This window comes from Neodiprion virginianus, chromosome 6, assembly GCF_021901495.1.
Source record: "Neodiprion virginianus isolate iyNeoVirg1 chromosome 6, iyNeoVirg1.1, whole genome shotgun sequence".
Taxonomy (NCBI): domain Eukaryota; kingdom Metazoa; phylum Arthropoda; class Insecta; order Hymenoptera; family Diprionidae; genus Neodiprion; species Neodiprion virginianus.
Window position 1 is genome coordinate 5,438,419 of NC_060882.1, and position 144,179 is coordinate 5,582,597.

General features: G+C 42.8%; 5 protein-coding genes across 10 annotated transcripts; 3 read left to right on the top strand and 2 right to left on the bottom strand.

Annotated features, from left to right (window-relative positions):
- Window positions 1-562: 562 nt before the first annotated feature.
- LOC124306825 (AT-rich interactive domain-containing protein 2) lies at window positions 563-38,747 on the bottom strand. 5 transcript variants are annotated; one of them, XM_046767880.1, is made up of 17 exons: window positions 37,267-38,747; window positions 35,408-35,501; window positions 21,671-21,768; window positions 19,269-19,420; window positions 11,609-12,072; window positions 10,991-11,529; window positions 10,200-10,588; window positions 9,712-9,931; window positions 9,441-9,618; window positions 8,260-8,415; window positions 5,594-5,800; window positions 3,457-5,402; window positions 3,210-3,369; window positions 2,955-3,113; window positions 2,298-2,378; window positions 1,124-1,215; window positions 563-999 (listed from the first exon to the last, which is right to left on the bottom strand). In XM_046767880.1, the coding sequence occupies exons 1-17, from the start codon at window positions 37,356-37,358 to the stop codon at window positions 879-881; spliced, it is 5,148 nt and encodes a 1,715-aa protein (XP_046623836.1). In that variant the 5' UTR covers window positions 37,359-38,747; the 3' UTR covers window positions 563-878. The 5 variants fall into 5 exon arrangements, with proteins under 5 accessions (XP_046623836.1, XP_046623833.1, XP_046623832.1 ...); XM_046767877.1 differs by having other exon boundaries at window positions 8,128-8,415; XM_046767876.1 differs by having other exon boundaries at window positions 2,298-2,375; window positions 8,128-8,415; window positions 9,234-9,618.
- Window positions 38,748-38,910: 163 nt separating this feature from the next.
- LOC124306850 (zinc finger protein 593 homolog) lies at window positions 38,911-40,166 on the top strand. Its single transcript, XM_046767943.1, has 3 exons — window positions 38,911-39,498; window positions 39,651-39,751; window positions 39,851-40,166. Exons 1-3 carry the CDS (start codon window positions 39,409-39,411, stop codon window positions 40,113-40,115), a joined length of 456 nt encoding a protein of 151 aa, XP_046623899.1. The 5' UTR covers window positions 38,911-39,408; the 3' UTR covers window positions 40,116-40,166.
- A 33-nt stretch (window positions 40,167-40,199) lies between these two features.
- On the top strand, window positions 40,200-41,647 carry LOC124306837 (serine--tRNA synthetase-like protein Slimp). Its single transcript, XM_046767928.1, has one exon. It carries the CDS (start codon window positions 40,200-40,202, stop codon window positions 41,610-41,612), a length of 1,413 nt encoding a protein of 470 aa, XP_046623884.1. The 3' UTR covers window positions 41,613-41,647.
- Window positions 41,648-42,997: 1,350 nt separating this feature from the next.
- LOC124307259 (dynein axonemal heavy chain 1-like) lies at window positions 42,998-110,802 on the top strand. The gene is made up of 58 exons (XM_046768776.1): window positions 42,998-43,039; window positions 43,282-43,556; window positions 43,626-43,958; window positions 44,045-44,174; window positions 44,301-44,447; window positions 44,565-44,912; window positions 45,012-45,227; window positions 45,338-45,597; window positions 45,724-46,192; window positions 46,281-46,605; window positions 46,675-46,806; window positions 46,865-47,185; window positions 47,259-47,436; window positions 47,528-47,660; window positions 47,752-48,297; window positions 48,400-48,626; window positions 48,701-48,943; window positions 49,058-49,171; window positions 49,253-49,508; window positions 49,579-49,741; window positions 50,535-50,645; window positions 53,994-54,085; window positions 91,395-91,549; window positions 92,198-92,437; window positions 92,513-92,591; window positions 93,153-93,366; window positions 94,070-94,232; window positions 94,974-95,092; window positions 95,169-95,374; window positions 95,466-95,628; window positions 99,281-99,441; window positions 100,177-100,392; window positions 101,077-101,301; window positions 101,413-101,575; window positions 101,658-101,827; window positions 102,136-102,344; window positions 102,437-102,539; window positions 102,650-102,835; window positions 102,907-103,027; window positions 104,687-104,817; window positions 104,898-105,003; window positions 105,143-105,297; window positions 105,397-105,967; window positions 106,038-106,309; window positions 106,404-106,711; window positions 106,792-107,017; window positions 107,221-107,416; window positions 107,497-107,690; window positions 107,796-107,950; window positions 108,019-108,385; window positions 108,453-108,632; window positions 108,691-108,942; window positions 109,008-109,160; window positions 109,231-109,502; window positions 109,578-109,804; window positions 109,873-110,054; window positions 110,195-110,318; window positions 110,467-110,802. Exons 1-58 carry the CDS (start codon window positions 42,998-43,000, stop codon window positions 110,682-110,684), a joined length of 12,243 nt encoding a protein of 4,080 aa, XP_046624732.1. The 3' UTR covers window positions 110,685-110,802.
- On the bottom strand, window positions 58,602-87,033 carry LOC124307065 (thyrotropin-releasing hormone receptor-like). Of its 2 annotated transcripts, none has more exons than XM_046768383.1 (4): window positions 85,294-87,033; window positions 64,775-64,949; window positions 64,432-64,537; window positions 58,602-63,335 (listed from the first exon to the last, which is right to left on the bottom strand). In XM_046768383.1, the coding sequence occupies exons 1-4, from the start codon at window positions 86,131-86,133 to the stop codon at window positions 63,104-63,106; spliced, it is 1,353 nt and encodes a 450-aa protein (XP_046624339.1). In that variant the 5' UTR covers window positions 86,134-87,033; the 3' UTR covers window positions 58,602-63,103. The 2 variants fall into 2 exon arrangements, with proteins under 2 accessions (XP_046624339.1, XP_046624338.1); XM_046768382.1 differs by having other exon boundaries at window positions 64,763-64,949.
- Window positions 110,803-144,179: the final 33,377 nt, after the last annotated feature.

Consider the following 144,179-nt stretch of genomic DNA (forward strand, 5'->3'; position numbering starts at 1 on the left):
CTTAAAACGAATAAGTTGGACAATGTGAATGCTATGGATAACATTTAATACAATGTTTTGATGTATAGAAGTGAAGTGATAATTAATGTAAGTAATTTGATGTAGCGATTGAAATATTTTGTTCTACCGACGAATTCACTTGCGCACGGGTTTTCTTGCCTTAATAACTTTCAGTATAAGATTATTCATTAACAAAACAAGAGAGACAATAATATAGCCATGTGATTGCAATATGCAATCATAAGCAAAAATAATAGATTCCTAACAAATACATTGAATAAAAAGTTCTTTACATTCTAAATTCTTTACGACTTATGAAAAAAAAACATACTTCGTACGATGATGATAATAATGATTACAATTAACTATAACGTCCATAAAGTATTTTCTTCACCAATTTTTTCATTTTTTTTTCTTTTTTTTTTTGTACACGTTTACTAAAAACATCTTTTCCGTTTGTTGAGAAAATAAATATTAATATTAAATCTGAAATATTATCTTGTTCGTTATCACTGTTCTGGATCACCTAACTGCTGTCTTCATTTCACGTCACTAGTTTCAGTTTTTTATTTATTTAAATCTCGTTTTTTTTTTTACTTTTGTTCTATTTTCTAAAGCGGCAATGATTTTTGCCTATTAAGTTTATAGGCCTCTTTTCTACGCAGAACATCCATATGTGTTATTTGTTCAGATTTGCACATAAGTCCACTTGCTTTATGCTTTGTTTCAAAGATTATGTCCTAATGCTTCGTCACAAATTCAAGCCGTTACTTTCCACATCCGTAGTCACATCTTTTTCTAACCTTACACCAGACTTTGTGATTTTGAATCCAATGCCACTCATGAATTCGAGAATTTTAGAGGCCTGGTTCAAAAGGTCACCTGTGACTACTGCTGCTCTGATCGTTCATGTCATATAACACTTGTGCTATTGTTCTGGATGATTCAACATTGCTTAGCGCCACTCCTGCCAGATGAGGTTCGTATGCCCTGAGATGCCTGTAATTCAATTACATTCACTAATGAACCACAATTGTTCCTTCTTTTTCAATTTGTTTGTCATTGAATATTGCACCAAATGAATGAAAAAATGTACGATAAATTTTTTTCAATTATCTCTTACCTTCTTCCATGTGCGGAGTAAATGACTAGGTTTCTGAGAATCAAAGCTGCCGTCAGCCGAATACTTTTGGTCACTGGGCCTTCGTTGTCATCCTGTAACGAAGAAATTACCAATGTCAAACAAAGTGAAGAATTTGTGCTCGAAGATAGTAACAAAAGATGAACTATTTTAACACAAATTAATAAACGAATACATTATAAATAAAAAATGTACACGAAAATGGATGTGATAACTCATCGTACACGGATGGTAATTTTCTCATGCTTGTGAAAAGTGAATACTTACGGATTTTCCGATACAGACACGCAAATTGCAAAATGTAGTGATGCAATTCGCTTAAATTAAATGACTGAATCACATGGCTTGGAAATATTTTTATACGAGGATAAGCATGATATTGAACGTGTTCAACACCAAATAATACAGACAGGAAGGAAAAATTATTGAGGGGGCTAAATTTGAACAAGATTCATAGACAAAAAAAATGAATGTATTACTGCTAAATTAGTTACACGAGGCATGCCACAGATGGTGAACTAATAATGTACATCAAAGTAGAATTATCTGCATTAAACCAAACCTTGTGTTGTATATACATTGAAAACCATGACTTCAAAAATAATCGCAAAATCGGATACATGGATTTTAACGAGTTTTTGATTGGCTGATTTAGTTCTTTCTTTCTTTACTTTCAGATGGATAAATATTCATAAAAAAAAATATATTATTCGTTTCGATTTCATATTCGCTTTTGATCAACTTTGTCTATCAAATTATTTTACAGACACACTTGATTGTATTGGAAGGTAAGGCAATAATAAGCTATGAACGGTCCCATATTAGCAATAAAAAAAAAAAAAAATTACATCCCATTGTTTTCATTGTTTTTGAACTCACTTATGGTTATTGACAATAGTAAGTTTGGAACATGTGTTGAAAAAAAATATATGTTACAACAATTCTAGCTACAAAATTAAAAGAAAATCAGAAGAGAATGAAAAGAAAATGAAAACCATGCCAGAGTAGGATATTTGGGTAGTATTGAATAAAATGAAGAAAGAGATAATAAACACTCGGCGGAAGATAAAGGTGTCAAGCGTAAAAGTTAGCTGGTGCAGCACACAAGGGCTGTGGCTGTGGCATGGCTCCTTTCTGATTCTGAACTCGTGTTTACCTGTTCCGGTGGAGGATTTTGCCCTGGTCTGGGAGAAGAAGTGCTCGAAGTGGCTGCAGCGGGCTTGGATGGCCTCTGCTGCTTCGCCAAGGGGAACAAGAAAATTAGTTAGGTTCACAGTAAAGACACAGTAAAAGAATTGTATAGATTCAAAGATGTTTGGGATATCGCAGGAATACGTTTTTTGCGAGGGTATCAATTTAGTTGGGAAATTATATATATATATATTCATTTCATCCTGAGATTTCGCATTTGAAGCAACTTGACTTTGCATCGTCTTAAAAATTATTAAACAAAAACTCCAGCTTACATTTGTAAACATATCTTACTTTTACCGTTCACACTCTGAGCTTTCGTTCATTTCAAGTAATTAGTTAATAGTGCTGTTGTTAATTCAATATACCAGATGAATCGACCAGAGTGCCAGAAATTTTCATAAAACAAATTCATACTAAGCCTAACGTCAATTTGCAAGAAGCTTGACATGTTGTGAAGAATTTAGCAAATAAAAAATCTGTCATATTTGAAATTTTTTCAGTTGTATATAACTGTACTTAACAAATAACACCACAAGCAGTGAGCTGTTTAGAGGATTCATTTGGCATGAAATGAACCACTGCATCCTTAACATATTCGGTAAAACAAAGACTAACATACCATTAACTCCTTGGGATTGACAAATTCCAGGGCATGCCTTTTGATCGCATGAAATGCGGCATTGGGTGCATAGCCAGGATGGTGTGGTGTCGCTGGTGTTGATGTTGATATTTCAGTTTTACCAGTCACAGTCAATTGCTTTCTTCTTAGTGCCATAGCCTGTTGTCAAAAGATAAACAGGAATAGAGTAGAAAAAAAAAAAAAAAGAAGAGTATATGTCGTATTACACTTTGCTGAAAAATAGCGTTATATCACCTCTGAGTTGCAGTGTCTGTCATACAGATGAGTCATCAGAGAAAATCTACGTCTCTTCAATCCATCACAGCTAGCCCAAAGACACAAAATTTCTTCACCTCCAATTGGACAATGCGCTTCGCATACGTGAAGGTAAACTTCATGGGCCGTTTTGAATTGCCTAATAAAATAAACGATCAAGATTTGCTTAGAGAATTTTGTCAAACTCGAAGAGAAAACTTGGCAAAGTAATTAATCACACCATTACCTTAAACAACCTCGCCATTCGCACAAAAAAGCATTAGGATCAATTTTGATTGTGATGGTCTTAGTTTCGACGGGATGTTGACTCGTCGAAGGTTTAGAATCCGTTTCGGTTGATGTTGAGGAGTTCGTAGTCTTCGTTATCTTGAGAGATTGCTTAACAGCAAGCCCATGAGTGGCAGCTGCCTGATGCGGTGTAGTGGGTCTGGTTGGCGGAGGGGTGGATGCAGGTGTGGGGGTAACCACTCTCGACGGTACGCTAGTAGTTATCGATCCTTGCTGAGCTACGGCTGGAATAGCTACTGTTACCGCGTTCGTATTCGCCTGAGCAACGGAGCTATTTACTATAATGGAAGCTTGAGGGATTGTTGCCGAAGTCGGCACCAAAGGCGGAGGGATATTACTCAAGGCTGGGCTCTGCAAAATTGGTCTTGGGACCTGTGTCACGACAACTTGTTGCCCTTGCGGTGTAACTGCAACCATTTTCTGCGAACTTGGTTGGGCTGCAGACTGTGGTTGTAAAATAATTATAGTTTTTGCGCCAGTTCCTTGTTGCTGCGTCGTTTGAGCCACTAAGACTGTTTGGGCCTGTCCTTGAACCAGAGCAGTCTGAGACTGGGCGAGTACATAATTTTGTCCAGGAACACCTCCAGAAACAACATACTGTAACTGACCTCCTGCTCCTTGTTGCAAAAGGACTTGGGGCTGTTGAGGTTGTCTCCCTTTAACTGTGTTCGTTGGAATGATGACTTGATTATTTGACTGAATAGCTTGTTGGACGACTATTTGTCTAGGTGCAGCTACGATCAGCTGTTGTTGATGGTGTTGATGCTGATGTTGTTGGTGATGGTGTTGCTGCTGCTGTTGTGGTGTTTGCGTTTGAGTTTGTGTTTGCATTTGTGTTTGCATTTGTGTTTGCATTTGTGTTTGCACTTGCGTTTGCACTTGTGTTTGCACTTGTGTTTGAACTTGTGTTTGAGTTTGCTGGAGTTGCTGATGTAGCGGTTGTTGTTGTTCAGATTGGTTTAACAACACTTGTGGCTCTTCTTTTACAATTGGTTCGTCTTTCACTAGGATTGCATGATCATCTACTAGGTCAATTTCGTCTTCAATGCAGTCTGCAGCTAGCGCAGCATACAGGTTTGCGGCCGTTGAGGATACAGTTGCTTTTTCACTATCTTTGTCATCATCTGGTTCTTCTGATTTCAGGCTTGAAACTGTAGATTCAACGGTTTTCAAATCAACACCAGGTTCTGGAGATCTCGTACCATTGGAATATTTAGGTTTCTTTGATTCAATTTCATCTGGCTCACTGGCTGATCTCTTTATACCCCTTGGTGCTTCGATAAGCGTTTCTTCAGACCCTTCCGTTTGCAATACGTCATTTTCGTCTACTTCGGTTTTTACTTTCACGTCCGTTGGAGATTCTTTCAACACTTTTTCAATATGATTTTCTACAAGGTCCATTCCCTTCTCGTTTATCGAATTTTTCCCTAAAACGCCGTTCATAATTGGTTCTTTGTCAACTTTTCTCTCCAATAGATCTGCCAGCATCATACTTTGCAGAGGTTTGTCTTTGGAGCTTACGCTTGATGAATCTTTCGAAGATCCATCCTCTTGGGCATCGATATCCAAGTTACTGGGTGCACCATTCAAAAGGATACCCTCAAAACTAGTCAATGAGTTCTCTTCCTCAGCGCCAACACCAGAACAATCCCTACTTCCACCAATTCCGCTACTAGATGCGAGCGAATTATTAGTAGAATCTGAGTCTTCTGCTAATGATGTACAGATAGTTCGATGATTAGTTTTATTTCCTCCACTCAATGGAACTAGAGGAGGTGGCCGACAGACTTTAACTGTGGAGGATATGTGATTTTCCGTTGGATTCGAAATCACTGTCGTTGACGTTACCACTTGATTGATGTTCTCAGAGTCATTTACGTCAGCCTGTAACAATACGTTAAACAATTAACATGCGAGAAATGGTTCAACAATAATTGACTCGCAGAAACGACGAAAAACTGAACGTGATAATAATTTTGAGTTAGAGAGATGTTCAATGATTAGATAAAATCAGTCAACTACTCAATTAGTCAATCAATCGAATAATATGTTGCAATATATATAGTCATGTGTACCTTGTCACAATTGTTGGGGATGATAACCTTAGCTCCATTAATCCTTTGGAATTTTTTTGCAGGAGTGGCAGCAGTAGTAGATTTCAGCTTATTACTTGAGATTATTTTAGGTGAAGCTACTGCTGGTGTGGCAGTAGGCGCTGCAGGCTGAATGACTCCTGTCAATTGAGCCTGAAGTAGTCGTTGTTGTTGCTGACGCTGGGCAACCTACATGAAAAATATGTTAGTATACGCTGTGAAGCACTAATCAGTTATAGCTTTATAAATATTTTTTCAACACTGGAGTCCATAACGAATAAAAGTGAAAAATTGAAGGAAGAAAAAAAAAAAAAAAATTAAAACAAACAAGGCAATGGCTGGAAGTTCAACTTGAGAATGAGGTATTCTGTACGAATTTTTTATTGTTTTGTCAAACTTTAATCTTACACTTATTCATAGTTTTTTGCCATAGATTGTTGAAAAAACATCTATTGAATTGAATATTTCCAGAGTGTATACAGAAACCAGAAAAAAAACCTGGGTTTTCCCCAAATTTCCCAATGAAAAATATATTTTTTTCAGGATACCCTGACATGTACTATTGGTATTACTTTGCATATCGAAGAAAGTAACAAAACTTTCATATATTTTTATAACACCGTACTTTAGTCTTCATGAATGTTGTTTATAGCTTTCGAAATATGAAATTCTGTCAATGAAATCTGAGACCGCAGCAATGTGTGTGAGAGCTTTTCATTACCATGTTTAGGATTCCCGGGTATATTAATAATTTGAATATTTAAAATATATTAGAACCTCTACTTGGTATATAATGGTATAAGGACGTATGCGCCATTATACGACCTTTTATTGCACCTACAGATAAAAAAGCGTATTTTTTCCCCCTTCGTATTCACATAGAAAAAGTGAGGATACATTCAAAAACGTCGAAATTGACAAATGGATCAGTTAATGGTAAAATGTTGTAAGTTCTGTCGGTTGTGTTCTTTCATCAGGAACCTTATTAAAAATAATCACGTTCTCTAATGATGTTAGGTCGCATGTGCCCACATACGACCTTGTACCGTTACGTCCGATATTTTTTAACAAAATAAAAAATTTTAAACCTTCTTCCCAAAACTGATAAATCTTCATGTTACGAAGGTTTTTGCGTCCTGCACGAAAAAAATACAAAAATGGCGGATGTGACCTTATATCGTTTATAAATGTGTTGAGTAAAAATATATTCTTGTGCCGAAAGGTTTTACCAATATTAAACATAAGACCGCCTTTTACTTTTATTCGTTTTTGTGGGTAATTTTAGTATAGATATGCGTTTTGAGTGCTTCTATGGAGAATGCCGCGAAAAGAAAATTATATCGCCTTTTATCATCAAATTTGCCTTTTTGTTGCACACGTCCTTATACAATTGCACACGCGATATTGTTATAGAATGTCAACCAAACAGAATGGGAAAAAATGTTCTCTAATAAATATGAATTATGCACTAATTGTGCAAAATTTATGTTATTACCCCGAAGTACCAGATAATTCCCGTGCTTTTTTCCCCGATTTTTTCCCTGCAGGAAAAATTCCCGTTTTTTCCGGTGCGTATACACCCTGATTTCAATACGTGCTTTGATTAGTACTGATCACTCAGTTATCAGTGCCTCTAAAAAATTTTAATAAATATCACTCTGTCAAACTACTAATCGTTAATATTTAAGGTTTTGTTTTAATATGGATGATGGGAATGTGGAAATGGTGGGTGGATGGATCAGTTCTCAGACAAGATAAATAACAAGAAGAAAAAACCATTCGAAATATTGCACAACACTACGTATTAAGCCCAACTACGAACAGAACGATTGCACAAATTAAATAATCAAAAACATAATTTGTAGAGCATACATCATTGTTGGGAACTATGATCTATCATTTGTATTGTTTCCACAATGATGTATTACTGTCACTGTTCAAATAATCAAATTATTCATAACAAACATAAAACACAACACAATTCCATGCTCATATCGCTCTGATTTTCACTTGAGCGAATAAATTTTAAATCGCAACGTTTCAACGAAAATTAATTTTCCGATAACTTTGCGGTAAACAAAAAAAGAAACACAAAAAACTATGGGGTGGTAACTTACAGATACATGAACTTTTCAAGGGAGCTGGTGAAGGTAATTTTTTTATATCACAGTGTGTGATATCATGATAAAATAAGAGAAAGAATGAGACAACTGTAGATGTGTAAAATACTTCGAAATTGAAGAAAAATACAAAGAAATCGAGTTTGATGTCAATGTGATTGCGGGAACGTTCAGAGACATTATTATATGTGTCCCTCGAGTCAACTATTACAGGTTATATATATATATATATACATATATATCTTTCGATGTCACTTTAAATCTAAAATATGTCGATATGACTATAACTAACCTGTAATAGTTGACTCTATATACATATATATATTTCTCTTTAATCTATTTTGATGAGGTCAATTTCAACTTTCTAAATTCCTTGTTATTGTACAACAACAATACCTGGTTGCTGGTTATTAGCTGGTTGGCACTGATGCTGGATGCGATGCTAGTGGTAGTGTTTATTACGCAGGCAGAAGGGGCAGACACACAACTGGCAGCGGCACTGGGCATGCAGTCGCCGCTGATCGTTACCTTTGTAGCCAAGAGGCTTTTTATTATTGAACTTGAAGTTGCACCGCTTCGAGGATCGTCCTTCATCGCTACTTGAACTTGGGATTGGTGCTGTTGTTGCAACTGAGAACCACTGGCCAGCAGGGCTTGACTCAGGTGGGGGTGCGACACTGACACCTGATCCACACCAATCACAAACAATGCTCAACAATTCTAGCAATTACGGGTATACGGTACACTACGCTAAAATGCTACATCTAAACCTCAAGTTTCTTTCGGGATCTCTAGCATTGAACTTGAAATTAAATTCTGCTTATTTCTTTGACTCATTGAGGAGTTTAAATTTCATGAACGGTTTTAGTTCATTAAATGTAAATAAATATAGTTTAGATAAGCTCAAGTTTTGATTTTCGTAGTGCACATTAAGCCTTCTAGTGTTGAAGACAAGACAAAGTGAAACATAATATGGTAGAAAACATTTACAGCAACCCAACACCCATAGTCCCACAGTAGTCGAAGCACAAGTTTTTTACAGCAACATAAATTGCGCTCCAGGATTTACACCGTTTCAGGGTTATACCGATAAACATAGGAGGTTTTTTCTACTTCACTTTTAGTACCGAGTACTTAAGGAAAATGTCCAAATCTTTTTTTTCTGCACAAGTCCCTGATACCTGTTTTTGGTTAACTAACTCAGAATGACACACAATGGATGGAAAATGGATACCAGGTAGATAATTACGAGAAAAGATTCATCTGCAAGTTACGATACAAAAGTTGAAAAAACTAACTCGAGAGAATAGACGACCTGGGATTAGAAATTGTAGATTTGATTTTTTCTTTAGGCATAAGTAGGTTCGGTAGCAGATACGTAGTAGTTGTCATGAAGTTTTCTGATCCAAAGTATTTGGACTAAATAATCTCTATCCTATGAATTACGATAGATGAGAACCGAGGATACGAATGAGATATACAGAGCTAGGACTAGGACCCACCTGACTTTTGGAGTCAACCTTGGTGACTGGAATCTGGGGTTGATTGGGAATCGTAGAGGGTGGTTTTGGTGGGGCTGATAACTGCGCTTTGAGAATGGGAGACGCGGGGGCCGGGGTTCTCTGTGCACCAGTTATGGAATTTTCTAGGGCTGTGCTATCGGGAGCAGGACTTATGGTCTTGAGTGTTCGCTGTTGTGTGGGAAGCACCTTTACTGGAGTTGTGTTGGTCGCCTGGATCGGATGAATCACATTACTCGCTGGTAAGGTTTGGCTCGAAAAAGACACTGTCAGTGGTACGGAGCGAACTTTGATGCCTTCGTAGTACTGGGTTCCCGTTGACTCTCCCTTTATCGGATTTGGTCCAACGGTTCCGCCAAAAACGGATCTAAATCAACAGATAATTGAATTTTCATCGTTCAATCAATTACATTATACATTGAATTTCAATTATTGAGCAATTTCAAAGTTAGGATATTACCTAACACATCTGGGAAAATGAAGCGGCGCGATTACACCTCGTCTTCCAATCTTTGTACAGCATCCAAGGTACTTTTTATATAGTTCTTCCTGTTCAATTTTCACTCCCGTCGAGTGTTCGAATGTAGCCTTAAGCCAACTAAGGGCGAATTGCTCGTTTTCTTGAATAATTTGCTGGTGAGCGTGTTGCTGCTGTATCGTATTCGAGGCTTCTATCGCTTCTGAACAAAAATGAATAAAAACAAATTTGCATTTAATTCCTGACACTTAATAAAGCACTGACCACAAACGGAATTTAATTTTCTTCATGCTAATACCCTTGTTCCATGCTGCCTAAAAACTATTTAAAGCACATCAAAATGGTCGCGAGTCCAACAAAAACTATTTCTCAGCAACCAAACAACCAAATAAATAACAGTCAGAAGAGCATTGTGTTTATAGAAATACTAACATTTATACATCTAATGCGGACAGATAAAAATTGCTTACTATGCGAAGTTTGTTTGCTATTAACGCTAGCTGGAGTGGTGGGCCTCGAGGGAGCTGGACTAACAGGGGCTGTCGTGGCAGTGATTGTCGTCGGTACAGATGGTACAGATGAAGCTACAACCTGAACAGGTGCCGCTGGTGTTACAGCAGCGCTTTGTCCACTAACTGTTGCTGGAACCGTTATAGTCGATACCGTCTCCACGACTCTCATCAAAATGCAAGCTTTTGGTCCGTAGCTTTGCGCCTCCACTGTGACCAGAGCAACTAGTGTATCTATAGCCCCGCGTACCCGCGCGACGCTTGTACAAGGACGTTCACCCAAAGAAGTCAGCGCGTAGAGACACTCCAAAGTATAAACAAGCAAGGCAATGTCACTCAGAGCTAGAAACCTTAAAATTTACAACGTATGAAATTAGTGACGATAATTAAGTACCTTGACAGTTTTCTGATTATTCTTTTTTTTTTTTTATCTCAAGCTTGATTACTTCAAACTAAAATTGGAGAAAGCCATTCAGCTATTTCAAGAGTTTTCAGCTTTTTGAGATTATATGATTTACTTTCGCAGACGAGGTTGAATAAAAAAATGCAATTGTTCCAAATACATTAATTTACGAATGAATATTTTACGTTCCAGCACACTTGATGAAAAATCAAGCTTCAGATGAAAAGGTAAAAATAATAATGTATGAATCCAAGAATTAAATAGCATGGCCCAAAATATTGCCAATGACTGGGTAGATAGAATGGGTTTACAAATTGTGATGTGAAAATTTCTCGAAGATATAATTTACCTGCATATTATTTCGTAGGCGCTATCGTCTAGGCCGAGAGTGATAATTTCTTCATTACTATCTTGCTGGCTGATTTTGTTCAGCACCTCAAGGCAGGATATGACAATAAATCTGTCAGGTGAGTCGATGCCTCGTGACACGCAGGACAGCATGACATTGGTTATTCGATGACCAGCTTCTTTTAGTAGAATTTCATTAGCAACATTGCCTAACATGTCAAAACCAAGCTGATGCAGATTGCTCCACCTGGTACTGACGCATAGGAGTACAAATCTTAGGAAACATCTATTCCTCCCTAAAATCAATATGTTTTCGGGGGTAAAGCTCAAGTTCCTTAGAATGGAAGCTATCTGAAGTATGCGTTGGCCGTAAGGGTCCTGTGTCCCTAACGTTCGACCCACACAAAACAAGTCTTTGTCCTCCTCGTCGAACCTTATCGAATTCTGATTCTGATTCTGATTCTGATTCTGATATCGACAACTTTCGCTCTCTTCCCTTTCGGTTTGCGCGGTATCCAACCGCGAGCATTCCGTTGGTACCTAAAGAACGAACGAACGAAGAATAAATATAAACACCGTTTAAGAGATCGAATCGGCAACAAATTCTTTCGTTACATACCTCATCGACTTCCATAGGCGTAACATTTTCCTCATTTTCCGCCTGTATGAGCTTGTTCTGTTTTTCTTTTTCAAGAATTTTCCGCCTCGAGAAAGTCTTTGGCGTATTGATGGCTTTTTTCATAAAGTCTCTCTCATCCGTCAGGTCCAGGACGTCTTGCGTATCGATAACATCGGACCAAAATGAGTTGATGGAGTAATTCCTGACCCGTGAATAGACTTCGATGAAAAGCTGTCGAGTGCCAGGAGAATCGAATACTCCAGCGTGTGCCAATAGTATATTAACAAGCCGTGGATACTTGTCAAGACGAAGCGAGTGTTTACCCTCGTTCGACAGCAAGGTGCAAACATTTATCGCAAAATCTTGCTCGTTCGGTAGCGGCGAGAGCAGCGAAAGAGCAAGCTTGTCGTAGTTAGACGGCTTGTATAAGTTTGCCGAGAGACCGTTGTATTCCCGCAGGGATTCTGAAACACCACATGAAACAACTGTGTACAAATTACATTTGGACAAATGAATAAAAATCAACAGATCACGAGGGCGAAACAGAAATCCAAACCTATACTGATTCGTCTTCTTTAATTTCGCGTGATCAGACTCGTTCGTGACATTTTTTTTTTTCCAACTTTTCCCTCATTATACGTCAAACTTATAAGCAGAGTGGCGACAGAACGGGAATTGTTAGGAAATTGCGTCAATCGGGCAAAAGTCGGGGAATCAGGTTGTCCCAATTTTGTCTTTATTTTTTCCCTCAATCGTTTAAAAGTTCCCACTGTGCTTCGTAAATTCATTCAAACTTACTCAATACTGTTCAATTTTCACACCGCCTGTCTGCCTCCTCGTACAAAATGTAAGGTATCGCTAACCGTAAAATCTTTACGGCAAAGAATCGTGGAATATACACTAAAATTTTTGGTGGAAAAAGTCAAGAAATCATACCTGTGCAGTTTACAAAACCTGTAGAATAAGCGTTATTTTACATAATTCGGTTTCACAGAAACATCAGAGACTTTATTTATTTTAACATCGTGTATAAATACGTGATATCTAAAATTATCCCTGAATAAGGTAGCTAAAACATAATATTAAATTTCTACGGTTCGGGGTGAAAACTTGCAAGGTTCGAAATTTCGAAAGGCCGATATATCGAAACTTCGCGTGTTTGAAATCTTCGTCCCGCTTAATTTAGCAGGTTGAGTTATCAAAATCAAACGCAAGTACATATCAGCAGAATCACAACAATCGTTTATTGACACGAAGCTGAATCTAGCAGGCGTAGAATTAGCATCCCGACACATGTTTAAACTTTATGAAAATTGAAAAATGCACTCTCAGTTTTACCCTCGTAATTCTGTAAAAATATCGCGAGTTCGGGGTAATTAAAAAAATGTAGATTTTTAATCTTCGCTATCTTAATTCAACGTTTGCCTGTCAATTCCATTTCTTGCCCCTCGCGCGGCTTCGTATCTACAAACTTTATAGAGTGTGAATATCATAGGCGATCGGTTGCGGCAGGTCAAGGTGTGAAAAAACGTCGTTGGATAATCCATCCATTATACCTAGCGGAGAGAAAGAGAGAGAAGATATCTCGCCGCGACAACTCGGCGGTAAAACGTTCGCACGTAAGCATTTACTGCCTAAGCTACGTAGCTCCAGACGTCCGTCTCTATCCCCGATCTATGATCGTCTGCGGCAGTAGCAGCAGCGGCAGCAACAGCTTAGCTACAACTTGTACGTAGTCTCTCTGAGTCCCCCGCCGCGGCGGGCGCGACCCACGCGCTCAAAGTAGGTTGTCCTCGGTCAGGGTCAGACTTCTACGAATGGCTACGGAGGGGCGCGTAGCGTGGCTGGCTTCGCTGACAAGTGCAGTGCAGTCAGAGTCCGAGACTCGAGCGAGGACGAGGAGCGAAACTTTGAGCCTCTTGTTTCCCTGCAGTCCGAGACTGGACTCGATCTCGGCAGTTCGATGGAGATTTTTATCGACATTGACTAAGACGGTTATCAAAATCCTTCTCTCCACCCGCCCCGATCGACGGGTAACGCAGGCGGGTATGCCTCAAGGATCGATAGATCGATCGATTGATCGGGGTGAAACATGATCGAGGAGTATTACGGGAGACGCGACGGATCGGCATTTTACATACGAAGGCGCGCTTAGCGAGCGACAAAGTTTTCAAACTACATTTCGGATCAGCGGCAACTCGGCACAACAACTGCAGACAAGATACTTGAGTATCTCGAATCAAGAGAAAACTCTTTTAATTACGTACGATTCCAAGCATAAGCGAAGGACACTTCTAGGCTTTTTAGCTCACCGCGCGTCGAGTATTTTATGTTCGATCTTGAGATGGTGATTTTTTTCATTTTACATCTCCTTTGAATTGTTTGTTTAGCTTTGTTAACACCGTCGGCATAAATTCACAAATACGCGTGTCGAACGCATGTGCGAATGTATTGCGCGCACCTGTATCAGAAATCGATGGAGCGAGTTTTGCATTTTGTTGGGTATAACATCGTGACGTTGCGATTTCGATATATTATACGAGTAATGCGATGCGTAAGTGCAGCGTGTACATACCTACAGCTGCATACACGCCTTGCCGTATGGACGTAACGCGTTATTGTAATAGGTATGACGAATGTATAAATATGAGAAATGCACGTACGGTATGTGCATACATCACCTATACACGTGAACGAGAATGTTGTAGAAAATGTAAGGTAAACAGAAACACGAGACAGTTAGGTGCGAGTGCTGCTCGATATCCAGGCCATCGGGCAATAAGTAAAGCGGAAGCGCAAAATATGTCGGCGATTATTGAGATTTCGCGAATCTCTCGATAAGGATCGTCTAAAATAAAAGTAAGATAGAATACGATTGAAAATGAAAGGCTTAAAGTAATTATTTACTTGTGTTTGTAAAAACAAACTATAAGATTGCGAATCGTCTCAAATAGCTGCAATCTATGATCCAAAAGTTGCAGTCAATAAAACAATAAAGATATTCCGTTGTATTCTCTTATCTGTTTCTTCTGTAACGGTGTTTTAACAGCATTTTTCAAGTTTCCGCATCGTCATGAATTAAGAGTTGTTACAGGGACTAGGTAATCGATTCCAGGACGAAGGAAAATCCCCGTAATCACAAAGACGCTAATCGAATTTTACTCAATTTCCCTAATTATTAAAACGATGTACATTTATATGCAAGTTGAGAAATAAGTATTAAAAAAAAAAACCGCGTACACTGTGCACAGTAATTTTTTGATCAACAACCACACCGCATAGTACGCAATATGTCATTACAGCATAAAAGCGAGATAGTATGAAAAAGAAGGGGGGGGGGGGGGGGGGTGGGGGGGTGGAAAATCAGCAAATCCTACCGTGAAACTAGTCTACGTATGCAACTTTTTTCAATAAAAACAAAAATTAAATTGAAAAAAAAAAGAATTGACACAAACAGGTACCAACGTGAGAAAATAATTGAAAATCTGAAAGCCGCAGGTCGAAACTGTGACCGGTGATGACGTCAGAGTCGGGAATAAACGTCTTGTACATTACACGATGAAATAGCCCCATACGTGCAAAATGTATACACGCAGTGTATGTACAGGCACCCCTATAATACGCAGACTGGTTAGAGATAGATGCTACCGGAGGCGGAGAGAGAGAGAGGAGAGTGAGAGAGAGAGAGAGAGAGCGTATTGACGTATTGACGTTCGATAACGGGGCGTAGCGTCGATGATAACCGGCCGTTATACTGGCGGTTTCCACACAACTTGTTCGCGATACCTACGCGAAACATAGCTATACATATGCATATATATACACGTATATAAGATACCGTATTATAACGAATACGACGTGACCGAGCATATAATATGTATTAAATATCGTATGGAATAATGGCTGATTATCTTCTTAACGCTGCGGGTTGTCGGTAAAAATAATTAATTACTTTGCATAATTGTTATATTGTCGACAATGTTCGTTGTACCTCGGGATCATCGAATGACACACACGCACGACCAGGATATCTCGTGAGTGGAATAGCTGCGTCGACGGGTGGGGATTCCCCAGGCCTCCCGGCAGCGAGCATCTCTGCAAACGCGTATTGATTCCGGGGACTCCCCACCGCGTCGTCGTCCGCGGAGGTGGTGGTGCTCCTTTACCACCGAACTGTGCTGAACCTGGCATCGCATGGACAGCGTCGACTCGCAGCAACGGAACGACTACAACCTCGTCTATCGGCAATCACGAATCTTTGTCATAGGCCATTCAAGTATTAGCTGACGCATTTTTTTTTTCTTTGCAAATTTTTGCAAATTTTTGCATCTCAGTCCTAGCGATGACGATTGGTAACATTTGTTTGTTTTGTTCATTGCTGTTCTTCAACGCTGTAGCTAACGATTATTGAAAAGTTTATTGGCAAATCGATTCGTTACCTGGTAATGGCAGAATTGTCATTTATCATTCATTCCTAAGTTACTAAATATTAATTATTATTAATTATTGATACATATTGACATGTTCGGTAAAACATGAATTCATTATTTATAAGTGTTAAATACACGTTATAGATTGTATTTTTCTTCATGAATGCGTGGAATAAACGTTATATTCGCTGAGATATTATTATTGAACAATTAATGCGTCATCGATGCATCATATCGAAGAAAATTTTTTACTATTCTCAAGCAGACAGCGTGTTTGCTTTGAGCGCGCACTCTGACTTTACTATGTTAGCTAACGCTTGCCTGGAATGCTTAATACTACTACTACTATAGAGTAACATTTGGCAACGTGTCTCCGAATGACCTACCCCTGTTTAGCCTTAGCTAATACTCGAATGGCCTCGACTATCACACGATGAAACGTCTGCAGGGATAATTGCGACGCCAATGTATGTCAGGAGGTTTGATTTTGTAAACTTATCGTACCTGTTGAAGGTGGTTCAACGATTTTTCATTTCAAATATTGCTTACCTTTTCTGTAGTTTGTCTTCTTTTCTTTTATTTATTTTTGTTTTTATTTTTTTATTTGCCGAAGGTAGGTACGATGTTATAAAACGGTTCGACTTGACCGTTACTTTATGATTACTGCGTTCATCGCTAGGCGTTCTTGAAACTTCTTTACCGCCGCTATAGGTACCCCAATTCGTACGAAGTCGTTTTACGAAACATTGTTATATCCAAAGACGTTCGAAACCTCAATTTTGTTTATACCATTGCTGAATATTTTTATTCTAGTAAATTTTCATCGACGTTGAATAGTTACGGATACGTAATTTACGCAGACGATTTGAATTAACAGTGGAATGTTGTTTTCCAGACCCGTTTTAAGAAACCTCGTCTACCTGGTTTACGTGCATAAAACTCAAATAAATACAAAAGTGCGTACATACGAGAAGTTAACCAAAGAATCATCGCATCGCAGTTTCAGAAGCTATGAAAATCAACCTACGCAGTTTAATTCGCTAAACACGAGTGTAATTTCGAATGCTTCAATCAAAGGTCGACCGAGTTTCATCCAATCCTGAAATTGCGAAACAACAAATTTTCCCCAGCAATGCGGTACAGTTTAGCAGTACGCTTCGTCGCCTCACCCAAGTTCCTTACGAAATATCGTTCCACACGTATTAATCCAAAACGAACAAAAAAAAAAAAAGAAATTTCATCCCCCGTAGAACCAAATATCTTTATCCGCATTTCGCGGAGGAGGATATTTGCAATTTCCCGGGTATCAGAGCAGGGCGCAGCGCGCCGGCGTCGTCGAGGATCCGATAGGCCTACAACGAGAGCGCCCGGGATCGCAAAGTTGAACAACTTGAGCCGGTGAACATCGGGGAATGTCCGCCAGGCGCATGCGTGCCGAATATAGACCGAGCGAGCCGAGACGCGTTGCGTGTATTGTACTCGCACGTATGATACCTGACTTTGCGCGCATCGTGCGTAAGTGCATATCTACGTGACACGTACAAATAATGCCGTGTCGAAAAACTACGATGTTATGGAAAATATCACTGTAAGACAAAAAATAAAATGCTTTCAAGGAGAACATTTTTGGTTAATATTTTCACCTTGAGCAAACGATTCTAAATTCGGGAATTTCCTTGATACAGCTAAATATTACTGAATACGGTAAGGGAAAGCAAGTAGAGTCAATACTGGTATATTTTTTCTCAATAGGAATCTGACTGGTCTTAAACCCCCTCGCCCCTCTTGCGGTACATGCCCGGATTGGGATTCGAATAGGAGTAAGCGAACATCAAGTTCACGTATATTCGTCACCAAACCTGCAACCGATGTCACTTATAAAAATAAATCCATCGAAGTAGAAAATGCTTGATACAAACCAAAAACTATTCTCCTTGAAATCACTTTATTTCTTCGTCAAGACCGAAATTTTCCACACCAGTCTGACTTGAAATTTGAAAAACGTAGTTTTTCGACGAAACCCTGATATGCATCGAACGTACCTACATACACATCCATACGCAGAATATACCGATACGTGTGTATAACGTAGAGGATATTTTCCTAGCCACCCATACATCAGCGTACCGTAGGTATATCGTTTCGTAAGTTGCGATATGCTTAAATCGCTTTTCCCGTACGTATATCATGACAACAACGATGATAACGATAAAAATAACAATAACAACAATAATAATAACAGAGATAATAGAAAAACGACGCGATTCCAGACTATAAAATAAAATTTAAACCTGCTGAATAAGAGAAATTTCTGCAATCATTGTTGTGTACGTTAGTATTTCATACGATTCTTTGTTCTCCCTTTTTCTGCGATGCGGGAATTAAGAATTATTGTTAGGTATGTATACGTATGCGTCGAAAAAAAATGCAGGACGAAAATGCAACGCAACGCGATTTGATGTGATTTGTTTCATTCTTTTCTTTTCTTCTTTTTTCCATTTCCCTTTGCTTCGCCGTTATCATAACTCACGACACATTCCGGCGATGCCGCGTAACGCAGGATTAAAGTAACCCCTCGTCACTTCATGGCAAATGAATATACGCATAACATATAAATAATATACGCGTATAAACGTGAATACATAGGCCGTACAAGGAGATAACACGCGACGCCCCTGCAACTATAGCGCATCTAATCCAGTTGCTTTGTAATACCGTCGAATAGATATTTTGTAATATATACGTATATCTATAACGTAACTGCGCTAGTAACGAGTTTAGGCGTGACTTTCAAGTAGATATATATAATATATACATATATTTATATACACACTAGAAGACAACCATTACATTGGACTATACATTTTTCTTTTTTTTTTTCTTTGGCATTTCTTGAGAACAATGTAAAATAAGCCGCTGCGTATAACTTTACATGAATTAGAACGTGTGTTCAAACGGATTTGTAGGGAAACGTGATAAGCAGCAGCGTATAATGAGGAGAAGAAAACGTTAAACGTACATATATTAATAGCGTTATATCGAATATTTTACGAACGAGCTAGTTTTTCGTCGTTAAATTTTTGGCACGCCAACGTCAAAGCATGTCAAGAATTTTAGTTGCGTTATATTTTGCACAAGACGATTGTATATACAATCCTTGTGCACACGTGTTGGCGAAAACGAAATGGTAAGACGAAAAAAAAAAGTAAGTAAATAAATTCAACACTCACCGGCAACGTTGTGCTGATGATGATTGTAGGTCAAAGGTACCGAGTGAAGCGCCCTCGCTGACCATTTCCGGTGTCTCGAGTCTTCATCCTCGTCGTCAGCCTGCTGCCCATCTTCACCGAGGAAGTGAACCTTTTCGTACCTGTCTAGGTATCTGAAAATATCGACATTTCAACATCATACGTACGTTATTATATGCGGTAAAAATAATATATCGCCGGTGCATAATTTCGTAAAATAAAATTATCTGTTCCTCTGGATGGTATTTTTTTTTTTATTTGTTAATTTTTATTTTTAACGCAGTAATTACGTATTTTTCCTTCTCATTCTGCCTCCCCCTCCCAAATTACTTGAATTAAACCGAAACTTCAACATTCTTTGTATCACGTGTGTATAATATTTCATTTTTACGCTTTTATCGTTTACGCCGTCGACAATTTTCAGACGATAATAAAAAAAAAAAATTCAACACGCAAGATTTTGATGATTTTCGTGTCTGTTTAATTGTCCGCGTGACAGTGATCTTTAAATCATCACCATTTTATTTTTTCTTTCCTTCTTTTCTCTACAATTCGATAATCAAACCAAACCGATACTCATCTTTTCCGTCTTACAGTTCACGTTCGAATTTCAAGTGTCCGGGGAGGAAGAAAAGAGAAAAAAAAAACAATCACAATCACCAAACCTACAGCGCAATCCGTACTTACATAAACGTTGTTACGCAAACAAAACGATAAACCATAATGCAAGGAAACAATGTATCAACGCAAGAAGCATAGATGATAAAAATATGCTGAGTGAAAAATGACTGCGGGAAATTACAAAAATCGCTGTAAACTTGCAATGCACGTGGTAAGACAAGTTTCAAGAAGTTACAAGACGAGATTTGTTAAATTTTCGGCGATATTATTATTATTATCATTATCATTATTATTATTATTGCCGTTGTTGTTGTTATTATTATACCTTGCATGTAGACGCAGAGCGGGAAGAAAAAGGAAAGAAAGGAGGAAACGATGGAGTAAGGAAAAAAGGAAGTAACCGCCGACGAAGCGCGAGCGGGAATGATAGTCGGGAAGTGACCGACTCTCACTCTCAGTGAGTCTGATCGGGAGGCCGAGTCTCCCCCCCCCCCACACCCTCGGTTCATTCATTTCATTCATGCACTGAATACTACCTAGCATAGGCATCGTTTCGCGTCGTCGTATCGGCGGACGGAGTTGCCGAGAGTGCGATGAAGGGGAAGCGGAGTGGCCGGAGACGGCGGCGGTTTGGTTTTTCTTGGTTGCCTGCTTGCTGCAGGCATAGATAGTAACTTTATCGAAGCCGCGCGCGGCACGTGTGCCTCCTTAAAGCACAACTCGGCCTCTCTAACGATAAAACATGTCTAGAAAAGCCGGCTCGTCGCCGCGGCTTTCTTTGCGAATGAGAAACGAGAGACTCGCGGTGGTAAATTGCCGGTGTGTGAAATAATTAACGGAAATTAAAACGCGTGATACAATAAGATGTAAGAAGAAGAAGAAGAGTGAAAATTTCTATCGAGTCACCGCGTGTTATCGCACTGTTGTAGGAAATCCACGGTATCGATAAAAGTCCACACCGATCGGTACGAAATTAAACATCATCGGTGTAAATCGTTCGATTCTTGACAACAAGTGGTCTTGAAATCGAAGCCAAACTAGTGTGAACTTCTGTAGAATATTTTTAGTGTTATATCGAACACCGAATTTCTAACAGTGTGTTATAGAGACAGGTTTATTCTTTTCTTGTTGGATTTCGATATTTTCTTTCTCGCCTCAAACACGCTTGACAGGCTATTTTCAATAATACTAACGAATAAGGCTTCTTTGTACCGATAACACGTTAGGAGAACGATTGAGGATAAGTAAGAGACGATTTTTTAATTTTAAGAAGTATCGTGAATAAATTTTTTATTTTTTTTTCATTTTATTACTTACACCGATCGTAATATCAATTTAAATCACACCGAAGACCCCAAACTTGTAAAATATCAAGTCTTCGGTTGATATTTGAGAAATGTATCCGACGATTTTTTCATTATTAATTCAATCTCATAAAATAGTTATAATTTAATACGAACTTTTAATTTCGGGTAATAAGATTTCCGGATGATACATCGTTGTGTTACGGATTATCGTCTTTTTTGCTTGAATTGTATAAATGTCAGGAACGAAGTAATAATTGAAAAAAAGTGAAAAATTAAACGAGCACGATCTTCCACGTAACTTACAACGCTCATCATTTTACAGAATCTTTTGTTTTAAACTAAACAAACTTTTTAAACGATCTCACGGTGGAAAATCGTTAATTATTTCTCTCTCTGAAACACCCTAATATAAATACATAAATACAAAGTATTTAGTTCTACGCATTACCCGCTTACCTTAGGTATATTTGTTTGAGGCCGACACCGCTGTTCACGCATTCGGTTGGTAGGTGAAACTGTTCGCAAAGTGACGTCCATTCGTTCCTCGAGTTTACCTGTCGGACAGATTACACAAACGTTTGTAATACATGAATTTACGGTGTATACTGTGAATGCACAAGTGTGTAACGTTAAGCACTGTACGTAAACGTAGGTAAACAGGCTCGTTGTACAAAGGAAATGGATAATCAGCGAACGGACGATACATAATAGTTCAATGACCTCGTTCGCCCGTTGCAAATTAACCGTACAATATAAATTTACGCATATATATATAGTTGAATTTTAATGAATTACGCAATTCAATCTCAATGTCAGTACGAGGTACATAAAATAAAAAAAAATAAAAATGCATCAACACGATTTTTCGTACTTTTCATATCATCTCTTTATTTATTTTTGCGCGATACGATAATTTCACGTCACATGTTTTGCTGTGACAATTGCACGTAGAATTTGGGGCCGTTACATCCTTCTCCGGTTTTGATATCCGTAGACTTGGATATTTGAAAATACGTAAGTCTACGTCTAATATAAATATGAATAAGCGAAACGGTTAAATGAGAGTAGAAAAAGCAGCTTCCACTTAATTTTGGTCGATCAGTTTCTCACTTTTTCCAATTCTCACTTGAATATATTCGCATATGGGCGTTGATATACATATACTATAGTACGTACCCTCGAGCAAAATCGGATACGTTTATGACCCCTCGGTTTACGAGTTCGCGGTTTAAGTATTCGTGCAGCCTACACAGGCATTACCTGCGGCTCCCAGTTATTTCTAGTCGCGAAGCCTTTGACCCGCGTCACGAAGCCACAGAGTATAAAGACTTGCATGTCGGTCATAAACGGTAGAAAAACTTGTGCACGGATTCATTGAATTTTTGTAAATTTTTTTCTTTTCATATCCTTTTTAAAATATACCAAATAATAATTAATTCGTTAACAATGTTCTATCGTACGAACAAAATGCCGAATATAAACAAAGATAATATCAACAGGGAATCGTCATTGTTTCTAATTTCCTATTTATATCTGTCACTTTTCGCGTTACGCACACACACACACACACACATATATATATATATATACTTCAACTTCTCGAAGGACGGAGATCTGCAGACTTTTCACCGTACGGCGAGATGAAAAATCTCAAAAAATACATTCACCGGATTCTGGTATCAGGAATATCCAGGGTGTAGGTATAATATGGGATCATGCATCAGCTGCAGCACTGGGTTAGTGCTCCTTGGATCTCAGCCCGAGTCGCGGCTCTCTATTCATAGCCTCGCAGAAACGCCGAGGGTCGTCTGAGGTGCAAGGCAATCTCGTCGCTCCATTTGTCGTCACTATATATCCACGAAAAATTTTTCACCAATCTTAATAAAATTGTATTTTATTTTATTTCGTTAACAATACAACCCGAACGAACGATTAATCGCTAACTTTATCCAATTTTCCAAATATCCCAAGACTTTTTCCGCGTTGCTGCTGCATTTTTGCATCTATACATAAAAAATTGTATACTGTATAAATAAAAAATAAAATCCAATACGCAGGCATGAAATAAATGATTATCACGTTGATTAGTTGATAAGAAATTAAAAAAATTTATCCACCCGTACGACGATTAAAAGTCATGCGTATGTGTTTTGCCGTACAAGGTTATCCTGACTTTTAACGTCAACTGTTTCCTACCTCTCTTATACTTGAATAAAAAAAAAAAATGATAAATCGCAAGAGTGGTTCCGAACATCGGATCTCGGGAGCCGCAGAGAGCAGGAAGAAGAGAAGCGAAGAGACGAGAAGAACAGAGAGACGAGGTCACGGCGGCGTGTGTTTGATGCAGTCGAACGCGTGGTAGTAAAACTGCGGCGCGATTGCCCCCGACCTATCCCAACAAAACAACACGTTGTACGTATATACACGTATACGTGCGTCGCTGAAGACCACGTGACCCGCACTGACGTTTCGACTTTCTCGAGCAGCACCAGCAGCAGCAGCACAGCACACCAACCGAACACGAATGAAACGAAACGCAGACGCGAGCGTGCCCTCGCCGATACCAGAGCTACCCAAGGACGGCGCCTCCTCCTCATCCTTGTCCTCGTCCTCGCCGCGAAACGTCGGAAAATTTCGCCACCTTTTTGCGGTGATCGGTATCGACGGTAACGAGATCGTCGCAGGTTATCCGGGAATCGCGGTATCAGCCGAAAGTCATTCGTCGCCTTATTTTATTCTTCTTCTTCTTCTTCTACTACTTGACGGTTTTACACATCCATACACACGGAAATGCGATATGTGTCAAAGTAGGTAAACGACACTTTTCAAGGTATCACGTTTCAACTGACAAGGCAGGCGGTAACGGAGATGAAATCTGTGGTATCGTTAACGCACGTAACCTTTCGATACCATAAATATTATACGACATCGTACATGTCATTTTCCTTTCTTTTTCGATCTCCGTAAAACCTGTCGGCAGACTTTCTCTGTCAAATATCTGTGTAGAAACGAATGTTGAAGTAAAATTTTTTTAAAAACCTTATCAAATCGGCAGACGACAGGAAAATTCGGCGAGGAGGTCGGAGGGCCGGAGTCCCCTCGCTCACTTAAGAGAGGAGCTTCATTTTCATTCGGTCCGCTCTCGTAGACGGTCGGCCGTCTACGAACCCACCGGTTGCCTGTTTGCCCCCCGCGCACTCGTTTCTCTCCTCTCCTCTCCTCTCCTCTCCTCTCGCCGCACGACGCTCGCTGCTCCTTCGTTCGGCCGTACGCCAATCGCGAGGACCACGTGTTCGACTACGCAGTGACGTCACCGTTAACGTCACGGGAGTTTGAAAAACCGCGTGGTGCGCACCGCTACTCGTCAATGATTTTATCCGTAGTAGTAGCACCGGCAGCAGCCTTAAACGCGTCCCGCACGGACGGGGTTCGGTTTCGGCTGCTGCGTCGTCTCTTCTCGTAGTTTCGAAAATCCCGCGTGTCCTCGCCTCCTACTTTCGACTTATATTTAGTTGACCCTAGAACGGTAAGGTTGTGTTTCTCCTTTTTTTTATCCTAACGTATCGTTAAGGATTCTACAGGCTCTCATTTCCTTCGTTTCGTTGATAAAGAATCACGTGGGCCAGAACAAACTTTTTGCGTAAGTTGCAAAAAAAAAAAAAAAAACGCGAAACACGAAAACGTAAGCTGTTCTTCCTCTTGCGGTGGAAAATTTACATTCGCGTGGGGTGTTTTTTTAATCCCTATATTACCGTTCTTGGTGTTAATCATTTAGATTTGAAACAGCTATTCCTAGTGTTATTATCATCATTTTAATCATTTTCTTCAATCCTACCGGTCAATTATTTCTTTGGAATGTTGTGCAGTTTGATGTTTCTCGTATTTCGGAAAAGAAAGATTAAGTTTACCGCGGCAATCTCGTCGTGAACAAAAAAGAAAAAACTTTATTCGTTTCCCAAACTTTTCTTCCTATTCTTCTTTCTTTGACCAATTTACAGGAGCGCGGGCAGAAAAATAATGCACGCTATACGATTGTAACAACCTGCACCGTAATCATCTTTGAAATATCCACTCGACCTTATCGAACCATGCTGTCATCGATAATATCCCGGTGTTTTTAAGTTAAACTTATCCATTTGTGACATGTTTAACAACGACGTACTTATTCTGGGCGCAGCAAATTATAACTGTAAGATATCTGGAATTTATGCTTTCAGCGTTTCAGTCAGTGGATTGCTGAACATCAGTTATAGAAACACCAAGTTTTGCAGTATGCTAATTTTAATTAGAATATTATAAAATACGAATATCGACGTCTTTATACAAGGTAGTGAATCTTCTTTTTTTTTTTTACAGGGAAACTCGGCTGCTGATTGGAATGTTATGTATGACGACGTTTTCATGCTAATTTGTTGTATTCGTGAACTGCATATTGTCTGGTAAATACATACTTTGTATTTTCTCGTGAGTAATCGTTGTGCAGAGGCTTTTAGCTTTATTGTTAACGTTTTCAAATAAATTGAAGAAAAAAACTATATTCGTATAAATTATTCCACAGTCCCCACACGTCCGAAAACCTTAAAAACTACTTTCATCTATACGACAATGAATCTGGAGAGAATGTCGTATAAACATCTCATAATTCTCTATAAAAATTTTCAAGGAATAAAACAAAAAACCCAATGCAGGATGCAGAATTTAAAAAACATGTATTTTGAAAGTTCCGTCTTCACACATGATTGTTTCAAAGCATCGAAACTAAGAGTATCAATTTTTGAAAGTAAGTTAAATTTTTCAAAATTCTTACAATGCGGTTTCCGAAAGATTTAATTCATTACATATATTACGCTGAGGCAGATTAAAAATTAATTCATTTTTTTTAAGAAGATTAAAAGTTACGAAAGACTTTAGCGAATTAGCCGGCGTCCCTATTAACATAATATATTCATTCGTTCCCTCGTTTACCTAATAACAGACCCTCTTATCACCCATTATTTTTCTCTTCCCGATTTATTAGACTCTTGTAATGGAAATTTACATTAAACTCTTCAAAACGACAAGGACTCTCCTTTGCCAATATCAAGTTTCATGTCCTGCAGCCTGATTAAAATTCTTACATGTTTAGTACGAACAATAAACATTAGGCAATTTCACATAAAATAGTTTTTAAAAAAATCATGATTAAAAAAAGTAATTTTTTTGCTTTTAAAAGTTGGAAAAAGGTCTTTGACGTGCACAACGTGTACAATAAAAAAAAAATAAATAAAAAAAAAAAAAAAAAAAATAAACGCAACCTGTAAAAGTGACAAAGATTAATTTGCTCGTTTCGTTATAAACAACGTTCGAATCGTTATAAGTATGAAGGTGCTAATTCTCCGAGAATAAAAAAAGCACGATCCCAGACTTATTTTTACATCGCCAATCTAGGTCCAATTCGAAGGTCCGTATTTCACACCCAGTTTACTAATCACGGATAAATAAATATCGTTCCAGATCAAAGGGTCAAAGACGGTGTATCGCGACACAAGTTTTAACGTCTCGCCTGTCGGCGTGAAATTCGTCGGTATAAAATGTAGCTATACGGAGAGGTACGTGGAAGGACAGATATCGCGACGACTGAATTGTATCATCTTCGAGTTTAACGACAAGGTCGGCTCCTCTCTTCCTCACAGCCGAGACTTCGAAGCGTCGTTGTACTCGCCGAGCACGTGGGTCGCAGTCCCAGAGCGCGACTGACAGTTCCTCTCGTAGTCAGCTGATCGGTCGTCGGTCGGTCGGTTGGTCGGTTGGTCGGAGAAAAGGGAGGAGGAGGGGGAGGAAGGTTGGCAGCGCGCAGTCTGGCGTCGAAGAGATCAGCTGATCGCGTCGTCGCCTCGTGTGTCTTTGTATATAGTATAGGTACGCGCGTTATGTCCCCCTCCCCCTCCCCCTCCACCACCGCCACCGCCACCGCCGCCGCCTCCTTGCCATGCGTCTCTCTGCAGTGGAGCAACATTGTAGCTGCCGGTGCAGCGCTACCTCAAACAAACGCGGGAAAGATCGCCGAAGTCGCGGAGGATGAAATCGAGTCTGCACGATCCAACCCCTTCTTCGGAAACGCCTGATGACGGGTAGATGTGGGTAATATCGGAGATACGAGACCGTTTTGAAACGAGATTAAATCGGGGGTTGGAAGTCGGAGGAATTTATATACATGTCGGAGAAAGGATGATAATCTGCGTTTTGCGTTTTAACGAGGAAACTGTGAACTAACGCCAATAGAACTTTCAAAGAGATTCGATATTCAATATTTAATTGACACGTCCGTTCAATTCAAGATGCGTTTGTTGGCTGAATCTTCGTTTCTATTTTTTAAACAGCCAGGAGTTTGGAGACTGTTTCAACACCGTCGTTATTGACCGCTTTGCGAGAGAGTCGCATTTTGGTCAGGTCATTACGACGACAGCATGATGGCTGAAAGGAAGGTAGAACTCCGAATGATAACACGAACAATGTAAAATTGGCAAGGCAATCGATTTATCTATGTACGGCAAGTGGTCGATTTCGAAAAACAAGCTCGATGAATATCAAACATGTATAAAAATCAGATGAAAATGGCGGTGTGTTTGTTAAAATCAATATCAGATTTAACTGATTCGCACAGATTTGATTCGACCGTAGTTTGGCCCGTAAGACTTACAACAGAATTCGATAGAACGAGAGTACAATGCGTCGAGGTTGGCTAAACTCAATTTCCGCTCTGTTCAACCGGACGTAAAAATGGTCCGAGATCTTTGTCCGGGCAACCTAACGTTTATAGAATGAATAATAATAATAAGCGTTCATTTCAGATGTAACGGAAAAGGTACCTGAAAATTTAGTAAAGTTTAAGACAATTAGTCTGAAAACCAACTGCTTGAAACTGCATCTAATTGTGAGTAACTACGTCACGTGGTCACTGCCCACGTTTCTCAATTATAACGAGAAAACACCTACAGTCCGCTGCAAGTGTCGTGAGAGACAGATGCTATGAATTTAAATGTGATTATACACACACACATACATACGTACATACATATATATATGTACGATAGATTTGTAAAATTCTGCGAATTGATAACAAAATATGCCCGAACATAACGCAATCCCTCAAAAATTCTTGATGATATTCATACATAACCGCATAAACAGAGTTGAAACTCACGATGCAATAAAAAAAAAAATTTGTGTGCGTTGATATAACGGAATTGCGTAACGAGGTATCGAGATCGAGAGCCGTCATTTATCGCTGATTGCTCATTGGAGTACAAGAGCGTAATAAACCCTCTTTTAAAAGAATCTCTATCCGGTCAAACGCCTCTGGCGTGAAAGAGGTATAGTAAAAGAGCGGGAACATAGAGCCTACGACCATACGCGTACTTTTTTTTAGGGGTTCTTGACGGAATCGTAAGACGAATACTTCCACGGTTGACATTCACGATTGATATAACAAGACTTCGTAAAGTGAAAATGAATTTTTTATTAGACTTTGAAAAATGTCAATTCTTAAATTTAACCAGTTGTCAATTTATCCGAATATTTTCAATTTTTGTAATTACATGCCTGTACACAGAGTATCGTACAACGGACAAAAGAATCGATGATGCTTGTACATCCGTCGCACATTAACATTATTTAAATTAATTAATTGATTACGTCGATATGTAGAGGAGCACGTCGCGTCGTATTGCGGCCTGAAGGCAGTGTCCGACGATCGAGTAATTTACAATTATACACGGTGGGTATAACACGATCATATCTTTCTTTTTCTTTTACGTTTTCTCTTTACTTTTTATCGTCCATGCAACATACGCGCGTATATCACGACGGATTTTATGCAATATACTGTGTTAAGAAGGAACAAGTTGTTTACGTTGTACATATTCATGCATACTATGTCGACACTCCGCTAGTTTAATATCTGTTGAATAAACATTTGTAATCTGTCCGTGGATTAGCTGGAATCTGGAATTTCATCACGAGCCAGTAATGACGATGACAACGATAGACAGTGCGATAAATAAGACAACATATCGAAGATACAAATTTACGTTTCATATCACGATTTCTTGTAGCGACTTTTCGCCAAAGCAATCGACTCCTGTGTTTGTTTATCGCTTTCACCCCTCGCGGCAATGAAGCAATTTTCAAAGCAATCATCTATTCAATGTTACACCTCCCTTCGTGCTGCCAACGACGTTCGAAAAGTGACACCCGCAGAGAAGTTAATTGATTCTTGGTTTCTGTCGTCTCGTAAACGAAACAACCAACCCCACGATCGAACGAAGAAAGTGTCAGGTTTCGGTCTTTGTAATATAAAGAGACAATAAAACAAATAATGAAACGAAACGAAATGAAATCTACGATGCACGATGCTTATAACGATATTCAAAAGACAAAGTTTTGTCCGAGTTAAATCGATAGCCTTGAATCGTAAATTTCTAGTTCGTGCAAAGCTGCACCCATCGTGCGGAGTGAATAACAATAACGATCTACGGGCGGGAAAAATGTGTGTCATATGAATTGAAGCAAAAAGTCAGCAGTCTCTTAAAACCCGAAACAAGACCGAATTAACGTAACGTTAACCTAACGAAACGAAACATCAGGGGTAGAAAGTAATCATTCCACAATTTCAGAATGGTTTTCAAGTAGTTGGCTTTTAAAAATAAAACTACGTTTTGCTTGTCAGGGTCAGCTAAATTTCAATCATCGCTAAAGGTGCGAAGTAACGATTTTCTTTATCTAAAAACGAATCATTACAGTAACGTTACCAACTTCATCCTCGCAATCTAAAATACACACTACGTGTACGCAAGTATGCCGTACATGCATACACACATACATACGTACAATATAATACACACGGTGCGAGGAAGACGTATTACGCGCATTAAAGTAACGATAAAAGAGGCGAAAAGCGAGCGCCAGTGAAAAGCACACGCAGCAGGCGGGCAGCTGCAACGCACCACGCCGACGACGACGACGACGACGACGACGACACTCTGCAGCACGATATTCCGTTGAGCTGGGTCTCCTCACCCTCCTCCGCACCTCCCCCTTTCCCTCTCTCAGTCCCTCTGTCTCTTTCTCTCGCTGCCGTACCGCGGCGGTTAACAGCGTTGCCAGATATAGGGCTCGACTATCCTTGTCCCCCGAGTCTCGTCGCTCGTCGCTCCGACCCCTCCCCAAGACCCGTGTCACCGGTCCGTCGGCGTTAGCGAGCGTAAAGTTACTTCTTTCGCTCTTTTAACGACTCCGTTTCTTCTCCCGTTTCTCCCCGCGGTAAGAGAGCGAGCCTCTAACGAACTTACGTATCGCGTTACTTAAAACCGACGCTGCTTAACGTCGAGACGGCTGAAAACATAAAGCAAACGCGAACGGCGCGAGTAAGACTCCGGAGTTAGATGCCTCGGAATATTGACGATCTTTCGTACCGACGTACGAAACCATCCGTGTACCGTTGGGATCGGTGTGGAGGGGGCCGCAGGATCACCGAGTATGGTGTGTTACTCTCTTTCTGAGATCGTCGTGCAGCGCGTCTCTCTCTCTCTCTCTCTCTCTCTCTCTCTCTCTCTGACAAACTGCTGGCTTCACATACGAGAGAAAATAATCGTTCGTCGTTGTTTCGCTTTCCGTACGAACTCAAATATTATTTCGAACGTATATAAAGCAAGGCATCTCTGAAAATATGTGCGCAGAGCCACCAGAGGCATCTTCTCCTTCTTCTCCTTCTCCAGAGTCGGTAAGTTTGTGAGGTAGAGAAGAAAGAGGCGACGTCGCCGCTGCTGCATCTTCTCCTCCAAACCAAGAAGAGAGATATCCAACAAGAGAAGAAAAGAGACGAGAAGAGAAGAGAAGAGAGTAGCGTCGGGGATTATGGTCGGACGAACCGACCGCCGCGCGCGTTGCTCTTCGAGTCTGGAGGCAAAGAGCTGGCGGAGTCGGGCAGGCAGGCGGCTCGCTACCGTCGGGTCGCGGCTTCTCTTCGCTCCCCGAGAAACCGCGCCGCCGTCGGCGGTGTTGCCGGGTCGAAATCTTCCGGCGCGTCCGCGCGGCCTCGGCTCACTTCACCGACGGCTTGCTCGAGGAGTCGAGCGCTGCGCGTCGCCCGCCTCTTCGTCCGGTATGCGACGCCGGGGCGCGGCGTTGCCGTATCGACCGCTGCTTGCGTCTGCCGGCGAGGCGACCCCCGCCACGAAACGTCGCCTCCTCGCTACCCGTTCGATCTTTCCTTCGTTTGCTCGGTGTTGTATACCTCCGATCCCCGCTTTAACGACCGACAAACCGCGTGTCTAGGGATACGAGTCGAACCCGCATGCCTGTGCGTACCCACAGACTTTGGCTTTGCACTTCCCTCTTTCTCTTTTTAAGAAATTATTATTATTATTATTATTATTATCATTACTACTACTACTACTACTAGTATTAGTTTTTTATTTTCATTCGTCTTCATTTGCCACTGCCGTTTAACCCCTGTGAATTTATTGTGCAGCATAATATACACGAATAAACGCGATCTATCCATGTTCTATATATCTTACTCTTCGCGATCCGTACACTTTATTTCCGGAATAATAACAGAGTTTCTCGCTTTTAGATTTATAATTCTGCACCATGATTATGATTGTTATTACTCTCAACGAAAAGGTAGACTAATGATATTCCAAGGGTATTCCGGCGTTACGGCGATGAAGAAAAAGATGGGTGTAATATGCGGTTGAGTGGCAAGAAGATGAACAAAAAGAATGAACGACCCGGTCCGTCGATCGTTGCGAGGGGACCAACTTCCATAACACGGAATAATAATACACGTTATATTCGGGTACCATATACCGGACAGAAAGAAGTCGTAAAATTCGCATCAGGTATTTGCGGGGAGACGAATAAGAGAGGGCGAATTTTGCACGACGAGTTTAGACGAGATTATTATTCCCTTTGCTGCGACGGAACACGTTTAGGGCGAGATGAAGAGTAAAAAAAAAGGAAAAAAAAAGAATTGAAGAAAAATCGAGCGAGGTGGTGCACAATAAAAAAAAAAAGATCCGGGAAAGTGACTTCCCTTCTTCGGTTAACAACCAAGAGAAGAATACTAGGCGCCGCGACGCACACTTGTTGACGGTTAAAGCCTTCGGCTACCGTCGGCCACCGTCTACTCCTCTACATCCCTTCCTCTTCTTCACCACCGCTGATCTATGCCCCCCTGCCCCGCGTCCGCGCAACGCGACCCTGACCTTGCGCCACTTCCGCGTTATCCTTACGTTAATAATGTTTTAGTAGGTCTGCTCCTCCACCTCTTCCTCCTCCTTGTCCTCCTCCTCCTACCGGCCGCCATCGGCGATCCCGGAAATGGAAAAAACGTAGAGAAACAAAAAGAAATTATCGTGTATTTCGCACAGGCTAGGCGAGCAGGAACGGAAGTTTGCTTCTTGTAACGGTGTCCTTGGGACGGTGCAGGATACAACAAGAATATCAACAACACACGTGTGGGCGGTTTATCTCTGTACAGGGTCGGTGATACGCCGTCAATGCAACAAGAAAAGTTAGCTGACCGCTGCTACTGATTCACGATACTTGCATAAACAATCTGCATTTTCCCCGACGGCTGGAAGGTTTCAATTTGGTTCGGTGGATTTCTCCCATGCAGCGTTTCCGACGTAATAATAACGCATGTCTGTACATTGCGTACGGATACAGTATGTTCGCACGTTACGCGGTGAACTGTGACAGAAACAAGAAGGAGAGGGAGAGGGAGAGAAAGAGAGAGTCGATCGTGGTACCCGTACGGTAGTTTCTTCGACAGGATAAAAAAAAAGGGAAAAAAGAGAGAAAAAAAAAACGACAGGGCTAATCCGTGTGTACGAGGCTACTGTCTTCTTTGCACGCCCGCCGGTAAAGAAGAATGCCATACGTAGATATACTTGTGACACGTGAGGCACGCGTGTACGACACCGTCGTCGCAGGGTTAGTAACCCTCGGGGGGTCTCTGCCGCCTCAGTTCCGTGAGCGTTGCTTCTCCGTTAATTCCGTTCTGTGCCATTTATCGCGTTTCACCGCGTGGACTCTCATTCCTATTCCTATTCCTATTCCTCCTCCTCCTGCCGGCACCTTTCGCCGAGTGTCAACTCGCCACGCGACCAGGCGCCGAATATCGAGGGTATAAATAAGGGGCGGGTAGGGGAGGGTAGGGAGCGAGCAGAGTAGAAGAGAGTTCGATGGTGACTCTTCGGTGTGTCGTATTACGTCAGGAAGGCTGCCGGCCGGCCGGCGGACGACATTCGACGACCGAGTGCTGCTGCATGTCGCATCGGGACACCAGAGGCGACGGTGGTTGCGCGGAGGTTCCGATTGACGCGCGAAGTTCACTCGCGGAACTCGCCACGCGGACCTGGTCCTCTCCTCTCCTCTTCTCTCCTCTCCGCACCACTCTTCTTCTGGCCTCTCGGCGCCTCGCCGGAAGCAGCGCGGCAAGTTCAAGGAACCGTCGTGCACTTCGAGGGCGGGGGAGGGGGAGCGAAAGGTGATGTATGTATGTATGTATGTACCGTGCATACGTATCGGGAAGTCTCACCGCGACGCGATAATGTGCGAGAATTTTATGCTTTTCCAAGTATGCGTTCAGTATACGACGGACCGCCGGATATTATTGTACGGAGGTGGTTTTTCTTTCAACGGGTTGTTGCTTTGATGATGTATTAAAAATGTGAAACATAATACACCCCGCAAGTACCTGTAAGACGAAAAAGTAGAAAAGGAAAGTGTAGTTGCCACTTTTTTTTTCACCACGCAAGCAGTTAATAAGTAAATGTGCGTATGCCGATATACGGCGTGGAAACGTTAAACGATACATTGTGCGTAACCCGATTTTTTGTAAAAGTCCATTCTGGTTCGGTTGAGGATTTTATTGTACCCACATAGCGCATATTCTATTGTATAATATATAGACGTAGTTGATGCTGTGGTTCGTTACACGAACTGAAACTGGCAGGAAGTACGAGTCGCATGCTCGACTCGGGAAGAAAGTGTTTCCGAGCGTATAATAATTTTTGCCCAAGGAAAAGTTATTCTCTTTCTTTTTTCTTTATCGTTCTTCTAACATAACGTAACAGTCATTTGCTTCTCGTAATTACGATAATTGGAAAAACAATTTTCCAATAATTTATAGCCGTTTTCGTTATTACAGCATTGAGGATTATCGTCGGTTTGTTCGTTTTAAATTCGGAGCAATTACCCCGGCATCGTTTTCAGACGCGCATCGTCTGCACGTTTGTTTATATACTTTACTTTTCTCCCGCTTTACGAGGTTTTATCTCCACTGCGCGGTCAATGAATGGACCGACGAAAGCCCCGCTTGTCACATTATTGTTGCAAGTTGAAAACCTCACATTCCTCATTATCATTTCACACATTTGAAACCGAGAGAGAACCTTGAACGGACTTCATTATCAGCGTCATCGTTATACCGCAGAGTAGTTGACGCGATATTTATTTCGATCCACAACATTTATGCACACGTTTTTTGTTATTTGATATTTACTTTTCACACTGCGCCTACGTCAATGATGAATTAATTATTCTGTATTCCCGAGAGCGCGGGTTGTAAATATACGTATAACAAACGTGTACCTAATGCTTGACGTGAAAGTTTGACTCCTCGCAGGCAGCAGATTGCAGAAGAGAAAAGGAAGACGGCAAAAAAAAAAAAAAAAAAAAAATGGTAATACGAAGAAAAGAAAAAGCGCGGAAGGTGCGGAAAGAGAAAAAGTACTCTGTTCAAGATTCTCGAGGGTCTTAAGACGCCTCCTTCATCATTCGCGCGGTCGTCAAAGCGAGCACTCGCTTCTTCTCTTACAGCTTATACCGTACTGCCTGCAATTTTGTCCAACCAACATCGAACGGACCGTTTTCGCCGGAAATTGCGCACACGTGCGAGTTCAAAAGCGTCGAAAACTAAAATTTAACTACAGCAAATATTTCGCTGTTCTCACGTCACAAGTTCCCATTGGTAGTAAAACTTTTCTCACGGTGTTTCTCATACCGTTACTCAATTTTTGAGGAGCCTGCAGTGTTAGAGCTATAATTTTCCGACTGTGCAATTTATGCCTACACCCGAAAATTCGTTATTCGTATGAAAAGTGTTTCAAGTGGTTAGAGAGGCTGAAGAGTTATTCAACTGACCTTGATCCATCCTCCGTGGGCGGTAACCAGCACGTATAACAAGTACAAGTCTATCTCGTTCCCGCTGATTTTCGGTGGCCTCCTGAAGGGTGTTCTGAAATGTATAATAAAATCGGTGAGAAAACTGTAGCCATCTTTTTTGAGCAACGAATTTGGAAAGGTGATTCCACTGTTGCGAGCTTGGGGAATAAGTAACGTGCAAATTTACGGATAGCGTTGCAGCCGATTTCACCTGCACGACATGACAAACTATGTCAATTTATGGGTAGAGAAAAGAGAGGAGAGAAAGAAAAAAAAAACCTCCTTATTTGTATTCCAACCGCGTTCGCTGCTCCCGACGATGATGACGAGACTTTGTGCGACACCGCGTCATGTATTGTACGATGTTTGTGATGCATGTGGGCAGTGGGCACAAGCTACATGCGTATGTACGCACCTACGTAGATACGTACATTACGTTAAACATGTGCTGCTGTACTCTGTGCGAGGAACGGCATAGAAATGAAACTTACGTTAGTAATCATGGAGAGAACGATTACTCGCTAAAAATTAAACGCAACATCACACACGCGGGTTGTTCCAGATAGATTCGCGGACTTTACCGATACGTATAATAATGCGAATGTCAAGGATCACGCGGCAACGAAATTAGCAGCAAGTTGCCAGAAAAAATCCCGAGTACGATTACATCAGTGAGACGCGTGAGACGGTATAGGCAGCAAGTCTGCTCTTTTTCACTTCCCTCGGTGTTCTTCTTTATTTGCGAAAGTAATTCCTAGAAAAAAAAATGAGAAAGGACCCAACAAACGTTTTCGATTCAAGAAACAGACTTCACTCGGTGTGAGGCTTAGGCCTAAGGTGTGGATAGATCATATATTATACGAATAACGGTAATGAAAGGAAAAATTGATCCATTTGGGGGAAGAGGATCGATTTGTGGTCTGCACTTGTTGCGAGTGGAGATTCAAGAAGAGTGGACGGCTGATGTTGAATATCAGATAATGAATGGGTTGTATTTTATGACTGTAAGCAAATAAGAATTAAACTAAGAAATGCAGAATCCTAGGTAACTTGGCTGATTACGGTAATTATTCAATGAAAATATAAACGAAACAGCTCAATTCGTGTAAGTTGAGTCCCTCGTCGTTAGAAGGCATTTGGAACCGAACAACCTCGTTACTTATCTTAAACAACCATAGTACTACTTATATAACCGTATAGTACAACTGCGGTTAGGATAAATGCAACCGAATATGGTATGAGATATTTTGCTTGAGATTTACGACGATGAATGATAATAGGTGATGAATAAAGTACTTTCATACATAAATGTTAATTACAAGTGAATTGAAAGAATTTCTTTTTGATAAACTCCGAGGATGTGTTGGAGGATACTACCAACAATGATGTTGAAGGAACTGGAGGGACAATCTTTGTCATGTGATGGAAAGAAAGATTACCGCGAAATTAATTGTTGCGTATTTTTTTTTGCGCGTCAAAGAAGACGCTAAGATCTACACAGTGAACAAAAATGCACGGTGTGATAATTAAACTAACAATGTAACGTGTGAATTGTAAACAGAAAGCTTCCATAAAAAAAATTCCGTACAGTTATAGGTGTACCGAATCTACTGACGGTATTAGATGTTTCTTGCCTGATCAGGTAGATAAAATGAAATTTCACGGATTTCGGTTGAACGGTGAGTGGAAGCCCAATTAAAGAAGATAATCAGCGGCACTGCGTAAGATAATTAACTACAGACTATAAATAATAAAGAAAAACAAGAATGACATAAACGAGCGAGGAGGAGAATTAGGCGAGAGGGAAACGAACGATGAATGAACGAGTGGATTCTTACCCGCGAGTCTCGTGAAAATGATGAAGTCCCTTGATGAACCCGTCACGCTCCCGCTGATAGGTGACAGGGTCCTTGTTGAGGAATTTGGCCATGTTAAGGAGCGCGTGGGCGTATTAATTAAGGATCGCGCTAGGTTTACGCGAGCACATGTGTCGCGGGGGGGCATTTACGCCAGGGTTGCAATAACCCCCGACGCAATTACTCTCCTTACTTCCAGGTGTACCCTCGTCGACGTTCTCGTCGCAGCTAGATGTCTCGGCCTGAGATGATTTCGAGCCGCGGCGGCAAACATCGGACTTGTAGTTTTACGGGCGTTGGGAAGAACCCGAATATTGTTGTCTTTTTTAAAATCGCGAACACAGGATGACGAGGGGCGAGAAAAAGGGAGACGGAGAGAGAAAGAACCGGGGAAAGCCGGAGGGATGTGTGTATATATATATACGTGTGTGTGTATGTATGTGTGCGTGTCGTGTTTTAAGTTAGGTCCGAGTGCGTATACGTATACGTATACACGTATGAATAAGGAGATGGGACGAATCCGCGTTGCAAATGCAGAGACACACAGAGGGACAGAGAGAGAAGTAGCGGAGGAGAGAGAGAGAGAGAGAGAGATTGCCAAGTATCGCCGAATATTTGTCCTCTTTCCTCGTTATCCGATCGAAGAACAATAAGAACGATAGGCGATAGGTCCTCCCGAGCCCTCGGGAACCGGTCGCGGGGCAACAAAAACACACACGCGGGATTCTCACAGTGGCAACTGTTCGGAGATGCGGGATATACGCAAGCCACACACGCGACTGTACGGCGAGGCAAGGCGAGGCGAGACGAGGCGAGGCGAGGCGAGGCGAGGCGCAAGCAAGGATGCCCCTTGCTGCTTGCTAACCAAGAAAGTCCAATCTCTCTAGCGGGAAAACGCTTGGCGATCCAAGGGAGCTCCGCTCCTCGTAGTCGGTGCCTCGTTATCGAGTACCGTACGCGAGTTCGCGTAGACCGGACACTCCACTGGCAGTACGCCACTAGCAAGCCGCGATTACGGGACTTGCAATCATCGATTCACCTGTCACTTGTCACTTAACGCACTATGTACACCGTCCCGCCGCCTCGTACGCGGCACCGAACTCTGCGTAATCCTCGAAAAAACTCCCCTCGCGATGCCAGAAAATGTACGCGCGCACGGGAACCCTTCTTTACCGCGTTTCTGGCTCCGATGCCTGACGTACCCGACCGTATATCAAAATGGCGTCCCTTACGACTGGCATCCATTCGATTCGCCTCGCGGAATTCACCTACGAGATCAGGATCGACGGTTCAATCGCACTCTTGCTAACCGTAGCCGGCGAGACCCTCACCTGTATTTAACTCATTTTATACACCCTCGAGCCACGGTACCAGCGTACTTTGGTGATTATACGATACGTACGTTTACCAAAATCCCCGGTCATGGAATATTTTTACTTTCAAAATGGATGGATGGATGGTAAGGCTTAGGCTCTCCACCAGTAGCGGATGTTTGAATTTCGTATCGTCTCACCGCCAGGGGCGTACCGTTCGGCATTGCCCTGTGTCTCCATCTTGTCCACGCTGCGCCAACTATCGATACTCTCCTTTATTCCAGATACCTGCCTGCGGGTATTGTGAAACAAACTACGAGCGGTATTTTCGAGTAGACTGACTTTTTCACACATTTTACGTAAAACGAGTAACAAAAATTTAGAAATATTATGTTTTCCCATATTCGTTAACATACGCGTATCGTATCCTCTTTAATATCCCACTACGGGACGCCGTTATTATTCAAAACTTAATTAACGTTGTAATTCTTACCGTTCTTCACAAATACCGAACGGTCTAGAACATTTTCTCCGTTCTTGTTCTCGTACGTCCCGCCACGCCTTGCTCCGGAACCCAGGGTTAAGTTTCTCTGTAAAATATAACGGAACGACACTGTTTCGTCATTTCGAACGCGAGCGCTTTTTACAATCGCACGGAGAAATAATCGCAACAATTGTCGACCAACGCGGACGAACTCGAGCATGTATCAACGGGATACGATTTATCAAACACAAGACGATCGACTTTTACCACTCGTAGAAAAGTTAACCTCTGTGTTCATTATTTAATTATTGACACGTTAGCGGAAAGATGACTTACAAACGTAGAAAATATCACAAGGGAGATACACATCTGAAAAAAGGATGGAGGACTAAACGACGAACGAAAGATCTTGACGAGGTGAGATTCGATGTTTTTTTTTCTGCGAACTGAATACACGCGGCGCGCCTCACGCCACCACGTGGCCGGTTATTGTTATCATCGTTCTTGGTTGGATTTCGATTTTTTACCACTTAATTTAACAGTTCACATGTCTCGTGATTGAATTGCAGATCAACGAGGACATCAAGGATGAATATGCTCCCGCATTATTGAACCAGGAAGTGGATTTGGACAAGCCGGGTGCGGCTCAGCACTACTGCCTACATTGCGCGTTAGTATTTTCAACATGACATAATCTCATCTAACCTATCCTGGTTCATCTTCCGAAGGATTTTCAGTATTGTAGAAATTAATTACTACTCTTTTGCAGGAGGTACTTTATCGACAACAAGGCACTCCTCGATCACTTTACCACCAAAGTTCACAAGCGCAGACTCAAGGCTTTAGAACTGGAGCCGTACACAATTGAAGACTCTGAAAGAGCTGCTGGTAAAGGAAATTACGTTCTGCCGAGGAAGCGAAAGATCGAGACACAGCCGGGGAAAGATGCGGACAAAATTGAGGTCGACGATGACGATGTCAATGCGGCGCCAGCTACAAAAATAACAAGAACCGAAGATAACACTCTGGCATAAGGGAAAACCGTAGAACATAGGTAGACATTAAATAAAGAGGTTCACACTAAATATAGGTCCAGATAATTTAACATTTTCTGCAACATGGCGAATGTTGTTACAAGACTGTTGAGCATGAAACATGTCTTCTTTCTGGGGCGCTTGTCACTGAATCTTAACGTGCGCACTTATGTTTCGGCACTCTTTGTATCTGGCAAAAGGGCTAGCGAATCGTTTGCGATTCTGTCCCCCTATCTCGACTTTGACGAGCGATTTTCAGACATGGATAAGTTGAAAAACGAGTTGAAATTGCGCGCTCTTGATGTCGATGCTGAAAGTGTGAAAAATTCATGGGATTTGTACAAAAGTGTCATTTCAAATCGGGATGCATTGGAGAAGAAGAGAATTGACACAGCTAGTCAGATAAAAGGTCTAAACACAAATAATGCCGAATCTGTAGACAATGAAGAAATTACCCGACTGAAAACAGTGGGCAAAGTATTAAGGGAGGATTTGAAAGTAGTCAGGGAAATCCTGTGGGAGCTTGAGGATTCCGTGATTCCAAAAATTCTGAAACTACCCAACGTTCTGCACAAAGACACGCCAGCTTTTGATCCGGTTATTTTGTATTCTTACGGAAACCTTAATCCCGGTGAGAATTCAAGTTGCTCGAGTAGCCACATTGATATTGGCAGGAGGTTGGGATTGCTGGAGTATTCAAGCCCTATGAATTACTATCTGCACAACGAGGCAGCCCTCTTTGAACTGGCCGTACTTCGATTAGCTGCCGATGAGTTTGTCCATGATAACACGATGCGGGTCACAGGTTTGGATTTTGCTCGCAGTATAATTGTAGAAGCTACTGGGCTGGACCATGAGAGCCCCGAAGATTCGTTCATCCTTCAAGATAATGAGGAGGTCGAAAAACATTCGGTTAATCGCATGCACCTTATCGGAGGTGCCAGTCTGCCTTCCTTCCTTGCAATGCATACCAAGCAGTTGATTAATCCGAAATACTTTCCGCTGAGGTATTTTGCCAGCGGTAGGCAGTACGTACCTTTTAATAGCTGTTTGCGGGAGGCTGGAATGTTCACAGTTTGTCAGTCATCTGTGGCAGAAGTTTTTGCTATGGTCAAAGACTCGAAGAGCAGCGAATATGCGGAGGAGTTTGAGAGGATCCTTGACTCCGCAAAGCTGTTATACAACAGCCTTTGCAATCATTACCGAATCGTAGTTAGACCAGCCAGAGATTTGAGGCCATGGGAAAGTTTGAGAGTATCGTTTGAGCTGTGGTCTCCTTATTCGAACGATTACATCGAAGTTGGCCACCTTTCTCTCTGTGGAGAATATCTTAGTAAGCGATTATTAATCAGTTGTCAAACCCATTACGGCAGAACTTTTCCTTCTATTATTTCTGGAACTATACTATCTGTACCAAGACTTCTGGGATGCCTACTCGAGGAGTCTCCAGAAGAGTTTGTCGTCCCAGACAAAGTGCGAAAATATATGCCTGCATAAAATTTTGTCAAACTGAGTTTATTTTGAAAATGAGATTTTCTGTATAAATTGTATTATAGTAAATAAAAAACAAAGAAAACAACAAATGACTACAAAACTCAGTAGTCTACGTCTTGTATTTTACTTATGGCTGATTTATACTGTTACAACCTTTTACGTTCAGATGGAAAATATGAGATCATGGCAAATCTAGAACTCTGGTGTATATTCTAACAATTTTATGAATTTTAATGCGTCAAGTATCCGTGCTGGTAGAGAAACATTTCTTTAAATTTTTTAATTATAAATACACTTTTGTTTAGTAATAATATCTCTTTCCACTTTATTCATACCATTTTCGCGATCGAGCTGTTCTCAGCTCGAAGAGCACGATTTTTAGATATTTATCGACCCGAAAGTTTTCTACTTTAGAATGTTTGTAATATACCATAAACGATGCTACATGGCACGCTACGTTCAATTGTAATCGGTATATTATTACGACTCTGTCAGATCTGTCGGCTGCAATTAGTTATAGCCGTAAGAAAAGGTTAAACTATTTAACTATTTTTTGCCAATGTTTAGACAGTACTTTATCAGGAGAATATAACTGTACGAGGAAAGAATGGATCCGAGAGATAAATCGAAACCTGTCCTCCCAAAGCGAGGATATTACTCGGAGGTGATCACAGGCGAGTAGTGACTGAATGGCTTAGTCGGGCAGCCAACTTCTCTTATCGATTTCACAATATCCGATTTTCAGGGACTACCGAACACCCGGTGCAACCCAGGTTGAAACTTCACGCGGGAGCAGCGCGCAGAACTAAACTTGCCTGGCAAGTTAGAACCGAACAACACGTCCCGGTTGTGAAAAATATTCCAAAAATTGAACGCCCGCGTTGCCTAGGCGCAGCTGAAAGATGGATGTCATTTCCGGAGGACAGATCAATCGTTAGTTGTACATTAGGGTGGTCTTAAAAAATGTCATTTCCGAATTTCGACCAGCTCGCTCCCCAAATCGACTTTACGTCAGTCAAAAATAATTACCTACTTTTTTCAGATTTTTATCTCAACTCCAATCTGTGTTCCTGAGAGAGTGGATTTCCCCATTCAACCCTTTCTGGGGCATATCGAATCTACCGAACGAAGTTAGATGAAATTTGGCGTGGGAGGGGATCTTTGGGTCATTGATTACGATATGAACTCAAAATTTGAAAATTCCAAATGGTGCATCCAATATGGAAATATCAGGTGACTTTTGGAGTTTTGGTGCACTATATTGGATCGGGCACTTTAAATTTTCAAATTTTGAGTTCAGATTCGTACTCAAAGACCCGAGAAACCTCCCTACACCAAATTTTATCTAAATTCGTTCGGTAGATTTGATGCGCCCTTGAAAGTGTTGAATGGGGAAGTCCACCCTTTTAGGGGCACGGGTCAGAGATGAGGTAAGAATCTGAAAAAATTAGGGAATCATTTTTTTAATAAAATGGAGCCGATTTGGCGGGCAAGCCAGTCAAAATTCAAAAACGACCTTTTTAAGGACCACCCGGTTGCACATAAATCATTAATATTAATTGATCAACGTGACGTTATCGGGAACAAGGATCGATAACGTTAGCTGCAACTATGCACCTATACCTCCAGAAAATCGACACTAATCTTGGTTTTTTATTTTCAATTATACCAGTCGTTTCCGGCCGAGTCATTCGCGCCAAAGATTCAAATGCAGAAGTACGTTGCACCGAAGCAGCTTCCGCGTAACGTTGCAATGGAGCGACGCAGGCGGCAGTATAGAAATCTGCGGATGCCGATGGCCTTGAGACAGGAAAAAATTCGTTCCCGGGAGTTACTGCCCCCGGAAGTGGTTTGTCCTTTTTCGTCAAAAAATGACAAATACGGGCTGTACCCCACGGTCAATTATCTGCCGCTCAAATTCTTCGACGACGAAGAATTCGACTGCAGGTTTGGACGACGCTTTTTTGTAAAAATTTCACAAATATCGGGCAAAGCTTGGAACGATTCATTTCACAGAACAACAGACGACTGGGTGAACCTTAACGCGATCGACGGGATCCGGCATCCCATTCCTGCCGAGGTATTCGTCGAGAGACCGGAAAAGCTGAGAATTTCTTCCGACGCCAACGACGAGGATGCTTTGGACAATTTATACGAATGGTGTAACGCGGCAATCACCGATTACGACCCACGGAGAAAATTGTGGTCGGTCTTCACTTTGGACGGCTACAAAAGAACCTTCGTCATCCCTAGAATTTACATACGCTTTTATGCGGAAGACTCGAGGACCTCAGCGAAAAGAATCGGAAATGCGTTGGCAGCCAGGCGAAAAGCGGAGGCTTGTATCAGGTTCGATTCAATAATTCAATCGTCCCGCAACGAGGTTTCTGTCTTATAATCAGTCGGTCACTGACCCCTCATCCCTTGATGATAAGGTACAATTTTTACGTCGACTGCATGCACCTCGAGGGTATTCCACCTTACCCGGAAAAAGAGTTCTACGAGGCGACAGCTAAGGCACTCGGACATGGCAAGCAGAAATACGCCAGCAAGAATTTAACGAACGTGAGTTCGAATTTTTTTCTCTTTCGTTTATCACCAAGCATTCTTTGCTCTCGCCTAAGAGTTGGTAGCGTCATGCCCTGGGATTCTGAAAGAATTATTTCGGCTCACTGTACGTGTCTTTTCAAGGTAATGAGCGAAATAACTCTTGACTACAAACGAACGATGTGCGACTTAAAGTGGAGGCAAATGATCGACTGTCATCCGAAGCTGTTCACATTTATCACGCAGACGGCATTGCAGGAAGATGAACACGCGGTTCCAGCAACTGGAAGGGTCTCAACGGGCATGAAAAACTTCGAGGTGCCCTGAAAGCGGCTTAACTTTATCGATCAACCCTTTGACCCGGACGGGATGTCGTATATTATGAGAACAATGACTTGTCACTTACAGAAAACGAAGGAGTTTTTCCACTGGGTCGTTCTCTACGTACGTCCAGAGATACATGAAGCCATGTCTTGCATAGTTTTCGAGTCAATGAAGGCCGGGGCGGGATCCCTCTTCATATCAAATTACGGCAAGTCCATGACCCTCGTAGAATTCGAACAGCTGCAAACGCAGACCATGGTTACGGTAATCAAAGACCTCAAAGAGCCATGGTTGGAAAAAATAACACAATCGGTTCGAATGTGTCTCAGAGACATCGGCAAAGGTTGGTTCAACCTTGAGCAGAAGGACCATGACGTTTACGACGTTATGAAGCTGAAAAGGTTCATGACCTTGACAATGCTTCGTATGCAGGTCATTCTCCGATTTTTATACCCATGGTTGTAAATTTCTTGATTCTGTATTTCGTGAGAAGCAACGATACTACCATATGACATGGTTTGATTTTCACAGAATGGTCTGCGAAACCTGGTAGAAAATTCGATGTCTCTTTACCTCTACATGCTGGAAACTCCGGCACTTTGTACTCTCGACGTATGCGATGATTTTGTCTGGGGCGATAACTTGGTGATAACGCAATTCAAACCCAGCAATTATCCGATATTCAACATTGAGCTTCGTATGGATGAAAGTGGTGCGGTCTACTCTACTAATTTGGACCAGTTCCGGGTTCGTTTTGCATCAACTTTATCGGAAAGAGATTTTTTTCCATACGATGTGCCAACTACCGTAGCAAAGACAAGATCCTTCGAACGTAAAGTAGACTAAATTTATTTCAGACGACGATTATACATCTATTCGACAACGCGCTTACCATGTGTCATCAGATTAGACAGGTCCATCCGTTTCTATTGCGGCATCTGAAGTTTCCTGCCGATTTGCTTCTGTGTTCTGTTGGGTTATTGGAAAAGCCTGTTTGCGATGTTCGCGATCGTCTGAATCTCATTTATTCGAAAGCATTAATACCGCTGAGAGCTTACGCCAAGGAATTCCAAAAATATCTCGAATTTTATATGTTGCCGGTAACGCAGTACATCAAGTGAGCTTGAAGACGATATGTTCTTCGAATAGCTTGATATTTCTTTGCTCGTTACATCGTAACACTGTCAGGAATAATCCCAAGCTTTGAATCAACAAGTATGATAGAAAATTTTTTCATTTCAAGGAATTTTAATGAAGAGAACCGCCCCGTAATCGAGTTCAAGGATGAAATATCCTTCCATTTCCGTATGAAGCATAGTCTCGAGAAGACCTTGCCGTCCAATATTTGGATCGGTCCGTTCAACGTGAACGTTCGACCTCTGAAGTCGTTCTTGATAGACAAGCGACTGGACCTAGCCACAAGGCTGCTCAACATGTTCACAGCGCGACTTCATTTTCAAATCGATGAAATATTAAGCGAGTACAAAAACATTCAGAAGAAATTGAAAGATGAGCCGTTCAACATAGAGCGGGTATTCGAAATGCGGGAATGGATGGAAACGATACCGCTAACCGTCAAAGGTTTGGACGACACTGTCCAGAAACTGAAACTTGAATACGACGTACTCGATCAGTTCTGGTGGAATTTGTCAGACGAGGAATTCGCTTTGAAATACGAGGCTATTGGATTCCCGCTTCAAATTCAGATACAGGTATTTCCATTTCTCGATTTCTTAAAGTGAATATATCACTGACGTGAATCGAGGAGCGCAGTATTGATGAGTTTTGGGTTTTGGCCAGGTGGACGAGACCCTAGACTTTCTTCTCGAAGCGCAGGAAAGGTTTTACAAAGTTCAATTAACGGACGAGGCTAATCTTTTGGAGAGAATAGACGGGCTGATGGGAAACGTGACAAATATAGCTTTGCAGCGTGACATTAACAAGACCCACGAGATGGCGATCGACGTCAAGAGGGTTTGGAAGATCATTAAGGAGTGCCAGGAGCAGGGTCTGTTACTCAACGAGAGGCAGAAGCTTTTCGGGATTCCAGTAACGCCCTACGAACACCTCAGTAAACTGATTACGGAGTTTGACCCTTACAAGACCCTATGGATAACCGCTTCCGGCGAGTAATGAGCCAAAGTTACACACTCGAACACCGTCGAGCTAACCGAAGTTGTTCAATTTTACACAGACTGGCTGAAGTGGTACGAAATATGGATGGAAAATCCTCTGGTGACCATCGATGGGTCTCAGATCGAGGCGATGGTCGCTGACATGTTCAAGAGTATGACGCGCTGCATGAAGATATTCAACGAGCAGCCCGGTAAGTATCCTGCCATTAATGATCAGTGGACGAAAACTTCCTCAACCCTCGTTTGCAGAAATCCAGTATATGGCGAGTGAAATCAGGGAACAAATCGACGTTTTCCGACCCTTCATTGGCCTGATACAAGCTTTGCGCAATCCCGGAATGCAGCCGCGGCACTTTGTGGAATTGAGCGACCAAACGGGGATTCAAATATCTCTGACTCCGACCTTGACATTAAAGAATTGCATCGTACTCGGCTTGACGGATTTCGAGGAGACGGTGAAGAAAGTCGCGGAGGGTGCCGCGAAGGAACACTCGATCGAGGAATCTCTCGACAAAATGCTCGCGGAGTGGCAAAACGTTGTGCTGGAGTTCATCCCCCACAAGACTGCGGGTAATATTGATCGATTTCCGTGAGGATCGACGATCGATCACGACTGTTACTCGCGCCGTGTAATTTGCCGCAGATACCGATGTATTGAAAATCGCCGACGAGATAATCATGATGCTGGATGACCATGTTCAGACGACGCAGCAAATCAGCTTCAGTCCCTTCAAGACTGCCTTCGAAGAAAGGATTGCCGACTGGGACAACAAGCTCAAGTTAATCCAGGACGTTTCCGTCGCCTGGCTGGAGGTGCAAAGGTGAGAACATCGTCATCCTTTGATGAATTTTTACATCGTGATATCCAAGAGCCCCGTTGCCAATTTTCCCTGTTACATATTCGCCCTGTAGAGCATGGCTGTACCTTGAACCAATATTCACGTCGGAAGATATCAGCCGTCAGCTGCCTGTCGAGTCAAAAAAATACAACGTCATGGAGAGAAATTGGAAACGGATAATGAAGGCGGCTCACGCTTGTCCGACGGTGCGTGTAACTTACTCACCTTTATCGAGCAAATCGAAGAAAAACTTGTTCCGCCTCGGGCAGTGATCACTTCTCTAATATCACTGTTCAGATCATAGAAATTTGTCCGGATCCAAATCTTCTGGAGAGTCTTAAGGAGTGTATGAGTCTTTTGAACGTCGTGCAGAAGGGTCTGTCGGACTACCTCGAGACGAAGCGCATGCTCTTCCCAAGGTTCTTCTTCCTCAGCGATGACGAGCTTCTCGAGATAATCGCGCAATCCAAAAACGTACACGCCGTTCAACCCCACCTGAAAAAATGCTTCGAAAATATTCACAAGCTGAAGTTCGAGAGCGATCTAACAATTACGAACATGTACTCCGCCGAAAACGAGGAGGTCACTTTCCAACCGGCGATTCTTCCCACCGGTAACGTCGAGGATTGGCTCGGGCAAGTTGAGGAGGCCATGAGGGACACCTTGAGGTGCATAATCGGCGACGCTCTTGAACAGGTTGAGTCCAAGCCGAGGAAGGAATGGGTCTACATGTGGCCGGGTCAAATTGTCCTCTGCGGAGGACAGACATCCTGGACAGCGCACGTCGAGGAGGGAATAAGGACTCAGACCCTCAAGAATTATTACCACCAAATGCTGAAACAGGTACGTGGCGTGTGACCAGATCAATGGCTTTTCACGTATCAATCCAAGCGTTCGAAAATTAAGTGAAACCAAGATAAAGTATCATTCACCTTTCGTACAAAGCTCGATGACCTCCGCGACTTGGTGCGAGGTAATCAGACCGAGATCCAGAGGATGATACTTGAGGCGGTTATTGTGATTGAAGTTCACGCCAGGGATGTCCTGGCGAAATTGGTCCTTGAAAATATCACGAACGCTAACGACTTCGACTGGATATCGCAGCTTCGTTATTACTGGGTCGACGACGAGGACCTCAAGGTCCGAGCTGTCAATGCTGAATTTCCTTACGGGTTCGTTCAACGTTATTTACACCTGGATCGGGGTCAGTCCCTGTCACACCGCGTAACGGATACCGTTTCGGCAGGTACGAGTACCTCGGTAACAACGGGCGACTGGTCATCACGCCGTTGACGGATCGTTGCTATCTCACCCTGACCGGTGCACTGCATTTGAAATTTGGTGGGGCACCAGCCGGACCCGCTGGGACCGGAAAAACTGAGACAACGAAAGACCTTGCGAAGGCTTTCGCGATACAGTGCGTGGTCTTCAACTGCTCCGATCAACTTGACTTCATGTCCATGGGGAAGTTCTTCAAAGGATTGGCCAGGTATCGTCTTCACTGTTGGAAAGGTTAATTTTTTTTTTTTTTATACCATTACGAATACTAACTGTCATTGAGTATTACTTGATGTAATGCTATATTATACCCACCGCGTTTCAGTTCTGGTGCTTGGGCTTGCTTTGACGAGTTCAATCGAATCGACATCGAAGTACTTTCCGTTATCGCACAGCAAATATTGACCATACAAAAGGCTCAGCAGATTTCAGCAAGCAGGTATAATTATAATCTGGAATCAAATTTTCACCAAATTTTTTCAAAATTTATTCAACCATGACTGTGTCGCGTCATTTTCAGATTCATCTTCGAAGGAGTTGACCTTCTGCTGAGGCCGTCCTGCGCGGTTTTTATCACTATGAATCCAGGATACGCCGGTCGTACGGAACTTCCGGATAATTTGAAAGCGTTGTTCCGTCCGGTAGCTATGATGGTACCGAATTACACGCTGATTGCCGAGATATCTCTGTTCTCCTTTGGATTCTCGAACGCTAAGCAGCTGGCTGGAAAAATAACGTCAACGTTCAAACTGAGCTCGGAACAGCTTAGCGTTCAGGTGCGCTTGGGCGTTCTCGTAAATTTTTCGTCATTTACCGTGGAAAATCCGTTATTTTGTGAATTATTAGGATCATTATGACTTCGGCATGCGAGCGGTAAAGACGGTGATAGCAGTCGCTGGGAATCTGAGACGCGAGCAACGCGACATGACTGAAGCGCAGATCTGTTTACGCGCGCTGCGGGATGTGAACGTGCCGAAGTTTCTCAAGGATGACTTGAAGCTGTTCAACGGTAAGAAACTTGATCGCGTCTCCTCTACGCCATGGCAAGTACGATATAATGTGATTGCTCCGCTGACGCGTTTCACGCGTAACCAAATTCCAATTCACCACCTAATATTACACGGCGACGTGACATCGAGCCACCGCGACATTACCTTCGCAATTTAGAGAATATGTGAAAGGAAACACGGAGAGACTGTATTGCGTCTTGCGAAAACTGAATCACCAGCATTGTTCAGTCGGTTCGGTGAGCTTGCATAAGCGGTAGCTTGAACCCAACTGCATGGGCATGCCAAAAAGTAAGAAGCACTAATGAGAGTCGTAATCTGGTCCGCCTCAAAATTGTGTTACTCGATCCGTTCATTCATCCCCACTTTGTAGAAATAAGAAAAGCATACCGAGTGGCACTGAGCCAAATATATCGTCAGATGGGCACATTAATATAACCCGCGTCTAAGTAGACGTTGTATATTAGCGGCAGTGGCCGAACTAATTTTGCATGATTACACGCAGACTGGCGCCAGAACAGATTTATTTATCATGTTACAAGATACAGCCGAACAAGTGGGAGCCATCAATTAAAGGCGCTCCCGGTGAACTGACCGCGTGCAAATTACTTCACTTTTTTCGACTATTCTTGGCCACTCGAACGCTGTTTTTCTTTTTTGTGTCCAACAAACAGATCCGTATTCGAACAATAGATTCGGTGATTCGTTATTAGAACACTTCGCATTTGGACTAGAACGAGTATTTCAATTATGCGGCATTTTTCACCACATTTCTATTTTTCCTATCGAAACAAGGTATCGTTTCGGACCTTTTCCCGAAGATGATCGAGCAGGCCGTGGACTACGGAATCCTGGAGGCAAGCATTCGGAAGTCGGTCAAGAGTAAAGGGCTACAGGACGTCGACGGTGCGTGTTGACCCAATTTTAATTTCCTTCAATTACACATTTTTTTTTTTTATATAGAAATGATTATTCTTCGACAACAACTCTCCCTGTTACCTTGAAACACCGACTTCAAAAATTTAATCACTCAATTTTAGCGAGACACAAAAGCCAGAGATCATTTCTCTGGCCGCATTTTACACAAAATTTATTAGTCCCCGCAAAATCGGGGCTTCTGCATTCCGGATAAACGGAATTTTAATTGGACGGGATAGTGTCGGGTTGTTTTAATTTACCTCCACGTCTGCATTGGCCCCGGGCGGTTCTTTGCGGCGATTACTCGAGTATTACCCAGACACAAGTCCAAGAGAAGCAATAACGCGGGTAAACAGCTTTGAGAATAAATTTGTTGAAAACCCTTGTAAAATAACCGCAAAATTGTGGTTCGTTTGAAAGACTAAAAATTCCTGATATCCGATTAGGCGCGCTTTATGTACAGGAGATATTCTTTGATATACCTACGTCAGTCCACGATTTGTGCAGACGTGTTACAAGGCGTTGTGCAAAGTACGGGAAAATGTTAATTATTTATTCGTAATACCAAATTAGTTTCACAGCCTCTCAAGAGATCGTTTATAAAAACTCTAATGTTCCTCGCGAAATTCTCCACGTCTTCATGCTCGTCGCTCCACGTTTTGAACATTTATCAAACGCTTTGGTTAGATACGTAGCGGTGATTTATACGAACGTTGTCAGATAAGCGAAATTCGCTAAATTTTTAACCTTACGAGGTAAGAATTATCGTGGTTTTCAACTTTATCAGCACCCATTTTATTCGCCATTTCATTACGCGAAGCTTCAGGGGTACGAAGGGATGGGAGAGTTTTATGGAGTGTGGATGAAAACGGCGGACAAAGCGTCTCGCTTTCTGAACCCGAAAGTCTTGAGAGCTCTTTGTTCAATCGCCACATCAAACGAGAGGTCAAGCTCACTCCATACCCCAGAGTATATGTACAGTTGGCAAAAACCGATTTTATTACCAGTTTAAATTAAAGCGTCACTCGTAAAGAAGCATGTCTAAATTACGCGTAATGTGAGTAGACAATTCTGCACGGCAATTTTTCCGCTTGAAATAAACTTCGAACAGGGTACTAATTTTACTTGAAAAATTATAGCTGAAACGGGAATATTTTCACTTTGCGGATAAACCGTCTATTTTCCGATGAATAATTATCTTCTAAAGAAATTTAAAAAAATTATATTATTATAGCCAAAATATCGTTTGCAGTTTATAATTAATTTTTTCCCAACATCGTCTGTTTAAAAGAAGACAGTAATAGCTGAGTTACATTCACTCTTATTTGAAGGATTATTATCGAACATGAAACGGAAATAAAATTATCGACTATATCAGTAATAATGCGCTTGATGATCCATGAATCTGGGCTTCAGGCATAAAAATATTAATAGATTTATTTAAAGATAATTTTTTTCTGGATAGCTTGCAACTAACATAACCGCCGCATGTAAAATTTTCCTCATTTTGTCGGTTTTTGTGAAAATCGTATTCACATCGTTTCACACAAAAGACCAGAAAAAGACACGACTGAAAAGGTATAAAAAATTTAAAAGCCGGCAACTTCTATCGCGAAGATGATAAATTTCTTCGAAACGTTTGTACCGGCGGTATTGTTTCTTTTACCTTTTTTCACCGCCAACCTGTGACGTGAGGGTATAACATAAATCTCGTCTTAAAAGCCGCGAGGAGTGCAGGGATCGGGAACAATTTCACAGGGGTGCGACGTTGAATGAATTACGTACGAAATTGGCGAAGCGCTTTTTCCACGGGGAAGAAGATAGCACTCGAGGGCTTCAAATTACGGGACTCGAGTCGCCTTGTAAGATTTTAAAGAAAGTCGTGTAACTTACCCGCAGCGAATTTCCCTCGCAACTCAAACTTCGGCACGAACAGACTTATTGCGTTTCTGTTCACACCCAAATGTGAGATTAACCCTTGTTAATCAGTTCGTTAGTTAATAGTGGTAAGTATTCTTACAACCTATTTTATATTCATAGCGAATTTTTCAATATATTTCTTTGCGGTTTTTTATTATTACTGATAGTAAACTAATAGATTTTCAATACTCGAGAGTAATTATTGCGATATAATGTAGATTGTTATTGATAGAAATAAAATGATTGATAAAAACCGTGAAGACTGATGGAATAATTCATTTGCAAGAAAGTTGTCCCTCTACACGTATAAATGTTTTACATAAAATCTAAGTTTTAGGGCTCACTTATTACGAATCTGAGATCGGATTTAAAAAATATAAGATGGCGAATCCAATATGCCGGAGGAAATTTTCAAATTCCATCGAATCCGGAGAAAAAATCTGACCGGGTGTTTTTGGGGACACTGACTACGAATCTGAAATCAGATTTTGAATATTTAGTAGGGCGAATCCAATTACCCCTGCATGAGTTTTTTGACCTTATTCGAGGAAATTTGAAATTTTCATCCACCACATTGGCTCCACCATTTTGAATTTACAAAATTTGATTTCAGATCATCGTAATCAGCGGCTCCAAAAACCACAGAATACTATCTTGTCACGAAAGTTGACACGGCACAATAATGTGTGATTCAAAGGGTTAAGAGTTTAATTCCATTTCAAAATTTACCCAGCACGTTTACCGTATTGATTCAGTATCATTTTCACTTAAGAAATGCGATGTCTTTTTGCACCCCAGTGAAGTAGATTCAATGAACACCATTTATCTCGAATTACGCGTCACTTTCCTCCCCTATAACTTATTAATTCGCGTTCAATCTTTATTCTGCATCGTAAATTCCGCCACGACAACGGATCGTGCATGTAACTCGGGTATGTATCAGAGCTCGCAACAAGAGGAGAGGGTGGTTCTACCCCATCCGCAGTTCCGGGCATCAATCACGGCTTGACCTCGTTCCATGCACAAACGCACGTCAGAGAAAAATCCCGATCAAATATTCAGCGTTACTCTTGCCTTCCATTATCCGCGACAATGACAATGAAATCGATACGGAAACTCGAAAAATACCCCCCCACTTTTTCTAGAGACACGGGTATAAAAATTATCCAGACCTTTTTCCATTCACTTTTCCCTGAATTCCTGGCAGCTTAACGAACTATCAGTTGGCCATCGTCTTCCATCCATTGTTACGCTCGTGGTGTAAATAACCCGTTAATTGAGTGATCCCGATAAGAAAAAAAAAAAAAAATATTGAATATTATAATAAAGTAGTAAAAAAGTTGCGAGCTGTAGGTACCTACAAGTTATAATTCAACAAAATCTCGGTATTAATTCGTTCCTGTGTCTTTTGCGCAGAGTACGTACAAAAGGTGATTCAGCTTTACGAGACGACGGTTGTGAGGCACGGTTTGATGCTGGTGGGGCCAACAGGATCCGGAAAGACGAAGGTAGGGTTTGTGAAAGGGCGGATACTGTAATAACGATTGGGTAATATTAAGTTCAATCGAGTGAAAAAAAAAAGGTTTGCTCTATTTCTATAGACGGTGCTTATCGTGCTTTCCACTCCGTGTTAAACATATTACGAAAGTTTTTTCCCGGCATGCCGATACCGTTTCCACGAGTTTAATTTTTTACTTTTCTTAGCGACCACTGAGGGCGAGGGGATTTTTTTTGCTGCAAGTTAGCTTTGTACGCAAATTATACAACGTGCGCGATGGTATCTGGGTGTGGTTTGCTTTTTTCTTTTTTTTTTTTGCCTTCATTTTTTAAACATCTTCTTTTTACACTAGCAATAATTCGTGGATTGTTTTTATTAATTTAACGACTGCTTACGCGCTGCAGCAGCAGCAGCAGCAGCAGGTGCAGACTTATGGTCTTTTGACGAATACGAAAGCGTCAGAGAATAACGAGGTCATTATATAAATTTCGTTTAAGACGTCGGGCGTGATCCGTGACGTACCTTTAATTGCGATCTAAAACTAATTGTAAGCAAAATTGAGCGGCCAAGGCCACCTACCAAGAGTGAAATTTGAATTTACGCGCTAATTACGTCGGTGGTTTGTAAAATTGTACAATTAATATGTAGAAAAGTAACTCGGAAAGTTTTTAATCACCGCACTGCCATGATTTTCCGGGATTAATTTGTATCAAAAAGAAAAAAAAAAAAAAAGAAAGAATTTTGTCTAGTAAAGTAGAGTAAAGTATTTTTTTGTTAAAGCAATTTTCAATTACGCATTCGCTTGTTTCAGGCAATGCATTTTGCTCGGTGTATTTATAGTATCCATTTCAATTATCTCCCGTTGAATACGGTAATCGTTTTATTTATAGGTGCACATTCAAAACCCGTAATTTAACGATTAGTTATAACGTTTAATGCGTTTGTTCCAAGAAAATCTCGTAATGGGATTTTCGTTGTTTACCACCGTCGAAAATCCTGCTAATATAATTGAACTGATAAAATAACGAAGCTCGGATGATACGTATTATTCATTCCAAATAATACAACGGATAAAAATATGTGCCTCCAGAATTATTATAGAGATAAATCAACGCGATTATGTGTAAGAAATATCTAAACCTTAAAAACCTTGCGCTGTTTTATTCGGTCAATTATGAGCGAAGATTGCTTGTTCGGTTTCAATAGGTACATATACGCAAATTTCTCCGAGAGTAATTTTCTCGACCGAAAAATAAATGAGACTTGAATTAGTTCTACGCGTCTATGTAATCGGGTGAATGTATGTATATGGAGCATTCCATGCCAAACAAATCTAGGTGTGATCCTTGACCTCTCTGATTCAGCTCGCGATTTTTTATATAACTGTTTTGACATTCGATGGTACTCGGGTATTTTTTTTTTTATTCGATATATTCAATATATTTCAAAATGTCGATGTATGAAACAGGATTTTTCATAATTATTTCTTGCTTTTGAATTGTATCCGATAAATTAGTTTTTAAAAATTGAACACAATATTCAAAACGAGAAAGAGGTCAAGGGTCAGACCCAGGTTGAAATGGCACGGAATATATAACGCTTGTATCTTCTCGCAGTCTAGTTAGTGTCTAATATCCACGACTTCAAACCGAGGGAGACAAGGAAAAAAGTTTTCAGCCGTTGTCTCTCTTTCAAAATCGTATAAAAGGTAAAAAGTACTTTTTCATCACCCACCACCAAGGCTCCCATTGGGTTAGAAGCGAAGCGACGATACGTGCGATCCATGATATTGTTTTCGGGATCGGATTTCTGACTCTCGTTTATCAGGCTCGTGACGTTCCCCAGAACTCTGCTGCGTATCCGTTTACCCGATGCAATCAACCACTCGACGGTTACACTTGTTTACCCACTTCGCGCTATTATACTAACAATAAGCGACAAGAATAACTGGATTTAACGAGATTTGTAACGATTTTTTTTCTCTATCCCTCTCCGAAATTAATTCGATCCGTGAAATTTGTCACAAGATTTCAACCCCTTCGAGCAACGCGATGCGGACAATTCCTAAAACAATGTTTTCTGCTTAATTATCGTCGTTCGTTATGTGTAAAAAGTTATTTTCATAATCACGTGAATTTTTCCAAAATTTTACGACTCGTCGCAGAAGCTGTTATCTTTTTACGTAAAAATAATATGATTCTGCATGTTTTTGCTTTCCGCACATTGAAATTTCTACCACATTTTGACCTTTCACCTTACACGTCCTCTTTCTATGCTTCGAAATTCTATTGTCGGTTAGAAAAAGATGAAAATTGAAACAAGACTAGATAAATCTGCAAAGATAAGTGAAGTAAATTTTTATGATTCGCGGGTGCCTGTTAACTAAATACATATTATTATGCACATTTTGCATAATTCAACACGCATACTATTGTGGCAAACTACTTTTTTCAATCCTGTTCAATCACTCCGGCGCCTAATAATCGACGATCAGATGTCGATGAAATCATTTTTAACAGTGTTAAAAAAATATCTGATCAACATCTCGAATCACAAAAATTTACACATACCTAAGACGTTTTAATTTCCATCTTTTTCTAATCGTCAATTCATTTCGCGATAGAACTCCTCGTAATTTATACCGAGACGTTGCCGCCAATCCTGACCCTGACATTGCGGCTGATTTACAATAATGTGCTCATCGTTGTTCAGGTGCGATTATACATACTTATATAGCTTGGGTACGGTTCGATTTATTAGCTGAAGGCTGAACGACGCTTGGAATTGATGCGGTCATCCCGAGTATACATTAATCCTTCCGGATGATTAACGATCCGTGATACCCGTTCGGTGAAAGGTCGAAATCATGGAACTGAGGGGTGGCTGAGGAACGTTGATCAATCTCGGAAGCCGGTGCCGATCCCTCTTTGGTTTATAATAATTGGAGAGGCACTCCCGGGATATTATTTTTGGAGATCGATCGATTGATCGGCCGTTTTACCTGTACTGGAAAATTGCGAACGTCTCGTTTTCGCCCATCCGCGTGGAACGGGAAAAGAATTGCGGAGGAGAATTTAAGAAGGCTTGAAGTGACCGCGATAAAAAATTAAAAAACATGACAAAAATCGTTGTTTCTTTTTTTTACTGCATAGAATTTGTTTTTGCGAAAAAATAATGGCACTTACAGCCTTGATGCGAACGAAATTCGCGGCGGCTGCGAAATTTTTGGAGTCTGTTCGAGACTGGAAGTTTTTTTTTTTTTTTTTAACACCTTTCCTCACCGTCCCACCACCTCTACCGTCTTCTCATCCCATTATCTTCGTATTTTTTATCCCGATTTCGCGCTTTTCGACTCGCGAATTTACACACCAATTTCCGTAACGGAAACGTACGACGCGGTTTCGAATGTTAATTCATAATCGTAAATATTTATTCGTTTATACATTTATATTATCAGTATTCTAAAGTCTATAGGTATAAGTATAGCATATTAGCGCGTTATACAGAAATAGCTTTATATGTATATTATTCATACAGAGACTAGAGGTACACCTATATATATATATATATAGGAGTAATGCATTATCATACGAGTTTTACGGGTATACAATTATTTAATTGATTTGTATGTAAAGTAAATTAATCTCATTATCTGCTGCGTTGCAATTATACAATATACACGTATTACGCATAGCATATAAGTATAACATCTATATGTATAAACAAGCGACTATATTTCGTATAAAAATAAGCTTATAATACATCTATGATAATAATAATACCAACGATAATGACATATAAGTAGAAATTAAGAAAATAAGCTTTTCTCAATACCTTTAAATTTTCGCCAAGCTTATCAAATATACACATATAATATTTCAGCGCAATTGTTCAAACGACATATAAATGCAGCTGTCTCAAAAATACCACCGATCATACCAATTGATTTATTTGGGTACGTTACAGATATTACGATAAACTTTACGTGGAATAACAATTTTCGTCAGAATATCGGAACAACAGATAAACAGCAGAAAAATACGAATAATTAATCTGTTCAAACCTGTCGTCTACAATTTATAGATGCGGTATTATTTTAATATTACGTATAAAAGATAATTATAAATTCTTATAGTACATCCTGAATTAAGAACGAGGGTTTTTTTTTTGTCTGAGAGTTGGACCTAAATCGATCGATTACCGAGAGAGTGATTCTCCTAATTCGTGTTGAATATAATACATACAAGCAGCAAAGAAGTGTGAGAAAAAAAAACCTACCACTTTAGTAGCATGGTGAATAAAAAAAAATGTTTAAATAACACATCACGTTTGGGTTAGCCGATTGATTTGGCTTTTGGGGCAATGGTACATAAATTTTTTTCACTTCATCAAGTGTTTATTCAACCGATCAGACGTGGAATAAAGAAACAAATATTTGCAACCCGACCTGGACTGAAATTTTTGTTTGTTCACCGTTTTTCGCGTTACCTATCGGAAAAAGAAATATTTGCGTTAGATATCATATACCCGAAGCGAGCTTGAATATCGCGAAAACCCGAGGCTGACAGTTTTTATTTTTGTTTTTTTTTTCGTTTTTTTTTTTTTTTATTTTTCTTACACAGTTACCTCATTTTTCGCTTTTCTGTGATCCGATTTAGGCCCTCGTCCGCGTACTCGCCGGTATTTATCGTTACGAGCATTACCTACGTGAAAATGATCGCACTTTATGTATATATTTATCTAATCATATAATTGTATTCAAGGACATAGTACGCAAAGATATTTACACATTTATATTATATATATGTAGGGTATACAATTATAATCCGTACAAAATCGCGCCTATATTATAATCGGAAAGTAAGCACGATCTACTTGACACCTGAATACAACTTGGAATATATTACACATACGTACATGATATATAACCGAAAAAAATATATACATATTAGGGTGTTTCAAAGAAAAATAATTTACGATTGTCCAACGTGACACACCCTAAAAAGTTTGTTCGGGCTAAAAGAAAGACTCTGTGAAAAGGCGAGTGTTCTACGTCACGTGGAAAATCACACTCATCAGATTTTTCCTTTTTTTCACAAGTTTTTGAATTTGCGACGAAATACGTTGTAGCACTTCTATTATTATTTCTTTTCTGACATTTGTATTCAATCACAAGGACACGATCCGTAACACAACGATATATCATCGGGAAATCTTATTCTCCTAAATTAAAAGTTCGTATTGAATTGTAACTATTTTACGATATTGAATTAGTAATGAAAAACTCGTCGGACACTCTTCTCAAACATCAGTCGGAGACTTGATGTTACAAGTGTGGATCTTACGTGTGATTTAAATTCACGATGCCGTTGATGTAAGCAACAGATGAAAAAAAAAATTCTTCACGATACTTCACGAATCAAAAAAAAATTTATAAAAGTGAAAATTCATCCGAGCGCGATCTTCTACATGACATAGAACGTTCACGTTTGACAGAACCTTTCCTTTAACCCGAAATAAATTTTCAGGGGCTGCAGTGGTGGAAAATGGCAAATTATTTTTTTCCTAAGCGCCCTAATATATAACATATATATATATACACATATACTGTACGATATTTAGAAATTAATGCTGTGCCATGTGTTACACATGTAACACATGTAGGTATGTAAAGCGTTCAACGCTTTCAGTGTCGAACAAAAGGAGGGAATACCATTTGAACTCGTTACATATTTGATATTATCGTCATCATTATTATTATATTACGTATATAACGTATAGTGTATTATTCACCCGCCTCGCAAGTTTCGCCCGTTATCTCTCGCAGTTGTCACAAATGCCAGATGCAGGAGCCGTCGGCATTCCTTTTGTTGTAAACACGGTAACAATAGATTTACGACATTTGTTATTCAAACCGGTATTAGGTATATTTTTCTATGCGTGTACTTGCGGCTATCGATAGAATTACAATCCCCACATGCGTTACGCTACAACAACATTTATACGGGTAGGTGTACGTTGCTTGTTGTCTTTCCTTTTCTTTTTTCTTCTCTTGTCATCGTTATTCACTTAACGAATTTCAAACAAAGATTATATTACATGTGCAGAACACATTGAGTAGTACATATAATACACAATATTCATAATTATTACGTCTTTATCGTTACATTACACGTAAATGTTCGATTTACGATTAAACAGTATATGGAACAGAGTAATAACATAGAACTGATTGTTTTGTTCTTTTTTTCCTTTCTAATCCATTCCTCGCAGTGTCGTTGTTGATTGATTTTCCTTAACTACGCAGACTTATGTTACACATATCGTTATGTATTAAGTTGTATTTTATAGATGTATATATATATATATTGATAATAATAATAATAATAATAATAATTATTATATGTAATGGAATTCTCGCGATCCTTACGCGACCTGCAGCCCTAATTTATTTACATTTTTTCTTGGCCCGTGGTTATTAATTTTCTCGTTTTTTCTTTTTTTTTTTCTTGCCTGTTCTTTTAAATATCTCAATATACACATTATGGAGATAATTTTTAGCAGACACAGCGGATGGTTAGTCATTAATTATACAACAGCTGACCAACTTCGAGCTTATCGCTGTAGGCGATTTTATTACAGATTGTTATATTTCTTTTTTGCTTCCGGTAAAATGTGATAATTATTATTTGCAAACAAGTTGCCTCCACCTGCAGCTTACATATGTCTGTATATTGATCCTGCGTAAATCCAGCGATATCGTTCATAATTATGGACGTATAGCGTAGATAATATCCGTTGGCTGCAGCTGTTTCGTAAAAAAAAATATGTATTCGTTTTTTGGATAAAAAATTTCTCGAAGCCCAAAAACTTTTTAGCGTAAATTTCGCTCTTTTTTTTCGCCATTTTTTCTGTTCAATCAATGCTCGAGCTTATTTTTCCATCTCTGTTTTTTTTTTCTAATATAACTGTATAATTAATATGGTACAAGTTTCTGATGAGAAAATGAATGAATAAAATTGTTTCTAATTTGAGCACCACAAGACGAACGCATCGTGCACTCACGGTAATTAAATTCGTCGGTTTGTTAACTGGTTATTGCAGGTATATTAAATAGGGTGGAACCACACGCGCGGGTGTTGATTTATTGCGAATTCGTGTTCTATCTAAAATACAATTGCAGGTTGTTATTTGGATGTTTTTATAACGAAAATAAATAAAATGAAATAAAAATAAAGACTATCATAGCGATTGTCTCAGGTATTTTCGGCAGCAGCGTTTTCGTTCTCATTTAATCACGCTTGCGTCTAAATTAAATACGTTTATTCGTAATCGCGTTCGCGCCTCTATTTTCTTCTATTCGTCTTATTCCTCTTCATCTTTTTACATCGCGTAATGTCATCAATTTCTTAGCGATATGATTGCAGGGCATAGCTTTAGGAACACACGATGAATAGAAAATTTTTCCCCATCCCCTTCAGGGTGAAGTAAAAGATAGCTGAAGGGCTGCGGGGTGAAGACGAAAAGAAAGAAAAGTAGAAAAAAAAATAAATGTCAGATAAAACCACATGACAAATCGCGCAGACATATTCGGGGTCGAGAAAATATACCTTTACGACTATGTCGGGGCCATCGACCTGGACACACAGGGATATAATTTTCAATAATATTTACATTGTAATTTATCGTCCAGCGATTTGTCTTCATTGCCGTGCTATTATAGACATTTGAAATTCCCATGTTATACGTGTAATGATGTTATATCAGGTATTACTTCGTTACATCCATCACGTGAGGTTCGCCTTATTTAAGCTTCTTTTTTTCTCTCTCCGACAGAACTTTTGCCAACTCTCGCATTGTCAATTATCCGCTAATTGATTTTTCGTCAAATAATGAAGGGACGTCGGATACTGAAATAGAATGGACGGTTTTTTTTTTTAAGAAAGTGAAACAACTGTTTTGAAACTTTTTCGAAGTGTGGGTACCTATACTTAAAAGTTAACCTGCATTCGAAATTATTTATCAAACTCGATATTAGTGATATTGCATATTATATGCGGTACCGTCAAACGAGCGAATTAATTTCCAAACATAAGACTTTACGTCTGCTAAATATTTTCTCCATATCACATGCAAAATATACATTATATACAGCCATGCGGCGACATGACATCCGTTATTCAAAAACTGGAACTTTTTTAATTCACATTAATCGCTGTCAGCGTTACACGTACGTTTTTTTTGTTTGCTTTTTTTTTTTTTTTGGTTTTTGTATACTTCCTTTTCATTTTTCTCTTAACGTCTATTGGGTATATAAAGTATCGAAGTAATTCTGCTAAAATTATATAATAAAGTATAAATAATTGATTGATTCTAGACGACTAGATTTATGAGTAATAATATATATTTTATAGCTTTTTAATATGTTGTTGTTTTTTTTTTTTTTTTTGTTTTTCAACTCTTCCAAACTTTCTCCTACTCTTGTTACATCCGATGTACCGCCACGCGTCTTCCCCGTCGTTGAATTTCGGTAAGAAAAAAAAAAGAAAAACTTACAACCGGACTGAAAGAAGAAAGAAAGAAAACAAAAAACAAAAACGAAGCCAGAGAGAAGTTTCGATCGGTAAATTAATTACGTTCGTCAATTTGCTGTTTGACGAATGAAAAAAAAAATCACCGCGCCTCGACCGCGACCTAAGATTGTATTTTAAAATTAATCCAGATTGCGGAAAAGTATTATTAATCGGAATATTGTCTTCTCTCCCTAACCTCGGCCCTCCCATGGTAGGTATAAGAAAAACGAGGTACAAATAATTGCCAGACGTAGAATAGAAAATAATCGAAGGAGAGATTTTATAGGCGTCTATAATCGTCCGCTGCCGATTTTCGTCAATAAAAAACACTCGCTTTTCTCCTTAGCATTATTATACAAAGGTCAGGGATCGACGGCTAACTCTGGGCCACCGTTGGCGACGACAATATTCTCACCACCCCTAATTCGGAGGGTTCGAATACGTCTGTAGATTAGCTATATGTACCGTTGAGGGTTGCAGTGATACCTTGTGATGCTTTTTTGCACCTTGCACATCAGCTGCTTTAGGCATCGGCGAAACGTTATGCCGCACATGGCGTACAGGGCAAAGTTAATGCTGAAGTTCGTGTAGTAGAGCAGCATGAAAAATTGCTGGATACACCAGAGCAGCAACGGCGTTTCCTTTCGGGCAAGGGTGAAGAAAAATACGCACAGCCGGATCACGTAGCTGGAAAGTGATAGAAAAAATTCATTTCCGAGATACGTTGATGTTTTTATTTTTAATTTTCTGTTTTTCGGCCGCTTTTTACTACCGGATCTTTGTCTTTTATATCGCCGGAGATCCGGAAGGTATACCTACTTTAATCAGCTTCTTTTTTAATCGTAAACATGTTACGATCGAACATTTCAAAGAATTTTCTCCAATTTATTAACCCAACCAGAATTTTTCACTGTTCTATATTTCAAGCTCGTCGAAGTGATTTTGACTTTTTTTTTTCACTTCACGCCTCGATTGATCATTCCTGATCGAATTTCCCGCCTGGGTTCTGACTGTTGTAAAAATTTATGCATCAAGTGACTTTGATTAACGGATCGGGAAAATCGGATTCGGTCGGGTCCTAACCGTTTTCGGAAAAGGCCAAGTTTTTTTACAGACACGCGAGATTAGTGGCAGCGATGGAAACGGGAGCTCGAGACTTTCTGAAAGTTATTTGTTATAGCTGCGGATTGATCATCTGCACAAGTTATATCATTTTTCAAGAAAATACCCCCTTTAAATGTATAGGTACATGTATATTACATACACCGCAAGGTTAGAAATTAATGATCGTTGGTATAATTTCGATTGTATGCAGAGACGTTGAAGTTTTCAAGAAAAACACTACTGAACTCAAAAGTTACACAGACAAGCGGATGGTTTTATTGAAAAATTGTGATTCGTCCATTTTTGTGAAATTACCGTTAATCGTATCGATGATCACTCGACTAAATTGAATTTAAAAAAGTCTGAAGTTATCTTCGAATCGCACAATGAGAGGGAAATTGACTCGTTTATAAGTGAATAATTGTCCACTCGAATCAAGTGAACATTCCGGGGATTCAAAGAGCATTCGTTTATTCACTTGTTGGCGGTGAAAAACAAAAACAGAAAAAAAAAAAAAAAAATGTATTTTCATTGGCTATATTACGCGGTTAATCAGTAATACCCGTGAAATAGAATTGAAATAGAATGGAAATAACGAAGCCAAGAAAGAAGAAGAGCGTTGACGCGTTGGCCGGGTGAAAGAAGGTTCGAGTTATTGAAATCTCGGTAAATAAATTACCTGGGTAAATTAAGCAGTATAAAAACGGTGCTGATGAGGAGGAGCATTTTAGTAATGCTCTGCTGATTCCTCGGAGAGGCTGGATTTCTGGACGAGGCGCTTCCGTCTGTAAAAAGAAGAAAGCACAAAAAGAAAAACAAACGTTATTTTAAACAGTCGATAAATACGCATAAATTGGATGGTGTTGTAAATACATCAAAGCAGCGCCCGAAGAAGCGTATTATTTGCGTATAACGAGGTGTTAATAAATCCGCTGTAAAACCCTCCCCTTGTTGTTTTGTTACACAAGGCAAGGGAACCACCCCTCGGGATGCGGAAAGGTATTTAATACCTTTGGTATTACCTCCGTAAGTACATCGAGGGTAGATGGCGGCCGATGTGGTTTGCGGCAGGTGCCTCGAGTGGTGGGAATGATTACTTTTCGACGAATGGAAAGACTGCTGTGACGGATTTCTTCGCCACCCGATTTCGGGGACGAGAGTCATCCCGACGGCTCCATTGTTGCTGCTGCTGGCGTTCTGGAAAACAACAACAATGACGACGATCAATTAATTTTCAATTCACCACCAACTTGCTAAATTTTACGAGCCGAATATAATCGAGCGGAAATTACGGTCATCTTTTCTCACCTTAATTACACCCCCGATTACTCTATTTTCATTAACTCATCCCTTTGCCTGCTTTAATTTCTCCCTCTTTCTCTCCGGCCATCGAGAATTGACTGCGTTTATTTTCCGTCAAGAAACGAGGTCCGTCCGTTTGCACAACATGTAATAAACTCCCTTATACCTTTTGTACATATATGTAATATATATATATATAAATTGAAAATGAATTATAAACGAAGATAAAGCCTGGTTTTAATGAGTTTCGAATTCCGATTATATATTTTCGTTTAATTATCCACTTCACACGGGGTGGAACAAGTTATAATATTTTTTACGCATTTTTATGAGCTTTTATAAAACTGCCTCTGTCGAATAATGGGTTCATTCCGGTGGATGATTTGTACAAGTTGTTTTTTTTATCTCATTTTTCTTCTTACAGTTGATAAAGTATAAACATAAAGCCGAAAGCATAGCGTTCATTATTCAAGCCTTATTCATCAGACCGACCGAAAGAGGCTCTCGACTCTCGAGAATTTCAGGACTCAGTTCCGCTGTGAATTGAAACTCTTAGGTAAAGAATTCGAGACTGCTCAAAAGTTTGTTCCCGGGTTTTAATTACTCGATCGAATTTGCGATCGGGAAGTCTGGAGCCGGTCCTGTTTTACATGAATGTGGCAAGTCGGCCTGAAATCCATGCTTTTTGTTAATTTTCTAACGAGTCAGACGCAAGTTGAGTATTTGTTGAATTATTGCAGTCGCAAGCCACGAAGATCTCTTTGAAAATACTGGTAGTGTAAAAAACAAAGTTTAGCCAGTATCGCCGCTTGTGTTCCAATCACTTAAAAATTGTCAAAAATCTAGCAGATTTCGACTGGTCTACGGTGGCTCATTTTATTTGATAGTTTTCACAAAACTGTTGGAAAATTGTTGAAAATTAAAAAATAATATTACTGAATTGATTACTGAAACAAGAGAAAATCTCTTTCAACGGCCTTGTAGTAAATAGTCTACTGAATAAAGTGAGCTATAACAGAGTGAAATCGAAAGAATCTACTGGATTTGAAATAATTTTGAAGCAATTTGAAATGAAGCATCGATATCCAAGCTTTCGTTTATATTTGCATCGATTTCTTTTTTCGGGTTTTTAAACAGACCTTTGGCAAATCAACTCAACGTATTTTATTTTAAATTTGCAAACTCGTTTGCAGCTCGACTAGAGTCGGCGCAGGATGAACAAAAGCCGTTTTTCACCCTCGCATATATATCAGCGAGTAACTTCGAGGTTTGTTCATAATGGGTATCGGCTTTTTCAGTCATAGATCTAAAGGGGAAGTTAAAGAGTGGAAAACTTTCTTACCCGTATTTCCATTATCTGATAAATTTTCCGGTCCGTTTCTGGCGGTACGGAAATCTCATCGTCGCACGATTATATCCGAGTTTCATTCGTTTCTGGTAACAATTTGCAGACTTTGAAAGTGCTGCGGTTCAAGTTGTTTTTTTCTTTCTTCTTTTCTTTTTTATTTCTTTATTTTTTTTTTCTACATAATACCCTTCCTACTTTTGCGCAATTTCCTCGGGGGATGGAAATCGGTATTAAGGGTCGAAGGGGCGGTTCTGAACCGTGAATCGGTTTCACGGTACGAATTATAATTTCCTCAAAGCCTTTGTATGAGGTAAAGAAGAAACGAGTGAGCGAGAAAAAAGCAAAGCAAAGTTCTCTAAATGTGATATGATATTTTGGTATATTGGAAATCGTTCAAAATTCAATGGACGTACATACAACGGATAATCGTATTTCATTTCGATATTCGTTGGGTAATATAATTCAACGCCGATAATTCGTCAAGCGAACGGTTCCGATCGCGCTAAGTAGTATTATTGTTTTTCAACGATATATTTATCCGCATGGCGGACACGAACGAGAGAGACAAATAAAAAATAATAACAATATGCCACCCTACGCAGCGTCAATCCGCGACGCTAATCAACTTCCTTGTTTTTTCTTCTTTTTTTCATACGTCCAACAGAACCCGGTGGGTTTGACTTCGTTGCAACGTTTGACACCGCAGGTCGATGATGCAAAACTATCAGCGTTACAAATACGAGGCAATAACCAATTACTCAAGTTTTATAATATTTATCAGTCTGCCTAAGTCCTTTGCACGCTCTATGTGTACAGGAATTTATTCGTTCAAACAGTCCGCGGTGAAACAGCTGAATATACACTACAATTATTCCTTTTGATGTGACAATTACGTTAGCTATTAGTCATGTTAATCCGGCGTTGAATAATATTAATGTTAATATACATCGGCCAGAGGTTTTGTGTCAGGCGACAGCGATGTTCAAAGTAATTATTACGCAAATGTTTATACACACATACGCGTATATGTAATATGTATACGTCATAGTAAAAGCGATGTAATTTATCATCATGAAAGTTCTTCTTGCCACTGGTTTTTTATTTTTCAGGACCTCGCGCGGTTGTTTTCTTATAAAGTGCACGGGGGGAAAAAAAGCTGCGGAAAGCTGAGGAGGATGACGAGAAAGAGGAATAAAAAGTATCGCGAAACATCGCGCGTTTCATTTGATTAATGGTATTTTATCCTCAGATATTTTTCCCTCTTTCTTTCATTTCGGAGCTCCTTCAAATCCGCGGGGTTCGAGTGTTGATCGATGAAAATCCCCCGCCAATTCGGTTTCGTGTAATTAGTTTTTCAAGTTATACAAACAGTTAATTCTAGAGTCAATGATCAACCCTCCGAAGTTGGTAGATTCTCGAGTCTACGCTCTTTGGGGATCAAACCCCGAAACGAATGGTCGGAAAAGCGGTAAACTCAATTAGGCACTGAATTGGGGGCAATTAAATACCCGATTAATTTGTTCCTCCTTTTTTATATCGGAATTTATTTTTCACGCATGAAAGAAAATTGTTTTTCGCCTCCAGGATCGACGCCTTCTTTCTTGCGAATATCGTGTGTAATAATCTTTCCTTTTATCGAAAGATTGCCTTTTTATCACAAAGCAGCTCCCCATTGTGTCCCGAGCTTTGTCCGGTAGAATCACCTTAAACTTTCGTATCTTTTGTCAGTGTATAAGGGCGGCTCTTTTCTGCTAACCTAATTCATCGGCGCATACTTATACGCGAGTATATAACAAGGCGCGTGTGTATATATATATTAATTTCGTTGGAAACCTTTCAGAATGTTGCCTAAATTCAATTTACCAATTTAAGCTAGATCACGCGTGAGAAATCCGCGATAAGTAGGATTGTAAGTTAAGTTTGACTTATGGATTCGATTTGAAAGCTTAAATATGGCTACCGAAACTTTCATAAATTCCGCCTGATTATTTTCCCTCATTATTTTCTCTCTGCAGTTTACACCGGAAACGATATTGCGAATAAATCCGCCCACCGATACGACTGCTCAAGTTGTTGAATATCGAATTACGAATAACTGGTGGGAAAACCGTGCGAAATATAACCCTGAACTCGTTAGATAATGACCTGACAATCGCTGTTCGTTTATCGATATGTAAACGGCATGATTTTTACCAGAATAACGGTAGAACCTTATCCGAATCATATTCTCGATAATATTACATATTTACATAAATGCGTACGCTTTTGTAGCACGCATATCGGTTTCAGCGATATCACGCGACGTGGCTTTTGCGCTCAGTTCTATGAACCTAATACCCGTATATGTAATGTGATTTATGCGCAAGTAATAGGTCGCCTCAGCCTCGGGATGGATCGAAAAAATTTCTTTTCAATTTTCCGCGTAAGATGTTCCCATCAACCGTCTAGCTTAAGTCGAGCTGCGGACCCACGATATGGTAATAAAAATCGAGAGCACTGCAATGCGTATGAATTCGGCTGTGCCAAACCGGATTTCGCATCCTTGAAATCAGCGATTATTTGAACTTGGCTCAACCTCGTCAAAGGGTAAAAAATAAACGAGATAAAATTTCCATCCGTGGCTGTTAATCAATCCTTGACTATTTTCGGTTTTTAACATAATCAAATAATACGCGTTCTGGATTCAAGATGAAAACGAGTTTTGTACCTCTAACCGAAAAATCTAGTACGCGTTACGTACGATATTCATATTGTGTACGGTCGGGATGATTTGATTTAACTGAAAAAATGTAGTAAATTGAAAAAATAACCAGAAAAATCTCTTACCGCTAAGTATAATTAAACCAAACGAGTTCCTTTTATCAAATGTTTTATTACAATTCCAAGAATATTTACAACGTTGTTGTAACGATACCCAATTCGCTGGCGATAGCTGGAAAGATCGTTCCATGATACGACTAAAAATACCGGTGACGAGGCTGTTAATTCCGACTGACATTTTCACCCGGTCGATTCTGGACCTAACCACACGTAAACACCGCATGTAACGCGTAATTGAACATCTTGGGTTAATGGGACAGGCGAATAAACGTCGGAGCAAAGAGGATCGGCCATCAACCTCAGCGCAGCTTTATCCAACGAGCCGTAAGTAGTTAAACCCGACGCTCGGTCAGCCGGCGTGTTTCCAGATCGGCTTTGTGGTACGTATTAAAAGGATCTGGAGAAAATCGTGGAAATGATGAAAGGATGGAAATATTTTCCGAGAAAATACGAGCAGCTAATATATCTTGTAAAATCTTGAACCGAAAAATTTTCGCGTTACTTAACGGTAATTTTCCTTTTATTTTCCACACGGCAAAAAAACGGACGTCGAATAAAGAAAATTGAATTTCGCGGTTAGGGTTTAGGGTGGAAAATCTGCTGCAGGGAAGGCTGAGGAATTTCACTTCTAAACTTTTTGCTTCTCCCGCTTATTCTCGGTAAATTTTATAACTTACCCAGTTTTTAATGGTAACGGAAAAAATCAAACGCCGAGTTCGGACTTTGTCCGATAATTCGTTCGATATAAGCAAGTTATTTTTGAAAAATTAGTCGGCAACGGATCCTGCAGCAATTTATTGAAGAAATATACAACGGACGGGGCGTCGAGCGAACTGCGATCCTGTATTTCAAACAACAATTAGTCCCGTTTCATCGATATCATCCCTCACGGATTCACCGACAACAACTTCACTCTTGCTAATAGGTGTTTAATATATGCGTAATGACACGTGACTGCAGCCTCATTGTTGCGATGATCTCGCTATAGTTTACCTTCATCTTTATCATTGATCCGCCATCAGAAGCAATAAATTTATACGAAATTTCAGGAGGATATTGAAGCACTTTTTCACCGTTGTCGTTCATTTTACGTGTGAATTGATCGAGTTATTAATACGTATTGTTGTACAAACGATGATCGATGTGCGAAAGGGTAAAAAATCAATTCGCAACCTACAATCGTATTATTACGGTCGTGTTAGAATGTTTCCGCCAAGGAATTCAAATCACGAATGTAACACGGAATTCGTATACTACGTTCTTTCTTCGAATACAGACGCGTTTCTTTTTCTTCGCTTCCGAAGAATCGAAATACGCGTCGGGATATTTTTCTCCTTGAAAATTGACGCGGTTCAAATGACAGGGAATAACATCTGTTCCCTAAAAAGGGAGAAATGCGCTTATTGATATTCGGTGGGGCGTATATCCTGCATCGGTCACAGGCATTTCATATTACGTATTTTTCTCCGTGTTTTCCTCGTCAGAAGAATAAAAAAAATAAAACAAATCAATAAAATACCATTCACCACATACAATACAGAGTTGGTGGCATGGAAAGCCGAGAAAATGGAGCAAAAAATTTCGATTTACACCTAAACCAGGGAAAATCAAAACTCGTCAAGACCATTGAATACGACAATGTTTGAAAATAATTCGATCAAGGCTTGGGTTTAGTAGCCGGCGGTTGAGTCGAAACTCGTATTGTGTAATCAATAGATTAATCGGTAGCTTCGATTAATCAATTAATCCAAGTTGCCTCATAATAATTCTGCAGGTCAATCGGTATATGAATCGAAATTGTCGATCGATCGGTTTAACTAATCGAAAAATGATTGATCGAAGCTGTCCATTAATCGATTAATCGCACAGCAATAGTCCCAAGTCGAGACGCGATTTTGCGATTCGTGCGGTAGCGTGTTATAATTGCGGAGTGGAGGGGGGGAGGTTAGCTCATGGTCCTTGGTCCTTAATTAATTGCTGTGGTGCGAAAACCACGGCTTAGGCACGTATCGTGCATTATTTATCGGGCCGATCTGCAGCGAAATTTTAACTCCTAGCAGACGGCAAATGCCACGAATGTCGTTGGCGATACAGATACGTGGCGACGAAACCGCAGGATCGTCGAAAGCTGTGGGTGTTTTCAGCCGTCACCTTGACGCTATACGGCAGAATAAGGCGAAACCGTCGAGACGGTGCGCTGCGCGGAAAATACGAACCCCGCGGTTTTCGAGACACCGCGCATATGTTACAAGGTACGCGTAATTTATACTGTTTGTCTGGGATTTGCCTGGAGTAAAATTTTCTCACAGTGGGATAAAGTGTGGTAATTTTATTTGCGATTCATTTTTTGATAAACTGCCGTGGTGGTTTATCTCCTTAAATGCAGTGCAGTGCAGTTTCGAATCGACTGTAGAGTACGGTTATTATTACCGCAGAACTACTTCGGTCGATTTACCAACGCGACTCCCAAATCCAACGATACTGAATAAACATATCTCGAATTGTTTCACCGAGTCAAAGGATCGTCAGACGCGTCGGCATAACGCGTACTTTCACCCTTTGTACACTGAGAAAAATTTCATTTGTTACAGTGACTAGAAAAATTGTTGGAATTACGAAAAACAAGGTACACGTAACCATTTTGCGCTATGGTCGATCTTTTTTTTTGGTAACTGCAACGCAAAATCAATTTGTGAGGTTTACTCTACTTTTTTAGTCAAGTGAGGCTTTAACGTCAATTTATTGCTGCACAAGCGTTAAATTTTCGCAACAGTTACAAGAAAATATAGTAACAGTGATGATAACGAGAAAGAATAGTAAGGGATACTGGACTTTTTGGTAACAGCTAGAAAACTGATTTTTATTTTCTACCTAGAAGTATATTTTTCGATCGTGGTAAAAAACGAAAAAGTTAAGGACTGAGCGGTAACAGGTACTAGAAATTTCTCTCAGCGTACAGAGGATCTGGTAAGAAGGCAGTCTTTTATTAAATCCGTTGTTTCTTGACTCCTAGAAAAAGTATTGAAATATCTGTCAAGGATGAACAGCGTTACCTTCAAATCTACTTCGAAACGGAGCAATGGATTTCATGAAATGAAATTGCGAGAGTCGCAGGTATTTATATTAGAAGCAAGTCTCAAATTACATTTGATCTGCGAATGTATTGCATCTGGCTTTGAAACGCGTGTAAGTAACAGATATTTGTACTTGTTTATAATTGTATGATAAAAAATCAACACTCGGTGATTTGGGTTAAATATTGTAAATAACACCGGAATTTTCGGCACGTATTTTTCATTCACGTCTGACCTCCGCCCACGTCTACAAAGAATATCGAATAAGGTACGGGTATTTTCTTATTTGCTCAAGCTTTCACTTTTCCTCTGAAAAACCGAATAAATTGAATTTCACAGGACATTTCTTTCCGGTCCTGTCAACTTCCGTAAAGTCCGCGTCGTTGAAAATGTCAGATCAAATACAGCCATCTAATATACCTCTGATTCCGAATTGTAGAAAAGAAAATGCCGAGCGGTACGAAATGAAGTATAATGAGGTATTGCTCAAAAGAAAAAGAAATAAATAAGTGAAAAACAGCAATGTTTCACTAATTACATCGAACGTCCGTAATAACCGTTGATATGAACAAAGCTCTCCGTCTCTCTCTTCTCTCTCTACATTTATTCTCTTTCTTTCCATTCGTCTGTTTTTGCCTTTTTCGCTACTCCATTTGTTCAGACAATACATGATATAAGTATAATATACAGCTGGATATATACACGAAGAATAAAAGGCATAATGAAGGAGGGAGTCGAATAAAAGAAACAGAAATATCATATCTCCTTTTATTATGGTCTTCAAATTTCCCGCGGGAGGTTAAAGAAACGTCGCAGGTTTGCTGATAACACCGATCGATCTCGTCAGGGAATCCCGTATAAAACCTACAAGGCGAATAGGTGCGAAGTATGAAAGGTGTGAACCTATTCCCCAAATTTGAAAGCAACCAAACAGCGTCCCGCCATTCGTTTTTTACTCATAAATTGATGCGACGTGTCTGCAGGAACGTTGACTGTACAATTGTACGTATACGCGGTATTACTTCGTTGTATAAGGAAGAAAAATCAATTAATAAAAAAACGCTCGCACAAAGTTTTCCTCCTACTCCGATCCGGTAAAGATTCCACAGTCGATTTCCACGTTCGTGAAACACTCATTGCTGGCCGAATTCCAAAGCTCACAATTTCTAGTTCAGGAGGATCCATCAAAGTCCTCTCGGCCCGATTTCGGGTTGGCTACAAAGTGCTGGATTTTGCCTCGGGATCAACAACGTTTAGGTGTAACGAATCATCGTCGAATCGCGATGCGCGGCGAGTGTTTCGAGTCAAATATTCACTCTCCCGAGTTTCCGGTATATTCCTAAAATCCATCATTTTTCAAGTAGCGTCTCTCGAAATTGTCTAATTTCAAGGGTGTGTTTACGGATTACCGAATGTCGGATCTTCGAATTGAGGAAAACGCCGCGTTGAGGATACACGTTGTATTACGTATAAGATTGACGAGAATTTAATACACGCTCTCTTCGAAGGTGTTATTGGCCGCGTATCAATTCGTTTGTACAACGCACGCAACACAAGCATGGCGTACACGTGCTTGCCTAACGCTATAATATATCTTTTATTATACCGTTTAGCTTTTCAATTTATATTATACGTGAACTTGAGACCGATTTAGAAGTACACATCCACTCCGTCAGACATGTATAAGTAGTAAGTATATAATTACAGTAATGGCATAAAATTTATAAATACATATAATGTAATCTGAAACCGTGAAAAAAATTAGAAAATTTTTGGGACCAATGGGCACTTTATTTTAGATTCTTGTGAATGGATAAGAATTTCGCGAATTTAAAAACGTCGGATATATTTCCATTAAAACTTCCCAATTCGTGTGAATTTTGATATGGAGTAGGTATATGTTATACTTTGGGCTCTTCCCAACGAATATTGACAATCTCCGAAACGCTTCGAAATTTCTCTGCGTGCTTCTCATATATTCTGTAAAATGTTCCAGCTGTATCGAAAAATATTATATTTTATATTATATTAAAAATAAATATTATATTTTACCCGTTATACAGATTGATTATCTATCGACCAAATGGTCTGCTACGGTTTAATACGCATGCGCCAAAATCGGGGAACAGCTGTTTGCCAAGTGACCAACCGTCACGAACGTAGGCGCAAAAATTTTTGCGGTTACATACATCACGGCGATCTGTCATTTGAATTTAATGACTGTTGGTCGCCCTGACAAAGAACTGCTCTGGAATTTTAGCGCACGCGCATTAAATTATAGCAGTCAACGGTTCGTTCCGTCGATAGATAATCACTCTATATGTATACGCTTGGTGTAATTCGATTAATATCCTTCGGGTCTAACTGTTTTTGTTATACGGGATCCGTAATCAGGTAATCTATAATCTTGCGATTCTCATATAATTTCACGAAGTTTACAAGGTTTTTTTTAAACAAACGACGAATAAAAATTTCACCACTAGGAATCCATTGTCGCTTACGATTATCTAAACAATGAATCAGAATTCAAACATCAATATTGGGCGACTGGCTCGAATATCTCGAAAATTGAATAACACCGAAAAGAATCGAAAAAATTCTTCACAACTTTACACATATCGCATACGCACCGAAGATCGAGTCTAAAACCTACGTTTTACACAACGGGGAAAAAAAGCGGTTAGTCAAACGTTTCGGGCTGTGAGATTTCGGCGAAACAAAGAGGCGGAAGAAAATAGGGGCAAATGAAAGAAACTGAAGAAAAAGCCTTCGTGGCGAGGCGAGGGTGGAAAAGGTTCGTCTCTTCGAGGCCTACCGCTAATGGAGTCTCGCGTCGCATGCCGAGAGATGCATTCGAGCTTCTGTCCCTCTCTGATTTGCGTTACAAAATTATACGGCACACAATGGGGACGCACGTAGTAACCACAGGAGGGATGACGCGAGGCCGGTGAAACTCTCACCATAAAATAGGGAGTGTAATTTCCCAACGCGCGTAATACGGGTAAAGGTTATACCTTATACGTACCCAGCCTGAATCTACCTACGCGGTGCAATTTAACCTCTAGAATGCACACCTAGGTGTGCGGCATGCATTCGTTACACGGGTTACGTGCACCTGTACCAAAGGTCAGACTGGGTTTTTCTAGTGCGCCATTCGGAGTTTGCATTGGTAATATTTCAGCGTGTACGCGGAGAAAAATTTCATTTTTTACACAGCGGGTAAAAGAAATTTTTTTACTGATCGGGTATCTTTTTTATAACAGCGGTTTGAGTGAAAGAAAAAACGTAATATGCAAGTAATTGTTTATGGTAATTAGAGCTTTGTCAGTTCTGCATATTTCTCGTTATTGCGATATTAAATCCGTTCGTTCGGGTTAAGACATTTTTTTTTAGTTATCAAACAAGTCCTTAAACGTTCGTTATACGAACGGTCGTTAGAAGATAATATATTACGAATAATTATAATAACGCCCTGGATTTTTTAGTCACAGTTACAAAACTCATATTTACGTAGCGTATGCAGAACAAGGTTTTTCGATTATGGTAAAAACTTAAATTAGTTAAGGGTTGTATGGTAATCGTAATTACAAATTTTTCTTGGTATAATTTATGCACGTCAACTTTATTTTAAGCGCGGTAAAAGAAATTTTTTTCGTTTCTTCGAAGAATTGTCGCGTTTGACTAAAGAACAAAGCAAGTGCAATAAAAATTCGATTTATCAAGCATGTAACTAAATTTCCTTCGCCTGCATATTTTGCAAAATTGAACAATTTAAAATTTTTTTATTCATACGGTATAACATACAATCCACTTACGCATGCGTCTCATAGAAGAAAGTTTTTCATGCAAAGCTTTGACGGCAAAGTTAACGGAGTTGTTCTCCAGGAATTTCGTTCGATTGTTGTAAGGTACGTGAAATCGGTAACCACGTAATAGTTTTTTCGTCGTTCGGAAAATTTCACTGTCAAAAACTAATCCCACCATTTTTCTTCCCACGTTCTGTTCCGACAAAATGTTGAACAATTTTCACTGCGTATAAACGAGATCATATTATCGATATCGTTTTACGTTGGCGATGAGACAACATTTTTTTCTCTCATTTTTCTCGTTCGACCAGGAAGTCAAATTTTCGACAACGAATATTGGTAATTACTAGCTTGATCAATGGAAAAAACTACGCGTCCTTGAAGGTAAACCCGGAGCCAAAAATAAAGCTTGCGTATATTATCCCGTCTTTTTCTTTCAACGTCCCGCGAGACGTGCAAAAAATGAATTTTTCCCCGAGCAGTGGTAATTGGCAAGCGATGTAACAGTAAGGAGAAATGAGGCAGTTTCGTCCCACGCGCTGCAATGCAGGCAGAAAAGTAGGTAGGTACTCACATAAAATCGTAAAAACTGTGAAATAAAACAGGACGTGCAGATTAAATTCACGCGGCAATTAACTCCCATCGATCACACTTTTCGGAATGGAAAAGCTTCGATTAAATTTCCCGCTATCATCGTCCTCTCGTTTATTTCCACACCAACATATACATTACATTCCTGTGTCCAATTAACTTTTAAACCCACTCGTTACTTTCCGTCTCTCTCGCTCTCTCTCCGCCTCTTTTGCACATAGATATATAAGTTACATATCGAGTCTGCAGCTATTATCGTACATCTGATAAACGCGAAAAAAAGGTACGCAATTCAATGCGGAGAATAAAGAATTCGAATTCGATCCGGCATAATTGAAGTCATTTCCGAACACGACATACCGCGCATTGTGTATCATTCGGAAGGCGCGCAGGTTATTTTTAACGTATAAACAACAAGCTTTCCCTCGCCCTGCCATAATCGAATTCCCTCGTAATATCTCCTCTCGTTTCTGCCCCGCCATTCATACGTGTACCTATATTTAGGTATATTTATTGCGTGCGATAATTGTTTCGAAAAAATCGAGCAGAACGGTACAATGTTGTACAAAGCGTGTAAATTTTTCGGCTCAATTTGGCTTGAGATTAATTTACCGAAAGATACATATTCTAATTCTTCAGAAATCAAGATCAATTTTCTGTTGATCCGACAAAGTCTACTCGAAAACACAGACCGCTTCAAATCGTTCGTTCAACATGCATTTACCCAGGGTCCCTAATTCCACACCGTAAATAACGTTGACTTATTAAATTTCCCCCACGAGTCAGACCCGCTCACTTTTCCAGGTGACCTTCCTTGGATCCGAATTAAATTTGCCAAAATTTTAACGACCGTAAAACGTTTCCAAGAACACCCTAAAAGGTCTCAAATTTCTTACCTGATTAAATTACCGTATAATGTATAATGTCATTGCCCAATTTCGAACGGCGAGCGGTTTGAGAAAGCTGACTTCGCATCGGCGACGAAAGAGTTTCGAAGAAACCGAAACTTGCCGTAATCGCAATGGAATGGGAGGTAATTCAGCGACAGAGCAACGAAGTTATGGCGAAAACTCTTCGAACTCCCCGTAAATCGCACCTCGCCCGTCATTCTCTACGCGCTGCAAAGCGTAACGAGCCTGTCAGTCCGCGAGCCGCAGGAATGAATAGCAAATGGAGACGGAATAATCCCGGGTGGTAATTAATCTGGGAAAGTGATCAATTATCACGAATGTTTTTGCCGGGTTCATGATCTTGCACTTCAGCGCCAAGTCTTGAATTGAGGATGAATAAGCCTTACCGCTTGTATAAAAAGTTAAGAGGAGAAAAAACAATTTTATCTCCACCAATTCTACCAAAAACGAATGAAACACCCTCACCCCTGCTTTGTTATAAAATTTAATTTAAGCAATTTCGCGACAGACAATCTCAGATATTAACAATGTAGAAAAATATTTCATAATTCCAATGTTTGAAACGCTTATTTGACTCTCGTGTTTTACAACCGATTCTATTGTGTTTTTGGGCTCGTTCTATTTGCTAAAGAGATCTCCATAGATCGCTTGAAATTTCTTTTTACAAATATTTATGTTTAGAGTTGACAGACATAGATTGTGTAAGTACGGTACAACTATTCGAGGGTTGTAACTATACTACGATGAAAGATTTTTCAAATATTTTTCAGGCAATTCGTAGAAATCTGCTAAGCGATCAAAATGAGTTGAAAAATAATAGAATCTTATCAAAAACGCCATTGCAATTGTAAAACCTTTCCTCAAATCGTTGATATCTTAGCTTGGGTCACCCGAATTTGTTCAAACTGAATTCTGCCACGTAATTCGAACGATATTTAATTCGTATTTTCGTAACTTTCACAACTTTTTCTCTTCTACAACTCTTACAAATTTTTATTCACACTTTACAAGATCCCATTCATCCTCAATCCCTGCCTTATTTTCCATAGTCAGCTATTTCTAGCCGCAAGCTCCGAATCGTCACTCTTCTCGCCCACTGGCCTAGTCGCCTAGTTTTGTTTATCCAACCGCGATCTCTGTGCAACAGCTTCGAGGTTCGGCTCCATCGAGGCTCGTTCATTCACTGTGATGACATGCTAATTCACTCAGGAGGGCGACAATGCTCGCATGAATACGCTAGTTCAACGCTCAACGTGACCTCTGAACCCTCGCGTATTAAATTAGACCGAAACTCGAAAAGTTTCGGGCAACAGTTTCTTAAAACTAGTTCCACAACTAGCCCAGCATCGATTCGTATTACATCAACAATGATTATTCCAAATTTCTCCGAGGTATAACGAACAGGTTTAGTTTCTAATTTCGCTGAGCTTCTCGTCTATCCGGTAATCCGGATGTATTTCCGCTAATAAATTCTGCCGGGAGAATAATCCCGAGCTGAATCTCTCTTTTGTTGATTGAGTTGTTTTTCTTTCGTGGATTTGGCGAATGATCGAAAAAACTTATATAATATCATGTAATACGCTACGTAGAAATTTACGTAGGTGCGAATGTTTTTATTTTTAATATTTCATCCGAACGCCTCGCGTGTCATCGCATCGCGTTGAATAAACTGTTCATAAACATTTTGTCGATTTGTCAATATACTGTATAAATTATCTATTTTCCTCCGTTTTACCGCCATCAATTTATCGTTAAAAATCATATCACATCGGTGGAAATTGACGCTGCGGGTAATATAAGTCGGTTGCAGGGGGTGGAGGGACGGCTGTATAAACTGCTTTGAGTCACCTTATGTCATATTTATTTTCTACAGATGACGAGAATAGCAACAGGGATGGTAATTATAGCAGCAAAGAACCGCGAATAGATTTGAGAATTTTTTTCCTTTCTCTTTTCCACTCTCCTTAACGCTCTGCCTTTCTGCTTTAAACGTTTCTCTGTCTCTCGTTAGAGACAGCTTATTGGGTAGAAGCTTCTTTCGTCGGGTAAACAAACGGCATCGCCAATATCATACCGAGACTTTATATTACATATATTATCTGCTGCCTCGGAGCTTTGAACGTCAAAACGTCGGTTTTGATACAACGGGTAAAAATAACCGACCGTGAAAATCGTTAACTCGTAAAACTTGGAGTGGTATTCGGTTATTGATATTATTGAAACCCTAATCGAAGATGATGAATTTCAAGTCCTCGAACGTCTGATTCCTTCCTTATTTCCCGCCGATGTATAAACGCGAGACTGGCCGATTTATTCGCCCGATTTTGTCGTGTGATACAACGGATTTATATATAAATGACAGCTTGCGGTAGAAATAGACGGAGCAAAGAGCTGAGCAGCTTTCGTTCACTATGAAGTATTCAAAACTCACCACTCTGGTTATTCATAGCTTGGACGCAGATTTCGATTCCGGAGTGTTATAATACTATCTCCGAAGTGTGAAAATATGGGGATCGCTTTATCCTTGGCGAAGATCACATCCGGTGCTCGTTACGCGCGGATGGATACTCGCGGGAAATCAGGCAAGAAGAGAAAATATGAAAAAAAAAAATTTCACGATCAGTCCCTCGCGCTTTTTCATATACCCGCCAAAAAACATCTTCAGACGTATAATAAATCTTTCGGGCTCACCTGCAAAATCGGCACCCTGGTGGTGGATTATCAATTCTTCGCAGACTTTTTCCTGATTCGTACATAAAAGACAACGGTTGTCGTGTCGAAATGCAAAATGAATTTTTGCGTTGCAGGTAACGGATTACCGGGTAAAAACAGGTGGAACAAGCGGACGACGGGTATAATTTACTGTACGCGAATATGATTAATAGTTGAAATTTTCACACGATCTTCGATCCCGTATATGCCGAGAAATAATTTAGCGCCGTCTGATTTCGATGAATCGTGATTACGACCGAATTTCGACCCGTGGTGAAAATCGTCCGGGAATTTTACTAGAGAAATTCCACAGATTCAATTCGGTGTGAATTAGTGGTCCCTAAATGGCACGCGGATCGAGTTGCCGTTCGGTTGGTCAAATTCCAACACTTTTAAACACGCGACATTGAAATACCTAGCTACGATCCTGAAGTTCACGGGTCTTCGGGAGGATTCACCATCGCCGAAACGTATTTCCTCAAGTATTTACAAACGGTTGTGAAAGCTAATTTAGCCTGGGCTTGCCGACAAATTTTCCTCGTCGTCTACATCCATATAATTAGAATATTTCAGGGTACATGTTTGTACGCGGGGGAAAGTTGAAAGGAAAGGAGTACTGCGGTAGGTTTCTCCGACAAGTTCGAATCACCGCATCAAGGAATCCCCGGTACTTGTTGAACCCAAAAGCTGGTGGAAATGAGCTGTTTCCGGATCACCTTCTGCCGGAATTATTAAAGCGTCAACTTTCGTAAGGGCTCGCTTTGCTCTCGAAAATTTATCTCGTTAATTTGCGAAACCTCTGAGCTCACGCGCTTTGATTTCACGAAACAGGGTCTTTTCAGCCGACTGATATGCGAGTGTAAAAATTGAGTAACTTTCACGAGCCTCCCAAACTGGTTTGAAAATTATTTTTCTGTGACAAATCACTTCCCTCACCGTGTCTGGGCTTCGGGATGATCTTCGGCGCCTTTTTACCGCGCGTGAAAATCCCCCGGGCATTAGGGCGATTATTCATTACACCCGGTAAACGTGATATCGGGATCTATAACGCAGGCGGGTTCGGTTAAACGAGTGGCTGCAAAGTGAACGAGGAATAATGATAAGCTATGTTTGCCTCGGCGAATATCATACACTTTGGCGATAAGCTTGCAGCTGTGTTGCGACCGATCTTTGCCGTGCGTAAACTCAGTTCTCGTGTCCAGCAATGCGATCAGTTAAAAGACAAGAGGGACACGGATAGATGGATGGATGGAGAGAGACAAAGAGAGACAGACAGAGAGAGAGAGAGGAGGGAGGGTGTATCGTAGCGTGCATATCAATTTTTGCTGACGTCCCTTGCTAACATATTGTGCTGGGTGTTCGGTATTTTATCGAAGAAATCTACATAGGGCTTTTTAGTTGACGCAAAAAACATTCTGCCTCCTACTTGTCTTTGATATATCTAGCATTAAAATTGACGATTTATTTATCGCAAAGTATAGAGATACCATTTGAAAGTTGTCGTCAAGTATTTCTGCAATCTACAATATATATATACACATAACACCAATTTATCATCGGCTTCGGATTTTCATTTCGACCAATTGAATATTGGTCTCTTGAATTTGTACGTTTATTTTGAATTCCATTTTTACCGTATAACCGAACTGTTTGATAAACTATCGATTTTTCGTCACACGTGGGTACAAAGCAGTTGCGGTAAAGTCCCTGGAAGATGGCCAAAATTTATCACCGGTCGATTCCCTGATTCACGTTAGTTGTACATTAGATAATATTCGATACGTTTCTCGGCAACGCGATCCGATTTTATATCAATTTAATTTTACCCTCAGGGGTGTTTCTCTTCCTTTTTTCGTTGTACCGTTGGATGGAATTGAATCGTTGAATTCGTTGAAATCGAACTTCGCTGAAAGCTGAAAACGTTAACGACTCTTAATACGCAATTGGCGGAAAACTTGAAACCGATCTGAAAACGTCGTTTCTAATTCGGGGCGACTTCCTGCGTCGGCGTTCAACGCAACTGAAGTAAATACCGACTCTGAGGGTGCTGGTGGAGTTTTATCGGGTCGTCAAGAACAACTCTAAGGGAGTTGTGCGTCATCTTACACAGGCCTGGGTTTCATACGGAGATAAAAGACACTCGTCGTCCGAAGAAACGTAGGTCGTTTCCATCAATTAAGCGATCCAATGCGATCCCCCTTTTTTCACGATCCGCAGCGATCAATCAATTAATACGGAAAGTGATCTCACGATCTCTCTTCGTTTACCTCTCCGACTAAGACGCTGCACACACTGGGGATGAAGAACAAACTTAATCCTCGACCCGAAAAACGGGATCCTTCGGCTTTCAGATGCCCAAAATCCTACGTTTTTCTTCGTCTAGATGTCGCTCGGTAAAATATGTCTAAACATAGCATTGTTGTTGATATTTTTACGGTAAAATCGCGGGAAAATGGATCGTCTATAAGCCGAACATCTGCCGACACGTATTTTTGCCTTTGAAATTTCGAAGGGTTACGCGTCGACTTCGAAGTTTTTTTCACGAGAAACAGAACCTACCTGCTAATTTGTCAGAATTGGCAGTATTTACTAAAGTCGCTGTATCGATCACGAGAAAAAGGAAAATCCGCCTTACTTTTGTAGAGTTGATACAAGGAAAGTAGATCGTCCAAGCGGATTTTTCATTTGGCGAAACCTCTTACCCGGGAGATTGGAACTCTGGGAGTTACTTTTTTTATCGTAGGAAATGACGTATAACTACGTTTAGAATTTCTTCCGCGGCACCTGCGGTTTCTGGAAAGTAAGGGTGGACGGATAGAAACGAGGAAAATAGCAAGAGAGAGAAATTGAGCGAGAGGGTGGGAGGTCAGGTTCAAGTTTACGACACGGGGTGCGGCTAATGAACGTCTCTTTCATACGTCAAAAAAAGAAGACTGGTGGCAAAAAAGCTATTTCACCTCTTCCGTTTCACCCAACTACGTTTGAATTTACGGCTCGTGTCGAGAGGGATTTTTGGAAACCGAATACGGCGGCAAATTTCGAAATTCTCGTTCGTATTCACGTATCTAATCCAATTTAATTTAATTTCTCCCTGAGTTGAGGTGTCTGAATTTTTTTTTTTTTGCCTCCACAGACTGTTAAATTGAGGTGTAAGCAGAAGCGTGGGTAGATGAAAAAAATGAATTATTATACGTCGTTTGCATCGAATTGCACTGGCGTTGGGTTTATAACTACTATGAAGATGAATGGCACGCTTACATAAGCGTCGGATAGGTATTTATAAGCGGGCTGAAAATAACACGGTGCACCAACGGGCCAATACTCGCGCCTCTCACACAATCAACGCTTAACGACTTACGTACATAGTATCTCAACTCCGCTCCTACAATATAAGCTAGTTTGACAGGCCCGCGGTGTGATTGGATTTTCCTGATTTTTCACGGGACAGACTCGCTTTGACGGCTAAATCGCTGAGTTATGAGCCCCCATTTAGTGTCGCAATTTATTGCCTCTACGGATCTATGATCGAAATTCAATTTCTCCTCCACGGTTTTGACTTTCTCCGTTATTAACCCGATCTCGAAACATTGATTCTATCCCCTAACTCGCCGCAGCCTGAACTTATCCTTGGGTCTTGTAACTGCTCCGTTATCACTGCTGGAAAGTGCACAAGCAAAGCTCGAGAAGAGTTTGTGGTTTTTTTTTTTTAACTTCCGAGCCACTCCGGTGGTCGACATCCCGGTTATGCCGTATTTGCAGCTATCAAGGCCACCGCGAACCTCTCGCTGTTTCTCACCTTCAACAAAGAAAACCGGCCAATTTTCTGCAGACTTCATCGATCATCGGGCTTGTCGGAGAAATCCGCACCCATGTACAGTAGGTGCGAGCTCTCCCCGTGCAATGTCACCTCAGCGATCAATTGTGACGTCCCCATTCCCCGCACCCTAGCAATTTTTTCCCTACCGTATGTTTCACCTCGGACGATATTATCACTCGTGATATTGAGAAAAAAGAATCAGACTAAGAGGTGGATTACGTGTAGCGATGTCGGGGTCTTCGGAACGAAAAGCAATCGACCGTACGGCGAGGGTGGTAAATAAAAAAACCGGCGAGAACAGTAGAAGAAGAAGAAGAAGAAGAAGAAGAAGATTGAGGAAAAAGAGATGACTGATTGACGACTATGTTGTGCTTTTAAGCGTCGTCTGAAGTTAATAAAGTATAACTCACATGATACATGCTTTCAGCGATGAAATTTTTGGAAAACAAAACATTCGAAGCTGGAATCTCTTTCAAACGATGTTTGGACAGCGCCGAGTCTAGCAGCATTAACCGATGTTTTTGCCATATTTTTTTGCAGCACGGAGCAAAGCACAAACAAGCTTACGCATAAATAAGTCGGTGCGCAGTATTTCCGGTTTCGACTCGTACGGCAAAGTACCGATACCGTGATCCACGACGCTACCTCACGATTGTGTTGGGTGCTCAGGTGGACTGACCGATCGAAACCGAATGGAATCTGCGAAATTGGACACGGTAGAACAATCGGACCGATCACGCGTCGATTGCAATAGTACAGAAGTGCGCGCAAATTGTTCCTCGACGTACTTGACGGTAGGTATAAACTTCTCACGAAGAATTGCAACGAATTAGCGATACGAGTTACTCGTTGTTCCACGGGCACCTTCAAAAACGACAAAATATCCTTCATACGTGTTAAATAAAAAGTCGTAATCCAGATTGCCTTTAATCTCTTTTTCACGTCCGTGGTTGGTTGTGAGACTAAAGATAGGAGCGGAGTGAAACGTGCTTACAGCGAGGTATTCGAAGTTGACCCAGATCGGTAGTGGGCAGTTGTGATGTGAACCGTTCGCAGGATGAAGCGATTCGCGGTGAAATTACCTTCCCAGAAATACAACTGCCCATGGATTGAAATACGGGGGTGACTTACAGCTACACGTAGCCAGAGTCCAGACTCACCGGAATTTGGTTGAGGTTTATGTCGGACCTTTCCCTGTTCGGAAAGTGCGTCGAGACTCCCGGTCCCTGTTTGAACCTCCTGCTGAATCTGATGAGGTTCACCGTGATCATGGTGTTCATGAGGATGATTAGGATCAGGGGAGCAATGAGGCTCGCTATGCTGTCGACGATGCTGATGATGCGCATCGTCTCGTGGTACTCCATCCTGAGCTCGCAGACCTCGGTGCCGTCCTGTGCGGGGATCACTCCGGCCGTGATAAAGGCGTACGAGTGGCTGACCAGAGCCAGGACGACCAGAGCCAGTACAATGGTCTTGGCCCTGGCTATGGTGCACATGTATGGCCTGTGCAGAGGATACTGGACGGCGATGAATCGCTCTACGGTGAACGCGACGATCAGCCAAACGCTCAGGGAGCTGCATACCGCGCTGATGTAGACGAGGGTCTCGCACCATCCGGCCTTGTTGAAGACCTGCCATCCGACGGTGTTGTTCAGCCACACGAGGAGCAGGGCGACGAGGAATCCAAAGTCGGCCGAGGCGAGAGCAGCCAGGTAGTAACTCGAGCTCCTCATCTTGAGGTGGGTGTTAAGAAAGACTATGCACGAGAGAAGATTGCCGACGAGGCCGATCAGGATAATCAGCGGAATGTAGTAGAGGTGGAATAACTCAAGGAGGAAGTAGAGCGAGTAGCAGGCGTCCTGGCTCTCCTCGTAACCGTCGTCGAGCAGCTCGTGGGGATCGTAGGTCGAGTTCTGTGCCGCGGTGAGGTTGGACCCATCCTCGGGACTTGCCCTCCGCACCCTGTTCAGGGTGCAACCCAGGGACAATTCTCTTATCATGACGTATCTGAGATCGTTACCTGCAGGTCTTCGCCTCAGACCAGATCAATCTTGTCCATATCTCGGTCCGTTTACATCCGCAGTTATTCGGCTGTCGTTGACGATCACTCGACTAGGGCTGTTCACCCTCTCGTTGCACTGTTCACGGGGTCGGTTCACTCCGTACGTCTAAAACTCTCCAACACGTGCCCGAGGTGAATAATTTCGTGGCGACACGCCGCGAGTCGCGAGTCAAGTTTCCCTCTCTCGCATGCAGAGTGTAAACGCTGAGCTGTTTGATCCGCAGTCACGATAGTTATCGATGTAATGAAATTAGCCCGATACTCAACGTGAGTGAGTGTGTTTCACCTTTGCCAATTACGACAACCTGGAATGAATTCCCGATCGTCACACTCCGTTAAATCCAATTATAATCGTCCCCCGTGTAACGTTTGTCCATCGATTTAGGGCTTAGGTAAGATTGCTTTGCCGTCGGAAACTGCACCGCGATACTCACAATGACCTAATTAAAGAGTTATTCGCGGCTCGGGTGAAACTGTGTGTGGGGGGGTTCTTTCTTTTCTCTCCTTTTTTTTTTCTCTTCTTCTGGTAACGTTTATTTGCACGCCCGTAGAGTTGGCACACTGGGGATATTTTTATGATTATTATTGTTATTATTTTTTTTTATTCAGCAATTAAATTGAAAAAGGAGAGCACGTAGCGTAAACACGAAAAAAGGTTTACTTCTCGACAATATCGCTCGACTTTAATCTCCCGTCCAGTTAATTTCACTGAAAGTCTATATGCCAATGCCGGCTGCTCAGCCGAATATCATAACAAGGTTGGGCAAAACTCGTTGTTTAAAAAGTTTCGGCTCCGAGGTTTAAACGCTGCGCGTCCGTGTCCATCAAAGAGGGCAGGCGCAAGTTCGACTGGCGTTCGAGGAAGATTGCTCTGGCTTCGAAGCACCAAACGTTAAATCGCATGCGCCTCGCCAACCTTGTCCGTTTCGCTTCTCATTCATACCTCCGACTTTTACGACTGAAACTACGCGCTCCCGTTGAGGAGGGCCTCACACCTGCTTCCCGAATCTGACTCAGACAATCGGCCATTGGCGATTGTTTGTAAGCTTACGACGACTCGAGGATCTTGCGATCGGCGTTGGCGCAAAGCCTCGGATTCCCACCGGCAACTAATTTTTCTACACCCCTGAACGTCGGGGGAAGGAATGTACAATTTTACTTATCGATCCTACACTGTTAGAAAATTCACGATTTCAATAAAAGTCCACATCGATGAGTGTGAAATTAAACATCGTCGGTGTAAATCGTTCGATTCTTGACACCAAGTGGTCTTAAAATCAACACTAAAAGAGTGTGGACTTCTGTAAAAAAAATTTTAACAGGGTACGGGCGTACGGGACAAAGAACTGCTGAAGTGAAATTATGCGCGATGAAATTTTGCGACGTTTTTTGAATCGGCAAGTTTTTGCAGGGGGTAAAATCTCTCCTGACGAGAAGCAGAGGCGGCGGATATTTTACGGCCGAGATAAATCTTCCATCGTGTTTTGGCATGTTGCTCCGACATAATTTCAGCTTTTTCAAGAATTTGCCTCTCTTGTCATCTTTGCGTTGGTTTGCCGAAACCTTTGATACACATGTTATACATACATCTACATCTACCCGTGCTTGAATTGCTCTGGAATTTTTTCCGTAAGTTAATCCTGGCAAATTCCCGGCCACTTCTTCACTTGCAAATACTTTGTGCAAAGTTGAGCGATAATTCGGCGTCCAATTAACGATCTTTCGTACGAAAATGTCAGCGAGCAATTGCGCGTCGATAAAGGCTGTTGAAATTAATAATACAACGGCTGATCATCTGCGCAGAAGACTTGGAATCGCCGCTGAAAAAAAGCTCTATGATTCACGAGGGGGTTTTTACTGTTGCACTCTGTATTTATTATACGCATAACGACTTCTATCGTAAGCACCGTTACGAGCTTCCGATTCCAACTCTTTGAAAGCTGAATTGAAATCAAACAACACTCCAATCAAACAAGGGCTCTCCGATCACAGTCCTTTATACGTTCCGAACGGACAGACCTAATTACACGTGTACATATGCCCACCGGAAATCTGGCACAGTCCCGGTTCAATCAGATCCTGGTTAATGGATTGCCACTGTTCGGTCCGCGTTTTTGCCGCCTATATTGCATCGCGCGAAAAATGGACCGAAAATACAAGGGGAAAAAATTTCGTAGGGGTTTCATTTCGTTGCGCGGTTAGACGATCGTTATTATTCCAATTGGAAAAGTTTCTCAGCTGCAAATTTTAACCAACGGAAGCTCGGGAAATTTCCCACCCGATGACGTCAACTACCGTTCAATTATCATAGCAACCGTCAGCCTTCGCTTTTTGCCTCGACGAAGGTCGCCAATTTCAGGGGTTTCAAGGGAGCTTAACGAAAACAAACGAGGCTTGTCAAAGTGAGAACACCCAGACGGATGTGGGACTCTTCGGGGTTACAAGCCCCTGTGGAATTCGCGGGGGATCAATTTGGACAACCCTATTTTACTTCGATAGTGGGATACTGCAGTGGCGATTTTTTTGGCAAATCGTTCTTCAAATATGGCGCAGAAATATGATTCAAGGTTCTTTTTCAACTTTGCTTGAAAAATTTCATAGAAAGTTATCGTGAAGTTATTAATCGATGATAATTCAGCAATAAGTTTACATACCAAGGAACAATATTATTATCAATGCTTTATAGGTGGTCAATATTTTATAAACGGAAATCGTGGGACTTCAACGAACCGTTTCAGGGCAGATCCTTCATCGAATGCTTGATATCTCGGTCAATTTTTATCCGCATTGGTGGAGTCATGACTACGGAATTCGGTGTACAAAATTGATCCCGAACTGTACACACACGTGTTCCGCATCAGGATCGCGCCTAAATCTGCCGGAGAATGATCGCTAGGTTTATTATGTTAGGATCTCATCTCGCAAATGGGTCAATCCACTCGATAGGCAGGTAGATAGAGATTGGCAAACGGAAAGTTACCTAATCTGTTAACTCAGCATCTCAAGTTTCACTTGTTAACACAGCGAAAACATATCTAGAATCATCGTACACGAGGGACAAAATTTCGCTATTAACTTTTCCGGTTAAGACAGCAAACCTATAACAGATATGCGGAATTCGAGATGACGGTTTGTAGACCGAGTCTCGTCGAGAGTTGTTTTTTGTTTTCAATTCGATGCGTATTTTTCAACACACCTACCCATACGCTCTATATTCCCGTCCCCCATATACGCGACCGTAAATCATACGTATAAAAGTCTTGGGCGGTGATCGAGGGTGTGTGTATATGTATAATATCCCGTATAGCGGCTGAACAGACTCGTAATAACGAATTGCCGTGTCCGATAAATAATTCAAGCAGCTGTATACGCGTTTCGATCCTTCGCTATATATACATAAATATATATATGCGGACTATACCTTAGCTTCGTTCTCCCTGTTTTGCAAATAACACTATCCCTGTTTTACGCTCCACGTGTGCAGATTTTGCGGTTGAAACTCAGCTGCCACTCGTCCGAATACTTCAAGATACCGTTGTCGGTAATTTAAATTTAGCAAGCACCTGCAAGCTTTGATGTTGAAAGAATTTCATCGTAGATCTCCCGAAGATGTTTATAGCCGATTGTGGTAATCGCTTTTCTCAAATACCGTCGTGCAAAGAGAGAAACGAGTGTTTAAAGTTTAAAACCATCTCGAATCGACATCGCGCTCATTTAGCCAAATTCCATCCCTTGTCTAGTCTCAGTTCGACACTGTTACAGAATTCAGAAGCACAGGCATCGCTTGGCGCTTAAGCAGGCACTTGGCTACTCGTACAACGAGCCCATAAAAGCCTGTGGTCGAAGGGTGGGCCGGAGCACGATCATCGATGATGATGAATAGACGAGGGAGTGGCCGAATACCATCGATAGTGAGGGGGTCAATTATATCGGAGTCAAGTCCGAGCCCATAAACCCGGCGTACAACCACTTTCCTTTTCTTTTCTTTGCCAATTTTTTCCTCTCTCCCATTTTCTTTTAACCTCCTGCAGAATCAAACTTTTTCAACATATCAATTGCGGTAATTTAGTTCTTGCACTGTCTCGCCTATCGCCGAATGCGCCACGCTGTTGCAGGACTTCTCCGTAGCAAAGAGAGAGAGAGAGAGAGAGAGAGAGAAAGAAAAAAAAATTAAAAACAATATCGATTCTTAGATAAAAATAACAACCTCTAATTGATTTCGTCGAAAGTTAAATTTGTCCCAGAATATGCCGGTTGCTTCGATGCTAATATCAGTAGTAACGATCGCGATTCTTTACTTTTTCATGTTAAATATTTAATAGAAGCATTGCAATTCAATCCGTCTGTTACTTCTTCCACCGTATCACTTTGTTTTGCAAGCGATCGATTAGCTCGAGTTCGTCGGCTGCCACCGTAACCAGAGGTCAGAAATTTTATAGAATCTTTAATTAATTTAACCGGCACACGGTGCGAGATAATGTACGTTCGACGCAAAGTCGTACAAGTTTCGTCGACATTGGAGCTGCTATGCGGATGGACGCGGTTCGGAGTTTGCTTCGGTAAACAGCGTGCAGTGTTGCGAAATTACGCGAAGCGGAGGTCTTACTCTAATTGCGTCATTCGTCACTCCGAGGTCTTCGACTGTCGTCAATACAGCGGATCGCTTCGCGGTTTCTTTCACCCCGGTAAATCGATGCCGCAATCATAAATTTTTAACGGATGCGAAGGTCGAGAATAAGATATTCCGCCACTTTTCCATGCTAGGTAACGCCGGATTGAAAAGACAGCCCAGTTTTTCTTCAGACTAGGTCGCTACGTTCCAACGCGTATCTCCGATTCGCGTATTTCGCGTCGAACGCTGCAATCGAAACTTTCGAATATTTGGCTCAGTGCCAAGACGCGTAGATTATACGGTATACACATTTCGGCGAGCAGTACATGGGAATTGGTTCGCGTAAATATGATTCTTTGTAGACGGACAGGAGAGGAAAGAGTCGTTTATAATCTCGGGAGATTATTTTGTCCCCGGGTCTCTTTATCATTTCGCTCGACAACGCCCGTCGTCTGTCCCAGTTCATATTCGTTTTCAATTTTCATCTCGAGTTCATTTCACCGACCCATGAAAGAATCCTCTCGAATGCGATGCAAATTAGAGTTGCTCCGATCGAGTCCTTAACGGTACGCTTTCCTCTTCAACAGTGTTACGAAATCCTGAAAGACGCCTGCACAAATCTGAAGGGTAAACCACAGCCGAGTGGAAAGCCGTTTACTCCCGTGCACACGTTCGTTTTCAATCCAAAGTCGATCACGATGGGTCAGCTCTACGGTGAATACGACATCAACACCCACGAATGGTACGTATTTCAATACCTCAACTCGTGATAGGCCAACCTTCTGTCTGGCATTCGAACCAGTCACTGTATATCGTGAACAAAGTGAAACACCAGGAATTCACGAGCTTCTATGCCGGTGGTTCGATGTCGGACAAATACCCCGTGCATACCTCGTGTCAAAGGTCGAATGTGGGTCGCTACCACGACCGCGAAACTTTACTATGAATCGAATGAGTCCGGTTTAATCAGATGGCGAATATTGCCCTGATGCGCGCCGGCTTCCGGGACGTTGACAGGATTGGTTCCACGGACTAGGGCTTACACGTTGAACACTGCACGGTGGCTCAACTACCTTTTGCGAACGAACCCTCGTCTCCCCGGTGACATTCAACTTGGAGACGCGAAGACGCGGAGGACATTAAAGACAATACTACGGGTGGCTGGTGGCATGCCGAGCTATTTTCTCGCTGGAATTCTGTGGTCATACGTTTAATGACGAAGAACGGGGGGAGTGGAGGCGGTAGATAAGAGAAATCGGCAAAAAAATCGCATGTCGTGCGGAAGTATCCGCTGTTACGTTAGAGGGTGAAATCTGATCGCTCACATCGACGATCCCCGGTCGTTTTTGTTTCACTTACAATTGCACCGTCCTCTGCCTCTTCGATTCAGGACTGACGGTATCCTGTCGAACATGATACGAGCCGGGACGACGGCTGCAGATGAAGACAAACGATGGTACGTATTTGATGGGCCGGTCGACGCTGTGTGGATAGAGAACTTGAACACGGTACTTGACGACAACAAAAAGCTCTGTCTGACTTCCGGGGAGATTATGAAACTCGTGCCAACCCAGACGATGATGTTCGAGGTCGCCGATCTGCGCGTCGCGTCACCAGCTACCGTGTCCAGGTAACGAATTCGATCCGTAAGGATAACTCGGAGCGTTTTAACAAGTGCGAGGAATTATATCTTTTCGCTTAACAGGTGCGGAATGGTTTATCTTGAGCCAGGAGTCGTCGGTCTTCAACCGTTCATCGATTGCTGGATCAGAGCTCTGCCGGAGGCGAGTATTTCCCGTTATCTGAAATGTTTTTCGATTTGAGTACAGTCAACAACTGAGCTGCCTGAATTCTCCATTTGAAAAAGAGCCGGTTCGTTTTACTGGTAGATAAGGCGTTGACGAGGTGAAAATTCCGCGGCGAGATGTCGAAAAGACTACGCGTAATCTTCAAGTAGCTACACGATCTTTGTTGTTTTTTTTTTTTTTATACCGTTGTTATCGTACTGCGAGAACGTTTACGAAAAATTCTTGTACAGATGATGCATTCGTTGTCCTTTGAAATCTTTGTATTATAAAAATACGGCGTTGTACCTCGACTCATTTAGTACGCGCCAAAGTTTTCTTTCCTTTCGAACGAGCTTTTCGTTTTACCGCGTGCAGATCTGTACGTTATTGAGTTGAGAAAATAGGTTTGAGAATGTAACGAACATTCTACATTTCTTGAAGAATGGAAAATCACTTTCTAATACCGCTCTGTGCTGGTTCTGCACGACAAAACTTGTCCTGTCAATGCTAGTTTTTACGTCATTAATTATTTTCTACTTTTTTTTTCATTTACGACAGAACATGCAGAGCTTTGCCGAGACACTGTCGAATCTTTCCTACTACTTTATTTTCCCTGGATTGAAACTCCTGCGGCAACAGCTTCACGAAATCATCGAAACCGTGGACAGCGCGATGGTCACGTCGTATTTTAACCTTCTCCAATATCGTATCGGACCCATGGCAGGTCGGGATGGAAAAGCGCCACCGTCCCTTGTCTTCCAAAGACTGATACGTGAGTTTGTACAGCTGGTGCCGAGGACTCGAAAATATTTCCAGTATCTCTGACACGGGGTTGAAAATCATACGTCTCACGTTTTTTTGCTTAACTCGCTCGATTTCACTGGCGAAAAAGGACAGCGCACCGATATTTAGTCAAAATATTAGTCTCGTTTGATCTAAGTTTAAAGAATTTTTCAGTCGTCGTATTCCGGGCGTGTGCTATCGGTAGAAATATCGCGTTACAGCACAAAAGTTGCTCTTGGTTATGCAATCGTTCCACAGCCCATGAAATAATTGATCTAATTTTTGGCGTCTTACAATTAGTTATAACGAGAAATGCCTGTATTAACTAGCCAAATTGAATTATGATGGGCACTCCGATTCCTCCCTGAATAATTAGTAATAAATTTAATGAAATTCCGCCAAAAACCCTTGTACATACCTAATGGCAAGTTCGGCCAAAACTCGTCTCGACTTTCGAAAACTTTACGAAACCTTGAAGCTGCTAATCGTTGACGATATTTGTATCGATAAGGCAAAATTCACCTTGAAAAATAGAACCGCTTCACCTACCGTTAAGTGTCGCGAAAGGTTAAATTACACGGCATTGAAATTTTTATGCGGTTCGTGATAAAGGTGGGAACAAATCTACACAGTGCACGTTTTCCGCCCCCGTGGAGTAAATCCGTACCCTTTCTCTCCGTTATTATATTTAGCAAAACTCATCTCGCCCTGGGTCGCTTTTTCTGTGGTCTGGAGTCTCGGGGCGACATGCGACCATAAAGGACGTCGCATCTTTAATGATTGGATGCGAAGAATGCAGAAGGACGGAAAGCACGAGATGCAGTTCCCCGCCGAAGGGATGGTTTACGACTACAGGCGAGTGCCGGCTACGTCCGACTTTAAAAATTCCTTCCTTCTCTTTGTTTTCGCAACTCGTTTGCTGGACATACAGCACTCGACTCCGTTCTTCGTCCGTGTACAATAATTTGATTAATCGTTACGCCGAAATTGGCTCCCACGCGTATTTCAACATTTCTACAATTGTCCGTCAGTCCCCGATCAGTTGTTATAAACAACAATGACTCAGGATTGATTCGGCGCTGCGGATGATGGGTGATTGATTTCGTAATGTTCGCGCTAAAAGTTTAATCTAAAAATGAAAATCGGTCGTTTTAAAAAGCGGGTCATCACACAAGGGAATCTGGACTAGTTGCCTGAAGCAATGACCAAAATTTCACCGCAGCGGGCGATGTTAATAATGTTTGCTGAGTAAATTTACTTGTCAAATATCGGGAGCTGTGCATTGTAAATGTAGGTAAATGTACAACGGATGACGTATACCAGTGGTTTTGCAAAGTTACGGTTTCGCACCGCCTGCTGTAGATATATACACAATGGAATACACGGGGATTTAACATACCATTCGCCGTTACAATGTCTACATTCCATGGATTCGCGTACCTGTAACTACATTCCATCCTTATTGTGCGTTCGAGCTTTCCCACCGCACAATATGCCTTCATCTCCTTTTCCTTCTTCTCATGTTTCTCCCGCAGAATCACGAAGGTTATTCCGTTTGTTTTTCTCTTATAAATCTTTTTCACACTTAACATCAAGGCTTCACGACGGTGGGTTCACGGATCCGATAACTGGTACCGAGCCCGTTGCGCCAACGTGGGTGAAATGGCTCGACGATATTCCCTCGATAAAAATCACATCCGATACAAAATTCGAAGGTGGGTAATTCGAATCCTAGAATCAAATCGCTGAGGAATTACCTCGGAATCAACGATCTTTGCTCTTCCGTTTCAGACATGGAGGTGCCGACTATCGACAACGTGCGAAACGCGGCGCTCGTCGGGTACCTTCTCGTCAACGACAATCACATACTCTGCGTCGGGCCCACCGGAAGTGGAAAGACCCTCACTGTGTCGAACAAGCTAGCTCGAAACATGCCAAAGAAATACATCTGCGATTTCATTACCTTTTCCGCCCGCACATCGGCCAATCAGACCCAAGTAAGCATGTCGGAGTCTGAGGGGATAAGTTCGCACAGTGTCCCCTGACCCTTGAGACCCTCCATCAATTCGCGATTAACTTTTGTCGAAGGACCTGATCGACTCGAAGTTGGAAAAACGACGAAAAGGTGTCTACGGCCCTCCCATACTTAAGAAGCAAGTTTTTTTTATAGACGACCTCAATATGCCCACTCTGGAGATATATGGCGCCCAACCACCCATCGAACTGATTCGGCAGTTCATGGATTTCAGCGGTTAGTTGATTTTTTATTCGACTAAATTCTCTTCCTTCCCGTCGCGCGATATGTGCGAGAAAACCTCACTTCTCCGTCGATGAAACGAACGATTGGTCGAAATGATTATCGCGTTGAAAGCTCGAGAGCCTATAATATTTACATCAAATCCGTCGACGCTTGCTCTCGTAATTACCGCATTATACAATCTGTCAAATACGTTTTAAAACGAAATTCTTACGAAAAACAGCTATTCAAGATATTGTGTCAGTTTTTATTTTTCTTCCATCAAACTTGAAAGAGACGATAAGTCGATCGGTTGTGGGCGGTAAACGTCTTTCAGACATTTCTTCTAAAGTAAAAATCTCGAGGTTTTTGATCTTTAGAAAAATGAATTACAACTGCGGATGTAAGGGAAAGTCAGTTAATCGTTAAAAAAAGATGTAGAAAAAAAAGAAGAAAAATACTATACTCTATTTTCTTTCTTGAAAAGTATCCCGTTCCTGTATTTCGTTTTCAACGCGACCTTGTCCGATTAGACATCAGACTTCGCATCCACATTTTTTCTACCATCCGAACATTAGCATCAGCGTAGCTGCTATTACGGTTCTGAACGTCTGTCAGAGGAGAAAAAGTTTGTCAAAAAATAAAGGGGAAAAAAGATATCTCGTGGCGCAAAAAATGGTCCGCTTAAAGACAACGAAGAGGATAAAGATGATGGGGCGGGACAAAAAATTTGGAAATCAACGGACAATGAAGGGACTGTCTTCATTACTCGTGCATGAAGCGCCGATGCCGGAGTGGTAATCAGGCACAAATGGATGAGGGTATAGGAATGACGAGACGCGAATTTTGAGCATCAGGTTCAGTCCAGGTCACGATTAAGGTCGCTGCACTTTATCGCCGACAGATCGTCCCACGTGAACGTATCGAGAGGAAGGTGAAGAAGGAGGAATGGCCGTAAAGGAGGTGGTGGAAACTTATTATACGTCAATGTGGAGGGTACAAGGACTTCAGTATCGGTGTCCAGTGTTTTTCAGCCATATTTTATAGCCTCGAATCGCTCAATTCTCTGTTATTCACCGCCTCTCTCTGGAAATTCCCGCCTCCGCATCAACGATTCACCCGTTGAGATCCTGTAATATAAATATAGAATAAAACGCTGCGAATTTTTTTCCCCGAGTTCTGAAATCATCCAATTAATTTCACCGCGTTGGATCAGGTTTTGAATAAAGCGTACAGACCGGACGGAAAGTACGATAATTTAACCGATTTTTCGCCTACCGATGCATCGAGCCGCGGTCTTTCATTGTCCGCGAATCATACGTCTGCGGTTCAAAGTCCACAGAATCATATACCATTCGAAAATTCCTACGCTCTCTCTCTCTCTCCCTCTCTCTTTTTCTCTCTTTGTGAATATTGGAACACTCGTCGACGTCCAATTATTTTCCCCGGGGTCCGACTCGCCGCCTGCACCGGGTTATTTCCGCGACCTCGTTTTCTCTGATCATGAAAATAACAGGGGGTCACGCCCGCCTCCAGCAATAGAAAAAAATCAATCAGCGCATCTCGCTTTGACATTATTACCATCGCCTGTGTTATTATTAGACACGCACTTGCAACTGCAGTGCTTCGTTGCAGCGGGAGAGAAAATTGCCGAGTCTTTGGTTAAGGGAATTAATGTGCAGGGCTGATCTAATCGTTCGCGAAATTCAATTAACCTCGGTTCTGGGTCGTGGCATTCCAGTGCGTTACGTCCTGTCAGAGATAAGGCAGGATCGAAAGGAAACAGTCCGGACAATTAAATCGGAAGGTTTACCCGAAAACACAAATGAAAAACGCATTTGATCAATCACTCATTACCGAAATTTGGTCCCTATCTTTGTCCTCGATCTGACAGCGAGATTAAGTTACTCTCGAGTGATGTGCCGGTCAGTTTGTAAGATGATCTCGGAGTTCCTTAAAGGCGCACTAAAAGGTCTTGAATAACGTCGCTGCTCGAGCATCGCTGGCCATTTTAAGACAAACCGGAGTAACTATTTACAACAATTTTTTATTGTTTTTTTGTTTTCCGCAAGGTTTGCACGGGCCGATTCAATTCCCCCGCTAGTGCTGAGATTCCTGATTTAAAATCGATTAATCCCGCGTGGCTGTAACTCCATTTCCTTCCCGCGAGTATCGGATTTTTGCTCCGCTAATAATTTGCTCATAGTTTAGACGGCGAGCAATCAAACTCGCGACAGAGACAAACGGCGCGTTTGAATGTACCTCGGGATGTGAAATTTTGAGTACCGCAGGAGAAATGATGAATATTCCGCTGGATCTGAAAGCAGCCAGAAGTCACAAGATTTTCCTCTTAGCCTCCGGTATTGACATTCATGTATTCAAAAATGCGACCCCGCAGGATTTGCCCTTGAATAGATTTGCCGGAGGGTGAATTTCTTCGATGCAGTAAAGGGTCAATGACTCAGCGATAATATGTAATTGCATGAGAAGTCGGCGTAAGCTTACGAAGCTGGAGACAGTTGCGACGAGGATTTGTCTGGAGGTTTTTTTTCACCTTCTACGAGTCTTTCTGGTAATTGGAACGCGAGTGATTTCAGACATGCTGGAAAACAGAAAGATTCTACGTCAACGTTTGGGGAGAAAATCTTCGATACAAGTCTCTTGAAAAATCTCTGCAAACGATATTCCAATTTCACTACAAGAAACTCTACTCTTCAGTCAAGAAGCTTGAGTTTCGTGTTCTTCTAAGCTTATAACAGGGAAATTGTTCCATCAGACCATCGCTCTTGAAGTCGAAATTTATGGCTCAACTCTTGGTTCTGGTGCTTAAGACGGCAATATTCCCCCACATTTCTTTATAAGTCGTAACTCTACGCTTATAAGCATCGACCGCCGACAAAATGGTGTTTAATAAATTTTTTTCTTCAGAGGCGTCGTACGTAAGGTACATTTTGTCTCAAAACAAGAAAATAGATCATGGAACGAGATCGAATAACTGCGAAGCTTGGTAGAGGGACGCAGGATTAATTCCCGCTGGTAATCTTTTCGTGATTCTCTTGGTCGAGTATAATTCAGCAGGTAATCCGGGCCAATAAGGAACAGTTCGATTTTCTCAAAAGTAGCACCCGCTTGTCAAGGTAAATTAGGAGCAACTAACACCGACGCGAATTAGATTTTTAACGCGTTCAGTCTCAGCGAACTCTGAAAGAGCGGAAGTTCGGTAATGCGAATGTTCAGTGATGCTCTGTTACAAGAAAATTAAATTTATCACGCAGCAAAGCGGATCTCTGAAAGGGAGAGACATTCGCACAAGGAATTGTTCGTCGGAAACAGACGGCAGAACTGGGTTGCTCTTTGTGCGGCTGAACAAGATTCCGTGCTAATTTACTACTCCTCTATAGATGCAAGTGAAAATTTAATTTCCTCGGAAGCATATCGGCTGGTCTCAGGACGAGAGAAGTGACGTAATCATGCCCTATGCGCCAAAAGACCATTTTTTTCTTTCCTTACTCCCGACGCAGATAATTGTCGCCTCTCGCTAAACACGAGGGTAAAACAATAAGTCTCGGACGACGTCGTACGTTATTGCCGATTTACCACAAAGTCCATCGATTGCGATGGTACGAACACATCGAAGTTATAATGTGCAAGGCGTATGTTACTGCAGGGTGGTATGATCGAACGGAAATTGGCCAGTTCCACCTGATTTACGACTGCAACTTCGTGGCGGCCATGGGACCTCCAGGTGGCGGACGTAACCCGGTGACGACGCGTCTGACCCGCCACCTTCACCACCTCGCCTTCACAGAAATGGAGGACGATGTCAAGGTAAAGTTGTAGGAAAGACCCCCGAGGTACGTAAACGCCTCGTTTCCACCCCCGATTACCGTCGCGGTATATTCCTCTGCCTAGGTGTGTCGGTTTCATGGAATTATCCGCGTCGTTTCCACCGGCTGTAACAGCAGCGGGGTGCTTTAGGTCTGGAATGAAGACAAGGATTTTCCCCCGGGGAAAGAAGTTCCTCACGTATCGCGGCCTAGACCGAGGTCCGATCTCGCTCCTTCGTCCTTGCAGCTTTCTGTTTGCTTCTGGTAGTTAACTCCCACGCAATTAGCCCTCGTAACTCACCCCGTAACTATCAGTAATTTTACATCCTTTCGAGCTCCGAGCCAGAGGGTGCTTCTCGTGTAAACGACGTAATCGTCTATTCGCTGCACTCCCGCTGTTCTCCTTGTACCGATGCTCCTGCTATTTTCCCCCCTCTTAGCACTTTCATTCCGCGACGCCATCCTGCAGTGGAAAAGTCCGCTCACCTCAGTAATTGCACACTTCCAAGTAACCGTGCATCCGGTGGAGGCATGGCTGCTGTGTACAATGGCCGTAGGTTCAATATTCAACAGCTCCGAATATCGCCTTTAGGATTACATGTATTCTTTCGTTTCCTTTCTCCTGTTGTGTTTTGGTCCAGTTGTTGAAAGTCGTGATTGGCTGCAGAGTCGATAAGAAGAATTGATAATTCCGTAGACCCTTGGTGACTAATAACACATTTTTCCATTCATCTAGAAAAACATTTTTGGCACGATTCTAAATTCTTGGCTCGTAAGGACGGAGGATCTGCAAGAACTGTTGGATGTTACGGTGACCGCGACTCTCCATGTATATAATATTATCATATCTGAGTTGCTTCCCACACCCGACAAGTCTCACTATACCTTCAACCTCAGGGATTTGAGCAAAGTGTTTCAAGGAATTTTGATGGCCAACCCGGATAAGATGCTGGTAAGCGATTTATTGCTAGAAACCAGTCAAGAGGGAGTTTCGCGAGCTTAAGTTTTATTGCTCGTAGTTAAATTTTCAACGTCTCCTTGATTTCTTATCGCAACATGAATTTTAAACTTTTTGCCGAGCGAGGTACGTGGAATAATGTAGATTTATCAAATTTTTTTTCTCTCGTTTCACAAGCTACGAACATTACCAGCTCTCTCGATAACGTTATATCTGTTTGTGCAGGAGATATAATCTGTCGAGAAATTATCAGCAACAAAGTGCGATAAATGTTCTGTTCAAGTAGAAAGCAAAAAGAAAAATGTCAAACGTATCTTTCAAATGGATTGATAAATTGGTCGAACTTTAGTCAAAACCCGTGCAAGAGATCACTTGTCACAGAGGTTATTGTAGATGAAATTTATCCTTTCACTTTGTCACGACGAACTGAAGTTTCTTTCCGGGGGCAGAAGAAGAAACTTTTTTTTTCGATGAAAAATAACTTGTACGTTCGGATCTGCCGGTTTTACTTTCGGCTTTAAGCACTGTTCAGCGCAAACTTTAGTGTCGAATGTATAATACAGTAATTTGGTAATTAAATTTCTTAGGTATAATGACGCACTCCGTTCCTGATCTTTCCTCACTGGAATTTCATTAAAATCTGAGGTAATTTCGTGTTCATTATAATTGTTTCATCAGAGAGTGGAAGAATTTATGACGCTGTGGTATCACGAGAATATTCGAGTCTTCAGCGATCGGCTGGTGAACGACACGGATCGAGCCTGGTTTGACAACCTGCTCAGACAGATACTGGAGAAGCGGTTTAACTGTGATACGGATAATGTTATCGGCAATGGAATTTTACTGTACGGAGATTTTATAGATTCCTTCGGCCAGTACGTCAAAGTAACCAGCATGGCTAAGGTAAAGCACAAACGATTTCGGCGTTATCAAATCGAAACCATAAAAAGCTATGGAAATATCCACGTCACTCGCCACTCGGTATCGCAAGTTTCGTAATTTTTTTACCGCTAGCTGGAACAAGTTCTTCTGAACACTCTCGAGGAGTTCAACATAGCAACGACATCGCCGATGAAGTTGGTTTTCTTCGAGGATGCAATGGGGCACATCTGTCGGATAGCGCGTATCCTGCGCCAGCCAAGGGGAAACGCTCTGCTACTGGGAATGGGTGGCTCAGGTTCCTTCCTTTTCCCCGTTGAACGTATCCAGTCTTTTTCTCATCGATTATTCTCTTTACGGTGAAACGTTTTTTCCCCCAGGTCGCGCGAGCCTTACGAAACTGTCCTCTTTTATAATGGAGTACGACTGTTTTCAAATCGAACTCAGCAAGGCCTACGGCAACAACGAATGGCGGGAGGACATCAAGACTATGATGCTGAAGGCCGGGACGAAACGACATACCATAGTTTTCCTGTTCTCGGATAGTCAAGTTAGTACCGCGACTCGTCGAACGAAGGAAAAAGGAAAAAGTGGAGCGGCCGTCTTCTATTCGTCATTCATCCTGCTTCCATTTCTTTATACTCCATTCGAGTCCCCGCGTCTCGGTGGATATCATTGATCACTGAACGGAGTGGTCTCACGGTGGCAAATAGATTTTTTCGTAATAGAATAGTCCCGAAGACGTATCGCGATCGTTTTTCTCCCATACAACGTTGCATTTCTCATTCGACTCCGTTTAACACGCGACTATAAGAATGCCGGAATGCTTTTGCTAGAATGGAATTTTTTGCTAACTAGATAAAGAACGACTCCTTCCTCGAGGACTTGAATAACATACTGAACTCCGGTGACATTCCAAATATCTACGCGCCGGAGGAACTCGATATAATATACCAAGTTATGCGTGTCCCGACCCAGGAGGCAGGCTTACCTTTGACGAAGAGCAACCTTTTCTCAGCGTATCTCAAGACCGTTCGCAGTAATCTTCATACCGTAGTCACTATGAGGTACGCTTTAAGCCGGGTACTTCCTCCTTCCTTCTTGTCGAATTTCTCGTTGTCTGGCAATGTTTGCTGAAATTTCCTTACTAATCCCCCAGTCCACTCGGTGAAATATTTCGGGCTCGATTGAGGCAGTTCCCGGCCCTGGTCAACTGCTGCACCATCGACTGGTTCAGCGCCTGGCCTTCGACGGCGCTTGAGGTGGGTTATTGCGTCAACTCCAAGGGCTCAGAAGCTTACCCGACAGTCGTCTCACCGTATATCCTGAGCCCAGCTCTGTGAATATAACGAACAAAGCACCGTGACTGTAACACCTGCGTCATCTTGTCCGATTTATGTTACTTAACCACGGCATCGATCATTTGCAGAGCGTAGCGCTGCAGTACCTTAGCGAAATCGACGACACCAGCATCTCGGGAAGCGCGCTTCCGTACATCGTGAAGACATGCCAGTTCATGCATTCCAGTGTCATACAGGCCAGTGCTGACTTCTTGCAGGTGAGCGAATCGTATTCGATGATCCATTGGAATCTTGTAAAATGTTTCTCCTTCTATACGTTCACGTTTAGGAATTATCTCGGCACAACTACGTGACGCCCACTTCGTACTTGGAGTTACTATCGAGCTACACAGTCCTGGTTAAGCAAAAGAAGGAAGACCTCTTCACGCGGGTGAATCGTCTGTCATTGGGTGATTGGACTCTTTTAGCTTCATCAATGTCAATTATCGTAAATCCTACAGTACGGCTTGTCTTTTCCTTCTTCACCATACTTTTTGCAGTTATAAAACATCTGTCCTCTGCCAAATTATCGTCTCAGACGTTTAATAATATATAGGTAGGAGGGGTGAACGGTCTTGAGAGTCTGGCGGCGCCTTGAATCACCTTCGTTTATCAAATTAGGCGTTAAACACCCATAGATCGGGTCCAAGTATGTCCCCGTTCCGCTGTAATTTCATTCATTTTCTACCGACGGAAAGTTTTCCATTAATTTTGACATCACCGATTTTCACCCCATCAAACGAGACAGATATATAAATTCCAGACTAGTCTGCTTGTCTCGTGTCTGCGGATCGGGACAATCGGTGTATCTGCGTCGGTGGATGAGAGAGGAGGCACACCCGCTAACGTCGTCGTCAGTCGTTTAACGCTAAAAGTCTTGGCTGGATTCCAGAACGTGGATCAAATACGAGCCTAACGTCATCTCATTGACCCTTTTAGACGACGAAAGGAGGGAAAAGTGCTCCCCCCCTCTTGCTAGCCTCCGACGATGCGACGGAACGCGACCACCCGTGCCCGTCAGGTCTTTGACGAACAGCTGGATTCTTCGGGACATTTAGAAGACACCGACAGAAGCCGCGTTAACAAATGAAAGTGAAATATTAAATCACGGCCGTCTTTTAGGGCTTTTGATGCTGACCAAATCACGACGACCAGAAAACGACGAACGTTGCGTAACTCGGTCATGGTCCATTCGAGTGTGTCAAACCTTTTAAGAAAAGGGAGACTAGGGCACCGGTTTGTTTGGACTTAGTATTTCTGTCTCGACTTAGGTTTCATTGTCATTTCTCTATTCTTGACCAGCAACGATTTATCCTCGCTACGAGATCTCCACTCTTTCCCAATACATAATAATTTGCGGTGCGATTTGTTTGGATTAAGGCTTCCGAGTCCCTCGCGTGTAAGTCGTCGAAGCTTTTCACTTTGAAACCGGTGGCACTTGCCAGTGGGTATTTTTCATCGTAGAAAAGGCTGCCTTTCCTCATTCCTAAAAATGTTGGGTTTTCAAGTTCACCGCCTACGCGGAAATTCTGGTAATCGATTATGCGGCGCGGAGTGATTTTTCATAGATCCAAATCGATCCTGTGTAACACGCGGTTTCATGATCTACGTTTTCTGTCAACAATACGTCCGATTTACGCGTTCATCTTTTGGCGCGAAGTGTTTCTGTAAATTCCCTTACACTATCTTGTTGGCTCAAATGAGTTGCGCTGAGAGACGTAGTTCTATCGATTATTCTCACACCCGGTATACCGCACGTGCCTTGATTGTATACAATATCTCGTCAGGCCCTGTATTCCCCGTTCAAAGCTTGCGGAATCAGTGGCACGCAGACCCTGCTCTACAACCGACTTGATAAACGTGTCCCTTGGAAAATTCACTTGTACCGCTCTCCGTCATAATCAATCAGCATAGATTTGCGTTCACTCCATCTATGATAATCTCACCCCTACAGGCTTTGCTTGCCTGCCTATGTATTTGGAGAGCTTTAATTGTCCGTGTTTTCTTAGTCGTTCCGGTTTCCCTCGGCGCTAAGCTCATTTAATCTGATCGCCCTTTTCCGCTCTCAGGACTTGACAAGTTGGCGTCGACCCAAGTCGAGGTGCAGGAAATGCAAACGATCCTCACTGGGATGAAGCCTGAACTCGAAAAAGCCAGCGCCGCGACTGCCGCAATGATAAAAAGGATAACCGCAGATACGGTTAAGTGCGGGGACAACCCGAATCGGATTGCGCCGATCAAGTAATCCCGAGCTTACACTTATCTTGGTATCCATTACAGATTGAGGCGGAGAAAACGAAGCTTTTGGCCTTAGAGCAGGAAAAAGAAGCATCCCGCGTCAAGGAGAAATGCGAGGCGATCAAGGAAGAGGCCGAGACCGATCTGAGTGAGACTTCCTCAGTTTTTTATCTGACAACGAAATACTTCACTTTAAATTTTGGCCGAGTCCTTGGAATTTTACAGCCTGGTGCTATTTCTTGTACAGAATAGATATGCGGGATAACGGTTTTACCGTATATTTTTAGGCGAAGCTAGACCGATGCTCGAGGAGGCCGAGGCGAGCTTAAAAGCCTTGAACAAGGGGGACATAACGGAAGTGAAAGCCATGAAGCGACCGCCGGTGGGCGTGGTCCTGGTCATCGAGGCGATCTGCATAATAAAGGACGTCAAACCGCTCAAAGTTTGTTCGGGCGCTCGATAATCTAGCTTGGATGTATCCGCTATCCCCGTAAAAAATTTCAATGATAACAGTGAAACATGTTTTCATAAATTTTCAAAGCTGCCCGGAAAAATGCCCGGTGAAAAGGTAATGGACTATTGGACGCCGGGTATTCAGATGCTCGCCGACGCTGGGCACTTCTTAAACTCCCTTGCGAACTTCAACAAGGAGGACATAACCGCGGATATGATAAAAAAGCTCCAGCCGTACGTTGAAAATCCAGCTTTCGAACCGCAGCAGGTGATCCAGGTCTCCCGAGCTTGTCACTCCCTCTGTCTATGGGTCCATGCCATGTACAATTACTACTTCGTCAACTTGAAAGTCGCCCCGAAGATGGAGGCGCTCGCTCGGGCCGACGAAGCCCTCGGCGAGACTAAGAAGACGTTGGCAGCCGCTATGGAGAAGCTAAGAGAGGTTGAAGAGGGCATTGAGAACCTACAGCAGTTGCTCAAGGTCGCCGATGACAAGAAGGCCGTCCTCGAGAACGAGAAACAGATATGCGAGGATAGGATGCTCCGAGCTGTTCGCCTCGTCGCCGGTCTCGGCGACGAACAAAAGCGCTGGATCTCAACCGTCGCCAGCATAAAGATTGCCCTTCGGAATGTAACCGGCGACATACTTCTGTCCGCCGGTAAGCCGTGAACCGATAGCTGCAAAATTAAAAAGCACAAGCGATGACGGATTGCGCTTTTATTTGTCAGGCGCTGTCGCGTATTTGACACCATTCACCGACACTTATCGAGAGCGGCTTCTGGGCTTGTGGTACTCGGTGCTGGGTGAGGGTGTTCCTCACACAGACGGATGCACGCCTGTAACTACGCTCGGAAATCCTGTCGAGATTCGGAAGTGGCAGATCGATGGACTCCCCCGCGACGCTTTCTCAGTGGAGAACGCGGTGTTGGTTATGAATTCTAAACGCTGGCCACTTTTCATCGATCCCCAGGGTCAGGCAAACAAATGGATAAGGAACATGGTGAGAGTAACGATTGAGATTTTTTTTTCCAGGAAGGAATGCAGGTGGACGATTACTTCAAAATTTTTATTACTTTGTTTTTGACTCACCGTAGGGAAAAATCGGCTTGTCTGTGGTGAAGATGAGCGACATGGATCTCATACGGGTTTTGGAAGGGTGTGTTCGATTCGGAAAGAGCTGCTTGATAGAGAATGTCGGAACGTCGTTGGAGGCGGCGTTAGATCCGATCCTGAAGAATGCGTTGTTCAAGCAGGGGGGCCAAATGGTCGTCAAGTTGGGTGACAGCGTCATTCCGTACAACAGTGATTTCCGGCTTTACATGACGACGAAATTGACGAATCCCCATTATACCCCGGAAGTTGCGATCAAGGTGCTACTAGTCAACTTTACTCTTACTGCCAGGTGAATCGGTGGAACGTTTGATATTGAGTTTGCGGAACTCGCCGTGATTTGAAATCGATTGAGAATTTCTCTTCACACAGCGGTCTGTCGGATCAGATGCTTGCTCTTGTGGCGATGCAGGAACGACCTGATCTCGAGGAGGCACGAGGCGCTCTCGTTATTGCTAGTGCGGAGATGAAGCAGGATTTGAAGGAAATCGAAGACCGCATACTTTATCGACTCTCGATTTCTGAAGGCTCTGCCGTTGATGACAACGACCTCATCGTTACGCTGGAGGCGTCCAAGATCAAAAGTGAGGAGATAAAGGTCGATCTTCCCTCTTCCTTTGTCGTTTGTTTATTCCATCTTACCATGCCACGTCTTCAATGTAAAAGCGAAAAAGGCTTTACGCCTATTGGCTAACTTTGACGCGATCTTCAAAGAGAAATTCACCGACTTGTTAAACCAAAAGTTTGCAAAAAGCATTCCTTTACCCATCCCTTTCTTTTCTTCTTTTTCATACCGAATAGGAGAAAGTCGAGAAAGCTGAGATAACTCAGGCAGAAATAGACACCACCAGGAGCATGTACATTCCGGTCGCCAATCGTGCTCGTATTTTGTTCTTCTGTCTGTCTGACTTGCAGTACGTCGACAACATGTATCAGTATTCGCTCGAGTGGTTCGTAAACATATTCATCGCGAGCATGACAGCTACGGATATAAGCAGTTAGTCGCATAGTAGATAGTTTACAGGATATTTAACGCGTATTGAAATATCGCACCCTTAAAGAGTCTGTCGATTCTAGGTGACATCCAGGTGCGAATTTCGACCATCAATATCCATTTCACTTTCAATTTGTTCTCCAACGTTTGCCGAAGCCTCTTTGAGAAACACAAACTGCACTTTGCATTCCTGGTATGCGTGAGGCTCAAAATAGATCAGAATCTCATCGACCCAAACGAGTGGAGATTCTTGCTCTCTGGCGCTACGCCGTCGCAGGTTGGTACCGAAATCGTAACTGAAAACACTCGAAACGCCGGAACATGTTCGATTCGAAATAAAGACTTTTCGAGTCAATATCTTGATAGCATTGGTTGTTTCCAGCTGTTACCAAATCCATCGCCAGACTGGATATCGCCACGTTGTTGGAGGGAAATCCAATCGTTGCAAACACTGCCCAAGTTCAACAACTTCGTAGATTCGTTCGTGAAATTGATGCCACAATTCAAGACCGTATTCGACGCTCAGGAGCCGCAGACGTGAGTGGCATGCCCAAGTGCCCGGACTAAATCACTAAGATTTTGAATTGCTTCGTGCCTTCCCGCAGGGTTCCGTTTCCCCAGCCGTGGAGAGACTCCCTTGACGACTTCCAGAAAATGCTGGTTCTGAAATGCCTGCGACCAGGAAAGCTCACCAACGCCATGCAAATGTACATTGCGAAGTTCCTCGGCGCCCGCTTCGTCGAGCCCCAGACTACCGAGGTCTCCGCCATGTACCAGGACTCTGAGCCGACGATACCGCTAATTTTCGTCCTTTCAACCGGTACCGACCCGGCTGCGGATCTCTACAAATTCGCGGACAGATTGAAAATGGGGAAAAAGTTGTACTCGATATCACTCGGTCAGGGCCAAGGGCCCAGGGCGGAGTTGATGCTGAAGCAGTCAACCGAAGTTGGGAACTGGCTCTTCTTTCAAGTGAGACGCGAATGGCCTCATTGTACGATTCCTTTGACCAATTCGTGCTCTGAATTATTCGATACAGAATTGCCACCTCGCGCCCAGCTGGATGCCCAGACTCGAGACCCTCGTGGACGAGCTTTCTCCCGAGAGTACGCATCGTGACTTTCGATTATGGCTCACTTCCTTGCCCTGCGCTCATTTTCCAGTCAGCATTCTGCAGAACTGTAGCAAAATCACCGTCGAACCACCCCGAGGCGTCAAGGTTGTAACTCATTGCTGATTCATTGATGATTCCAGAGCAATCGTTGGATTGATTTTAGGCGAACATGCTGCGCGCCTACCTCACTCAAGTCATGGAACTGGAAGATCACCTCAACCTTGAAGAATCGAAGATACCCGACTTCAAGTACATGCTGTTCGCGCTCTGCATGTTTCACGGCACTCTCCTCGAGAGACGGAAATTCGGTCCTCTGGGCTTCAACATCCCCTACGAGTTCACAAACGGAGATCTCACCATCTGCATATCCCAGCTCCGCATGTTCCTCGCTGAGTATTCGGACCTGCCGTTCAAGGTATCAATCGGCTAGCCTGATTTCACTCGATGATGTCGTCATTTCCCGATCGCGTTCCGTTTTAGGTGCTCACTTACACCGCCGGCCACATCAATTACGGGGGCAGAATAACGGACGACTGGGATCGTCGATGCGTGTTGACCATTCTGGAGGATTATTACAGGAAAGAAGTTGCCTCGCCGACTTACGAGTTCGACGCCAAGGGCTTTTATCATCAGGTAGGTGGATCGGGGTTGGGCGATGCGCTATTAGATCATTGTTCCAACTCATCCACCTTCGTTTTCGTAGCTTCCAGGCGACACCCCGTTTGCCGATTACGTAACGTACATAAAAACTTTCCCCCTAAACGACGATCCGTCCCTGTTCGGGCTCCACGAAAACGCGGACATCAGCTACGCCCAGGCGGAGACTTTCGCGTGTCTCGATACTCTCCTGGCACTCCAGCCGAAAGAAGTGGGTGGCTCCGCAGCGAGCAGCACGGAGGACGTTTCCTCCAAACGAGCTAGGGATATTTTGGAAGAGCTTCCCCCCCTCTTTAACCTCCACGATTTTTATGAAAAGTATAATGATGCCTCTGCGCTGTACGGTTTTGGTATAAAGAAATCGCGCTTTTCAAACAGCTGACGTTTATTCAGGTATCCGGTCCTCTACGAGGAGTCTCTTAACACCGTTCTCTACCAAGAAGCGAAACGGTACAACGGTCTACTGCAGGAGTTAATCGTGTCCTTGAACGACCTTCTCAAAGCGCTCAGAGGACTCGTCGTGATGTCGGAAAGGTTGGAAACCATGTCGGGCAGCCTCTTCAACAATAAGGTGCCAAAGATCTGGGCGGATAAGGGTTACCCATCCCTCAAGCCTCTCGGTACGCACCTCACTCGCCCTATTTGTGACTGTTCTTTTACCCATGTGAAAACCTTAAATTTGCCAAAGGTGCCTGGGTCATCGATCTAAAAGAGAGGATAAAGTTCATCATGGAATGGTACAACAGCGGAATTCCCCCAGCTTTTTGGATATCTGGGTTTTACTTTCCTCAGGCATTCCTGACTGGAACCCTGCAGAATTTCGCTCGCAGATACGCTATCTCCATCGACGCAATCGACTTCGGCTTTGTGGTGCGTTTTTCTCTACCTTTCCCTTGACAGCGGCACTTTTTATCGTTTGCGCACCTTTTCACAATGGCGGTCCTAGATCTAGGATAACAGTAACGCGGTCTATTCATCTATTTACTTCCCTACATTCATTACGTCCAAAGGTCCTGTCCAGTAAACCGAAACAAAAACCAAAAGACGGATGCGCCATTTACGGACTATTCCTCGAAGGCTGTCGATGGGGTGGCACAGCCCTAGCGGAATCATTACCCAAGGAACTTTATACCGGTACTGTTGTCACATTTCGACCTGTAATTTTTTAATCTCATCAATATCAACAGTCCATGAGCAAAACTGTTAAGCAATGACTACCAATCATCATTCACGATTATATCTGTTGCTCTTATTTTTGTCTTGCGATTTTTCCGCACTCTAGATATGCCCACGATAATGCTGATCCCCGAGGAAAATCACCAACACCCTGATCGAGGAGTCTACGATTGTCCAGTCTATAAAACTATGACTCGAGCTGGGACCCTGAGTACCACAGGACATTCGACTAACTTTGTACTGTCCATAGAAGTACCTAGCCTAAGGCCTCAAGCTCACTGGATAAAACGAGGAGTCGCCCTGCTCTGCGCACTCGACTATTGAGGGTGGAAATCCTCCGTCACTCCTATCGCTTAAGAGTTTCAGTTGAGTGAAAAAACTTTCCACTCAGATTCTTTGTCGGGTGTTACTTTTGTTCTCAAGTTTCTGTACACCCCGAAAATAGGATTAAAAGACTCTCGTACCATTAGCGTAACTCAATAAAACTCGTATTTAAAACTGAAATTTTGCCTACCGGTAAATATTCAGCCACTTGTAATGCAGACAACAATTTCCCGGCAAAGAACAAACGCCTCCAAACGCCTCAACATTTCGCTGTTATGTAACGATTCCATCGTTCCTCGTTACTTTAGGCACACAATACCCGGTGCTTCTACGCTTTATGTGTTTACCCCGAAGAACCGAAATCCGGAGCAGCTTATTCAGCGTGAAATTCTCGCGCCTCGGCTGAAGTTTGGTTCATATTTGGCTGTTTCGCACAAGAAGTTCAGTGATACACGTATACACAGCCTTATTAGAATTCGGTACAACCGCGGTGTTACGTTGCTCGCGTCGTTACCAATTACAATTAAGCTACCAGGGATCGGGATAGTTGTTAAGATCGTGTAGGCGTAGATATCACGACGCTTCTCGGTGCGTATCAGCAGCCAAGAAAAATCGATGGGAAAACTTCGACCCTCGCGTTAATTGTATTGAGCGTTAATTTTCCCTTCCTGAATATTGTCAAAGGCTAGTGTAAGCGGATCGAAGAGACTACTCTACGCGTGGTTGAAGTTTATTGCGGCAACCTTCACCTGAAATTGTCTCAAATTAGATTGAATCGCCTGAAATTGCCGGGAATCATCGACGAGGCGCAGGCTTACCGAAGCGAATCAAAAGAGAAAAAGTGAGCAATTTTATCTTCAGGGTGTTTACCTGCAGGACTTTCGTTAATTACAGCCGCTGACACTGTTTCACGGTAAATATTTACCCTCGGGTGACACAGATACGCGCCTTGTTAATCCCTGAATTTATTCTCTGCTCCGATGAATATTAACGCTATTTTCCAATGTAGGTTGCCCGCAAGCTGATCGTGAGGCAATCAACAAGAGGTACATACGAGTTATCTAGTCATCTGCCCGCCTAGTGACAAGGTCGCCGCGTAACTTGGTAGATTAGCTGATCGGGGAAGAAATATATAATGCGAAAAGTTGAACGCGTCTCTCTGTGGGGGTAAAATTGAAATTTGTAGAAAAGCAGGAAGAGGGAAACGGCGATGAGAATACAGCGGCAATATTTGAGCCGTAGAAACGGGGCGGGTCCAAATATTCGCTCCAGATTATGAATAGATGAAGCGATCTCCGAAAACGCTAGGCATACCTTCACCGCTGCAGACGCAAGGTAAATAGGGGATAAAAAAATTTAGGCATGGAGCCATGGTGATGGGGGCGACTAAAAGAGAAGGGGATCAGTTGTCCTTCGTCTGTCCTCAGTCTGTTCTTTGTTTGCCATGCATTGTGCCCCACAACATGCGACATATTACCGTTAACCATATCATATCGCATGGAAAAGAGACTGCTTTCTTTTCTTAGTAGGCTACTTCTGCGATCACAGGTTTCTCCCACGCTGAACTGATTTCCAATGGGATAGACAGGTTAACTTGATCAACGGCGGAAGAAGCGAGAATTCAGTACCCTTCCAAAAATTCGTTTATCGAACCCTTAACCCCCGCGGACTCTTGAGGAATTGATGCTCAAATCGCGGTCCCACGGTAGCCCCAACTAATGGCGAACAATTCCCATCTTGATCGACGCCCATTGATTATCGCTGCACGTTTCTCTCATTGCAGACATCATTTCCAACGAAAATTCGAAACTCTGAGGTTTCAAACTGCAACAATTAAGCCAGCAATTAGATCTCACGTCGTCGTGTTTTTTTTTCTTCTTTTTTTTAACAAAAAACAAAACGAATTCTATCGCACGTACCAATCACACGGTACTCACTCCCTCTCTCTTTTTCTCTTATTCCTAAGTCAAATGTCGTTTCGACCTGTTTCAATCATCCTGACTGGTCAAGCGGCAAATCGTGGGCCGGAGCTTCTTGAAACTGCAATTTATCCGGCAATCTGTTCGTCCGCTTGTCTCCAGCGATGTTCAACAGATCAATGTCCATGAAAAACTGGTAATACGATTGGTTTCAGGCTAGAATAATCCAAGGTAGACTACGGGGTAGACTCTCTATAATGTACTACACGTCTGTGAATGCAGGCACATCAAGCAGGGCCGCAGTTGGGATTGGTAATGAACAAAATATGTCTATGAAGAGTCTCACTTGTCGTTGGATGATTGTACCAGTGGTATGTGATAGCAGCTGGGGGTGGAGGCAGACGGTGTCGCGGAATCTAATCATCAGAAGAAAATCGATTAGGTTCAATTACCGAAATACCTAGCAAGACGGGGGGGACTGGCCTCAACTTCTATAACTCCTACTACCAAGAACAATGGATACCTTGTGAATGCTGGGATATGTTGACTAACGCATCCCTCGACCATGGTGAAAATTAGCCGCCGAATGTAAAGTTGGTCAAAGTGGATAATAGCAAGGATCATTTTGCGAGTCAAGAGCTTGGAAAATTTATCAACGCTTTTGACGGCGTAGTTACCCTGTCGAACAATTGTGTCACGGTCGCCACTGAAGTGTTCAAAGTGCGTGTAAACTGCTCGTGACCAGCCGAGCGTGGATACCAATAAGGTCAATTGATCGGGTGATTGGCTGGTCGCTAATCAAACGCTCGTAGCAACGGGCGGTGCGTATCTTCGAGTACAGGCACAACTCAGCGACGCATCGATTCAATTAGTCTCCCTTATTTTCATCCCATTCTTCCACCCCCTCAACTTTCTGCTCATTGTGAAGACACTGAGACGGGTATCTCCCACCCCCCCACCCTTCCGTCTTCCTCTTTCAACCTGTTATTTCGTTAGTAACATCATCTCCACGTTGCTAAGGTCTCAACCTCGAGTGTGGTCACACAATTTTTATAACTTTTATTTGCTTGTTTCTTTTTTTTTTACGAACGGGAAACGCTGGATTTAATAATGCTCCTGTATCACGGGACGGATCTTCACCTGTATGGGTATGCATAACTGAAGTAATTTATCTCCGCGCATAGCGAGTTGTTTAATCTCGCCCTCCTTGAGGACGTTGTACATCCGTTGTTTAAATAGATAGCTGAAGCGAGATTAGAATCAGGAACATCTGCCACCTAATTCATCGTTGAAAATTAAGGCTCGTCACATTTAGCAAAAGCCGGCAAGATTTATAGAAACAGTTTAATCAGAATTTTACTCTCTGCAACTTCTTAGAAGCTGGTCTCATCGCGCGATGAGTGGTTGGTTTGAATTTTTTTTTGCGCGTGACCGAGATTAGATGCGAATGCCGTACAGCTTGCTCTACCCAAGATTATGTATCAAAATAATTTCGATTAAATTTTGTTACAGTGGATCGCAAAATGAACTCTGCAGCAGAGTATTTTTTGGTGTAATTTTTGCAAACCACGTGCCCGGGATAGATGATGGCCCTCGGCGTACGTGCTGAAAGTGTTCGTCTGGCATCCAGTCTGTTATATTCTTCTTTTTTTTTTCACAGTCTTAAATCACGAGCCACCCTAGATGGGTGAATCGTGATGGGGACGGATAATGGCGTGGATTACTTTACGCGAATGCTGATGTAGGAGGCGAAGAATTCGCGTCCTGGCTGGCTGACAGGTTGAATTTCTACGCCCGTTCCTCGGCATAAAATCTCGTGACGGAAAATTGTATTACCTGTCGATTTTCAAGCAGCTACACTTACGCTTGGCAGACGAAATATTGAATATCTATCTAGCTGAAGGGAATCTTGAATAGATGCGTACAAATTTTCGTCCAATCAACCGAACTTTGTCGTATTAACTTCGCTCCTTAACATCGTTCCATGATTAGATCCAGTTAGGAAATGGGTTACAATAAAAGTGGACAAGATGATTAGAGCTTCTTCTTCCGGCGTCGTTTTTTCGTGGTTGCCTGCTTCCAATTCACGTTTTTTCGTACCCTTAATTTTCTTCGTCGCCCAACGAAATGACTAACCTGATGACTTTTTTTTCGGGTTTAGCAAGCGAACTCCTGTGGATTCGAATCTGGATATACCAAAAGAGGGTTTCTAAAAGTTTCGAGCTTTGCTCTGTTTTCGGTGCGGTTGCTTATGGTTTCAAGTATCACAACGTTGGTTGATTGATTAGTAACGCACACGTTCACCAAAAAAGCAGGTACATAGTTTTCTTGCGTATTGCACCAACAGGCTTAGATCTTAATTTCATATATCGTTCTCTTACAATGAAGGTATACCCGAGGTGTACGTCCTCGCCAGTTTTCTTCAATCTGTGACACAATGTGGTATATAAAAAAATTATGTCAATTATTATATAGAATGACACGTATTTTTTACATATGAATTCAGCCGTTCAAAGACTAATCCACCCCTAAGTTTTACCTCTAAGAACTGATTTCTCAGAATTTCTCGAGAATGAAATCAAATCTTTTGATGGAATCAATAGTACACTATTCCAGTTTTTATCCTTCAACCGATGAAATTAGCCCGTGAAACAAAACACGGGTCCCATATTTTTTCATATACTATACATATCAGAGAATAAAGAAAATCGGTGAGATACACCTCGTGTTCTTTCCTTGTTAATCCTTGGGGTTATTTCGCTCGAATTGCGCAGTTTCCGCTTGTCCAGTCCATGAACAGTTTTTCCAGTAGGTAACAAACCTGACACATATAAAGGAGAACAGAGAAGGATCGTTCAATATTCATCTCGACATCCCTGCACATCCGGACATATGATTTCTCACTCAGTCCTAGAAAAATTCGTGATACTTTTGAATTATTGAGAAAACAGAACGCGCGAAGCTTGTGCAATCTAATTGAGGTGTCAAGATCCAAACCGTGGCCTGAAATTCATTTCATCAAAACAAAGCGTCGAAGGCCAGCATATGCGATGTGCGCATAATAAGGTTAAAATTCATAGACAAAGTTCAGTATTTTGATCATCAGGCAGAATTGATTTCCGTAATAAATTCACACTTTGCTAACAAGGCAACGGGCAGGCTCCCTCAATCAGATTATGAGCTATTATTCGGAATCACAAGAACTCGTGTCCTTTGGTCGTATAGAGTCGAACAGTGACAAAGTATTCTTCGGATATGAATTGGTAGATCGCCAAAAACCGTGACCCATTTTAGACGCACCCGTCACTCAAACTCGATCAATAGATCTGATGGAACTTCGACCTGTATTTGCAATCGGTGGGCCAACTGCGTAAACACACATAAGGGACCAAGGACTAAAATCATCAATAAGACAATTCAATTTGCAGCATTGCAGAATCGTTTAGCAAGAAACGGAATAATCGGTCATAACCAAGTTAGACCTGCTGAAATTATTTCAACGCTGTTATTGTTCTTTCGCCGAACTTTCACTTCCAGTTTCCCTAATTTATTACTCATTTTATTAATCATAAATTACAAGAAAACATCACTTCGTTCGAGCTGTGGGTATTAAAATAAAACGCGCCAACGATTTTTTCGGAATAAATAAGTTTTGGAGAGTTGAAAGGTAACGATTATTACAACCATAATTTACTTAACACACGCAGACGAGCCGATCCATAAATGTTTCAGATATTCAAGCAGCAAAGATGAAAAATTAGGTTCATCGGTGCAATGTGAACCATGTATCGCTCGGTTGCCTGCGGTTAGGCGCTTAGCTGAGAAGAAAAATTTCGGAATATGCGCAAGAAAAAAATTGCCAGAAAGGAGTCTGGATTTTGATTCGGTTGTCACGCGTGATTCTGATTTATTTTTCAATGTTCAAGTTTTATTTTGGATGGTAATTTCCACGTCCGACTGTTTCCACAGTTCAGAATCCTGAATATCCTAAGGCCGACAAGTTACCGTCAGTTTCCACTCGATGCTACGTGGGTTGCATGCGAAAAGGCGCACTGCAGAACCGTCGGCCCATGCGAGAGCAATCGCTTCGCTTACCCTCCGCCGTTTTGTGTACGCTAATACCCACCGATGGGAAATAAGCGATGTGGCCAAAAATTCAGCCCCGATCCAAACACTTCTCACATAAAAAATGACGATGGCGCCGCATTCGCAAAATATTCCTCGATATTTCCGAGTGTGAAATTTGAGAAGTACAGAAGTATATGGAGCACGTCGTTTACGGCTGGTAAAGAAAGTTTTCGTCAACGGAGCGCTTTTGAAATTTGCATTTCATTTTTCAGGGAACGAAAACGCAGGCAATTTATCGATTAAAAAAAGTATTTGAGTCTTCCGGTAAATATAATTCTATTTTAAATAACGTTTGCTTGTTACAAGTAAATTACCATTTGAAACAATTAAATTTCTGTCGAGGAATATTGGAAGAAATATTCGTTTGGGTCGAAATTGGGTCAGCCGATTGACAAGATAATTCAGTACAGTAGTCTTCGACTTGCATTATTCTTGGGATTATTTTAGTCAACTTGCGACAATTTTATGCTTTATGTCAATACGTCAGTAATGTAGTAAGTTCGAAAGGACAATGGTAAATTCAAACTCGATTACTGGTATCCTGTAAAAAAATTACTCCTGTTTTAAAAAAATTTGACCAAACTGGCAAAAAGCTTGCGTCAGCACAGCTCCAACTTGCAAAGCGTCCTGATTTTCGCCGATTAAATGATCGAAACTAATCATTCGGCGTTATTATCGCAAGGCTGACTCTCTGCCGCGGCATATGTAAGATAGGCATCTTGAGCTGCATATTCATAGTTTGATGGAATAGGGATTTGAAGGTAGGGGACCTTATCGTTGGGATCGGTTGGTGTTCGATGTCGCGCGCGTTACGTTGATTCGAAAAGGGCAAATCGGTAGGCATGCGGGGCGCGTTTCAAAGAAATAACTAGTAGCTATGCACGAATAATGCGCGCATTTATATTCGCCCGACGAAGGGACGGGTAATGAGTGCAGGGGGCGAAGGGCGGCCGATGGTTGAACGTCACTTTGACACTTCTTGGAAAACTCGTAACCCTCTCCGTGTCCCTCTCCCGCCCCCGAACTCCGTCAGAGCCGACTAAGTCAAGTTCCTTAATTAAGGAATCCCCCCTCTGGCCCTTGCATCTCTCCCTATCGTATCCTCGCTCTCTCCCATCCTTCTTCCTTCCCTTATCCTAAACGGGAAAGCTGTGATGCGAGGCGGATAGTTCCGGTGTCGTTATGATTTTTATCAAACTTGCAAAATACGACGTTACGATCGTCGCTGCGGATGCAAATTTTTGACGTTGTTGAGAGAAGGGATTCGGGGAACGTTTTGCGGTGGCATCGTTACGACGAAATTCGAGCCACAGCCAGCGGTCTCTGGTATAAGGGAAAATTTCGTAACTCCGTCGTAAACCCAGCCAAGGATTTCGGGGTGAGCTTAGCGACTTGTAACTCCGTACCAGTTCCACCACCGCTGTTATATAACTGTATCGTATCTCGATGTCAAATTAACTCAGCTTTACGTTTATACGCTAGCAACGAGGATTTTCCAGGAGTTTGGTAGAACACGAAGGACATTCTCTTACAGCGTTGCCTCGAAATTGTACGCGACAAAAATTGTTTGCAATTCGATTAAACAAGACTATATTTTGCAGATCTGTTGACTCTGTCACGCTGTCAGCTGTGTTAAAGTTTAAAAATTTTCCCACACGTGAGAAACTCACGGCTTTTATAAATTCGTTAAAAGAGTGTGATATATACGTATTGCAAATCGCAGATTTGGAGGAGGAGGAAATCAGAGATATTTTATTTTTTGTTCCACGGCCACGGGATGTAGACATTGAGTGAAAGACATCAGACGATTTTTTTGAACGTAGGTACGTACTTTTATCATCCACAATATTTCATACATTACATTCCGTATGATGTGATTGAAGCCTTATCGGTGTTAGAAAAATGTTCAAACTCTTCGATAATCGGCGAGACGTCGTGTAATAAATATGGCACAACTACCTATAGTATATAGATGCGTATAAACTCGCGAAGAACTATTTTTCACTTCTTACAATTTTTCAACTAAATTACTTTACAGCGGGAACAGATTTATCTGCGGGGGAACTTCGGTATAAGAAAAAGTCGAAGGATGTCGAAACAAACAATAATTCACTTTCGCCCGATTCATCCAAGTATCCTGCAAGTGCGTATACCGACAGTAATATTTAATCGTAAGCGTTCTCCCCGTAACAGGGTGTAATTCAATTATCAATCTTGTCCGAATCGGTGGAAGAAAACAACTTTCAACGTTGAAAATTTAATCGTCAATAGTTGTGCTTTTCTCTGGTTGTAAAACGCCTCTTCGATGTTCACTGATTCGCGCGCTTTTCCGCTCTCTCTCTCTCTCTCTCTCTCTCTCTCTCTCTCTCTCTCTCTCTCTCTCTCTCTCTCTCTCTCTCTACCTCTCTCTCTCTCGCTCCTTCGCTACGTCCCAGCTTCCGCCTGATCGCTCGCGTACATTTTGTTAAAACACATTTCGTTCGTTTCATTAATTTTAATGCCTCGCGCGTGAGCATTCTGTTCTGTTAATTTCTCTATAGTTTGTGCCACAGCGTGTGCGATGGGCAGTCATGCGCGTATGGCTTTGCAGGACCGGTTGATATTAATTAAAAATCAGAAACAGATGCGCCGGGACCAGCGTGGAAACGATCATAATTTTAATCCCCGTTCCGCAAACTACGACCGCCTTTACCGTAATTATCAAATAATATTCATTACACACAACTGCGTCACAGTAAAACCCGCACCCAGTTTTATAACTCCTGTAATATTGACGGTCTGTACACGGATCGCCGATGCGAACTTCCGGTCAGTCTAGTTCAATTCACCTTATCGGATACAACGGCAACTAATTGCTCGAGAACTAGGAAGCTTATTTACTTTAGGCAGCTTACCAGGTTACGTTTGATTTAGTTCAAAATAATCAGTTCATTCAAATCATCCCATTTGTGATCGGATTTATTACAAAACTCTGTCTATAATGCATTGAAACCATTAAACACTGTGCTCGAATCAAGTTAACTTGCATGAAACCAATTGAAAGACCGATGAAAGTCGACACAACTTTTTCTCCCAAAATCAGATCGTTCACTACCAGTGAAAGTTCGTTGTACAAATTTCTGTCTCGAACGATGCACGCGAATAACGAGTAAGAGTAATATATTAAATTACAGTGGCGCATAACGTGATTTGTTATCGTCGAATAAACGGCAGAGGATAATTCGTTTAAATTCCTTCTCTCCGAGGCAAGGTTTTATTCCCGCAAGTTGGAATAAATAAAATACGATCCGTCTTCGGTGAATTTCCCGGCTTACTAGGCATCTCCTGCAGCGGCAGTCAATGACCAGTGAATAATGGCCAGTAAACAAACGAGCTTGCGGGCTCGTATAGCTGCGGGTGCTGCTCGTAGAAGGGAACGGAGATGAGAAGGTCCCGGAGGATCTGGGCGAAGGTTCGCGCTCGTGGACCTCCCGCGTTACAAGGTACGTACGTAGGAACCGACGACGAGAGGGAGAAAAGCAGCGCAGCAGCTCAGCAGCTCCGGAAAAGACGGCTTGGCCTCTGCAACGACGGAAGGAACGCCCGGATGGCGCCCCGCCAGCGACGCTCCCCGTGTCTGCCTTAATATCCGCCACTAACGTTATTTCATAAAAGTATTACTATAAATTCAAACTCGCGTTATTTAAGCTCGGCGCTCCCGGTAGCGGCGCGGTCGCGCTGCTAGACGGACGATATATTACTGAGATAGAAGAAGCTGAAAAGGCGTGGAACCGGAGGGTATAACCTACTGCTACGCCCGCAAGGCGAACCTGTGAAAATTCCAAATTTACGCTGGATTATAATTCACAACCTCTCCACCTGCATATTATTTACGATTATCGCAATCCCACCGCGCTGAGAAAAGACTTTATTCACCGTTAACGAACCGTTATTGTTTGGATACGACGAAACGAATGTTCTGTTATTATTTTCCAATTTTAGTCAAGTCGAATAATGATTCATAGAAACTTGTTAACAGACAGCAAATCGTACTTGGCTCAACTCAAATTTTTCACAACAATAACGAAACATTTACTCCGCCATAGCCAGATATCCGAACATACGTTTGTTACAAAGGTAAACAAACTATTTTCTCATTGCACGATTCAAATTTCCCTCCCTCCTCCCACCGCTGTTTTCCGCAAAATTTTACACGGATCTATTTCTCTCTGTAATAATCCACGTATACGTATCTACGTACTCAGAATTATACGAAAATCATCCAAACTTGAAAGCTTTCAATTTTTCTGATCCGAGATACCGTTTATTTTACTGAATTTCAAGTATATATTATATATATATATATACCTGTATGCGTACCGCATTTAGAATTTGGTACATTTTTTCGAACACCCGGTCGTAACAAATGTTATACAAACTTACGATGCAAGCTCGACTGTTACACACCAGAGCGAATTCCACGAAGAAATCAAATCCGTTACATTTCACCTACAATTATAATCCATTCTGCAAATATTCAAACGGTACGCCGATATACTACAAGTATATACGGAAATCGTATATATATTGCATAATATTGAGGCTTACAGAGGAAGATGTAAAAATGTATTCACGTGGGTATGTATATAAAGCTATACACGTATAAGCGTGTGAATATATTATATACGTACAGAGTATATACACGGAAATCCGTATTCAATCAAGTCGAAATCGTTTCTGAATTCACCGCAAAAGTTGAACGTTATTTTCCCCCGTCGGTTCATTGTGATTGCGAATTGTGAATGGTGACGGCGTCTGCGACCGAGTGTAAAAAGGCGGAGGGCCTCCACCCTCCACCCTCCGCCCTCCGTCCTCTTGAGATTCGCGACTTTTCCTCGTCCCCGGTCTCTTCACCCTCGACACTTTTTTTCATCCACCGGAAAAAAAGCTGTCGCCAATTCTTGATTAGTTTCAAAATGTCGCGCGCAGTGCGATCTGCTATATTCACTGATTCGACTTCAAAGCCACGATTATGCCCCCATTCGGAAATAAACGAGTATAACTGTACATCCCTTTGCGCGTGCCTACATACCGCGCCACATCTTCATCCCTTAAATATTTTCCAAAACGTCACCGGGAAATGATCTGCAACGTTCAATTAAACAAATTCACCTCGACTCGGGTGGTTGGGAAGCTCTTGAAAATGACGACGCGTCAATGTATTATTCCCGTACATCTAAAATGAAATACGCCGACGAAGCACTTTCGCGTGAAATATTTTTGGGAGTGAAAAATGGACGCGGGACAGGGCATTTTGTCGTTTTGAACGCTCCTCGAGAAGAGTGCTTCGGCCCACGTCCGTTCCCCAACTTCTTTCCCCAAAATCTGACGTGGCGTCGTGCGTACCTCGTGCTTCGGGTATCCTCAGTATCTACCGTACCGTATACCTTGCGGACGAAATAAAATGAGAAAAATAATCAAGCAAAGAAAGAGACCGAGAAAACTATACAGAGACTAAATAACCGAGTGAGATAAGAGGGAGAAAACCTTGCAGACACGCCGTTGCGCAAATCATAAATCACAAATCTCATCCATTAGAGGAAAACGAGTCCTGTTATACCATACACAAGCCTCTCTCGCATTATTATTCAATTCGCAAGTCAACCCCATCGCTTAGCTACAATATTCAAACAACCCCACATCCCAGCCTTAAACACACGCGTAATGCAGTTTATCATCGCAGCTCGTTAATGTTAACACAAATCCTTGACGCACGATCCGTGTGCGTATATATGTCATACCTGCCGTTTGATACTCGGTTGCATTACAATAACGCAAATTGTCCCGTGGGACTAATCAAATCGTATTTAAAACATGGCTCGTATCCTCGGCGATCCTGATCTTGATCCTGCCGACGCGACGGTCCTCAGCCGTTGCGGCTGAACCGCACCGCACGGGCGTTCGCCGGATCCTGCACAACGCGGGGACATGTAGACCTCTCTTCTGTGGGGGAAAAAACCACCCCCCTTTCCTACCCTCGCCTTGCCCCAGCGGCTACAGAGGCAGCCATTACGTCAGATTAGTATTGTGATTGTGTAACTGATGTGACTCTATTAGGATGCATTCGGCATTATGTCGTCGTCGTCCCCCCCCCCCCCCCCCATCCTCTTCCCCCTGCCCTCCTGCCCCCAGCCTGAACCAGGCCCAGCGAACGGGACAAGCGACCGCGTGTGCTGTGCTGCGTTCCGCTATTCACTGTGGGCATCCGCGCGCGCTGCGTGTATGCCAACATTCGATGGACGCATTGAAATCTAAAAGCGGACTACGCGGACAGATAAAAAAAAGATAGGAAAAAAAATAGGAAAAAATAAAATAAACGGAAAAGTAAAAAGGTAAAAGGGAGGAAAAAAAAGAAAAATCAGAGAGGGAGAAAGGAGATGGAGACGAAACGAAAAATAAAGGATTCAAAAAAGGCGGAGAATTATGAGTGGGGGGAGGGGGGGGGGGGGGAGATACCCGCGAGCTTGTACAGAATCAAACGGTGGAATCGGATGGACGGAAAAGAGCGGCGACGGTACTTGGCGCGATTTATCGTTGATCCGGAAATCAAAAATTTGGAGAATGTACGTATTCAGAGAAGACTGTTTACTTTTCGACAAAATCAGTTTGTAGCAACCTATTTTTGCTAAATTGGTACCTTAGAAATTCAAAAAACACAGATAAAAATCGTACGAACCACGCTGAGAGGATACGTTGGGATATTTTCATTTATTAGTCTCAGTTGACGTGACAATGAGATCTTTTTGCTAGAGATTTTTTTAGTTACGCAGGTTGAAAAAATTAATCCTTTTTCGATATGCTGGAAGCCCTTAATGATCGAAAGGAGAGAAACAATCAACTTTCAACCGGCAAGACAACCGAATCACTTTTTTTCTCAAAATTGTAACGACTTTCCGACTACCTTGCAACCCTAAAATGATCGATAAGCTGAAATAAGTTTCGGGAATCCTTCATTAATTTTGTTGTATATTCTCGTTGTTCCGCGAGATACGGAAGATTGAATTTATGCCGAAACAAATCATAAATATACAATTTGACTGCGGAATATATACAATTTTGCAACCCCTCTAAACAGTGTGCCAACCGTAAGAAAATTTGCGAAAATTGTTAAGAAAAGAGGTTTTCAGTTTTGGTCCCCTGGTAGGTATTATCATTTTTCCATTTTATCTTTTTTATCTTTTTATACGTATATAGGACGAAGAGACGGCTATAGGTATTCGGTGACGGGATTTTCAGTATGATATTTAGGAGATACAGAGGCGTAGGTGTAGCGGAGCCGAAGGCGGCGGCGGCGGCGCTCACACAGCGTCATACAATTTATTGGTAAACTTTGCTAGCTTGTTAGAGGGTTACGTGCGCTGGGATAAGAAATATCTTAGAGGTTCCGCGCGCTCCTGTTCTTCCCCTCGGCTTGCGCGTCGTTGGCTTCGCCCCGGGATCCGGGAGAGAGGAAAGAGGATAGTAGCGGAGAGGAGAGGAGTGGAGAGGAGAGGAGAGGAGAGACGAGAGAGGGACCGAGAACACTCTGCAGCAGAGGTAGTACAGCGCTGAACGGGGGTTACGGGGGTTAGGGTAGCGGGCGCTCCATCGGACCGCTGGTCTGCACCACTGCCTTCGACGCCGCGTTCTGCCAAGAATATGAATATCATACGCTGGCTGCAGCAGCGCCGCGGAACCACCGCCCCAAAACCCTATCCCCATAAAGGTTTCCTGCCGCGTAGTATTAAAGCCCGGAGAACCTTAGCGGGTTGCCCTGCGGGGAAAAAGGATGACCGGAAACGCGTCGGGCTTGCGAATTCAAACGGGCGGTATAAAGGCGGCGGAAAAGCGGCGAACTCTCGTCACCGGCAAACGTCATCGCCGATTTCGGGAAGTGCGAATAACGAGAGTACAAAGCTGACGAAAGGGGGTTGAACCCTCTTTCCGTTACCTGCGGGTGCGGCTGAACGATGAGAGGAGGTCTGTCATTGGCAAAATAAGGATAAGAAGAAGGAGAAGACGAAGGAGAAGAAGATACGCTGCTAATGCACGGAAGGAAGCGAAAGATTTACACGAATATTCGTCTCCGGCAGGACCAGAGTTGGGGTACAACGATCATAACAATCTAGTTAAACGTTACGAGGATATCTCCTGCGCTAAGAAGCGTACCTATCGTTGCATAAAATTAAATTGTACGATCTACCGGCGAAGTTTCGTCCCCGAATGCAAGAAGGATCTTTTTCGGAAGTCTGGAGGTCTGGAGTTAGTCTTGCCGAAATTAGAAGCAACCGAATTTCGCACGATTATTCCGCGAATCAAAACGAGGAAAGAAAATTCAGTCCAACGGCTTGCTCGCCGTTTCTCTCGCCGTTGGCCAAGTTTCTCCGTCCTCGAGCTTTGGCGAGAGATTGAAATTCGCGTCGTTTCGCGACGACTTATATCTTATTTTGCGGCCAGTACTTTTCCCGGCGGTGGGTCTTGGCTTAGTGAAGAAAATTAAACCTCCCGTATAACAAGTCGCCTCCTCGAGTTCTCCACCCAGATGGTACACATAATAATACCTCGGCATATACCCGGTATAGCCCGAGTCTTCGCCAACAGGCAACAATCCAGAGTCCATCCGAGTGTGAACGACCGTGTCGTCGCATTCGGTGTCTCTGCACGCCGCTCATCCAGCTGTCTTTCCGGACCTGACAAAAAATTCATTATTACTTTTTATCCCTGTCACTCCTGACTCGCGAGACGATATCTGACAGCGGGAACAATGGTGGCGTACCTGAAAAGCAGGGACAAATATTTACGCGAATTTTCCAACGTGTAACGACTGTGCGGAAACGGAAACGCGCGCGGTTTGATAATTCCAAGACTTTTGCAAATTTCGGATGTAACGAAACAATCGTCTTAAAGCAAAATAAATGCTGTTACATTCGATTTGTCACATCCGTTCGTATTAATGAAAGATCTTATCGGAATGAAATGAACGAGAAATAAAATGTGTGCATTTTCGCTGACAGACGATTTGAATTTTCTTCAAAACACACCGTACGCCGCTTGAACGTGCGTCAGTCAAATTGGGGAATTTCTCACGCGGCGCGTAACAAGAGTTCAACGAGAATTGAGAAGGAATTGAAAGAGAAAGTAAGAGAGGGAGAAAACACGTCTAATAATAACGAAGAAAAAGGTGATTCTCGTTAGCGATGCCCGCGGGGCAGAGTTGCGTCAAATTTGGAATAAACGAGAATCGATCGAATCAAACACGGCGGGGTTCCGCATCGCAGGTCCTATTTTTTTTTTTTTTCTTCTTCTCCTTACACTCTCCCCATTGTTTTCTCCGAGTTGGCTCAAGGCGACGAATGGTCCAGCCGCGAGGAGTGAGGCGGTAGAGGAAGAGGGAAACGGGGCCTCGGAATACGCGCGACGAAAGGGGCCCAAAGTCCACGAGTCCCGGAGTTCTCGGGGCCCCTGAGAAACGCCAGGCAGGGGTTCCCTCATTGTTGCGGGAATCGCGCAAGCGTGTTGCCGGCTATCTCGAGATCTCGGAAACTCAATATTTTGGCTATCGAATTTCGTTACTCGACGGTTACCGCGCGGGGGAAAAATCATTTTTCGGCTTTTCGATGTAAAAGTGAAAATTTTCCCCTCAAGAGCATCGCAGGTGTTCTCTTTGTGTTCGCGGCTCGCCCCAAATTATCCCTGATTGATCGACTGACCCGGAATGGAATTTTTCATACGTGCGACGTTTTTTCTCTTTTCTTCACTATTGCACCGTTTCCCGTCTCATGACTTTTGAAACTGGAAACCAACTATGCGACTCCGTACGTCTTTCTCTAAGTTTACCCACAAGGCGTGTCGAGAGTTCTTCGCTTCGAACGTGTATTGTATTTTTTTCTCTCCGCTCTAACGAAGGGTTCATTTTTATCGGTGTTATGAAAAATAATCAACGTATGGATCAAACCGGCGAAACTGTAAATAAATCGGCACGAAACAAGAAGTAAGAATAAAATAAATTCCGCCGATTGCACGGTCGTTGCATAATAATCCCAAAGGCCAGACAACGAGCCCCGTTCGATCATGGTTAACAAGTAGTTTGGTCACACGGAACGCGGAGGCAGCCGTAGATTCAAAGAAGGGGTTCCCGCAGCGCGCAACAGCGAACGGTTCCCGCCTAGAAAACATTCGACGACAATGTTAGTCCAACTACACGACAATTATTATTCATAAGCTTTGTAATTAAGTGCCCGATATTTTTGGGGGGCAACGGCGCCGCCGTATCTGCCATCTCGGCCACCCGTAGCGTCCGTCAATGACTCCTCAAAGAATGACTTCGCCGCTTCGACTTGTTACTAAACTTCCTCGCCGTTTCGATACAGTAACAAGTTTTCCTTCTTTGTCATCCGCGACCCGCACGAAATCGTGCTGCGACATTGTCGACTCGGTCTTATTGTTCGTCTATGGGAATTTGTCTCATTCTCTCGTTCCTCGGCCCGCAATCCAAGTTTTTACTCTTTTTAATGATAAATCACCAAGTTACGTTGACGCTTGGCAACACGCGAGTGATCGAAGGAAATGATTTCTCAAATCCCGTTCGGACTATCCTTCAGTTGAAAATCTACATATCGGTATGTACGACGTCACGCTCGATCAAGAACCGTTGAAAACACCATCAGAGTCGATGAACTTCCTTGGTTTCCGGTCTACGGTCCAGCCCCGTAAGGTCGTACCTGAGTCCCCATCGATATTATGCTCAGTTTAACCGCAATTGGTGGGCGTATTTTCACACCATCGGACGCATTGAGAATCGTCGAAGCTTGCCGTCATTCAACGTCATCCGTAGACCACGAGCCTCCTCCAGTTTGCGCGTAACCTTGTTCCGAACCTAAAGCGACCCTAACGCGAAGTCACGCCGAGCGTCGCGTGGTAACGAAAGGTTCTTTAATCCAATTTCCCAGAGCTGCAAAAGTCCTGAGAGCGGCTGACCGGAAATGCAGCAGGGTCAGTAGAATGGCCCCAAGTTCATCGGTTCATTCATCGCCTACGCGACTCTGATGGACTCTGAATGGACGGATTTTTCCCCTGCACGGTAACGACCGTACCTTGTTAAACGCACAGCTCAAGGTGCGACCGGCACCCTCGGTCCGAGATGTTTCGAGTGGTGCAACGGAAGCCGAGTCGTTGGACGCGAAATGAGCCCTCGAAAGCGGAGATTTCGTTCCTCTCTTTACGCCTCGGTCCTTCTTGTATCAACCACCTTGGAAAGGGGATGAAGTCGGTGACATATGGGCCCGAAGGTGGTTGCCCATCGCGTCCCTTGGGCGTCAGTCGAAAGACGTGCAGAGGAGATTATCATCGGGAGATTCGCTATCTGGTTGACACGCGTCCTCCTCCTCGCACACACGTGCCTGATACTCCCCATATACATGCATAGATTCGTATAATGTCGAGGGTTCACGGAGCTCGGGTGATAATAGAGATGTCAGCGTTCGTCGGACGGCGCTTTGACAGCTCGCCACCGCGTTTCCCCCTTTATCACCCCCCCTGGTACAGTAGGTGCCACGACAGGGTGACTGTCTCATCTCCGCGCGTCCTCGTTCCCGAGTCGTCCGACGAAGCTTCCCCACGGCAATGGAATAATATGCGCAAAACAATCGATTTCATCCGGCTAAACGTTAATACTCGCATCCGTTTGAAAATCTTACCGAGAGACACGAGTGTAAAATGACTTTACACAACCACCGTACAGGGGCAATGTTGAAGATAAGTGTACAGCGAAATTTTCTCGCTCTTAAAGTTACGCGGGAAGGATAAATATCCGTCCGAACATGACTATTTAAGATTTCGAGATAACCCGTACGCGTGTCGCCGTCAGGGGGTAGCTAATTTATTGCTTTTTAAAGGACTTTCGAACGTCCTTATCTACTCGCACACACTCCTGAACTAGGACTCACCGTCATCCTGTCGCGTGGCTGTACCAGAAATGGCGTTCCCCCTTTAAAGTCTCTACTCGTTTCAAGATTTGTTCCACCCTACATTTTGTACCAGACCTCGCGATGAAATTCGACTTCGAATACCCTGAACTTTTGCGTAACGTGAAATAGCTTGATAGATGCAATTCTCGGATCATTTTGAAGGGGCTCCCCGTATCCGCGTTTGACGCGTGCGTCGTTACGTTCGGTTGTAACATTAGCTAATATTGCGATATTATTGTGCCTGGCCGATGAATGTTATCGCCATACGCCGGACTCGCGCGTGGGCCAGGAACACATTGCCGTATAGATACAACGGCAGATAGAGAGTCTGGAATAATAGAGAGACCCGCGCTAGCCGCCGCCCCATTCCCCATGGAATTATTATATGGGTCCCAGCTACACACGGAGCTGTCGACGCCGCGACGCCACGAGCTGCTGATAACGTGCAAATGAGTCCGCAGGCACCCTAAACGGAAAACGGTGACCCGTCGAGAGTCAAAAGTCCTGCGAGGCTGCGAGTTTAGTTGAACTTGACTCGGAAGCTACGCTGAAACGGAAGATATTCGCCAGGTCATCGCGGCGTCGTTGCCTGTAAATAAATATATAAATTTCACTGTGGAACGTAGCTCGCCATCGTCGTGATTACATCGGCGTCCGTACAACGTCTAAAAAAATCCAGTAACAGCAGACGGGTTCTTACTCAATTGCCTCTGAAAAAATTAATCGAGATATCCGGGGGCCCGAGTAACGTATGAAAAATTGGCGAAGGATCTCGGTAGAGTTCGAAGAGCCGGGTAAATATCGCTTGCCCGTCAATTGTACGAGTGATTCTAACGAATGCATTGTACTTTGCGGAAGGGGGGCGGCGGCGGCAAAATACGCCCCCCGTCCCTCTGGCCGCGCGTGTAGTTCTCCTCGTGAGAGTGGAAGAGACCGACGAAACGTTTGACTCCGGTTCCTTGATTGCGGGGTGAATTTCTCCGCAGTTTCACGTATTGTTATCGTATAATAAGGAGGGAGGTGTTCGCGGCTGGATGGAGGGGATCGCGCCACCGGGTCCCTGAGAAGTTTTCGAATTACCGATTGCTCCCGGGCCTTGCGGGGGGGCCCCGATTCGCCAAGACGCCCCGGGTCGTGTGCCCCGAGGTTTACGACCGGGTCCATAATGGGCCCAATGCCTGCCCAGCTCCGGCAACTCCCCGTGTTTTGTCCTGTTTTCTGTAACCATCTTCCGCTCGAGTGGCCAAGACGCGGACGCGCCCACCCAACGCTGGGTACCAGGCCTCGATTAACTCGCCCGATATCAAGCCTCGATCGCAAACAACGCCCGAGACAATCGACCGAGACGCCGGGACCCCGGGCTGTTCCAGACCGCAGATACCGCCCGTGAGAGTTGGGAACTACCTCTGGGAAATACCGAAAGACGCGTAACGTTCTTTGCTTCGCCGGTGTCGCCCGCCTGTCATTGCGATTCCGACGCTTATGATGTTTTCGGTGCACTCACGGTGACGCTTTTGTATTACGCGTATAAATCCGAAACCGCAGACGGGCTGTCGAAAATTTTTTACACCTTTCAAAGAGTCGCGTATTTCTGAAATTCGATATTCAAGAATCAAACATTCGCGGCCGAGTGTTTTTATTAATTACCAAAACCGTTGACATTTCGACACAAGCAGAATTTTTATCCGTCGTATCTGTTGAGCAAGAATGTGGCGCCGTCGTTTCTCCCGAGATATAATTATATCCTTGAGACATTTCATTTTCACGGATATTAGGGTAGATGTACTACGTCGCTCGCACAATTCGTGGTCGTCGTATTCATTCCGTGTAATCCGAGGTTACGGTTACGGTTACAAATGGTACAGAGTTGCGGCGTTTTCTTCTACGTGAACACTAATTTCCAAACAATAAAGTACGTACCCGCCGATTAGTGTTGAAAATTTCCGGCCAAAACTCGCTCGAAATCGTATTTTAATCACGAATCGAGTAATCGAAGGCGATCGAAAGTCAAATTAATAAATACGAGGTAACCGGGAAGTGATACTTCGGTGACGGCAAAAGATGCGCGCCCACCCTACTTTTATTTACTTTGATCGAGGCTGTAATTAAAACAGTCAAACGACTCGAAGTGACGGCTATGACACATAGACAGGTGCCTATGTGCCACGCTTAAGAGTGAAGCTCGGAATATCAAGGTACGTACTCGATGCTCCTTGTCCCGCAAGGAGGGTTGAAAAAAGGATGAGAAGGTACGGTATCGCCCACGTATCTGCGTATATTATTAACCCAAGGTCGGAGGGTGTTTCGGCTCATTTAAGGACTGCGAGGTGGCGCACGGCGAGGGGTGGACCGACGCGTCCGTCGCTTTGACGTCGCTTTGACGCGAGACGCCGAAGGGCTTTGATCCCGCCCGCACCTCCGCACCATCCTCGGATCTCCCGTCTCTCCCCGAAATCTCTGAATTTTTCTCCCAACATCGACGAGGGTTCAAACTTTTTTACTCCCTCGTACAATTCGCTCTCTCAACACGAAGGGGCGTTGACTCTTGGTGTAGTTACAACGTATAACTGCAACGAATATCCAATTAAACCGAACACTGCGGAACCGCCAACACGATGAGAAGTAAAAAATGAGAAAGGCATTGTACCGCAGCGTAATCGTCGCGCGGCTCTCTTTGTGAGAATGACATCACACGGTTTAATGAAAATATAATATCAGTTCGTGTCAAAAATGAAAAACCAAATGTCGAATCGCGTTTCCTCCCGTTCCGCCGTTACTGTACTGCTGTTGCTGCTGTTGCTGCTGCTGCTGCTGCTGCTGTTGCAGTGCCTCGGATTTAGCGCTCGAGTTGAACCGAAAAGGCCGCTGCAACGAACGCGCGCTGAAACAGAGCCGGTGGTCCAGTTAGCACCGCTCCGGGGGGAGATGACGTGCGTTACGTTTGCCCGATTTCCAGATTGCAAAAAATTTTCACGCTCCCGTGACCAGCTTCGGTCCACCGCCGTCCACCCGACCACCAAATGGTGTTGTCAGCGTTGCGTTACACCATGGACACCTAGCATCCTGCACAAAGGAAATACCTTCAAACCGCAACCACCGTACGTACCTACTCTTTTTCAGACACCGTATTTATTATCGTTTGAGGATTTTCACGACGAGTTCTCTTTTACGTCACTGCACCAGTCTTTGATCAACAAGGAAATGCCGAATGGTGGCACCACTAATAGCACGTCTCCTGACTGCCTCCGGATAACAAGCATGGCTTCGAATAATCGACTATTACGATGGCTGTAACTCGAGTTGTTTGCCTTACAATAAACGAACTTGGCGCACTGCAAAAAGACCATTGCACATCCGCATGGCCATGTCGACAATTCGCATTGACGATTTCATCATTTACATTCAAGATACATACGTGTAGGTAATATATAGGTGTATACCTATACTCTTTTATCGAATCGAAAAGTTATCGTCTTTGTTGGGATTGATTTTCCCTACATTCAAGCAATCACCCAGGACTAGGAAAAATCTGAACGTGTAATCAACGATGAAATTTTATTAGAAAAAAACAAAAATAAAAAATCCCGTGCTTATACCGATTTCCCGACCGATTTTGTGAACAGCAAACGATGAAACGGCGCAGTTGTAGAGTCTGAGCGATGCTGATGAAGTGGATGTCGGCGAAGCGTCACCGGAGGCCGAATAATTGGAACGATATTTGAAGCGTTCGTACCTTTCATGTCGATCGGCATTCTCGGAAGGTATAACGTAGCTACGTCTCTCATTCTTTCATCCTTTCTTTCTCTCGTTCTCTCGTTCTCTCTTGCCTGTCGTTGGTTCGTCGTTTAATTGTCGAGTATTTAGCGGCGGCGCCCCGCGTAGAGACGCCGGGTTTCGAAGGCGTCGTTAAATTATTCCGCGGAGTGATTTTGGCGGAGCGATCGCGGGGGGGCGTGAGGCTAGCTGCATCGTTTCAAGCCACGAGCTTTTGCTATTTTGGATACATGGCGAGTGTCGAGTGCCTTACACTCTCAAGCTGCGATTGAAAGAGACGTACGTACGCAAGGTACGACATCTGCGCTGGGGTGCGTTAGTTGAAAGTGTGCCGCCGCAGGAGTCGAGCTCACGGTGCGGCTGGCTCGCGCCGCGATGGTACTCGAAAATTCATCCACCGCGAACTTGTCGGCAAACAGAGTCACTGAGTAGCCATATTTCGTCCCGCTCCGAATCTCTCCCGTCGCACCCAACGATCGCAGAGCTTTGAAGAAGGCCGTCTTCGACAGCCGTCCGATGGTTCCCCGATCGCGGACCGAGCTTACAATTAATAAAAGAACGACTCCCTGGCATCGAACGCAGGGCTGGAGTCGAGTAACGATAGAGGACGACGCCGGTCACCGTCTCGTCGCATTTTCCAATCTGGCGGTTGGGCCCGTTGCTCGGCAGGGTTGCGAACCAGGGGCGCATGCGGATCGTCGAGGCGCGGACACGTTGGGCCTTATTGAGAGAGACCGGTCGACTTGATAATCGTCCGGCATTCATGGACTTTTCATTGGATTGCGATTGAGCATTAAGAAATGCTTCGGGCATCAGTGGTTCGGTGCGCCGGTGCGTTAGGCCGTATTAGCATTAGGAGGCATCATCTCGAGTGTAAACACGGCATGGAGCCAAGCCGGATTTGGTCACAGTCTCGCGCCGCGGGGTCCCTGCGACGAACGAAACGCTCCCCGAATCACTCCGTATGAAACTAATGAACGACTCCTGCCACGGGCCAGCCGTATACAGATGGTACTCACCTATTGGTACCCATCAGCGTTATACACGGCATGCCTACCTACGTGGAAACACGGCATGTTCACAATCGGCGGTGGAAGCGAACCCGCCTCCCGATTCACGAGCTTTCACGGCACGCCGCGCCATATTTACACTCAAATTACACGCGATACTTGCCGCCAAGAAATCACGAATAAAACGGTTGGCAACCTTTCGCCGTGTACGTACATACGTACGTCAAGTTCAGGTTGTTTGACGTGGAACACCGATCCGCGTTCATTAATCGGGCAATTTTTACTTTCCATGGACAGAGACGAATATTGGCCCACCGGATGTTCTTCGAGCTTTCGGTAGCCACACTGCAGAGTGATCCGAGTACGCGATAATTCGGTCGTAAGAAACGATGCGTTAAAATGCAGGATCCATTTCGCACTAAAACGAGACATCTGGGTGTAGCGCACGCCTGATCTCCGCACCTTCGTGGATCATCTTGGATCACCGAAGGATCTATTCGGACGGTGAGCCACGGGAGCTGCGATCCTTTTATCCAATCGTGGTTACTCGCCCGAGCGACGTTAAATCCCCGGAAAGCCAACATTCCGGGGTTTCACGGGTTCGGGGTGTTAAGTCTGGCTGGGCCAGCGTCAGCGTAGCCAAGGAGAAACGGCTGCTCACGCATAGTCATGCAGGTAAGAAATTAGTTGCCCGTGAGTAAACCGCATTGGTTAATCAGGCGTGGAGGTAGGATCCTCGATTTGTAGTTATAACCCTATTCCTGGCCTGTCTCCGCGTCCATTTATTTCCCACAACTTTTTCACTTCGTAGTTTCAAAATTGGCTGATGCTGGATCAGGGACGATCCACGTTTTCGGAAAGCCAATAACGGCGGAGACCGTGAAAAATGAAAGGCGGCATGCAATCTCTTCCGAGCAGCGAAGAGAGCGCGGCTTATCAGTCAAAGGTGGACCCCGGCCTCGGCTTTCACATCGTGAGAGGACGCCAAGAGTGCGGAGCCGCGTTCTCCTTTGCCGTAGAAGAGGGAGAGATAAAAAGGAAAAGAGAGAGAGAGAGAGAGAGAGAGAGAGAGTGACGCAACTCGCCCTCTCTTCCTCGGCAAAGCTTCGCCGGACCCACTCAGCCGTGGGCTGCTTCAAGGTGGACGCTTTCACCCCTGTTTGCGCCTGCAGCCCGACGACCAGGCGTCCTGGCACGGGGGTGGAAGGCGAGGGGACGCTTGTTCGATTCCAAGTCCCTCTTTGCAGCTACCTGATACGCCTGATCTAGCGTAAGAGAGCGAAAACGATGCATACCATCCTAATTACCGCTAACCACCCATCGAGCCATGGAGATCCGGTGCTTCGCGTCGACGCCGCGACCTCTTCTCTTGAACCGGAGCATAAATTGGTGTCTCATTGTACTCCGCAACGGAGCGTTAAATCGTTATCGCAATCTCAGTTTTTCGACAAAAAAAAAAAAAAAAAAAAACTCACCACAATTTCTCGCGATATTTGTTTCGTGGACAATTTTTGTTTGCGAAAGTAAAAAACAGAGACGTACTTCACGAGACATGCCGGATTATCTGATGGATTAAGAAAGATCTCGGCAAGAAAATCTTTTCACTTGGCTCTGTCAAATTTGGAGCGAAGAAGTAAACAAATTTAGGAATGAGATCGAGAGTCTAATTGAGAAAATCGTACAACCCCGATGTACCGACGCACAAAGAGCGATTCTCGCCCCCAAGGGACCCTTATATAGGCAAAAACCCTGGTCTGGCACCAATAACGATTCCGTTACGCTAATACCTACGGCTGCACACTCGCGCAAGACTGTCCCTTTCGCCTTTTTCCCTGCCACCCCCCTCTCATTTTGTTAGCCTGCACGTGGCAGCGGAGTAAGCAATTGCGAGGATTAGGGCACACGTGCGCTCAAATGTGTGCCTAATTGCTGCGTCTTCGCGGTGAAGCGGTGCCTAACCTGTATGTCCACACCGTATTTAACCGCGCGAATTACCCGAGGGTCGATGCGTTTTCTCTGATCTTTTTTCGTCACCGTGGCTGTTGCGCAAAGAAACGGTGCCGTTGAAAATTAGGATACGATACGTGGACGGAAGGTTCGAGGTTTGGGATTGTAATTTCTATTTCTCGTAGCTACTCCTTTGGAAGAAACGAAACTAAATTCAGGCTTGTAAAGAAGGGGAAAACATCACAGCGATCTAGTTTCATTATTTTCGGTTCGGGATTCGCTGAGAGGCTAATTTGAGACTAACAGCGTTGTATCGAAACGAGTGACATCTGACATCGATATTGTAGGTCAGCCGATGCAAATATCCGCTTAAATGTCGAAAGCTGGGTAACGGAATACATTTTACGCAACGTGCCAACGACAATATTTGGCACTTTGTAGAGCCTTTGAATTTTCAAGTGGGTGTTCAATTTCTGGCCCGTGTCACAACCGTGGGTTTGGAAAGGCAGCGACGACGCGACCCCGTCACCGTATCTCCATATCGCGCATAAAATTACTCCTTTCCCGGAATTCGTTCGCTTCCTTGACTCTGTATTTTCCCCCACCTCTCTTTTGCGGTAAATTAAAAGTAACAAGTAATTACCCAACATCATCCGCAGCTCTGTATGTGTACGTGCATCTGTTTCACATACATATTCGAACGTCATTTCCATCCCATTTCAAGAATGATCCAATTTTTCACCAGCTGGTTTTCATCCAAGCTGAAAAACCCGCATATATAGTTCTACCCATGATTCCGCACGCGGTACTCGGATCAAACCACAAGTTTCAAATAACATCATCAATAATTCCTCAGTTCGCCGGTGTTTAACCGATCTGCAATACCGCTCGATAATGAATTCTTCGCCAACGACACTACAAGATATGACGTAACAACACGTCGAAAATCAATACAACCATGAACAATGATCGCACAGAGTATCTCCAATGATTCGTCATTGATTAGCAATAAGGTTTATATCGAAAATAGACGATGTACACGAGGAGGTCGCAGGATGTGCGAGAGGAGCGTAGCCAATCGTCGACGGGGTTTCGCGTCGGTGGCGAGGGGCGGAGGGGGGGGGGGGGGCAACCACCCGTTTAGTGATATTTCACGGGGTTCGCCCGCAGAGGGTGGTGTTCGTTCTGCCAAGTATTACCGGAGGCAGTCTTGCAGAGTAGAGATAAGGGCTGCCTTCCCCAACTCCTCGCGGGTTCTCAGGACTTAAGACGCTCCGGGAGACCCGGGTGGTGGAGGTTGTCGCGGGGTGGTTTGGGGTTCGTTCAACGGTCCTGCGACCGAACGCTAACTCCGTATAATATACCCTCTCCTTTACCCTTTCCTGTTCGGCTCGGCCAATCTCGGCCATCCGAATATCTCTCGCAGACCGCGTCTTCGGAATGTCATAAGCAGATCGGCGCATTGTTGTACGTATAAACTTTTAGCTTAACGCGGAGAGAAATGAATATACCGAAAGAAATTTCGTATTCGTATAGTGTTTCAGTTGGTCAATTGCATTCTGAATTTGTGTGACATTTCTTTACGCAATTTTAAGAACGCGGTGGCGTTGTAGTTTATAAAAATTGACCGGTGTGGACTGATGTACAGAAAAATCGTTGCGGTCAATTCGGAAATTCGATATCAGATATCGTCAGATTAATGCGAGACTCGACTCTGTTACGCAGAAGTCCCCGAGGCTGTTTTTTTTTACACCGCGCCATCGTCTAGTTTTCTCAATGTTTATCTGCACAGACTAGCAAGTTCTTTTTTTCCTTCTTTACGGAGAAATGCGAAAATTAAAAGATCAAAAAAATAAATTTTCGCTTAAAATGGGCTTGTATTCCGTATACTTGGATTAGGAAGAATTTGTAAAAGGGTTTGCGGAGACGTCACGAGACGAGAGTTGAATAAACGGGACACTGTCAAGAGCATGTCAGCCGATTGTCCGACGACTCGGTTAATTCACGCGTGTCTCTTTCCGCCCGTTTTCGCTTTCGGCGTTGGACGATGTACAGGCGAAGGGACGCTCAACGTTTTGCGTAGGTATTACACGCGGGCACATTCACAGAGAAAATTCGGCACACCTCGCACCGCGTTTCCCAGCAGATCGTTACACGCCCGACTAATAAGAAGCTCCGTCGGCACACGGTTGTTTTGACAAGAAACGGCGGGGCATCTTTCACGGTCCGGAACTTTCCGCCCGCGCTTCGCCGAAAACTCGAGGGGGACGAAAGAAAAGACGGAACGATATCTCGATGAGGAAGAAAGAGACAAGGCGATGGCGCAAAATTATGTCTAAATATAGAAGGCGCGGAGGGCTGCCTGCCGCTGAACGGAGCGGCGCCGTAACGAAATGCCGGAGAGAGAGCTTCATTATACGCGACGCCCGCACGCTTCGTTTGCCTCCGGAAGTCGAGCCCCTGCCGCCCCCTCGGGGGGGAGGAATTAATACAATCACGGTCGCTTCCACTCCCGGTCGCTCTGCACGCTTCCCTGGCTCGCGAGGTGCCGGTTCGGGGTCTCAACACCCCCGCCCTCCGCCCCTGTCCTCAAAAGTACAACCGAACCCCTATACGTTGGTATGTAATACGTGTGTAGGTGTACGCTGCCAGAGCCGAAGGAACGACACTCTTAACTTTCGGGCATTGCCCCGAGCGCCGATCAAATTGAACAGAAAAACGTGATCTGATTCGTTTTCACGGGTTTCGGGGTTTTTTGTTTTTTTTTCCCCCTCTTCTCAGCATCCCTCGTGAAATGAAAATTTCTGCAATCCAGATGCACACACATGTTTCTTTCCAATTTATCGATTCGTTCGAAATTTATCAGAGAAAATTTACTGCACTGTTTAAATTTACTTTACTGCACATACGAGAAAGTTTCACGAGAGAACATCAGATTTTTAGGATAAAATACGATAATTACTTCCTTTCAAAATTTTCCTTTTTATAATATGTGGCATTTGCATCGACAATTATTCAGTTTCAAAGTCGAGCTGCATACGGTGACATATATATGCGGACAGTTTCGTACCGATATTTTCTTTACGTCTTTACGTTTCTTATTATTTTGGTATTTTATTTCTCATCCGCTCGACTCGCCCTTTTCCTTTTTAATAAAGAATAAACGATGGTAAAAAGAAGGAGGGAGGGCAGAGGTGGCAGCGGTGAAGAAAAGCATCGAAGTGTGGCAAATGAAAACGCGCGGCGGTGGCGGAGGATCTGGTCGCGCGGGTCCGCGTTGTAAAATGGAACGCGACCCGGATAAACGCGCGGACCGATAATATGAAATATAGCTATCTTTGATTATTTTCCCCTCCTTTCATTCTCGAGTTTCTTCTTCGTCCTCCTCTCTCGTTGCCACAATAGCCACACCGGGACGCCTGCGATCGACGATCTGATAACTTTATACGTCACATAGGTATAGATATAAGTGATCGAGGAAGTATACCTATAACATAAGTGCGTGATAGATTTCACCCTTGTAAGACACAACCGATCTTCGATTCTATCTAGTTTAATTGACTTTGTAGTTGAAAAAAAAAAAAAAAACGGGGGAAACGGAATTTCTAACTCACAGACAGCCGTTTCATTTTTCTGTATCCAAAACTCTGAATTCTTCACAACTATACATATAGGTTTCGTTCTCTTATGACTAAATTTCCCATGTATAGGTAGCATGATACTTTATTATAATCGATCGTTTTCCGCACTGATGATGCGTGAGCGAACGCGAATCCGTACATACTTTGTACCAACACCGCTGCGAGTAGGTTCCAAAGTAGGTGTAGGTGATACGTGGGGGAGGGGGGGATATCGTAGTGGATGCCGGTACACCGCCGATAAGACACCCCCGTAAAATAAACGACGTACCGTGAGTGTTTCGAAGTTTCCGAGGGACACACAGAGCCGCGGTGCAGTGATGGGACGTCGAATGTGGACCATTTGTCTCGTTTATCGTCGAACGCCGCGCAGCTCACCCGCCTTTTTACCTCGCGGTTAAACCGCGCAGCGGATACGCAAACGGTGCACAAATATAGGGATGCGGTGCTTGATCAGCCTGATCTCGTGCCCCGTGCTAATACCGCTGCAACCATGACACAGCTGCTTCGTTTCTTCGGCTTTTTTATTACCAATTTTTTCGGCAACCCTTCATTTTTCGTTTCGTTGACGATGTTGGTCGGCGAAATCCGGCTCGAGGGTCTCCGTATGCTTACGTAATACAGCTTTGATAACAAAAAGAAATAGACAAGAAGAAAAAGGACAAGGAGAAATGGTGGGGAGTTTGAAATGGGACTAAGCTTGCATTACATACATAAATTCAACAAATAAACCTTAGGAAGAAAACAATTGACAGAAAAAAAGAGTCTTTGGCGGTTACGCAGAAAGTGAGAAATGTTAACGATTCGCGTTTTAACTCGGTTCCCTTTAATAAGTATAATTACCCAATTCTAAGTTCAGGGAAGAAGTTGGGGTAGTAAATTTTCAAAAACCCATTTCGAGTATTATCGCAGTTACGGAGTTTCGAAAATGTCTATCTATACATCTACCCTCCGCGGCCCTCTCCCTCGCTCATTTTTTACCTCTCACGCTCTCTCCTTCTCTCTCTCTCTCTCGATCTTTGGCAAAATTTTGTGCGAGGAAAACTTAAGGCCGCACGCGAGAAAAGACGAGAAGAGAAGCGAAGAGAAGAGAAGAGAAGAGAAGAGGAGAGAAGAGAAGAGAAGAGTAGAGGCTAGGAGAGGAGAGCCGGGGCAGGGTGAAGCCCCCCTTTAAACCTGATTGGATGCAGAGTTATCTCGCGTTGCGTTACTTCCGGATGATTGGTCGCTGTGGTCGTCATGACTACCTCACCACCCACCCACGCCACTCACTCACTCACTCGCTCGCTCACTTTCCGGCTCTCTCCCTCCCAGGACCCTCTCGCATGCCTGCATGCCACGATAACGCGAGCTGTGTGTTCCACCTCACCCTGTTTCCGTCTCCGTCTCGCTTTTCTAGATATACCGTATACCCGCCGCGCTTCCAGCATCCACCGCCCTGCTGAGAGAGAGAGAGAGAACGAGTCTCCCCGTCCTCGCTTATGCCTCTATACAGCAAAATTCCAGCATGAAATAATTTTCAACACATTTTCCACTGTTCGGTCCCTTTGACGCCGTTTTCCTACTCGTCGGCATGGGCGTACGCATCGCGTACAAGGTATGTGGGTATGTTGTACGTGCGGCATGGCCGACAAATTGTTGTAAACTTTAATCGCGGAATTCACTTTTCACTTTTACTTTTTTCTCTGCGGTGTATACCACGTACCATACACCTATGTCCAGTGACAATTTTGGCGTCGGTCTTCTTACGACACGTCCCCGCCCGTGCGTGTCGCCACTTCGGTGCACACCGCGCGGAAAGACCGCAGGACTTTGGTGTCTAGGTAAAAGGTGCAAAAATTGGAGAGGAAAAAATAAGGGGCAAAAAACGACTCCTCCGCACGTCGATATATTCGATAGGAAAAATATTTCACGGTGTAGGTACGTACGTACCTATACGAAGGCACGCCCTCCACCCGCGCCTTTGAATACGTGCGTCGCGGTATCGCCTATGACTATATACCTACTCCGATTTACGTCCGCGGCGAGAAGCCGTGTTACGAGGGCTCTGGAGTCGAGATAAGCCCTGACAAAACGTGATAAATACACGCCATATTTTATATCGCTATTGTATGTACGTAAAAAATCGACACCCCCATCCAACCCTCGCTTCGCTCAATCGCTGCATCGCTCGTACAGATATTACGTACACCTCCGCATAACCCGAAACTACTCAAGTTGCACGGCGATTGCAGCCTGGGATGTATGTGATATACCTATGTCGAGGATGACGAAAGAACAGGGTTGTCGGTGCTTTCTTCAATTACTCTCAAGATTTGCTGGAGAAACGGAGAAAATATCAATTTGAATCGACGTGTCTTTCTTAAAAGACTTATTAATCGTAGTTGAGAGTCTTATTGTTAAATAAGAGATTCAATATGCGTCCCGCACTTGAAACACAAATTTCGTAAGTGATAATTGGCCATTCTCCGACGTATATGTATATTGTTTTATTTTTTTTTATGGAATATTAAGTATACTGCCATTGCCAGCACTTTTTATTACAGGTACCGAAGACCGTGCACAATTGTTGAATTTCGCAAAACAGTTTGAAATTTTAGTCGAAGTAACGCTAAATAGAGAACTTATGCTTTCTGATTTTCAACTGGCAAATTATATCGGCAATCGAATGTTTGTCAAACGACGCGTGGCCGATGAAGTCACGAAGGGAATAGAATAACGCTGGTAGATATGCTAATCGTTTGCGTGTAACGGGGAGAACGCTGTAATGGCGGGCAAACCGGAGGGCTGTGTTAAGTGTCGTTGGTGTAACCAAGGATATAGATATAAAGTAATATGCACGGTGCGTTACGTCGGTTGAGCGCCTTGAATCGAGCGTGAAAAATGAGTAGCTGCGTTGCATTTATGCTGGAACTATAAATCTGACAACGAACGACAAAAGTTTGGGCCCTATGCAGGGTGGGGGAGGGCGTGACCGTGTCCAACCCTGTTCCAGGCCGTTTCGCCAAAGCGATGAAGACGTCGCTACGCCGGCCATTCGTCGCGGCCCGATGACAACCGTTTCGGGGTATTTCGAACCGTTCGCCAAGTTACGAGTGCGAGGGCGAAACTGTCTGTTTGTTCAAAAACAAGCGCGTGCTCCCTCGAAGGGTTGAAACAAATTCGGGGTCCGCTCGCACTCCGCAGACCCAATCAACAACTCACCGACACTTATATATGAGTCTGCGCGTGTAAACCATTCGCCACCGCAGCCATGCACACCTATGAAAGGACGCGTGCCAATTACACGTTCTCTTACTGCGGATCAGGCGTAGGTGGTATAAGTGGGTGTAGGTACGTGTGTTCTTTGGAAGGGTCTACAAACGCTGACTCATGGGTCACAGCTGACCATCGATCACCTGGTGATCATGCCGATCACTCGCTCCTATAATAACCCACCCCGAACTCAAACGAACCACGAAAAATTCCACGTCAACAGCTTCTGCTCTTTTCCTGATCGCTACGGATCAGTCACCTACGATCCTTCTTTGGTTCCGTTTGACGGCGAAGTTGTACAGATTCGTGCGGAAGAAGAATTAGTTCGACTTATCCGATGGTCGATCCTACCGTTCCAGTTTCAAATACGCATGATGAAGTATTCCGACTGCGATTGATTTGGGTGAAGTGGAATGTCGAATCTCGACGGTTTCTCGAGTATTCCATTTTATACAATCTTCGCTCGATCGCTTAAAACTTATTTCTAAAGTGGAAACTTTCACCATTGGATATCGGAAACCTCCTTAGGTTGTTTCAGACATGACCAACCTCGTTCCAACGGCAATTGATCCGATTTATAAAGTTAAAGAGAGCATTTGGTGAAAGCTACCTTGACCCGATGAATCGATGTCGATTGCGCTAGCGAATACCGCGATCGTCTCAACGGTTCCGAATAGTTGTCACCACCCAAGTGTAGCGTAACTCTAGCCGAGTATTCGACGTCCCGGAAAGCGAATGGAAGGATGTGTAGGTGTACGACGGGTAAAAATGTAACTTGGTACACAGTGTCCTAGGCTCGCCCCGAGCACCTGTCCGTCGCTCGTGGTATACTTTTTCAAATTCTCACACATATACCGAACGGCGAACTAGAGAGAGTTCGTGATACGGATACGAGTCAGACGGCAGTCAGTGTAACATGTAAGCATATACCTGACCCACGGTACTCCGTGTGTGGAACCTGTCCGCTTGTACAAGGCGTGTAATAAACCAGTCAAGGATAGAATGACCGCTTATTCGCAGGACATCGGAGCGTCGTTTTACCCAGTCCATGACAGCTGACGTACAGCTGGGAAATGGACCACCCTGAAGTCCCGGAGTGTCTTCGAGACGCGCTTAGTTCGGCGCATCGTCATGGGAATTGATTGGGAATCCGGGTGCCAGGAGTTTTCGAGAAAAAAAAAACTCATCGTTATCTTGAAACTCTGCACATGTGGCGTACGCGGCTGTTGGTCATGTACTTTTTCCACAGTAAGTACAGGCCACGAGAGATTATACTCGCGAAGGATAAGTATAAGGAATTTCGTCCAAGGGAAGTACGAGTCGAGTATTTGAATGAATCGCGGATCCTTTCGCGGTGAGATTATATTCCTAATCCTAAATTGAGAGTTTCACAACAATGACAATAAGAAAAAAAATCATTCCTCTTCCATCGCACGAAAAAAGCCGGATAACATTTCAATGGAAGAGTCGGTTGAGCCTCGAGTGTAAATACCAACGCAAGGGTCTCTCTCTCACTCTCTCTTGGTTTTCACCCCCGCACGTAAGACGGGGAAATCCCTGTATCCCTTCGCAATGGGATCGTATGGGGGTAGAAAAAAAAAAAAAAAAGAAAGAAAAAATGGAGTGGCCGTGCACGTGAGATCCCAAGGATTATAAACTCGTCCGGAGGATGAGTGCACGGTGCAGGTTAGGACGGATCGAGGTCCTTGCGGTCGTGTGACTGCATCCCGCGGTCTTGCTCGTGGTCTTGATCGTGAGGCGTAAGCCGCAGCGTTATTATAGACACGTTCGACCGCTGTGCCTTTGAAGCTCTTTCAGCCGTGACAGCGGAGGGACAGCA

Coding starts and splice junctions, on each gene's coding strand:
- LOC124306825 (XM_046767876.1), bottom strand. CDS start 37,358: ATGGCCAAATTCCTCAACAAGGACCCTGTCACCTATCAGCGGGAGCGT. Junction 9,619..9,711: donor CATTTTCCCAGATGTGTTAG/GTAATATCCTAA, acceptor CTGTTGATTTAG/ATCCGTTTTTGGCGGAACCG. Junction 1,216..2,297: donor AAAATCCTCCACCGGAACAG/GTAAACACGAGT, acceptor TCTTCGTTACAG/GATGACAACGAAGGCCCAGT.
- LOC124306850 (XM_046767943.1), top strand. CDS start 39,409: ATGACTTACAAACGTAGAAAATATCACAAGGGAGATACACATCTGAAA. Junction 39,499..39,650: donor GAACGAAAGATCTTGACGAG/GTGAGATTCGAT, acceptor ATTGAATTGCAG/ATCAACGAGGACATCAAGGA. Junction 39,752..39,850: donor CACTACTGCCTACATTGCGC/GTTAGTATTTTC, acceptor ACTCTTTTGCAG/GAGGTACTTTATCGACAACA.
- LOC124306837 (XM_046767928.1), top strand. CDS start 40,200: ATGGCGAATGTTGTTACAAGACTGTTGAGCATGAAACATGTCTTCTTT.
- LOC124307259 (XM_046768776.1), top strand. CDS start 42,998: ATGGGGAAGTCCACCCTTTTAGGGGCACGGGTCAGAGATGAG. Junction 46,193..46,280: donor CGCTTCAAATTCAGATACAG/GTATTTCCATTT, acceptor GGTTTTGGCCAG/GTGGACGAGACCCTAGACTT. Junction 54,086..91,394: donor CAGGATCCGGAAAGACGAAG/GTAGGGTTTGTG, acceptor CCTCTTCAACAG/TGTTACGAAATCCTGAAAGA.
- LOC124307065 (XM_046768382.1), bottom strand. CDS start 86,133: ATGATAAGAGAATTGTCCCTGGGTTGCACCCTGAACAGGGTGCGGAGG. Junction 64,950..85,293: donor TAAACCTCAACCAAATTCCG/GTGAGTCTGGAC, acceptor GTTGTTTTCCAG/AACGCCAGCAGCAGCAACAA. Junction 63,336..64,431: donor ATACTGCTTAATTTACCCAG/GTAATTTATTTA, acceptor ATCACTTTCCAG/CTACGTGATCCGGCTGTGCG.